Source organism: Balaenoptera borealis, assembly GCF_965194805.1.
Source record: "Balaenoptera borealis genome assembly, chromosome: 16".
NCBI lineage: Eukaryota > Metazoa > Chordata > Mammalia > Artiodactyla > Balaenopteridae > Balaenoptera > Balaenoptera borealis.
This window is the reverse complement of record NC_138872.1, coordinates 9,486,524-9,630,702: the sequence shown is the minus strand read 5'-3', so window position 1 is coordinate 9,630,702 and position 144,179 is coordinate 9,486,524. Positions and strand designations below refer to the sequence as shown.

General features: G+C 40.1%; 1 long non-coding RNA gene across 1 annotated transcript; it reads left to right on the top strand.

Annotated features, from left to right (window-relative positions):
- Positions 1-79,689: 79,689 nt before the first annotated feature.
- LOC309614421 lies at positions 79,690-103,179 on the top strand. The gene is made up of 2 exons (XR_014236167.1): positions 79,690-89,775; positions 90,132-103,179. It is a non-coding gene; the product is annotated as an uncharacterized lncRNA (long non-coding RNA).
- The last annotated feature ends 41,000 nt before the right edge of the window (positions 103,180-144,179 follow it).

Below are 144,179 nucleotides of genomic sequence, written 5' to 3'. Positions count from 1 at the left end.
GGTCAGGGTCTTGGTTATTTAGTTCAGGGCTCTATCTCACTGACTATAAGAATTCTGATACACGGCAGATACTCAATAAATTTTTGTTGAGTGAATGCAGAAATAAGTATTTGTTGTCAAGAGAAAATGACTTTGGAATTTGTGTGGTCCTGGAAGAATATTGATTGGCCCAGGCAGTGATATTACTGCTCTGTGGGCAGGCTCATTTATTCGTTTATTCAAACAATCTTTATTGAGGACCTACTATATCCTAGACCCTGTTCTAAACACTGCAGATATGGCAGTTCACAGTGCACAGTTTCTCCTCCTTATGGACCTTACCTTCTCATGGGGAAAACAGAAATCAAACATGTAATTACACAAGGGGTATATTTAATGAAAAGTTGGGTAATAATTTTGAAGAAAAAAATACAGGGGCCATGAGAACATGTTGAAATGGAAGCCTAGTCTAGCTTGTAAAGACAAGGAAATCTTCCCTAGGGAAGTAATATTTAACCTGAGACTTTAAGGATAAATAGGACTTGGGGAGCGTTAGGAGCAGAGAGAAAGCATGAGCAAAGGTTCTGAGGTGGGAGCAGCTTCACTTTTGAAATGCAGCAAGCAAATCAGTGTGGCTGTAGCAGAGAGAGAAAGGAGGAGAGGGCAGAGCGTGGAAAGAAAGCAAGCTTGTGTGAAATGGCTGGGTCTGTGAAAGCCATACTGAAGGATTCTGCCTTTATCCTGAAAGCAATGTCATTGAAGTGTTCCAAGTCAGGTAGTAAAGTGATCAAATTTTAATTTTAAAAAAGTTATTCTAGTAAATTAGAAATAAAATTATTTTTAAATGGTGAGAAGAATCCATTTTTAGTTTTCCTTGGGTTCTCTTACAAGAAGGAAATAACAGATACTTTTAAAGTAAAATAATAAAGAGCTAATGGTTGGGGGCAAAAAGACCTTATCTCCAATTATCCATGTATTAATTCAGTTCTACTCCAGAAACATCTTCATCTGAGCCTACTTCTGAAAGTGACACAAACTTCAGAGATTTAATGAGATTTATTGGTTTTGTTTTGAATTAAATAAGAAATTGCTAAGGTGGTAGGTGTTCAAAATATTTTCCCCCTTTGCTAAACTTGCATAGATACTGTCAATTCATGAAATTATTTGATCAATTGTTCTTTAATTTGTACAACAAATATATTAGAAGAACCTCGTATATGTCATGCCTTAGTTGCCAGGGCTAGAAATGAACGTAAAAATATTCTCTGTGAGCCATGTAAATGGTGTTCAACAAGTGTTTGACAAATGGCTGAATGATAAATAGGGTGCTTCCAATCAGGAATGGACACAGATAATACAATGTGGCCCTTGTTATAAGATATATAAGAAAAAGAAAGTGCTCTGGGAGAAACCAATCTTACATGAGCATAAAAAGAATAGGAGGATATCAGGGAAGACTCCAGTGAGCAGATAACATTTAATTTGGCTTTGGAGAATCAATAGGAGTTCCTAAGCAAAGAACATAGCAAAAACAATAGCCAACAGGGAGAATTGCCTAAATCTTAGTCATTTTGTGGTTTAACCTCTCATATACCACATTCTTAATTTTTGCCATGACCTTTTCCTTTCTATACTCTTGTTTATTTAAAAATTTTTATTTTTTCTAGTCATTATTTTTATTACAATCACAGATTAAGGTTGGAATATGAGTGGCGGAAAAGTACTTTCACCTCCTTGGTTAAATATATTCCTAGGTATTTTATTCTTTTTGATTCAATGGTAAAAGGGATTGTTTTCTTGATTTCTCTTTCTGATACTTCATTGTTAGGGTATAGAAAAGTAATGTATTTATATATATTAATTTTGTATCCTGCAACTTTACTGAATTCATTTATTCTAATAGATTTTTGGTGGAGTCTTTAGAGTTTTCTTTCTTTTTTTTTTTTTTTAAAAATTAATTATTTATTTATTTTTAATTTATATATGGCTGTGTTGGGTCTTCGTTTCTGTGCGAGGGCTTTCTCTAGTTGCGGCAAGTGGGGGCCACTCTTCATCGCGGTGCGCGGGCCTCTCACTGTCGTGGCCTCTCTTGTTGTGGAGCACGGGCTCCAGATGCGCAGGCTCAGCAATTGTGGCTCACGGGCCTAGTCGCTCCGTGGCATGTGGGATCTTCCCAGACCAGGGCTCGAACCCGTGTCCCCTGCATTGGCAGGCAGATACTCAACCACTGCGCCACCAGGGAAGCCCGAGTTTTCTTTATATGGTGTCATGTCATCTGCAAATAATGACAGTTTTACTTCTTCCCTTCCAATTTGGATGCCTTTTATTTCTTTTTCTTCTCTGATTGCTATGGCTAGGACTTCCAATACTATGTTGAATAAAAGTGGTGAGAGCGGCCATCCTTGTCTTGTTCTTGATCTTAGGGGAACAAGCTTTTAACTTTTCACTGTTGAGTATGATGTTAGCTGTGGGTTTGTCATAAATGGACTTTATTATGTAGAGGTATGTTACCTCTATACTAACTTTGTTAAGAGTTTTTATCATGAATGGATGTTGAATTTTGTTAAATGCTTCTTCTGCATCTATTGAGATGATCATGTGATTTTTATCCTTTGTTTTGTTAGTTTTGTGTATCACATTGATTGATTTACAGATATTGAACTCTCCTTGTATCCCTGGAATAAATCCCACTTGATTGTAGTGTATGATCCTTTTACTGTATTGTTTAATTTCGTTTGCTAATATTTTGTTGAGGATTATACTCGTGTTTAATATTTTTATTTAAATAGACTTAAAAGTTTAGTCTTATCCTAGGTAATAAGAGCTATAAAAGCATGGTTCAGTGTGTTGATTTTAGTTTTTCTTAATACATATTTGAAGAAATAAACATGCTAAAGATTGCTTATCCTATGTCCATTTTCCCCATTCCCTTTTTCTAACAGAACCCCAATGTGTTGGGTTATCCATCCACCTTTCTTTCATGCAATAACATGCCACATTCTCAGTTCAGGAGGATAGAACCTAATTAGTCTAGTTATCACTTAGCAAAATCTCATTCCCCTCTCCTGTGATTGGTTCAGGGGCAGTCATATGTCCCAGTTCTGGCCAAGGAGAGGTAATAGAGGTCTGCAAGGGGATTTCTGGGAAAGATTTTCTTATTCTGAAGAAGACATCTGAAGAGGATATTTCTGCAACTCTGGAGCTGCAGAAAAACTCATCTTGTGACCATCAAAGAAGCCAGCCTGCAGGTAAGGCTCACATGTTAAGTGGCAGAGTGGACACATGGAAAGAATCTTGGTGTTGATGAATCATAGAACCGCTCTCTTAACCAGCTGAGAGTTGCTCTAGTTCTGGATCTCTTACTGTATGAGAGAATAGTAAAGGTCTAGATAGTAAATATTTTAGACTTTATAGACCAAAGGCAGTGATCAGGGATATTATATAAGTATTTATATAACAAGAGACAAAACAAATTTCTACCAATTACTTACTGATGAAATTCAAAATATAAAAATAATAGAGTATAATTTTTTATAGTAGAGATTTACTAAGGAGAAGAATGGATTTGTGTGTGTGTGTGTGTGTGTGTGTGTGTATGTGTGTGTGCGTGTGCTCTCTGTCACCAAGTGGTTTGCAAATATTTATCTGTAAAAACCATTCTTGGTTTGCAGATCATGCAAAAGCATGCAGAGATTCAGATTTGACTGGTGGGCTATAGCTTGCCAACCCCTGTTTTAAGGCAATTTTTCTTTAACAATTTGTATTGGTTGAAAATTATTCACAAATAATCTCTACTATTCATAACCAAGAGCATTCTAATTGACACACATTAAACATCAGAATAAAAATTTCTCTATGAATCACCCCAGACCATCTTACGTTCACCATGGGATGATTAACCAACTTTAGGAAGTAGTAGTTTATATTCATTAAACACTTATTTTGTGCCCAGTATTGGATTCTAAATATTTTATATGTATGAATGAATTTAATCCTTACAAAAACCCATCAGGTAGGCATTATTATCATTGCCATTTTGTATATGAGAAAATTATGTCACCAAGCAGTTAAGTAGTTCTGCTAAAGGGAGGTGGTTAGTAATGTTAGTAATTCTCTGCCACTGTGATGTTCACTATGGTCTTTCATCCCGATATATGTGCAAATGAACCATTTACATAAACTTGCTTCTGAGTCGAACTTCCCAAACTAACTGGCACATCTCAGGGAAGTCAGATATGGAAACAGATGATGCAGCTTTAAAAAAAATTATCATTACATTTCTTTATGGTTAAAGAGCATCTGGAGCAATCTAAGAAGTTAGAAAGGGAATAAGATATTTTACAACATAATGTGCCCCAGGATTGCCATACAAGTGGGAAACGTGTTAGTTGAATGATGGCTCTGTGCCTTACATTTTTGGTATGCTTTATGCAGATTTTGAGAACATTACTGTAGTGAGGTTAGATCTTTATTTATTTAGTTTTGAAGAATTTTCTTTAATTCTAGCATTCCAGGGAATAACGTAGCACTCCAAATAATAATTCATACTAAAAATGGAGAAAATGAAGAAATCGTACCCTGCACGGGGTAGAGAACAAAGAATAAAAATGTGAATCATTAAAAAGCAAAAAACAAGGACTGTAAATAAACCCCTATAATTATGTATCACAAAAGGAAAGTCACTCCACATGGTTCAGCAGCCTCATCACCAGCCTCACTAATAATCATTGCAATCTCAGTCTCTCCCTTAAGATAATGAGCAGCACACACTGGAAAAAAAAAAAGTGTAAACATGAGCGACAATTTCTCATCTAAAAACAAAACAAAATTCAATGGCTCACCTTAAGGTTTGCTACTGAGCCCTAGTGCAGAGAATTTTCATTTACAATCTGTCCCTTCCTTTAAAAGGTCAACTAAGGAGGAGATACAACAGAATTATGAAGGTTGCCTTACTAACTAGACAATACATTTCTCCCTGACCTCCCCCAATGGTGGTCCCATCTGAAATGAACGCAGAGAGTTCATGCTTCAATAATTAACCAAATTTAAAGACAATAATTAGTAAACAATTTTGTCACCCTTAAAACTGTACTGCTGCCATTAACATTTCTATAGTTCTCCAATTACATTATAAATCAAAAGTAATACAAAAAGACAGTGTAATAATGAGAATGCAAAGGCTGCATCAAAAATTCAGATGTCAGCTTCTCCCTCTCTCTGTCATCCTTCTGTTAATTTATTTTATTTTCTCAAGCAATGTAGCCACAAATGCATCATCATAATAAATGCCCCTTTTACCTCAGAAAATGATACTTATTAGTAGAGCCAAGAAACAATATAGAATATGGGTTTATTATTTTTTCTTCTCCACAGCTGCCCTTTCTTCTCTAGAATTTATTTTGAACGACAAAAAAATAAAAATCCTTGTGAACAGGGAAGAAAGGACTGAAGAAGCATTATGCAAAACAGATGTAAAACAGTCTCTATAATATTGCATGTTTCTATTGATACTTTATTTCTGTCTTTTTTTGCCTGTCAAGGTAATCAATAGAGTTCTTCCCCAGACTCATCTTTATGTTTCCTCTCAATTATTGTTGTTCCACAAAAAATTGGATCATCTCAAACATACCTAGTAGGATAGAAGGAAACATAAGTCAGTTTTTTTGGTCTTCTTTTTTAAGATGATGTTTTATCTGTTGGAGTGGGTTAAATTGCTGTACTTTTTGAGCACATTCTATTTTCCTGCTCCTTCAAGAAGTCATTTGCAGCTCTGCTTCTTGGGTAATGTAGCCTATTTTATCAAAAAAAGAGTAGCTCTTAGTTTTGTTGCATGTACATGGGCTTCTGGAATGCTTGTGTGTTTGAATATCATACGTTCAATTCAAGGGCTCCCTTTGACTTTCTGCATTGGGCAGAGCAAACTCATTCAAATGTCCCATCCCCGGCTACCCAAATGCTTATGCAGGGATGTCATTTAGGTATGGGTAAGGTCGATCATGAAGGTTTTAAAGTCTGCTTCAATTTTTCAGGAATATTTTGCATCCCAGTCACATATACTCCAGTATAAGAAGTCTTAGCCATTTGTAACTTGTCACCTGGTGGATTTCCAAAAATGAAACTAGAACATTCTTTAACACCATACACAAAAATAAACTCAAAATGAATTGAAGACCTAAATGTAAGACTGGATACTATAAAACTCTTAGAGGAAAACATAGGCAGAACACTCTGACATAAATTGCAGCAGTATCTTTTTTGATCTGTCTCTCAGAGTAATGGAAATAAAAACAAAAATAAACAAATGGGACCTAATTAAACTCAAAAGTTTTTGCACAGCAAAGGAAACCACAGACAAAACGAAAAGACAACCCACAGAATGGGAGAAAATATTTGTGAATGATGCGACTGAGAAGGGACTAGTCTCCAAAATCATGCGGCTCAACATCCAAAAAACAAACAACCCAATCAAAAAATGGGCAGAAGAAGAAGACATACAGATGGCCAAGAAGGCACATGAAAAGATGCTCAACATTGCTAATTATTAGAGAAATGCAAATCAAAACTACAATGAGGTATCACCTCACACCAGTCAGAACGGCCATCATCAAAAAATCTATAAACAATCCTGGCAAGGGTGAGGAGAAAAGGGAGCGCTCCTACACTATTGGTGGGAATACAGCCACTGTGGAGAACAGTGTGGAGGTTCCTTAAAATACTAAAAATAGAATTATCATATGATCCTGCAATCCCACTCCTGGGCATATATCTGGAGAAAAACATGGTTCGAAAGGATACGTGCACCCCAGTGTTCATTGCAGCACTGTTTACAATAGCCAGACGTGGAAGCAACCTAAATGTCCATCGACAGATGAATGGATAAAGAAGACATGGTACATATATACAATGGAATATTACTTAGCCATTAAACAATGAAATAATGCCATTTGCAGCAACATGGATGGACCTGGAGATTATCATACTAAGGGAAGTAAGTCAGACAGAGAAAGACAAATATCATATATCACTTATATGCAGAATGTAAAAAAACTGATAAAAATGAACTTATTTACAAAATGGAAATAGACTCACAGACTTAGAGAATGAACTTACGGTTACCAGGGGGCAGGGTGGGGGGCAGGAATAGATTGGGAGTTTGGGATTGACATGTACACGCTACTATATTTAAAATAGATAACCAACAAGGACCTATTGTAAAAAAATAAACAAAAAATAAAAATAAAAATACAGAGGTGTAAAGCTGATGGCAGAGTAGCCCCTGTTTTCCCAAGGTTTCTGAAACATCTGTGAGAGAGGTGCAGAATTCACTGCCACGTAGTTTAGATTTCCTGGTAGGAATTCATTGTCTCGTGTGCCAGCCTGCATACTGGCAGCAGTGTGGTTCCTGGGAGAAACCTGGCATTTGTGTTGTTAAGTCCACACTGGAGCACAGGACAGATCCCACTCAGAAGATGAGTGCACTTAGAGAAGCAGATGGGCCCTGTTTTACGAAAACTCCAAGTACATACATTCTAACTTGAATAAACCATACACATTTGGAAGGGGAGTGATTATGTTATAAATGGATTGTTCACTTTTAGGGCGTTTACACAGAAGCTTTCTTTTAGCTAGGCAAATTTTAACACATATGAAAGAGGATTTGATTTTGAAATCACTTGAACAGAATCTATTGTATGTACAGTTGACTCTTTTTTTTTTTTTTATTAATTAATTAACTTATTTATTTATTTTATTTATGGCTGTGTTGGGTCTTCGTCTCTGTGCGAGGGCTTTCTCTAGTTGTGGCAAGCGGGGGCCACTCTTCATCGCGGTGCACGGGCCTCTCACTTTCGTGGCCTCTCCCGCCACGGAGCACAGGCTCAAGACGTGCAGGCTCAGTAATTGTGGCTCACGGGCCCAGCTGCTCCGCGGCATGTGGGATCCTCCCAGACCAGGGCTCGAACCCGTGTCCCCCGCACTAGCAGGCAGACTCTCAACCACTGCACCACCAGGGAAGCCCACAGTTGACTCTTGAACAACATGGGTTTGAACTGCCTGGAGCCACTTAAATGAGAATTTTTTTTTCCAATAAATGCTACAGTATACATGATCCGAGGTTGATTGAATCCATGGATGTGGAACCGCAGATACAGAGGGCCAACTATAGGATCTGAGTGTCTGGATTTTGCTATCTGTGACAGGTCCTGTAACCAATCCCTTGCGGATACCCAGACACAACTATACTTCAAATACACCACTTGGGGTGGGAGTACTGATTGGTCACAAATATTTTCTCTGTGACAAAAATGGAAATTAAAATTTTATGTTTTTATCTTTCCATCTAGTTTCTATCTAATGCCCAAATTATCTTAAAACAATGATAAAAGTTGTAATCAGAAATTCATCCAAATCAGTTGTCCTAGTTTGATTTTGTGACTTCATTTAAAAGTTGAGCCAAGTCTAATTACAAGGGTTGAAAACATTGCTTCTTGATCTTTCCATGCATCTCTTCTGTTCATCCATACACACCTGAGCAGAATTATTCTAAGCACATTGAATCTATGTATTCTCTCTGAGTCTCAGTTTATTATAGTAAGGGTCATGAAAAAAATTATAAAAGAAATATTAAAAAAAAGAAAAGAAGGGAAAAGCAAAAACTTCTACTTATTAAGAAACCCCTTTTAGCCAGTGGGGCTCTGAACGAATCCAGGGGCATCAATAGTTCCTGAACTGCAAAAATATTTCCTAGTCCTGTGAATTATAAAAACCTCTGAAGTCCAATATGAATCCCAAATACACTGATAGGATTAGAAATACCATTTTTTAATAAAAATGCATAACAGAGTAGGACATAAAATGATGTATTTCTGTTTGAAACCATGAAAGTGTACCATATTTGTCTGGAAATGTGTATGTGAAATTTAAACAATCCCTGAAGACATGCATCTAGTTTTTTTTTTTGAGTTTGTTCTCAATTGAAATTCCACTTTCAAAGTTTGTGCTGCCAGCTCCCAACTTCACACTCTCCCTCGCTCCTGTTTCCCTCAATTTCCTTCTGTTTATGACCCTTTTCAGTTGCGCCCCTTGATTTATGGTCATTTGTATGATTGCTCTGCTTTACTTTATGGCAGTTTATGTCATACTGGTCTTGTCATAAATGACTACCACAAATTGAGGTAAAAAAGTCACTACCACAAATTGAGGTAAAAAATCATAAAACATTAGTGAGTCCCTGATACTCAAGTTTCTTTAGAATAAGCCCTGACAGTTACCAACCATAAAAAAACAGATTTGGACATTTGAAGGGTGCAGCATTTGTAAAAGTAGTAATAATAATAAAAAATAATAGTCACTAAGTTTTACTGAACTTTCTGTGTCCCAATCACTATGTTAAACTCATTTCATACATTAGCACATTCAGTTGTTCTTCTGTGTCTGTAGATGACTGATTCCAAGACCCCTGTGGATACTAAAATCCACAGATGCTCAAGTCCCTTATATAAAATGGCATTGTACATTTGGCCCGCTGGGTCTGCGGATTCTGCAACTGTGGATTCAGCCAACTGCATTTCGGGATCCAGACGCAGATCTTGCAGCTATAGAGGACCAACTGTATAATTCTTGTTACTTCTCTATGTGGAAGAAACTGTTATCACTCCTATTGTGCAGACTGGGAAACTGAGGCACGGAGAGGTTCAGTGCAGCCAATAAGTAGTGGAACTTCAAAAAAATCCATACTCTTATTCCAGAGCCCATGTTCTTACCCATTATGCATTCAGGTGCTACAACTAACCCTGGATGCAGATGAGGGGTTGAGTTGATTGAAATGTGGAATTTCGCGTTTGGCAGACAGCTTACACTCTCTATAAGCCCTTGTTACCTTCAGACCTCTCCCACTCTCCTCCCCTTCCCAGCTCACAAGCCCTTCCAACACAGTGTGACGAAGCCCTGCTGTACTACATGTATTTTCTGACCTTGCCACATATTCTAGCTCCCAAATATTTGTAGCACCGTTTCCTTTCCAGTTCACCCAGCTCACTCCTGAACTTGTCCTTCAACGTCTCAGCTTTGCCAACACTTCTTAAGCCAGAAACCTGAAGAAGTCCTTTTGATTCCTCCTCTTCCCAGCTTGCAAGTCCTGTCTTTGCTACCTGGAAGATGCATCTCACACCCATCCGCACTTCTTTTTTCCACCTTTCACAAGCTGGGTACTGCAAGCTGCTATCACGTTTTTCCTGAACTGGTGGAGAACCAGTTTCCGCAAACACTCCTAATGCCCTCTCCTCTGTGTTCTACGTGGGAGCAAAAGCATTCATAAAACACGAGCTGTGATTGTGGAGCTGTTAGCCCCACTTATCACTGTCATTGGCTTCCTTTTGTACTCCGTCTGACTCCTGCCTCTCTCATGACCTTGTCTCATGCCCCGTCCCTGCCTCACGGGCCTCCCTCTGAACTAAGAGAATTCTTTCCTAACTTGGAAACTTCACACAGCTTTCCTCTCTGTCTTGGATTCCCAGCCCCTAACCCTTACCTGCCTTTGTCTTTATATGGTAAGTCTGTTCTTCATTGTTTCCTCCTCAAATTCACCTTCCACCTGTCTTTAATTCTCTACCACAGCAACCGTTTCCTTCATAGGTCTGATCATATTGTTTAGTGATTTGTTTGCTTATTGATGATCTGTCTCCTCATCTAGATTGTAAGCTCCATGAGGACAGGCCCACAGCAGTGTTCCTAGCATTTGGTCCAAGGTCTAGCACAATAGCATAATAAATATTTGTTAAGTGGATATACACAGTCTTATAGGAATGTCTTGATTCCTCAGCTGGGTTGTGAGGGCCGGAAGGACAGAAGTGTGTCTTCTGTTTCTGTTAAATATGTTATAGCACAAGCATTCATATCCTTGGCATAACATGGATGTTAATTTAATACATAGTGGTTGGCTGAATTATAACAACCCTTATAAAATCTTGGCTCACAGGATTAAGACAGTGTGTGGCGCTGGATTGGGATAGAAGGGGTATAAAACGTGGGGAATGGATCATAAAACAGATTAGGACAACAGTTTCTATGATCCGTTCAATTCATTAAAATAAGTATCTGAGCATTTGATTAAAGAAGAAAAATGAACAGAGAGATTAAAGAAGAAAAAGGAAAAGAGAAGAAAAATAGGAACCAGGAGGAAAAATAGAATCAGTGTATTTTTTTCTCTTTCTCTCTCTTTTTTTTTTTTTTACCCCCTCATCTGCTGGCTTTTCCAAAAATCTTTGTAGGTTTCTTCTGTCACATCCTTAGTGAAGTGTAAATTTTAGTTTCCAATATAGATGGCCATTTCCAGTGAATTTTAGCAAGGAACAAAATTTCATCTGAGACTGAAATTTGGCATCCTTTTGCCTCTTCGTGCTGGGAACTATTTTTTGTCTTTGCAAAATGCAATGAGATATAAATCCCGTTGCTTTTATTTCTAAGTGGTACTACACCAAGCCGAAAATGGACTGGGAAAAAAGGAGTGCCTCCAAACTAGGGCCAGCCATTGCAATCCTGATTTATAGTATGTGCCGTATTACACGGGAGAACTCAAATCAGGGTCCTATAAAAATGGGAGGCTATTTTTAATTGTACTCACTTCCAATCCCCTTCCTCTCTTTGCAAATTTCTTTTCACCCTGGCACTCCTAGCTAACGAGATTGCCACCCACAGAAAAGCCTGCTACACCCAACAGCTAACATTTGATGTGACACCATTTGGGAGGCTGGCAATTCACAGAGCATATGGAAGACTTCAGATGGGGCTTGAGGAACATTTGGCTCAGGGTTTCTCATGGTGGGGAGCACTATCGGCCCGTGGAATGGGCCAGTTCTTTCCTGAGTGGGACTGTCCCGCACATGACAAGATGTTTAGCATTCCTGGAACCCTGGCATTACATGCCAATGGATGCCTCCAAGTCATGGTGACAAAAGTACCCCCTCTTCCCTAAACATCACCCTCGGGCTACCCTGTCTGCTTTGGCCAAGAACCACCAAGAGGATTTTAAAACTTTCCCCAGCCATCTCAAGATGAAGGTTCACATTTGTGACCATGAAAAAAATCAAGAACCAATTCTTTGATATTCTTAAATCGTAGTAACAGTAATAATTATCTTTTAAGTATTTATTATGCATTATGTACCTTCAAAGTGTTTTGTATGCATTTTCTCATTTGGTCCTCCATGAAGTAATTATCAGTGTTGTAGTGAGATCTATTTAATAGTAAGACCGAAATGTGTCCAAAGACCCACTCAGGGTTGCCCCTTGTCACCCTGATGACCAGACATCACTGCTGTCATGGCTGGAGGAGTCTGTGTTGTCCCCTCCATGTCTGCTGCTTCTATTGCTTTACCTTTTCTTTCTCCTTATCCTTCTTTCCCTGCAATATTAAAAAAAATTTTGTTCTTTTTCAATGGCTTCTTGCTCCTCTTCCCAAATAATTTAATCTATAAAAAATGAATAGAATTTTCTATTTTCTGGTTACAGCATTAAATAACAATAGCTAGATGGATTATCGCCAAATTTAGAGGGTATAGTTTGGGATATTCAGACTTGTAGTGTCTGTAGAGTTGGTGAGAGTCACTGTGTGGTGGTGACAGACACGTATGGTGATACTCCAGCGGAGCCAAAATAGGTTCAACAAGAGGCCCACGTGACTAGAGGAGAGATGGGTCATGTCAAGATGATGTGGTTACGGTAACAAACAAAAACAAGTGCTTTCAGTGTGAGCTCCAGCCAAAGGTCACAAGGACAGATGTTGGGAATGCAGGAGTTGATCTGATCTGTAATTGAGTTGCTTCTTTATGGGAAACTCCGTGTGGCATCCTCAGGTGAGGTCAGCAGGAGTTTCTTTTCTTTTCTTTTCTTTTCTTTTCTTTTCTTTTCTTTTCGGAGTTTCTTTATTTACTGATGTTTAATGACGTGTGCAAATGTGTACTGAGGGTTTGCTCTGTGCTGGGGGATGGGGCGGAAGGGTGAGTAAGCTACGACCCCAGCTCTCCAGGAGTTCACAGCCTGGTAGAGCAAACTGAAACGTAGGTAACATCATGCCCATTAAAAGAGAGCAAGAGTTCTCAGCATCAGCGCTACTAACGTTTGTGGTGGGATAATTTTTTGTTCAGTCAGGGCTGTCCTGTGCATTGTAGGACCTCCTGTGCCTCCTGTGCCTCCTGAGACATAAAGTTTAGCTCTATCTGATCCACTGTGGCTACCCACAACCTCAAGTCAAAGCAGTTTTTTAAATAAAGGTAATTACGTCCCTAAGAATATTTCTGGTTTTGGCTGGTGGGATGTTAGAGTTTCAAAGCCTGTATGTTTTGTACATGTAACATGCTTTAAAAAATAAATATACTTTAAACAGTACTATCAAATGATTGTATTGTATTGTGTTAGCATGTTTTCTAGTCAAGCTCTTGTAGCTACAAAACCAAGAGGTCCACTGAACTTGAATTAATGACTAAATGTGTACAGAGAGAAGGGAGTGAGAGGTGCCATGAGGTCAGGGAGGCCCAGAATTGACGGCTAAAAGGGTAGACAGTGCACGGTAGGTCCACAGAGGCTGAGAGTAGCTGAGGCATCACACTGCCAGGGCACAGAGTAGAGCATGGGGTTTGTCAGCTTCGGCGGGCACCACCTCCCAGAACCATCACTGCACCCCAGGGCTCCTGCTGGATGCCATTGCACGTCCCTGGGGCCTGGGTGTGAGGCAAGTCCTGTATCCCTTAGTTCCCTTTGTATTCTTTTTTCTATTTTAAAGATTTATTTTTATTTATTTATTTTGGCTGCACCGGGTCTTAGTTGTGGCACGCAGGATCTTGGTTGCAGCATGCAGACTCTTAGTTGTGGCACGCATGCAGGACCTGGTTCCCTGACCGGGGATCAGACCTGGGCCCTCTGCATTGGGAGCCTGGAGTCATAGCCACTGGACCACCAGGGAAGTCCCATCCCTTTGTATTCTTACGGTAAGCCCTACCACCTGAGGTAACATGAACACAAGCCTGTACCTCCCAACTAGGAAAATAAATACCTTGATGATGTCAGTTTGTATTATATAATTGTGCGGGCAGGGAGAAGGGAAAGAAGAAACTAGCTCACCTTTGGGCAAATCCTTGCTTTGTTGAGGTTGATGAAACATTTGGAAGTTAATCTGTTGAAGGAACTGGAATTCTCTGGGCAGACGCCAACCTGCAGCGGAGAAGTGGTCTAGAATTGTTGAGAAAATAAAATGGTTCAGAGGAAAAAGTTTGCTTCTATGTCAGTAAGTGGGTGTTTCATGGGCAGATAATCAAAATTTAGCCCAGACAATAAGAAAAGCATTTGAGCATTGAGAAGGACCCATTTTAGATATCATCTGCTCAGGGAAGACTGCTCTGATATCCTTCCTCCCCAAAGGAGACTGACTTTTGTCCCCTTCTGCCAAGATCCCCAGTCACCCTCTGCATACATCTATCGTCTTCATACTGCATTGGATTATAATGATCTGTTTACTTTTCTGTCTCAGCTGGGCTCTGGGATCCCCAGAGGCAGGTCCTGTGTCTAATTCATCTTTATATCCCCAGCCTCTAACCGATAGCCTCCCTATAATAGGTGATCAATTAATTTTTAAATGAGTGAATGAACAAATTCACTCCTAAGGCTCCCCCCATGTACATTTTTTAGGAGGGGAAAAGAATTCATTTTAACTTGAATATAGGTTTTCTTTCCCAAAGAACCTATTGGTAAAGGACAGCTACAGATATCTTCCGAGAGAGAAAAATGATAGAACAGTCTTCCATGCTATATTTCAAACTTATGTCAACTTTTCTTTAAAAAAAAGTCTGTCCACCAGCACTAGTATCATTTTTCAAATTTCATGTCATCCTTTTTCAGATGCTACCCATCCATCATTTTAGGCAGAGAGTATCCATCATGATTGAAGCTAAATAATTTTCAAAGCTGTCAGGGAGTGGACACCAAAAAGGTCCCCATTTCATCTGAACAGAGTTATCCGGGGCTGGTGGTGAGGATCCTGCTGGGAAAGGAGGGATGGCATCCTGGGAGTGCCTCTTAAATTGGTTTCAAATGGAACTAAGAAAAAAATTCATTCTAGAAGTTAGACCTTAATTCTCTTCATAAAATGTCACACACACACCCGTCAATCTCATAGTTAGGTAAGAGTTTATTTTCAGAGCAAGATTTTAGGTTAAAAAGAAAGTCCATTTTTCTAATCACTATGTTTTCCTTAAAAAATATTTATATATATAGTTTTTTTTTTCTAATTTTAGAAGTAAATCATGTTTATTTACAAAATATAAAAAAGTGTAAACAAGAAAATAAAATTCATGAACTATCTCAGCATACAGAGATACCCACTGTAAATATTATTTTTGTTGCAATTTTCTCTCAGGCAAGTGCACACACACACAATGTGTATATATACACTTATATGTATATATATATGTGTGTATGTACTATAATTTTTTTTTTTTTTTACAAATTTGGTGTTATATTCTCTATGGAGTTTTACATCCTGCTTTTCTCACTAAATTATATCTTAAACATTTTCCTGTGTCATTAAATATTCTTTGAAAACATGATTTTTCAAGGCTACATTATATTTGATTTTATGGATATACCATAATTTATTTATCTCTTGTTAGACATGCTGGTTGTCTTGGCTTTTTGCAATATGGTATTTTATTTATTGCATTTTCCCTGTCTTTCACCTTTTCTGTGTTTATCATCTATATAATTCTCAAGAATCATAATCTTATCTTTTTATTAGAATGTCAAAGATAGGTAAATGGGTTTTGTTTTTATAACTCACAAAGATTCAACCTACAGGAAGCTTTTTGGTTGTCTCTTAAATCAGTAAGAGCTATTATATATGTTCACTTTTATAATATAGATTAAATTCTGTCAATTAAATGAGTGTGCTTGTATTTCTTTCCTGTTTACTGATTTGTTGTGAGTTGATGTACAAGTCCTTGTTTTAGATCTGAAGAGGCTACAAATACATCCAGAATGGGTACCTAGAAGGTTTCTTTAAGGGAGAAAATAAAATGATGGCACAACTCTTGCTAGTTTAGAATCTTAGCTGTGCCACTTGCTTGCTTGGGTAACCTTGAGCATCTATTTTTTTGGCCTGTAAGAGCCTCAACTTTTTTATCTATAAATTTGTGGGAGACAAAAGCATCTAAGACTTTACAAGTTAGATGTGAGGATTACATGGGACAAAGTATATAAAGTATACTTATTGTGGGGTGCCAGACACAGGGGGTACCTGCCCATCACAGAGAATGTTTATTTATTATTATTATGTTTATTTATTATTTATTATTATTTATTTATTATTTATCCTGGTTTCTAAGTTAAAGTAAGTTAAATGTTAGATGTTTCTTCTTGGGATAAGGATAGAGAAGTGGCAGAAGCCTTGCCTTATTTGTTTTCTTTTTTAAATTTTATTTAATTTTGGCTGCATTGGGTCTTCCTTGCTGCATGTGGGCTTTCTCTAGTTGCGGTGAGCAGGGGCTACTCTTCGTTGCGGTGTGCGGGCTACTCTTCGTTGAGGTGTGTGGGCTTCTCATTGCGGTGGCTTCTCTTGTTATGCAGCACGGGCTCTAGGTGCGCAGGCTTCAGTATTTGTGGCTCGCGGGCTCAGTAGTTGTGGCTCGTGGGCTCTAGAGTGCAGGCTCAGTAGTTGTGGCACACAGGTTTAGTTGCTCCGTGGCATGTGGGATCTTCCTGGACCAGGGCTCAAACCCGTCTCCCCTGCATTGGCAGGCAGATTCTCAACCACTGTGCCACCAGGGAAGCCCGCCTTGCCTTATTTGACCAGGCAGTCAGAAACAAAACCTTTTTGAGTAGGCTGGTGTCTGGCTTTTCTTTTTAATTTTTCACAGCTTTACTGAGGTATAATTTACATACCACAAAATTCACCTATTTAAATGTACAACTCATTGATTTTTAGTTAATTTGTAGAGTTATTCAATTATCATCACAATCCAAATGTTGAGTAGTCTCTGAGATACAAGATAAAGGGATTCTCTCCCAACAAAAATGTAAGCAATTCCTTTGTTTAGTTAGAAGAGCTTAAATGGTCATGAGTTAGACCCTAGAAGGGTCACCCAGAATGTGTGACCAGTCATCTATGATGAATACATGTACTGCAAGTTAAAAAGGGAATGAGGTAAGGCTGAGAATCTTTATAAAGAAATTATTCTGAATAATTTCTGACTTAAAGAAGAGAAGCAAGAATAGTATAGAGTATTCCCAGGTGAAGGTTACAGGGATTTCCCAAATATTCATATTTTACTACAGTTTCTTTTTTCCTTTCATTCTCTCTCTTTTTCTTCCTATCTATCTATCTATCTATCTAATTTTTTCCAGGACTGTTTTAGTAAATTGCAGACATGATACCCCTTCACCCGGAAATACTTTGGTGTGTATTTACTAAAAACACATTCTCTTATTCTCTTGTAATTATCAAATTAGAAAACTAAAATTGATATAATACTGCCATTTAATATACACATAGACTTCTCTCATATTTTTCCATTTTTCTCAATAATTCCCTTTTTAGCCAAATAAAATCTAAAATTGTATGTTCCTTTACAGTAAAATAAAATATAAGATTAAATATAAGGTTGATGCCTCGATAGGCTCAGTTCCCTCACTGTACCTGAGAAATGGACCACAGGGCATGTCAGCTCTTGGTTATATTTACCAAATCACATGGAACCCATTTTAAAACCTTTCATGGCCATGCCAGATTTAAACCTACAACTCTTTCTGGTGGGCCAGGCAGAGAATTTCTTCTTGGTATTCTCAGAAGCTGGCACTATGCCTGAGCTATGGTTAATGTTTGGTATATGTTTGTTAAGCAACCAAACCTAGAAAGAAAGCAAATTTAAAAGTAGTTTCTGCATCACCTAAGAATAAAGGTACTTAAGGCTAATTCATCTGAGGACTGTTTTTTTTTAATTGAAAATTTGGGACTTAAGATGTATAAAAATGTCTTTCTGTTGCTTGGGTGCCATAGGGCTAATTGTGATGTTATTAACTGTAATCATTACAATAATCTCCATAATCACAGCAGCTCCAACATACTGATGACAGTGAAGTGATTTTTCTCTTTATCAGAACCATTCCTTCTACTAGAATCTGAAAATGATCTTTATATTTAAACTGAGGACACTTTTGAAAACTGCAGCTGCTAAGACAAAGATTTGAGTGCAAGGAGTTTGCAGGGAAGGTTATCTCAAGAAGCACTGGTAGGAGAGTAGCGAGATGAGATAGGAAAAGGCAGACACAGATAAAGGGTGAATTATCTAACAAGTCATGATTGTGGGCTACTGGGGCTCAGCCCCATTGGACAACATAGAGATAGTGTGGAACAGAGTTCTGCAGAGTTATTCCAACAGAGGGGCAATGGAACTGGGGTATTTATCCACCAAATCCCTTCAGTTATTGGTTGAGAGCTGCTCTCAAGAGGTTTTAACTCCCCAGCATGTCCAGCCCCACCCCATGTGAGAGGCTAACAGGCTCTAGCTGCCTTCAGAAACCCTTTTTCAAGGAGTCCCAGGTGCTTGTAGTTGGAATCTGTTGTGTGAGTGCACATGGGCATGGTGCCTGCCTGGGGATATAGATGGACCGCTTTTAGCTTTGGTTCCATTTTTATGATTTGGAACCAGGTGTAAGGAAAGGAAAGAAACATTTTCAAAATTAGGTATTTGTTGTGTAAGAAAATATGATCAATTAAGAGTCAAGCTATTCTTTCTTTTTTTTTTTTCTTTTTTGAATGAAGTGGACAAGTAAAGATCCTTCTATGGCTAAGCCATTCCAGCTTCCAGTAGCAAGGGGTATGAAGATAATTTCATTATGCCTAACTAGTACTGGAAAGAATGAAGCTAACTCCAGTCGCTTGAGGGAAGGAGTAAATTAAATGCTGATGACATTGACCCAGTCACAAACTACATTCATTGATTATTTTAATTTTCTCTCTTCTGCACTCAAACACCCAGAGCAGTGGATTTCAAGGTAACTAAAAGGTTGTTTAGCACATCTTAAAAAGAGTCATGAATAAGTAGAACAAAAAGATCCCTATCAAACCAAAAAAAGAATGGTTGAGCTGAAGTGTGTACTATGCATGTAGGTGTACACGAATAATCATTCACTTCTGTATAGGTGTGTATGTAGCTGATGTGTGTGCTATTGCATGTAGGTATACACGAATAATCATTTACTTCTGTATAGGTGTGTATGTAGCTGATGTGTGTGCTATGCATGTAGGTGTACACGAGTAATCATTTACTTTTGTATAGGTGTGTATGTAGCTGATGTGTGTGCTATTGCATGTAGGTGTACACGAGTAATCATTTACTTCTGTATAGGTGTGTATGTAGTTGATGTGTGTGCTATGCATGTAGGTGTACACGAGTAATCATTTACTTCTGTATAGGCGTGTATGTAGCTGATGTGTGTGCTATTGCATGTAGGTGTACACGAATAATCATTTACTTCTGTATAGGTGTGTATGTAGTTGATGTGTGTGCTATTGCATATAGGTGTACGTGAATAATCACTTATTTTCTGTATAGGTGTGTATGTTCATCAGAAGTGGTACATGTGTGTTCCAGCAGAAGAGAAAAAGGAGAAAATTAGCAACTAGAACATTTAAATGAAAAGTGAGAAATAACCTATCCTAGCTGATTCTAGCTTGTCTGAAATTTTCAAACAATGACGCTATGTGGTAGGAGATAATTAAAACTTTAGGAGAGGATGATAAAACGAAAGTGTGAAAATTTGTTTCTGTACTTTCAGCTTCTTAAATTTCCACTGGCTTTATCTGGGGAAAAAAAAAAAAAGTTCAACCGTTTTGGAAAGTTAGACTTTATAAACAAAACCAAATGATTGAAACATATTTTCAAAATGACTAGCTGAGTTTTCATGGGGAATATACCAAATCAGAAATAATAAACAGAGTTAAAAATTAATAAGGAAATGGTTTGGGTTGTGGAGAGGGGTCTTTTCAAGAGAGAGTAAATCTAACCAGATGCCACTTAAATTTACTTTTCTGTTTTCACTGTCTCACAATATGCAGGGATTAATTTGTTGAAGGACTAAGCTTATAGTGTAAAAAGTAGTTATTGGAACACAAAAGTTTATGCTTCTGAAGAACAGTGGAGAAGAATTGGTTGGACTATTATTCTCATTCCTGAACTTTAAGAAGTAGGAGAAATGTCTAAATGAACCTCTAGCACTAAAGGATTCAGATTAGAAAAATGTGTGACAGGAGTTACAGTGAAAAATGTTAATGTACTTGTACCAGCATTAAGCACTTTCATCCCTCTATGAAAAGTGCAAACAAATTCCAAGAGTTCATCCCAGTTCTCTTTCGGCATCCATTTCTTAAATCCTCTAAACATTTTGGTGAGGTGGAGACAGCATATTTTAAAATATGGGGCTTTCTCCATCCCCACAAGTAAGATAAGCCTTGATTGACTTTCCCATAAATTCACCAGACTTAGGGCTGCTAAATCTCAAAATGCCATGTTGCCTTTGACTTGAGCACGTGTCCTGCGCAGGAGAAAGTGACTAGAGTGAGGAATGCTGGAGATTTGGCATGAGCACCAGCACGTGCTGGTGACCTCAGAATATAATGGGGGGAGGGCTGGAGGATGTGCAGTTTCCTCTCTGTCCCAGAGGTCACAGAAACTTGGCAGATAAAAGTGCAGACCACTCTGCTCTAACCATGCCTGGATCTCCATGGAACCCAGCATCAGCCTTTATTGTGTACTCTGTGTCAAGCTTGGACTTGCACATTTTATTTTTGCCAGTGATTCCTTGATATTTAAATTATTATTATTTCATACACTATTAGAACAAAAACCGTGTATGTACTAACTTGGACTGTCATGTAAGATCCTTAAACACACACACACAAACACACACATACACTCAACACATCCCTACCATCCAACATCACTATAATTTCATGTAGAAGTCTTTTTACCATAGTAAAAAAGTAGGAAAAATGGCTCATTTAAAAAGCCATTCTGAAAAAACAAAATTCTGGCAAGAATGTGAGGGAAAAAAATCCATTCCGCAAATGCACCATACTAATACAAGATGTAAATAATAGGGAACTGTGTGCATGGGGAGAGAGGAATGAGAGAATTCTCCATATTCGCCAATCAGTCTTTCTGTCAACCTAAAACTGGCCTAAAAAATAAAGCCTATTAATTAAAAAAATTCTGTAAAATGGTGCAGCTGCTATGAAAAAACAGTTTGGCAGGTCTTCAAAATGTTGAAAATAGAATTACCATATGACCGCAGTTCCACTCCTGGGCATATACAAAAAAGTTGGACACGGGTCTTCAAACGAATACTTGTTTGCAAACGTTCATTCCAGCATTATTCACAATAACCAAAAGGCAGAAAACACCCAAATGTCTATTGACAGATGAATGGATAAACAAAATGTGTGATATACATGCAGTGGCATATTATTCAGCCATAAAAAGAATGAAGGACTGATACATGCTACATTATGGTTGAACCTTGAAATTATGCTAACATACAGAGTCACATATTATGTGATTCTGTTGATATGAAATACCCAGAATAGGCAAATCAATAGAGACAGAGAGGAGATTAGTGGTTGCCAGGGCCTGGGAGAGGGAGGAATGGGGAGTGACTTGCTAATGGGTACTGGGTTTCCTTTGAGGATGATGAAAATGTTTCGGAATAGATAGAAGTGATGGTTGCATAATTCTGTGAATGTACTAAATGCCCCTAAATTGTACACTTTAAAATGGTTAATTTTATGTTGTGTGAATGTTATATCAAAAAAAATAGAGAGGCAACCTACAAAACAATTGACCAGTATTCATGCATATTGTCCAAGTCATCAATAACAAGGAAGGTTTGGGACGCTGTCACAGCCAAAAAGATCCTAAGGAGACATTATAACTAACAATAATATGGTATCTTAGACAGGATTCTGGAACTCAAAGAGTGCATTAGGTAAAAAATAAGGAAATTTGAATTAAGTGTAGACTTTAGTTTATAATAATGTATCAGTATTGGTTCATTAATTATAACAAATGTAACATAACAGATGCAACATGTAAGATGTTAATAAGGGAAAACTGGATGCAGGGTATATGGGAATTTTCTGTAATGTTTCAATTTTTCTGTAAATCTAAACTATTTTAAAATATATAAAGTTTATAAAGAGGTGATGGCAAGTGCCTTTTGCACTATGCCCCTCCCCACTTTTCCTCCCTGTTTTGTAAACTCAAGGCCTGGAGGAGGCGCAGGCAAGGGCAAATATCAGGATAGTGATGGGGGAGCGGAGGGAGCTGCCAGCTCAGCCCCGAACTGCCTGTCTCCACACTTGTTATTAACAGAAGGATGAGGAAATAAAATAAACATTTAGACAGGGCCACGTTTAAGTTTTGTTTAATTAAAACTCATTGTTACCAAATGTATTATTTTCCTATGTTTGTCATTACAAAGTACCACAAACTGGATGGCTTAAAACAATAGAAATTTATTGTCTTACAGTTCTGGAGCCCAGAGTGTGAAATCACAGTGACAGGGCCAAGAATCCTTCCTTGCCGCTTCCATTGATCCTTGGCTTACGGCTGCATCACTCCAGCCTCTGCCTCAGCCTCACGTGGTGTTTCTCTTCCTGTCTCTATCTTCAGGTGACTTTTTCCTCTTCTTATGACACCATCTCAGATTAGGGCCCATCCTAATGACGTCATCTTAACTTGGTTACATCTGCAAGGATCTCGTTTCTGAATACGGTCACATTCATAGATACCAGTGGTTAGGACTTCAACATACACTTTTTTTTTGTTGTGGGGGGAGGTCCGGGGGGGACATTACAACCCCTAACACGTAACACAGTATTTTTCTCATTCTTTGATGGACCCATGAAAACATTTTCAGAGACCATCATAGGCCTATGGACTGGCATTTAGGATGAATGGCATGTGTGTGTTGTTTTTTTAATCTTCACATCTTTACGAGGTAGGACCCTAGTCATGCTCCCTGACCTTCTCTCCCATTTTTCAGCTGATGAAATTGAGGCATAGCAAATTTTAGTCAGTTTTTCCTAGGAAATGATGGATCCAGAATTTAAACCTAAACTATGTTAACATTTTTTGCTCTTTCCACTAATAACACTATGCTTCATCAGATTGTTCCCAGGCTAGATGAGTTTTTAATGAATCACATCAGGAAGCTGCAAGATAACGGGTTGCTAGAGGTGACTTCCTGGAACATTCTCACACCCTCCGTATTGGTTTAGTCTTTCCCTCTTCTGTTTTTCCTGCCACTGTCCTCCCTGAACGGAAGGCTTGCCTCACTGCCTGGTCTGCAAGCCTCGCTCCCTCCACCATTCTGGCTTTCGAGTTTGATTTAATGATATCTACTTGTCTAAATGATAAAATCGTGAAAGCTTTTACCAAGTAAGTTTATCGTAGAAATGTAACTATTACATGTATTGTGCAAAATGGTTCTTTTTTTTTTTAAATCCAGGCAAATACATTGGAGTCATTAATTTGAATATTAAGTACAAGGTTCTGTTTAAAAATCCACAAGACGAATAACAAATCATAATTCTGGCAAGGCAAAGGCATTCTTCAAAGCCATCGTTTTTATGATCCATTGACGATACTACTATAGTAGCTTGTTGAGGGCTGATTTAGACTCTAGCGCATGTGCCATTATCTTTCTAGGGGATATATTTCATGCATTCTCGCATTACAAGCAGCTCCTGATGACGAAATGGATTGGGTAACAGAAGTTCATCTGAAGTATATTTTTTGGAATTCAGAATGTAAGCATATCTGTGTGAAGTGCCTACTGTGTGCCTACCCTGTGCTTGGAAATAAAGCAGTAAAAAAAGGCAGAGAGGTCCTTGCTTTCAGCGAGCTTAAATTTGAGGGATATGGTTGATTGAATTACTGCTTTCCGCTCTGCGGGCCTTTCTCATATCCGGGCCCTCCCACCCAGACAGAACGTACTTTCCCTTTCATTGGCCATGAGGCTGGTCATGTGGCTTGTTTTTGGCCAATGGGATGTGAGCAGATGCTGCCTGCTTCAGTTTGAAAAGCTGGGCTTCCTTGTGTTTTCTCCTCTTTCTCTGTGAGGAGAGCTTCCTTGGGAGTAGCTGCTGCCCTTTCACCCTGGAATTCACACATGGGCCCCTCCCACCAGTTGCTCCAAGGACCTGTAGCATGATTACAGCCACCCAGTCAGCCTACAGCCTGGGAAAATATATCTTTGTTTCCAAAGTCACTGAGTTTTGAGGTTGCACAGAATTTTTATGGCAACAGTTAAATGATGGCGGGAGGGGGAACTCCTGCACTACATTAATAGTCCCCCAAATATCTCTAATTACCGTGGCGTGGTATGGGACATGGAGAAGCTGATTTGATGAGCACCTTGCTCATTTCCCCTCAGCAGTCAGCCGTGTAGCCCCTGCCCCAGAGTCCTCCCACACTCCTATGCAGCTCTCCCCTGGGAGCCTTCTCACGCAAGAGGCCCGCTGGAAATGGTGGGGCATTAATGCCCCTAAAAACAGCTTCTCAGTCAATGATGGATGTGAGTTGGAGGATAAATACTCCAGCTTCCTTGCTCCTGGAGCAGTGAAAGAGAATAAATCTGAGGCGCTGCTCTACCCTGTCTTGCAGTTCCCCAGCAGGATTGATCCCCAGTCGTCCTCAGCGTTAGCACGCTAGATAATACACTGTTCCAGCTGCCTGCCTGTCCTTGTCTTAAGTCCTTGCCGCACTACCAGTGCTTCCTGGGTGCACATCCCAAATAAGTTACTTGCACTTATATCTCTGTCTTAGGGCTTGCTTTTGGGAGAACCCAACCCAAGACAGACACCACATTAGATACTGGTTGTATATTTCCATTGGAAGTGACAGAAATCCCAACTTAAACTGGCTCAAGCAGGAAAAGAATTTATTGGCTCATGTAATTGACAGTCCAGGCTAACAGCTCTAGCTTCAGGCACCATTGAATCTATTTCTTTAAACGATGTTACCAGCCCTTGATTTCTTTCTTTCCATCTCTCTGCTCTGCTTTCCTCTGCACTGACTTTTTCCTCAGGCAGGTGATCTTTCCAATAGTTTACATCATCTCAGGTTTAAGTCCAGTGGAAAAAGAGAGTATCTCCCTCTAGATAATGCTGGGAAGGTCCTGAGACTAGATCTGATTGGCTCTGACTCAGTCATGTGCCCAACTTTGAACGAATCACTGGGCCCAGAGAGCTATATGGCTAGACTTGGATCCCAAGGCCAGGAGGGAAGCTGCACCCAGTCACAAGGAGTGAAAGTGGGTGGCGATGGTTCTCCAAGGAAAACTCCTGCCCTTGAATCAGAAGAAGGGGGATCAATGCTGTACAGATTCACACCCATACCTTCTGACTCTTAATGCTTTTCTCTGAGAAAAAGTGCTATCTGCCAAGAAAATACAATCTCCTAGTTTCAGTTAATTTCAAGAAAAATATGTCATGAATATCTCTCTATTACTGGGGATGCTGATACAGAAAAGGAGTAAGAACAAGAAGATAATTGTTTTACAAGGCATTAATCATCCCGTATCAAGTTTTTGTTTCCTTTTTCTAATAGGATTGTGTAAGATGACAGGAAAGCACATGAGCAAAGATTCAAAGGATAGAAAAAAAATCTAAGAGGACCATGTTTACTTGTTGAGAGGTGGGTGGAGCTGGGAGGGGCTGGAGTGGGGGCCCTTTCAGCCAGTTGATTTGGTGGTTTGGTTGAGTTTTCATATAACAGAAAACTTTAGAAGCTAAAATAGTCGTATTTCATTTCTGCCCTTAAAACAGTTAGTGTACCACTTAACACGTCTTTATTTGCACGCTGTAGAAAACCAAAATGTAATTGCTTAACACACTTAGCATGCTGTTTCTGTAAAGGGACAGAGAATAAATATTTTAGGCTTCATGGGCCAAGAGGCAAAATAGAGGATATTGTGTGGGCGCTTATGTAACAAGAGAGAAAACAAATTTCCACAAAATTTTTTATTGAAGAAATTGAAAATACAATAATAATAATTGAGTTTAAGGTTTTGTAATTTCAGGTCTACTAATGAGAAAAATAGAATTCTTATTTTGAAAGGGGGATAACATTTTCCATAATTGGGATTCAAAGTTAGTGTTCACTGTCATCAAATTGATTTCAATTGTTCACTTTTAAAAATCATTCTCAGCTCAGAGCCTGTGCAGAAATTTGTAGGTGGCCTGACTTTGACCCACTGGCTGTAGTTTGCTGACCCCTGGCTTAAACAAGAAGGGGATTTATTGAGCCACATAGTTAAAATAATGTAGCAGTAGTACAGCCTTCAAGCCGAGCTAATTCAGAACTCCAGTTTTATTTCTTTGAGCTTATATATGTCCTGCCCTCCTGCCTGGCTTGACTTTATCCTGAGCCTGGATTTCTTCAAGGCTGCCCTTAGAAACTGGAACTGCCCGTTTTCTCATTCACATCTAGTGAGGGAGAGAGAATCAATTCTCAGAACAAATGTCCTGGGCTTCACTCTGATAGGAGCAACCTAGAGCCAATCATGTGACAAGGGGGGGTGGGACCAGTAAGACAACTGCCCTGGATCCACATTGCATAGCTGCTCTGCAGTGAGACTGACAGGGAGTGGTCGTGGTGGTGGTGGTAGGGTGGGTAGGCCACAGAGTGCCCACCACAAATAAACTCTGAAGAATTAGAAAATGGGGAGCTGGTGGATGATTTTTATGAAGTGAATGTTCTGGAACCTTATCTCTAGTTTCTATATCTTAGGTCTTGCTACTCTGGGATATTTGTATTATTATGCTGCATTTTCTCAGAAAGAACAGTAGAAATTATTTTGAAAAGGGTTATAGCATTATTTTACAAAGGCCCTGCCCTCAGCATCTATAGTCTTGCCATTTGAATTGACTTGTCATTAACAACCCTTAACAAACATTCTCTTGAGTGATTCTGCTAGTCCTGCATCCTCTGGCTCTTAACCAATATCTTGTATTACTTCTTTCCTCCTCAAAAGGGATCCTTGAGAATATGCATTCAGCATCCTTGAAAGAATGGTTGAATCATGGATCAGTTTTTTTTTTAGAGTATAAGAATTATTTCTTTTTATCCATGCCTATCCTCATACTTCTGATGATATGGAAGGCTCATAGAAGTGTTTTGTGGTTTATGGATCCCCTTGTGCAGTTATTAAATTCATAGAACACAAGTCCATGTGTGGACCAAAATTTGCCTTAGGCTACATAGGTAGTTTGTTTGCACATTATATATGACTGTTATCAAATGTAGGTAGAAGCCTTCATAAGTCATAAAATACAAATTTATTTAATAAAAGTATCCCCAGTTTTAGAGTAGCTTTTTGTTATTATATATTTTCTCACTCAACAGATACTTAAAAGCAAAACCACTGTTGTATGAAGGGCTGTTAATATTTTTTATGTTAAAAAGGAGCTCTCATGATAAAAACATTGGGAAGCCCTCTGCCATGTACTGGGACCATGGAAATTACAAGATGAATATGTCTGAGCCTCAGTTCTTAGGAAACTCACAACATAGTAGGAATAAAGAAATGTATTAGATACAAATCTTTTGCCTGCAAGTGACAGAAATTCAATTCAAACTGACTTCAAGGGAAAACAAGAAATACACTGGGTTATTTGACCCAAAATTTCAGAAATAAATACTTACTTAGGTCATCCACACATGCCTAGATCCAGCGTCTAAACTGTAACATCAAGATTTACTTTCTCCCCATTTCCTGGTTTTACTTTCCTCTGTGTTGTATTCACTCTCTTACATCTCCCCCACCTCCCCAGTACAAACAAATACTGCCCAGGATTACATTGTGAAAGCACCAAACACCTACTAATGCTAGTGGGAAGAGACATTCACCTTTCCCATAGTTCCTTTGAATTAACTCTCAGTGGTTCAATTTTTCATGTGAATCAATTGGTATGACAAGAGGGATGGAAAATACTGATGGGACAGATTTGACACATGTGTCTCTATGCAGCTGGGTAGAGTTTAGCACCAGTCCAACCATATGGACTGATGATGGAGCCTATGGGAACTTCAAGGGGAAATGGGGATGCTATTATGAGAAGAAGGGGGAATAACTGCTGGAAAGACAAAAAGACCTGGGACTCGAAACAAATAAAATCAACACTCCCAAACAAGAAAATAATGGATGACATAAGAAAGACTCATTTATTCATTCAGTGTTTTTTTTTTAATAGGTAGTTACTGAAATGTTTCATTTTAGCAGAGATTGTTGATTGCCAATGTCTACTCTCTACCTTCCATTCCTTCTTCCTAATGGAGTTGTTGACTTTGTCCAACTATCCACCTCCTTTAAGTGGCCATGTGTTTGAGAGGAGGTTGCTCCATCTCCAAACCCAGGGGCAGGTCTTGACTGTCTACGCCAATTATGTTCATCCCATTCCTTAAGTGGTGCATTTGTTTCAGGCATAAGCATAAGCAACATTTTGGGCAATGAAGTATGGACTGAAGTCTCTGGGAAGCTTCTAGAAAAGCTGTTCTTGCTCTTAAAAAGAAATACAATTAGGAGACATCTTCAAACCTCAAAGGAAGCTAACCTGTAGACCTTCAAACCTCAAAGGAAGCTAGCCCACATGAAAGAAATGTCGAAATGGCATAGGTTCTTGGATGATGCTGTTGAGGAAATTAATGAATCCAGAAGTGACCACACCTCTAGATTTCTAGCTATATAAGAACATTGTTTTCCTTATTTCAAATAACAGTGGGGTTTATGTTGCTTGCAGTGAATGCAACTCCTATTGCAATGGGTCCCGGACCAGGCATTTAGGATAAGAAATGATTAGGATTTATGCCCTCTGCTCATGTGATGCTTCTAGACTACTGGGGTAGAAGTTATTTTTTTCAGTTTACTCAACTTCTTCCTCTCTATAAATTTAATCTAGACACCTAAGGGGAATGGACCAAGAAAAACATGAGGGCAAGCTCAACATGTTGCACTCAGAGTGGTCCGACCCTAATCAAATGCTATGACTCTGCCAAGATAATCAGGCGTCCTTGGAGAAAATATCTCTTTACTTCTGGAAACAAAATTTAAAGTTCGTGGTCCTCCACTGGCGGGTCAAGACTGCCATCTTCACAGACAAAAGAAAACACATACTTCTCTGTTCCCACTTTTAAAACCCCAATTACAGGAACAATGAGGATCTGTGGAACACCACCAGCACTAACAAAAATAAAGCACTTAGTTCATGCAATCTTTCCTCTTTATTTTCCTTATCACTTACAATGTAAGCTTTTTACAAAATCAGATCCTTTCTCACCAATGATACGATTTTCCCTGAAAAGGCTTTGAAGTATCCTGCCGTTATCACTGCTGTACACAAACATTAGCAGAAGTCCTGCTAAGCAGGAGGGCAAAAATAAATGTTCAGCCTTCATTTTAACTTAACCTTTTGCAAATTCCTACTTTAAAAAAGTTCCCCTTGACTTACTGCCATCATATTGAGATAATTTATGAGGCAGTCCATTCTTGTTAAGACAGTGGATCTCCATGAATCTTTTCCCCCATGAAAGACTGTCCCGGACCCTTCACCCCTCTTAATTTAGGCATCTCGCTCTCTTTCTTAACCATTTGCATGGGTCTCTTTGTTACCTTAACACTCTTGTCTAATGGTTTCTGTACAATTAAGGCATTATGGAGGTGAACGTTAATATGTCTCTGAAAATTTACAGAGGCCGTATATCTTGATGTTGCAAAGAGATGTGCCAGAAATTGGCTAAGAATGCAGGTGCACTGCTCTTTCAGCTGATATGAGAAACGGAGTTCATGATCTGTCATATGGGTAGTGGGACTAAGCAGAGAATGTTGTCAGGAAGGCGTGAAAAGGGAAAGGGTAGCTAGTCTGATGTAAATCAGGAGGGAAATACAGGTTTAAGCTATTTTAGCATCAGCTCTGGTAGTAGAGTGGTTAAAAATATGGGATCCGTATTCAGATTGCCCTGTTTTTAGATTCTTGCTCAAGCGTTTACTAGCCATTTAATTTACTAGACATACAATTTTGCATGGTAACCTCTCTAATCTTCAGTTTCTTCGTTTGGAGGTGCACTTAGAACACAGCCCTAACTTCTTCCTATGGCTTACCAGTTTCTGCTTAGTCTGGTCCCTGCCTGGGTCTCAGCTCTGTCACACCTTGCTCACTGTGATTCTGCCATATTGCCTCCTTTTAGATGTTCTGATTTAAAAGCTGCTTCTTCCTTCAGGGCCTTTGGCCAAGCTGTTGCTTCCTCTTCCATGAAATACTTTTTCTCCTAGAGGCTCACGGGGAGGGCCTGTTTGTGTTCCTTCATGGACCAGGTTAAATTTTTACCTTCTCACAGTAGGTTCTGATCTTAACATAGGTTCTCCAAAGGCAGACCTGGGTAGTTTATTTGGGAGGTGACCCGAGGAATCAAAGGAGTAGGGAAAGGTGATAGTAATGAGACATTTACTACTGTAGACAACTGGAACTCAGTCCTGCTGGGGAGTCTCTAGGAGACTGTATAAGACCCTCTTCAGAGCTGCCCAGTAATGGGAAAGGAGGCTGAGATGGTTATCCATCAATTCTTATATCTCATTGCTTGAGGGTCACCCCTGGTGATGTTAATTATTTGGCACTTCTGCCTTTGCATTCATGGACTGAGAATGATTCTGCATCAGGGAGATCCATACAGTAGAGAGAGGCAGTTGCTAAGGTAGGAGGCCTTTGGTGTGTGAGGGAACTGCCCACCAGGCTGCATCATGGGTGGGCCAAGGGAATATGGATGGGGTTCTGACTGGCCCCTACAGTCCTCCGTTTTTCCTCATTCCTCCATCCTGTCTGCTGTGAACTGAATGTTTGTGTCCCCTGGAAGTGCATGTGAAGCCTTAATCCCTAAAACGATGATCTTTGGAGGTGGGGCCTTTGGGGATGATTAAGTTCAGATGATATCATGAGGGTAGAGCCTTTATGATAAGATTAGTGCCTTTATAAGAAAAGGAAGAGACCATAGCCCTCTCTTTATCCACCATGTTTGGACATAGCAAGAAGGGGGCCATCTGCAATCCAGGAAGAAGGTTTTCACCAGGACCTGGCCACGCTGGCACCCTGATCTTGGACTTCCAGCCTCCAGAACTGTGAGAAATAAATGTCTGTTGTTTAAGCCACCCAGTCTATGGTATTTTGTTATAGCAGACCAAGCAGACTAAGACACTGTCCATTGCTTTGAATGCACTTATCATATTTGGTAATCATACCCTTATCTGTTTGCATGTTTATTAAATTAATATGTTATAGGGCCCAAGAACATAGGACATATGTTTATTTGTTCTTGAATATTTCTTTAGTGGTCAGCAAAAAGGGTGATATTCAAAGTATTTAAAAACCAGTATGGCAGGGATGGTGATCACTTAAAAGTTTGCCCACCTCATTTTAGAGTAAATTTCTAGCAGTGGAATAGCTTTGTCTAAGACATGAGGCGTTTAAAAGTAGGTCAGGCCATTGTTAGTAAAATTTTTGAGATTCTTCATAAACCAGTAAAGTACAGGTTCAGAATATATAATGGGGGCAAATTAAATCCTGAGGGTCTCAAGTATAAGTGTCTTGGTAATGACAATGAAAGATCTTTTTTAAAAAACAGTTTAAGCAAGATGATTTGGAGTATTTAAAAAATTAATATGTGTGTGTGTATGTGTGGGGTGTGTGTGTTTTGGGTTCTACCAAAAGCCCATTTAAAACCTACTTGAGTGCTTTTTCATTTGGTTTATAAGTGTTCTAAACAGCAGGATAAAACTTCAACTTTTGGCAAGCCTCTACCCTCTCAAGCCAGGAGGTCTGACTAAAAAATGGAAAGAGGAAAAACTTCACTTTGACAAATATAACACCTGCATTGGGAATATGCAGATGAGTTTCTCCCTAAAAGGTTAACTAGAGACAATAATTTCTTTCTCCAGACATCACCCAAGTGACTTGCTGCTGTCTTGATTTCATTGCTGTTTGATGATGTACATTTCTTGCCACTTATAAATGAAACAAATGAGGTTAGATGGCAAAGATTATGAAAGGAATTAGCAATAATGAGCCTGGCAACAAAAAACATTATTATAGAAAATTGAGTTGACCTTACTTTCATAATTATTCACCTTAATTGTTTTTTGTAGTGTAATTTGAATGAAATTAAATAATACTAATATTCCTCCTGCTACTGACTAGGAATTTCCTGTAAAGATTAATAACTTTCAGAACTAAAGATTTGGCTGCCATCTTTCTAGAGGTCTCTCTTGCTATTCCAGGAAGCTGTATGTTTCAACATGACACAGGCCACCTATGTCAAGACCATAATTTAGTCCTCAAATACCTTGGGTCATGTGGCCCTGTGGTATAGGAATCAGGGCATCTACTTCCAAACTTCATGGGATTCACTGCTCTTCTGATCCTGAGCCTCATACATTTTTTTTTTTTTTTTTTTTTTTTACAATTTCCCCACCAGAGTGTTGGTCTTGGTGAATCAGCCATGGTCAACAGTTATGTGTAAAGGAGCCAGACTTTTCCAGTTAATTGCAGGAGCATAATTTGAATCTGAAATTTAAAATTTCCTCAGGGCATCCCACGCACAAAATTGGCATTCAAAAGTGGGTAAATACAGCATTTTCTGCTTTTTCAAAATTTTAGACAATAGTAACACTAAGAAGTTTTGAACATTTGCCACATACTAGGCACTGAGTTGGGTCATTCATATGCATTATTTCACTTATTCCTTTCTATAGGCTGGTCCAAAAGGTTCATTCGGTTTTTTCTGTAAGATGGCTCTAGTAGCACTTAGTTGTCTTTAACTTCATTTGAAACAGTTTTGTTAGATTTTATGTGACAGCTGTCATATCAGTGTGCATTTAAAAAAAGACTTATCAAAATTGGTGAATTTTTGTATTTTGAATTTTAATGTTGAAGATGGAAGAAAAAAAGCACCGTTTTCAGCATATTATGCTTTATTATTTCAAGAAAGGTAAAAACGCAACTGAAACGCACAAAAAAATTTGTGAAGTGTACGGAGAAGGTGCTGTGACTGATCGAATGTGTCAAAAGTGGTTTGTGAAGTTTTGTGCTGGAGATTTCTCACTGCATGATGCTCCACAGTCGGGTAGACCAGTTGAAGTTGATAGCTATCAAATCAAAACAATAATTGAGAACAATCAACTTTATACCACGCAGTAGATAGCCGACAATACTCAAAATATCTAAATCAAGCGCTGAAAATCATTTGCACCAGCTTGGTTATGTGAATTGCTTTGATGTTTGGGTTCCACATAAGTTGAGCAAAAAAAACCTTCTTGACCATATTTCCGCATGCAAGTCTCTACTGAAATGTAATGAAAACGTTCCATTGTTAAAACAAATTGTGACGGGCGATGAAAAGTGGATACTGTACAATACTGTGGAATGGAAGAGATTGAGGGACAAATGAAATGAACCACCCCCAACCACACCAAAGGCCGGTCTTCATCCAAAGAAGGTGATGTTGTGTGTATGGTGGTATTGGAAGGGAGTCCTCTATTATGAGCTCCTTCCGGAAAACCAAACGATTAATTCCAACAAGTACTGCTCCCAATTAGACCAACTGAAAGCAGCACTTGATGGAAAGCATCCAGAATTAGTCAACAGAAAATGCATAATCTTCCATCAGGATAATGCAAGACCATGTGATTCTTTGATGACCAGGCAAAAACTGTTACAGCTTGGCTGGGTAGTTCTGATTCATCCACCATACTCACCAGACATTGCACCTTCAGATTTCCATTTATTTCTGTCTTTACAAAATTCTCTTAATGGACAAAATTTCAATTCCCTGGAAGACTCTAAAAGGCACCTGGAGTAGTTCTTTGCTTGAAAAGATAGAAAGTTTTGGGAAGATGGAATTATGAAGTTGCCTGAAAAACTGCAGAAGGCAGTGGAACAAAAGGGTGAATACGTTGTTCAATAAAGTTCTTGGTGAAAATGAAAACTGTGTCTTTTATTTTTACTTAAAAAACCAAAGGCACTTTTTGGCCCACCCAATATAACTTTATGATGGAGGTACAATTGTCATTTCTATTTTGCAGATAAGGAAACTGAAATTTAAAAGGTTAAATAAGTTGCCAAGGTCTAACCCTTACATCTGACCCCTGAGCTCTTAACTAGTAGGAGAGAATCAAAGAGGTCCAATGGGCAAAATATCAGTTTCGGCATTGCGTAGCTTGTGGTCCATCTCAGCTTTGTCATTTAATCTCTTTGCATGTAACTAACTTCTCTCAATTCCAGTTTACGTGCACAAAGTAGGAGTAACACCTAACTCACTGAGGTGCAGTGAATATTAAGAGGAGAACATAGGGAAGTACCTTGAACATTGATGAATGATAGGGGTACTCAATAAATGGTCACTTTTCCCCATGACTTATGGGCATTTTCTCCCTAAGGTCTGAAAAGCATTTAGCATGATGACTGGCCCATTGAAACCAATTAATAATATTATTAGCTAACATTTACTGAGCGCCTACCATATGCTGAGCTCCACACTCCCCACTTTGCAGGTGACATCTCTCTAATCCTCACAACTGTCTTATGCCATAGATACTGTTTTCATCCCCATTTTAGAGTGAGTGGGTGGGTAATTTTCACCTTGTAAATGGAGCTGGGCTTGAGGCTCAGAGTCCAACTCTGAGTCAGTCTAATAATGTGTCAGCTACTGTAGTCAATTAGTATTATTTTAAAATCTGTGAGTCTGTGATTGGCTTGTAATGTCTCCTTTTCATCACATGTGAAGTGATCTCTCTCACTTTTGAACTCCGGTGGCCTTTACTATCTGTCGAATTAGCAGGCAATAATTCATACCTTCGAGTACGATATGGCCTCCTATGCTTTTCTGAATTGTGTACATCACTATTGCCTTTGTTCATTCATTGAGTTGGTCACTCAGTCACTCAGAAAACATCGTGTGTCTAATATATTCCAGGCACTGTGGGAGGTGCTGAAGGGACAGAAGAGAACAGGAAGGACATGGTGTCCATTAGGGGAGAGCTGGATTTCATGGGAACCAAAACTTTCATTTGGGAGGTCCCTCTTTTGGAAAAGGACATTAGATTACATACACAAAATTAAATTATGGACCTCAGAACGGGCCTGTGCAAGCGATGGGTCTTGAAACTTAAACCCATTAGCTTAGTAGTAAATGCACTACTGGTACCTTTTGTAGTGGACTTGAGAATTCTAGATTTTGGTGAAACCCAGATATAACATGGAGGCCTTAAAGTCTTGGTCACCATCAGTAGATCAAATCCAAATGAAACAGAACATAAATATGACTGCAGACCTTGAGGAATTATGAAAATCCTTACTGCAGGTTTCCTGGAAGAGGCTAAGGTAATAGCTGAATTTACTGAATTTGCCATACATAAAGGTTCCTAAAAGTCCTTTTCCCTAAAATGTCCCAATTAGTAAAAATGTCATTATCTCTTGCTCTGAGACCCCCCCTCCGCTCATCCCTTTCCCCTCCCTGCCTAATATTCTCCAAACCCTGGAAACCCTCCCTGACCACCACATACAGACCCTGTACAATGTAAGCTGTTTTCTACTCTGGGCACTTCCATGGGGAGAAAGGGCTAGAACTCACCACACAGACACGCACGCTCCTGGTGAATTCAGTTCTGCACTTAGCTGCCGTTACCCAAAATTTCACACTTCTAGGTATTCATTTCCCAAACTAGAGCATGAGCTACTAATTTATATTTTGCAATTTCTGGCACAATTAAGACCACCTCCCTACCCACCTGCCCCCCCCCCACCAAATTTAGAAATTGAGGTAGTAATTTTAAAGTAACAATTATAATGAAGAATAATTGGTAATTGTATTTTTAAAAACTTATTAGCAAGGCTTAAGATTCCATATTTGGTTTAGGTCTTAAATTTAGATGAAGACTCCAGAATTAATGGAGATAAGGGTTGCAGAGAAATGAGATTTAAAAGTAAGTAGTATATGGGAGAAAGTTGTATTAACGTTAACATAAACCATTTGGAAGCTAGGACTAGAGCAATGATTCTTCACGCAGGAGACACGTGACAATCTCTGGAGACATTTTTGGTTGTCACGACTAGGGGTGGGTGGAGTGCTCTTGGCACTGAGTGGGTTGAGGCCTGCGGGGGCCGCTGAACACCCTGCAGTGCACAGGACACCCCACAGCAAAGAGTTACCCAGCCCAAAATGTAAAGCTTGCTGGGATTTTTAGACCTTGAACCAGAGGACGTAGAGAAACAAATCTTATAAGTAACTGATTAGCCAATTACCTAGATAACTAATCAGATTACTAACCAACTGACTAATGCTGTGGACCTCTTTTGACTGAAATGACTCAGACTTTTTCTCCCAGTTAATAACTGGTCAATTTGTGGGTGGGAAAAGCCTATGAATTTGGTTATTTTATAGGCCTCTTTGTTCAGTTAAACTGGCAATGACAGTGTGTGTGCACGTGTGCGTTTATGTGTTTGTGTGCGTATGTGTGTGTACGGTGATATTACATGGCTAAGTAATAACTTTTTTTCTTGACCTGAAACTCCCTATGTGGTTATATATCAGGCGCAGATTATCTGGTTTAATCCTCACTAGAACACTATGAATGTGATTAACCCCATTCAGAGATGAGAACCTGTGACTTGTCCAAGATTCTAAGAGCCCTGGTGGGAGACAGGAGCAGATTTCAGTCCAGGCTGCTTCAGCCCAAAGCCCTGGCTCTTCGCTAGGATCTCTGAAATATCAGTCACCCCACACCCTCTTCAATGATATTTTGCTCTATCCATGGGACACCTGCATTATTATTTTCCTGATTTAAAAAAAATTTAAATAGATGTAACCTCACCCCTTGCAGCGCTATCCTGGAATTATGGGTTCAATCCACAAGTGTATGTTATTTTTCTAATAAATTTTGAGGAATCACTGCTTTAAAACCACAATGTGAAGCTACCTTTTGACAATATCAAAATGAATTTTTAATGATCAAGCACTATATAGGTGGAAATTATTGTAATAATTGATTAACTAATCCAGGTGAAGGCCACAGAGCACCCTCTTGAAGAGGGCTGAATGACAAAACTAAGGTAAGATCAGCAAAATAAAGAGTGATGGTAAAGAAAAAGATGAAAGGAACATGCTTTTAAGGGGCTCCTGTGATTAAGTGCAATCAAAGGAGAGCTAACGGGTTAACTCACTTCTGCCGAGCACAGTTACATAGTGTTCAGTTTGATAAAGGACCCCGCAGTAACTTTCAAGCTGAGAGATGGGAATTAGTGACATTCCCTCTCTAGTTACTAATTTGACAGAAATGCAAGCAGCTCAGCAAAGGGACGTATCGTCTGTTCCAAGGCTTTCTGTGAACAAATACACTTGATAGTGGAGATGACACCCTGAGTGAAATAGGCCCTGATTTTCAATGTACCCTGGAGTTCTTTTATTTTGTTGTCAATAGGTTTAATAATTGATTGGAGGGGAAAACACAATAGGGTAAGAACAATACCAGGGTTATCTCAAGAGTTCTAGAGGAACGATTTGTGTCAAATCAAGTGAGTTTTTTTTTTTTTTAATTTATATACAGTGCTGTTCACAAGCTAAATTCTCATTGATTTAGACTTTCTCCTCCCCCCTCCATTTAGCTGGGATAAACCCTTGTGACAAATCTTCTATGAATAAAATTGTCAACTTCTCCTAGGAATGACTCCATCTATGTGTTTGTAGGCTTCAGATACAAGTGTGGCTGGCATGGTGTAAGGAACATACTTGCCAGAATAAAAGAGAAGGAGATGGATTCCTCCACCTCATCATGATTAATACACTTTTGCAATGTTTCTTGGCCAGGATTTGTAAGTAGTGACTGTTATGGCTAATTGAAGTATTTCCTGTAATTCCCTCTATATGTTCAGCTTATATCATGCCAACGTAAAGAAATGCTTTGGCAGAATAGATGGGGAGTAATCTCATCTTTACAATCATCATCACACTGATCCCCCAGTAGCCCTGTGAGGTAGGAAACAGGTTTGTCTTCGATTCCCACAGTGTATTTGAGATCTTCCTTATGGCACTTACTGCATTCTACTGAAATTTATTATTCATTATCTTCCTTCCCAACTGCACTGTGGCCTTGTGCAAAGTGACCTTCCATTGGGCTTTAATCATAGTAGGTACCCAATCAGAATTCACTAAATAAACATATTGTTCTCTCTCTAAACTCTCTTTAGAACAGTAGTTTTCAACAGAGGGCAATGTCGCCCTTCAGGGGGACATCTAGCAACATCTGGAGACATTTTGGGTATCCCGATTGGGGTGAGTGTGGGGTATTACTGGCATTGCGTGAGTAGAGGCCAGGGATGCTGCTAAAAAATCCTACAGTGCACAGGACAGCTCCCTACAATTGAAGGATTATACAGCCCCAAATGTCAGTAGTGCCGAAGTAGAGAGGCCCTGCTCTGGAGGAATCTCATACAAACCTAGAATGGGAGATAAATTTTCTGTGAAGCTGATAAAGGTAAGGCTCTCGTTCACTTGTACCAGACCTTGTCCCAAGGACCTGGGAGGCACCATGGCAGTATAGTCACATGCCGTGTATTTTTGTCCAATTTTTTGTCCAAATGTAGGTGGCTTCTGGCAGCTTTTGGATATGGCTAAGGGAAAGACCGGGGAATTCATGTAATTTGGGTTTAGTGGAATATACACATGTTAAAGGTCACCATGTGTATAGTTAAGTTACTGCTCATGGTACTGGTGTAGGAATGGCTTCCAGAATATTCCTAATGCTCACTTTACCATCTCCCCAGCATGATGATGCAAAGGAATAGGCTACAGGCTATATAGGGATATGAATATTTCCTTGCACCCAGCACTTGATGTGGGTAGTGGAGGAGGTTTAAAAAATCTGCGGAGCCAGAAGCTAGTCCATGGATAATTTTTCCAGTCATCAAATGTATAAACTGAAGCAGAGGATTAATTTCTTACTGATGCCAAGACAAAATAGAATTCCTTTCTCTGACAGTACAGTGTATACAATTATAAAAGTACCATACATTTTTATTATTTTTTAAAAGTGATGTCAAATAAAATTTATTGAAATTCTTGAATTGTAGGGCATGAACCTGTAGAAGTAGTACGAAGGCAAATACATCTGTATATGGAGTTACATATTTTATGATCCCAGTGATCGATAATGTGAAACTAATTTCAGTTAACCGTGTTTGAGAAATTACATTACTTTTTTAAAAAATAAATTTATTTATTTATTTTTAGCTGCGTTGGGTCTTCGTTGCTGTGTGCGGGCTTTCTCTAGTTGTGGTGAGCGGGGGCTACTCTTCGTTGCAGTGCGCGGGCTTCTCTCATTGCGGTGGCTTTTCTTGTTGTGGAGCACGGGCTCTAGGCGTGCGGGCTTCAGTAGTTGTGGCACTCAGGCTCAGTAGTTGTGGCTCACGGGCTCTAGAGCACAGGCTCAGTAGTTGTGGCGCATGGGCTTAGTTCCTCCGCGGCATGTAGGATCTTCCTGGACCAGGGCTCGAACCCGTGTCCCCTGCATGGGCAGGTGGATTCTTAACCACTGTGTCACCAGGGAAGTCCCTACATTACTTTTTAATGAGAAAAGCTATATTATTATAAGAAAAGGCTATCAAGTTGCATACAGACTAAAATGTGCAAAAGAGATTTTTTATAGGGGGCAGCAGGCAGTTAATTAATAAAGCTATTACGTTATTTTTCTGGATCTTGTGATGCTTGTGGTATTTTAAGCTTTTGAAAATTTGTAATTTGTTGTGGTTTCTTATTTCATAAATATTTACTTCCGTGCCCGATTTTATATTCTTGTATTATTGTTCTTAATTAGAGTCCCCAAATTGTATAAACTCCGGGCCCTACGTAACCAGGATCCTCCTGTGCCTACAGCTTCATCACTCCCTAAACCCAGATGACTCACACATTTACGTGTCTAAACTAGACCTTTCCTGTGAGCTCTTCTGAGTGCTAGATTCACATTAAATCACATTGGCGTCAGCTTTGGGATACCTAGAATATCAGAGGCATCTTCAAACTCAGTAAGTCTCTAGTCAATCTCATAGCACAACTCCCCTTATCCTATACCTCCAACCTAGTGTTCTTTCAATGTTCTCTTGCATTGAATGGGAAATTACCTATTAGGAAACCTGGAAGTCTAGGGCTCGTCCTTGATGCCTGTCTCTCCCTGACCCCCATGGTGTGCTGTCAATGTTTTGTTTTAAATGTCTCCTAAATCCATTTATTCTTTCCTTCTCCACCATCAGTACCACTTCTCTAATTCAAGTCACCGTCATTGTTCTCTTGGACTCTGAGAGATTCCAGGCATCTATTGGTTACACTCTTGGTCCGCCTTTCAAACCATTCTCCAGAGAGAGTCCAGAGCTTTTGCAGAGCATAAATCGTTTTGCCAGCTCCCGCATGCAAAACCTTCAACGCCTCCTCAGTGCCCTTGAGGTTATAAAACACTTCTCTCTCCAGCTTTATCTTCTGTCTCCCATGGTACTCTCCCTTCTCCTCTCTCTGCTTTCCCCTGGTGTAAGATCTTTGCACATAATCTACCTCTGTCGCCTCTACGTGGTGCATTCCTGTTTATTCTTCAGGTTTCTGCACAGGTATCACTTCCTATAGGAATTCTTTCTTGACTTCCTGAGTGGTTCAAATCCCCTTTTTTACAGATTCTCACTACGGAGGATCCATTCAGAGCAACTGTCACAGTTGCAGTCTTACATGGGCATTTGCTACTCTTTAATGAATGTCTCTTTCCTCCCTATAGATGGTTAAGTCCATGAGGGCAGGGACAAAGTCCGGTTTTGCTTACCATTGTAACCTTAGCGCTTACATAATTTTGCACATAGTTGGTGGTCTATAAATATCTGCTGAATGAGTGAATAATAAATGGTATGGGGGATGTCGACACTGACAGAAGATTATTTCCAAGACAGTTATGGCAAAGGCATTTCATCTTGTGGCAACTTTGATGGATTGGGTGGCCCTGAGAGCACAGTGTGGAGCATGTTCCTGAAGCTGCATTTAGGTTCAGCCGAACACGATACCAGGCTTGATTAGAAGATTTGCAACGGTGGATCTTAGGCCCTCCCCCTTTGCAGATCAATCCTGAAGAGGAGGTTCTCCCATGTCTCTCATATCAGATAAGACCCCATTGTGGCTCAGACACTGGGGCTGGAGTTTTTGTGGGAACAGCAAGTGATGAAAAAAGGCATTTTAAAAAATATGTTTTGTCCTTTCAGGGCTCACACTCTTAGGGTCATCGTTCTATTGACATCCTTCCACTGTTTCTCCTGCTCGGAATGCCCCATGGCCATTATGCATGGATGGACTTGGGGATGCCTACCTTTCATAAAGGAGTTTTCTACCTTTGCAAAACCTAGCAGACCACAGTAGGGTTCAAGGGAAAAGTGATGCAACATCTGCACCTGGAGTTAGAAAGTGCGGTGGGCTGAATTATGGCCCCAAAGATATCAGGTTCGCATTCCTGGAACCTGTAAACATTACCTTATTTGGAAAGAAATGATCTTTGCAGAGATGATTAAGTTAAGGATCTTGAGATGAGATAATGCTGGATTATCCACTTGTGGGCTCTCACAAGTGTCCTTTTAAGAGAGGGATAGAAGGAATTTGACACGCGTGTGCACATACACACACACACACACACACACACACACACACACAAACACACACAGAAGAAGGTGATGTGAAGATGGAGGAGAGACTGAAGTTATGTGGCCACAAGCCACAGAATTGCCGGCAGCCACCAGAAGCTGGAAGAGGTAAGAAATGGTTTCTCACTTAGGGCCTCTGGAGGGACTGTGGCCCTGCTGACACCTTGATTGCAGACTTTTGGCCTCTAGAACAGTGAGAGCATAAATTTCTGTGGTCCTAAGCCATCAAGTTTGTGGTAATTTGTTATAACTGTCACAGGAAAGTAATACAGAAAGAATTATGATTTTTTTCATTGCATTCATTTTTCTGTGACTTTTCTCATGCCTAGGGTAGTAAGAACTTAATAGCCAAGTTCAGGATTGGCCATTGAGAAAAGGTGCCAAGGGAGAGGCTGTGGGCTTATTCCTTCTGTGGGGTTTTAGGTCTAAAGTCTTGGCTGGTAATAAAGATTACAGTTGCTTAGAGGACTGTGATATTAGTAGACACATCTTAGGAATCTAATGAAGTTTAGGGTAGGTGGATTCAGGGCTCTATGTATCTTTAATTTTTCCTACAGCAATGAGACCTCATATATATAGGCGATCAGTTATTGAACAACTTGAAATCTTAGGATCTTAGGTGACAAATCAGATAGAGTGGTTAGCCATCACTCTGTGGGTGATATTTGGGCAGAGAACTGAATAAGGTGGGAATGCAAAGCCCAGAGAAAGTAAGTTCTAGGCAGAGGGGACTGTAGCCACAAAAGCCCTGAATTAGGAATTACTTTGTCCTGTTTAAGGAACAGCTAGAAGGTCAGAAAAGCTGGGACTCAGTGAAGTTGTTATATTATTTGGTGCACATAGGTTTGTGATTATTGCATTTTCTTTGGAAAATATATCGTATATCATTATATTATCTTCCTTTTTATCCTGCTGTTACTTTAAGCTTAAATTTCATCTTGTTTGGTATTAATATTGACATTCCTGGTTGATTTATCTTCCCATCCCTTTATTTTCAATTAAAAAATCACTTTGTTTAAATTGTGCTTTTTGTAAATAACAGATATCTAGGAAAAATTATGTCCCATATCTCCTATTTAGGAAGGCAGGAAAATGTGAATTCCATTTAGAAAGATTTCCATCAAAATTTCTAATATGAAAATGTCTTGGTACTAAGGAGACACTTCCATTATCTGAACATGATTTACATGTACAAAATAACTCATTTCCTTATGAGTTTAAGTAATTGAGGTATTACTGCACATGTCATTCAACAGCTCGAAATTTTAGCATCTCTCTTAATATATATGAGTTTTTATAAATAAAATCACAGCTCTATCGATCCATAAAGAGTGCAGTTAAAACTTATAGAATGTAGGCAAAAATTGTTAATTTATTCAACTAATCACAATGTTGGTCTTCATTTATGTCTATAGTCACACTGTCACTACAGCTTGTGTTCTGAGTTGATCCAACAGTGTGGATGGAGTTACCATGATTCAGCAAGACTTTTTCAACTGCCTTTATGACCAATATGACACTCATGGGAGGGGACCAGCTGTGGTGCAGGCCACAGTCTGTGACTCTGGGAAGGAGGCATCAAGTTTCAGCCCATGAGGGAATTGAACCCCTGACCTTGGCCTCATTAGCACCATGTTCTAGCCAATTCTGCTAATTGGCCACACATGGCAAAAAATTTGGAGACATGGAAAAGATGTCAGAGCATAGGATTCTTGGTTTTAATGTGTTTGTTTTGATCTGATGGAGAAAACCTTAGACTGGAGTTGATGGAGCTTGATTTGAGCCTTAGCTCCTTCTCTTGATGGCAGAGTTAATCTGGTTTGCTCTCTGAACAATGCAGATAATAATGCCAACTTGGAAAAATTTTTTTAATGTCAGTGTAAGTAAAATAATTTACATGGGAATACCTGGCGTGGAGTGCAGCACATAGGCAATAAATATTCTATGGATTGGTTTCCATCATTGTAGGATGAGCTGATAATCTAGATAACCACAGCACTTTTCCCCCTTGCTGGGTTTTTCTCTTCAGAGGCACAATTAACATGTTTAGGGGACCATTCAATTGCAACGTGAAATATTAATGCGATAAAAATAAATACTTGACAGAGCAGAGCCACATTATTCAAGTATTATTAGTCTATTAAGCCCTTAGTTTTGAGCACATTGAGTGAAGGTGAATTCAGCATCCCACCCCTCCCTATGTGCCCTCAAGAGAGTACAGTACAGGAGCCACAAGAACAAGTGTTAGAGATGGGCCACTGGGCATTAAATCCTTGCTTACAAGCTGTGCAGCCTTGGAGAGTTGAACCTTTCCAAACCTTGGCTTCCTCATCTGTAAAGTGGGATCAAAATTGCTGCTATCTCAAAAGGTTGCTGTTGGGATAAAGTGGCATAAGACAAGTGAAAAATTTAACCCAACATATGGAAAGTGCTCAGAAGAGCTCAGTAGATTCATATCACCAACATCAACATTGAAAGGACAACTGCGTTTCTGCTGCCACCACCCAAGGGAAGGAGCACATGTCTCATTCACAGATGACGCACCTTTTGATCAGGGCTGATGTTTAACTTCTCTGAGCTGCTCTGTTTTTGCAGAGAGACTTTGAGCCCCCATAAGCTTATTTTCTCAGAATGTAAAACAACTTTACAACAGTATGTGGACTACCTATGTACAAGATATGAATTTTATTTGTTTCAGGAATGAGTATGCCATGTTAGTCTCTTAAAAGGCTGATACTCAGGGTCCAAGCCCACCATCAGCCTTGGTTCTGTTCCAAGGATTTTTTAACCCTGGGCTCTACCCTTGAATTCCATATCAAATTGTCCTGTCTTATCCTGAATCAGTGGTGTTGACCTCTTGTGGAATCCATAGAACAATTTTCCTCATTTCCTTTCTGTTTTTCATATTCAGTCTCTGTTGACTCCTTCCAGGTGTTATGAAGGTTGTGTATTCTCCAGGCTAAGCTACTCTTTTTCCTCTTAAGAGTTTCCAATTTATTCATTCCATTGCCAAAATTTATTTTCCTCTCTATCTTTCACGACCCCTATGTTTCTCATTAACCACCTTCACCCGTATGCGTGTATTGAGCCTTGTGATTCCCATCCTCATTCACACCGTCACTTCCTCTTCCTCACTTTGAGCCCTTCTCCATTTTGAGTACAAATTTCTTGGCCTCATTGTATTTTCATCAGCAATGGTAACATTTTAAATAGTATGATTACTGTTGTTTCTGCCATTAAAAAAAAAAAATCTCAACGTATCCATATAATCAGCATAGAGCAGTGATTCTCAGTCAGGGGTGATTTTGCCCATCAAGGGAACACGTGTAAATGTTTGGACACGTATTTGGTCGTCGCAACTGCGGGGTGTTTCTGGCGTCTAGTGGGTAGAGTCCGGGGACACTGCTAAACACCCTTCAATGCGCAGGACATCCCCTGCGACAAAGAGTTGTCTGGCTCCAAATATCAATATGGCTGAAGTTAAAAAAATCGGTATAGATCCTAAAGTATACTTATCTTCAAAAGCTTTAACAAAATAAAAGACAAAGCCGCCACAGGGTAGTTAATAATAAAATAATAACTAACATCCATTGGTCATTTGTCACATGGCAGGCACTGTGCCAACAGCTCTCCCTGCCTTGTCTCATTTGATTGTCATAATTACCTAATGAGGTAAGAACTATTATGATTCCATTACAAGTGATGACATCGAGGCCCAGAGAAGTTAAATAATATAATCAAGCTCACACAGCTGGTTAAAGATCAAGCTGAGGTATAAACCCAGGCAGCCGACGGGAAGAGCTTCTTTCTTTTGAACCACTGTGATGAGCGTTGATGCATCACACATAGCAGAGCAAGGATGGTTTAATCTGGGGTCTCTTGGATAGGACTCAGGAGGTCTGTGAACCTCTTGGAAATATGTATAATATTTTCAAGAACGTGCATTTTTTTTTTCTGGGGTAAGGGGGTACAGCTCAAATGGTTGAATTCTCTCAAAGGAAATTGTGGCAAGTAATTCACGGGAAATCCATGAGCATCTTGTTCTTGACTTTGAGGGAAAGAAGAGGGTTTGGGCCCTGTACAAGGCTACCTTCCTGGAAAGGTATGATTTTTGCTGATGGGATCAAAAACTCTGACTCAGCCTATGGCCTGGTATTGGTTGAACTTAAATTGTTGGGCAGCATTGGATTTCCAAAGACTGTTAAACAAAGGGCACAGTACAAGTTTGCTGAAATCTTAAGGAAAGGGGTGACCTCAGCTAATTTAGTTATATGTGATTAGGAAATGTAATGGCTTCAGGTACAAACTGGTTTCACAGAAATGACATATTTGACAGTTGTATCAGATACCTGTGCCATAAGATAGGGTTTGCTTGGGCTTCACTGATGCTGTCCTCTGTGATTCTCATTGTCTCTGAATTCATGGCTTACCTAGTCCCCTAAGTATCCACATGGTTGCTTATCTGTGTTAATACCTTCAATCTGGTTATCTCCAGCTTTGCAAACTTAGGAATCACACTGACACTTCCTTAAATTTTCTCATTGATTATTTCTAGTGTCTAGGACATCTTATATGTCCATCTGATGTCTAGCAACTTGGATACAGTTTTTTCTTAGTTGTAATCATATATCAATTTTATTTACCGATGATACTGTTGGCTGCAAATGATGATGATAATCGTTTCCTTTCTAACCCTTATTGCTCCTATTTGCTTGCCTTTTCTGAATGCATTGGCTAGGACCTTCAGAACAGTGTTTACAACAGTGTTGGGGCATGCTTTAATTGTATTGCTAGCTTTGATAACAGTTCTTCTAAATTTTCAACATTAAGAATGATGTTTGCTATTGGTGTTTACCTTGTTAAAGAATTTCCTTCATACTGCTATTTTGCGAAGTTCCTCGTATTTTAAAAAACATGAAGAATTGTTGAAGTTTATCCATTTTGCATCTATTCAGGACATCAAATTGCTTTCAAAATTACACTTCTAAGTTGACTTTGCATTTCACTGCTTTGATCTATGATGTTCTAGTTTCCCAGTCTAACTCTCAGAGAACAATCATGTTTACAGGATTTTGAGGTGGGAGGTGTTCACTGTCACCACCCATGTGTGCCCTACAGCTACATTTCACATGCTCGTGAAAATACATTGGATGAAGTGTAATAGGTACTCAAAATATTGCCAACATGACCTACTTAGACATAAGGTAGGGGAGAAAAATTATTTATCATTTTCCATAAATATATATGTCTCCAGATGTACCTATTCACAGGGAGTCTGAACAAAATAGCATTACAACATGTTCTGTGAGGTCTCCAGGGTCATAAATCAATGGAGCTCAACCAGCAGTGTGTCTTTTTCGGTAGTCTGTCTTTAGTCATTGAGTCTGCCTGTGACCAAAAAAGGGAGCATGGGATCGTTTTCTTTTATAATAAAGTTAATTTTTCCAGTATTGAAGTACCAGCAGTCCTTGCTTTGCATGGTTCTGCTACACATTAATTTCAGTTACCATGTTTTAGTTAAATAACACCAGTTCACCCCAAACATGATTCAATTTTGAATAACATGGTATATTAACTGAATAATTGCATAAAATACAAACTTCATAGCTGGCTCTTCAGCCCACGAATCACTACGTGAATAGCAGATGTGCACGCCTAGCCGTGACCCATCATGTCCCTTCCCCAGTCTGTCTGTGACTGGTCCCCGTGCATCTGTGTTCAGTCCACACACAGACAGCAAAGTGTGTGGTTGTGTTGCCTCCTCGTCTCCCGGTGATAAACCCCCATGGCATTTCATAAAAATGAGCAGTCAGGGCTTCCCTGGTGGCGCAGTAGTTGAGAATCTGCCTGCCAATGCAGGGGACAGGGGTTCGAGCCCTGGTCTGGGAAGATCCCACATGCCGCGGAGCAGCTGGGCCCTTGAGCCACAATTACTGAGCCTGCGCGTCTGGAGCCTGTGCTCCGCAACAAGAGAGGCCGCGATAGTGAGAAGCCCGCGCACCGCGATGAAGAGTGGCCCCCGCTTGCCGCAACTAGAGAAAGCCCTCGCACAGAAAAGAAGACCCAACACAGCCAAAAATAAATAAATAAATATTAAAAAAAAAAAACAAAAAAAAGAGCAGTCAAAGAAGGAATTGGTCAACAAATATGTAAGTGTAACGATGGAAGAAAAAGAGATGCTGGAAGTGAAATTCTCAACATAAATGGAATTATCAGAGAAACAGCTGACCATGGGAATGTTGATTCTGCTGCTATGGGAGACTGTAGGTGTGCAGCCAGAGGAACATAGTGGATGCAAACTTATCAATAAATGAGGAAAACGGTCATGACAAGAAGGTTGAAGATGTCCCAGAGGAAGTGATGCTGGCAAAAATATTCACATTTAGGAACTCTCGGAGATAGTTCACGGCATTGAAAGTACTAATGTCAAAATATTTGAAGCTGATCCAAGCTTAGGATTAAGTATGAAAATTCACCAAGGCATGGAAAAGATGTTCTCTTTGTATCGCAAGTTATACAATGAAAAGAACAGTAGTATTCAGACTACTTGATAAGCTTTCACAAAAAAATAAATACTTTAATTCTCAATGTTTCTAATGATGAAAATATAGTGTACTAAATAAATTTTAGTTGTACTATTTTTTTCATTTCCCTGTGCATTTAGAACTGACAGTAAGACAGTATTAATGTTTTGATCAACATTTTTAAAGGTCATGGTATGACTGGAATGTTTACCACTGATTATTAATATCATTTGGCACAGTTTCAGCTTGCATAGTCATTTTTATAGTCCCACATTTCTGTGTGAAGTGAGGACTGCCTGTACCATTTGCTCATTGAAAAAGATTTGGGAAATAGACTGAGAGAAAAAACAAATACATAACCCCACCCCTCAAAGGTCTATGAATGTATTTCTTTCCAATAGACACTGATTGGTATAACTTCATACTTATTTTTTTTACATAGCTGTGATTCTTAAAGAATTTTATTTCCTGTTTTTTTTAATAGACTTTATTTTTTACAGCAGTTTAAGGTCCATAGCAAAATTGAATGGAAGGTACAGAAATTTCTCATAAACACTCTGCCCTCACAAACCCATAGCCTACCCCATTATCAATCACATTTACTGCAATCCATGAGCCTACACACATCATCATTACCCAAAGTCCATAGTTTGCATCAGGGTTCACTCATGGTGTTGTACATTCTATGGGATTTGATAAATGTATAACGACATGTATCCACCATTAATAGTATCATACGGAATAGTTTCACTGCCCTAAAAATCCTCAGTGGTGTGCTGATTCATTACGCCCTTCCTTTTAACCCCTGGCAACCAGTGATCTTTTTATTGTCTCCATAGTTTTGCCATTTCCTGTTTTTTTTTCTCTTTAGGGTTGATTTCAGAAGTATAACTCTTAGGTCATAATCTCAAACTGGTAGCCAGTGTAACAAATTCAGCCCGCAGATCAGTTTTGTTTGGCCCACACACTTGTTTAGATACATTTTCTTTTTAATGGAGTCAATAGGACACTTCACATACAAGTATGAATTTCCTATTTTTCTTGAAAAATCAGGAGTTCTGTTAATACCATGTTCGTGTTCCCACATGTTAACAGGAAGCTGGCCTGAGTGGACACTACTCCTTTAGGGGATAGAATTCCCATGCTCCTGTGAGCATTTGAGTTTGGTTTTTCCTAGATATGATTATCAAATGATTTTTTTTAAAGGATGAACCACAGTTGTATCTGCAATAGCAAAGAAAATTTTAAAACCTGTAAACAACTCAGTTTAATAAATTTAAAGTTAAATAAGCTTTGATGTATCCACTCAATGAATTATTATGCAGACTAAAACAATTGTTAATAAAGCCTATATTGTAACACGGAAAATTCATATTTAAACTGATCAGAAAATTTCATTACCCATTGTTGTAGGAGTTTCTGGAATGGCTCCCATGATCCCCAACTCCTGATATTCACTCTTTGTGTAATTCCTTCCCCTTGAGTGTGAGCTGGCCCCAGAACCTGCTACTAATGAATAAAATATGGCAAAAGTGATGGGATGTTACTTCCAAGATTAGGATTGAAGACTGTGAATTCCATCTGTCTCTTTCACGTTTGCTTGTTCTGATGAAACCTGCCCTATTATGAACTGCCCTTAGGAGAGGGCGATGTAACAGGGAACAGTGCGTGGCCTCTGCCTGATGGCCAATGAAGAAACAAGGCCCTCAGCCCAACAGCCCACAAGGAACTGAATCCTTCCTGCACCAATGGGTGATTCTGGGAGTGGATCCTGCTCCAGTTGAACCTCTAGATTACTTGAGCCCTGGCCAACACCTTGACTGCAGCCTGTGAGAGACCCTGGACTGGAGGACCTTGTCAAGCCTTGCTTGGATCCTTGACCCACTGAAACTTTGAGATAATAAATGCATGTTCTTTTAAGCTGCTAAGTTTTGGGTTATAATTTGTTACACAACGGTAGATAGCTAATACACCGTTGGTAACAATAACTGGTTCAGGATTGTGCATGTGAGCAATTTGAGCCAGTCGTAGACAGATCCTTGACTTTCTTCAACTGGTAGGAGGTGGGAGGGAGAGAGAGAGAACGCGCACAAAAGAGAGAGAGAGAGTGTGTGAGTGTGTGTGTGTGTTGGAGCTGTTATCATCTTGTGACTTTGTAGAGAGACCCCATTTTAAAAGAAAGCTAACACAAATCAGAAAGCAAATCTGAGCGATGAAGGGATACCAGGTTCTGGTGACATCATTTGAGTGCCTTCATCCCACTGTGTCTGAAGCCAGCCCTCTGCACTTAACTTCTGTGCCAGTGGATTCCTTTTTTTCTCAAAGCAGTTTCTATTTTTTGCAACCCGAAGAGGTTGACCTGATACAAACTTAATTAGCTAATGATGAGAACCTCAGCTGTCCAAAGAAGGACTTGTCACTCTAAACAGTTGCCCCACGTTTTGTTTCAACTGACACAGTTTGGAGCATATGTTCATGGCTTTACAGGAATGAGGAAGAGGTATTTGTAAGTTTGTGAGCACAGGTTAAAAAAGTAATTGGAAACTAAGTAAATATAAAAAGCATCTTCAATCAAAGAAAGATTTTGTAAGCTGAAATATTGTTCGTTTTTATGATGGTGCATGTATATCTTCATATATAAAACTTCACTATCATTAGGAAGTGTCACACAAAATAACAAACACACCTTTTTCAACCTGGTTATAAATATGCAGAATGGAGTTTATTTCACCAAAGCATTACATGCTTCCAGCTGGTAAATATATCAATAAAAGCTCTCACTCCAAGATGTCATTAAAGCCACATTTGTTCATTTCTATTTATTATTAGAAAAAAACAGAATGAAAAAAAGTGGATTTGAGTCATATTTCCTGTGAGTTCATCATTTGCTGGCATATAACACTTGTGAATTTTATTCAATTCATTTAAAATGATTTCTAACATGTAGCCAGAAAGTTAAGGGCGGCAAAGAATTCAAAATGATCAGCAGGCATCCAAGATTTCTCAGGAGACAGATTTAGAATCACATCTAAGGTATGTTTTCCCTAAGGAACTATATCTTAGAAAAAATATCTCTAATGAACCAGAATTTTTCCTCATAAATTCAGCTCATTTGTGTTTTGAAATCAGTAGACTCAAATGACCTTTTTTTTTTTTTAATCTTTAATTTATTTTCAGTTAATTTTTGTATATGTTGAGATACGGGTCCAACTTCCTTCTTTTGCATGTGAATATCTAATTGTCCCAGCTCTGTTTCTTTTTTTTTAACATCTTTATTGGAGTATAATTGCTTTACAATGGTGTGTTAGTTTCTGCTTTATAACAAAGTGAATCAGCTATACATATACATATATCCCCATATCCCCTCCCTCTTGCATCTCCCTCCCACCCTCCCTATCCCACCCCTCTAGGTGGTCACAAAGCACCGAGCTGATCTCCCTGTGCTATGCGGCTGCTTCCCACTAGCTATCTATTTTACATTTGGTGGTGTATATATGTCCATGCCACTCTCTCACTTTGTCCCAGCTTACCCTTTCCCCTCCCTGTGTCCTCAAGTCCTCAAATGACCTTCTTAAGATAATGTGGTGTTCTTTTTTTCTTTTTCTTAAAAATAGGTCAGATACAGGCCAGGGACTGTGGTGCTCATTTCAGATGCCCTCAGAATTCATTCTCTTTTCTTATTTATTTTGTAACTATGTGATTACAAAGAAGTCAGCTGGGCTAAAGTGATGATTACTGCTGTAAATCTTCACCCAGAGTTTGAAGAAAAGCTTTCAGAGGTTGAGAATACCCAGATAATGTTCAGAAGAGAAATTAGAAAAAAGAAGAAAACCCAGTAATAGCTAAAACAAAACAAGATGAAAAGAGGCTTGTGCCTTCTTAACATTCCCGAATTGTCCCTGGAAGCTGAAATGCTACAAAAACCATTTTCTTTATAATGATTCTGCCCTTTTGAGGGTAGCCTTCTAGGAATCAGATATCTTAGGAGGTAACCTGTTTGCCTATAATTTTAGCTAAACTAGAGAGAGGGTCACCAGCCTGGGTATTAGTCGTAGGCCATATCAGTGAATCCGTCTGAATGAATCTGACACCACCATCACAGCCGACAACATTCCCCATGAGCCACATGTTCGTGGAAGCCTTTGTGGTAGAGGCTTGGAGCCAGCCTCTCACACTCCATTTCTTCCTCCTTTTCTGGGTGGTTGGGAAGCTCAGTAGCATAATTCCCAGATTCCCCTGTGGTCAGAGTTCTGGGTTAGAGTTAGGCTCTAGTCATCACTTGTCCTGTGGGAGATCTGGAAGGTGGGAGTGGGGCAGAGATAACCTCCTGTGCCCATGACAGTTAACAAGCAAGCACTCACAGTGCGACAGCCAGATGCCAGGCTCCAGGGTCTGGTTGCCACTTAGGTGGGGATAACAGCAGAATTGGTAATAGCAGCAAAAACAGTACCAGGACCTTCAAACTAATAGTCTCTCTTCCAGTCCTTCCAGCGATTTGATAGGCGACTTCTAAGTCCTTTTATAAGACTTTTATTAGTCCCTTTTGTAAGACCCTCCATGCATCCATTTTCTTGCCCTATAAGGTGCCAACAGAGTTCCAAGCATCCCAGTTTGTCCAGGACTGCCCCAATTTTACTACTGAAAGTCCTGCATCCTGGGAACCTCCTCAGGTTCTAAAAAACCAGAATGGTTGATCACCCTAAGATCCAGCCACTCTGGGTGGGGCATTCTATCTACCCCAACCCTGTCTGTGGGCTGAACATGAAACTTGCTTTGATCAGTGGGATACTAGCATATATTACCCAAGAAGTATCCCATTTTCTCCCCTGCCTCTGCCAGGAAAATGCCCAGGTTATCCTGCTTGAGAATCACACATTTGGCCCAGATGCACCAGCCAACAGCAAGGTATTGAGTGAACATAGCATGAAGAACTGCCCAGCCCTGCCCAGCCAAGCCCAAATCTCTGATCTGCTGACCTGTTATTTTTTAATTTAATTTAATTTTTTAAATTAACATTTACTTATTTATTTATTTTTGGCTGCATTGGGTCTTTGTTGCTGCACACAGGCTTTCTCTAGTTGTGGCGAGCAGAGGCTACTCTTTGTTGCGGTGCACAGGCTTCTCATTGCAGTGGCTTCTCTTGTCGCGGAGCATGGGCTCTAGGAGTGCGGTCTTCAGTAGCTGTGGCTCACGGGCTCTAGAGCGCAGGCTCAGTAGTTGTGGTGCACGGGCTTAGTTGCTCCACGGCATGTAGGATCTTCCTGGACCAGGGCTCGAACCTGTGTCCTCTGCATTGGCAGGCGGATTCTTAACCACTGCACCACCAGGGTAGTCCCCTGACCTGTTACTTAAATAAATGCTCTTGTTTTAAGCTGATTGTGCATGTCCGTGTGTGTGTTTCAACATTATCATAATAATAGATAATTGGTATATACCTATTACCCAAATTAACTCAGTTTATGCTTGAACTATCTATAGTGATTTCTGTTTCCTGCACTGAATCCTGACTGGTACAGAACTTTACAAAGATTTGCTCCTTTTATTATCACAACGACCTGATGAGGAGTTATGGTGGCTGCTCCCATTTTACAGATGAGGTTCATGGATGGGAAGTAAATCATCCAAGTCCATTCATCTGGGATATGCCAGAGCTGGAAAGCAAACCAGGTCTGCTGGACTATAGAGCCCACCTTCTTACCTGTCAGACCCCACTTTCAGACAGACTAAGTCACACCTAGGGGAAGAGAAATATGAACATGTTTCTGCTGGAAAAAATCTAGAAGAAAGCAGGTTTACAAGGTCTACAATGGATGGGAGCTATAAAGGAGGTGCAGGTTTCAGGAAGCGAATCTGAAGCTGTAAGGGTGCTTGCATATTCCAGAGCCGAATTCTTTGAGGGTTGTGCAGCCTCCTCATCTAATATGATTGGATTTGGCCCTATCTCCAGATTTACTCATCTCTTCCATGACAGCATATTAAACGACAATCTCAAATAAAGACCCACTCATCTGAACAAAGGGAACACGCCTCACTCAAGCCTTTCTTTGATTTATAACCAGTTCTCTTTTATCATGAGGACCCAACAAACAGGAGATCGCTGACTAGCTTGAACAATGAACTTGTTAGTTAACAGAATTAACAGTGTGTTGTTTCACTGCAATGACAGTAATAAAACAGGAGATGTGAAGCCGATATAGTCACAACTGGATCGTAATGGATGAGATATTTACAGCAAAGCTGTTAAAACATTGAATAAAATATGGGAAGAGCAAAAGCAGATGTGTTTTTATTCTTCTTAGTTGAAGCTTGTAAGGTAAAAAGATAGTTGAGTAATAATCACAGGTTCTGATTCACAATGCGTTAATAAATATTCATATGGTACCAGCCGCTGAAACTTTCCAGATACGGAAATAAAGTGAGAAAGCCTGTTCTTGCCTTACACTTTGCTAAGTTTAGATTTCCAGACACACATGTCAATATCTCCATTAGGTTCTTGTAAAAGTTCTCTTTTATTTTCCACAGCCTTCCAAGTCTTGCTGGTGAAACACTCATCTTTTCTTTTTTTCCGGTGTCACAGTATTTCCCCCACTCAAACCAGAAGAAAGTAGAAAGAAACGATGGTCTATTAATAAAGAAGAGACCTATAATTTAAGTAGAAGATAGAGGTGGAAGGAAATGAGCATTTCTCTTTTGAATTAGGCACAGGTAAATGAGATTTACGTCCCACTGGAAATCCACAATCCCAAATGAGTTCGAACAGTGGGATGCTTGATTTCACAAGATCAAGCAAAATGCATTTATGTGCTTTTTCTCCCCTTCTTTTGTTATTATCTTGTCTTTGTTTTCACAGGAACAGGGGAGTTTTTGAGAGCACAGGGGAAGGCTGCTTTACCCAGATCTGAAACAACTGGGGAAACATAACTGGGGACATGAGTGTGTCAGGATGCTGCGTCCAGATTATGTTTCCCTGTATTTCAAAAAAGCAGCTGTTGGGAGAGGGGAGGGGGAGGCTTGGCACAGACCTAGCTTGGATTCTATGGGGGAAGGAAGGAAGAAAGGGAGACAAGAGTGCACTGCAGGGGCCTGGACCCCTCTGACTGGGGCGGCCCCTCCCTCCCCATGTGAACTCCAGGTTTGGATCTGGGAGGCTCCTTGATGGATGACCACGAGCACTGCAGTGGGTAGCATGACGGGGCTCGCTGAGGTTGCTATGACATCCTTTGTTCCCCACTTCCCTGCTTTTATTGGCGTGTGTATGTACCTTGGCTTGTATGTGGAACTGCAAGGCTTTGTGATGCGCTTTCATTGTCCGTCTGTTTTATTAATGCCCGCGTTCTTTTGTCTCCTCGCACAGCCACCACGACCTCTCCCTAGATTTGCACGGAATCTTTCATTTGGGCTCCATTCTTTGCTTCTCCTCAGATTATCTCTGTTGGCTCCAAATGAGGTTTTGTTGTTGTTTCTAACCATCCCCCCCTTCCCAGCCCTGCCCTTATTTTTTGTTTCCTTTCAATGAATGCTATCCCCACAGACTTACATTGCGGTTTTCATTTTCTTGCTCTGCTGTATCTTCCCCCAAAATCTGAAGTTGGTGTTCTGGGCACTTGTCTGTGGCCCAGAGTTGTAGGAAGGGAGAGGTCAGGGAGGGTGGCTTCTGAGTGCAGGACCAGCAGGGAGGAGAGGCCCAAAGCTGGGGCTCAACGGGGAAACCTCTTTTTACCAAAGACCCCCCATCTCCCTCCCAAGAGAGGATCATTCCCTGAAGAGCTTTCCTTGTGCACAAATACTGGAGCAAGTAGGCCTCTCAGGGATCAAGAGGCCCAGGCCACTTCCATTTTGGGGTTTCCAGTATGTTACATCTATAGTGTAAACATACCAAAAGAGGGTTTTAAAAATTGTGATATATTTTAAATATTTACACTCAAATTAATGCCCCTCACACAAATCTCAGGCTCTGTAATTGTGCTTTGTGTAGGAAAATTAGGGAATTTATTAACAATATCTATTTGGTGTGAACTAGTGATAGCCTTGCAAACAAGACTCGCTAACAAAACCCATGCACGCAAGGTGATATCGTAGATATCGTGATATTTGAGAGCTAATATCAATTGGTTTATTGGTTAAATCCTGAAAAAGTTGGTTGGTTCCTTGATCGTACTCTGATTCTCTCCTTGCTCTAGGCACAATTAACAAGGCATTTATTCTCAATGGGGGAAAAATAGGAGTTTCAGAAGGCACATTTTCCCCCAGTAACTTTAGCAGAGGAATTAATTATTACTATGCAGTCATCTTTTTTGGAAGACTGTTTGGAATGTGGTTCTTGTCTCTTTTCCCTTCAGATTTTTTTTCTTTGAAATTGGACAGCCTAAATGTTAGCATTACTGGAGCTGAACATACTGTAACACTTAACCCAGGTGAAAAATGACTGCTTGCCAATGACTTTTACGTCTATATTAAGACTATGGTGGTTATATGCTACAGTTAAACATAATATGTTCTGATGTGGAGAGGGTGGTAGATCTAGGTGTCAGTGACATGTTTTTGAAAACACAAATGTTGTGAAAAGTGAGCCAGGTATGGCTACATAGAAATTTGTGCAAATAAGAAAAATATAGTTATTACTTTGTTAGGAATCAGTCTGTACTTTACTCTGTGCTGGGATTCTTTATTCATTGGCTAATAAAAATTTTCAGCTGTAGGTAGAAGTTTGTTTTTTCCCTAGGTAATTGGTGAACGAATAGAGCCAGACTCTAATAAGTAAACAGTGCACCTGGTAAATTGAATAAATAAGTGATTCAATATTGTTGGCATAAACTGGGCTAGAATTTTGTCCCAGTTTAAAACTTTAGCATACTACGCTCTTAGGACCTCATTCTTTAGAGAAGGCCCTTTCTTTATGAATGAAATTTATTTGCAGAAAATGAAGCATTTGGCTGAGTTTGTGACTCATTCCAGATTGCACAGCAAGTCAGAATTAAGGCTGTGTAACAGGTTCTAATCCCGTGGTCCAGCAGTTGGACCATTCTCCCTTAGCTTCCTCAAGAATTAATTTCTCATTACAAATAAATGTGTTCTGCACTACAGGCTGAACATACCAATACTGAACACATTTTCTAACAGATATTTCAAAGATGCAGCCAAGTTCTTGCATCTTCCCGAAAGCAGTGCAAGGGACATTCACAGCAGATGGAGGAAAGGTCCTTTTGGCCAGAAGAATGGATGCAGAAGTTCTGCTGGATCAGGTTTTCTTGGCCAAGCTTGTCTGTGTAGCTCTGGTTAACGTGCACATATCTACCACTCAAAACTGGGCCCACGGCTCTGACAGTGAACCTGCCAACCTGAGCAATCAGATCCAAGTCTACCATGTTGCCAGGGTAACTAATACACAGTCACAAAATCAGAATGATCACAGTGGGGAAAAACATACAAAATGCAGTATCACTTCTGGAACAGTATAGAGAATTTGGTTTGGGAGAACAATTGGCAGATGATGGTTTGAGATGGAAAGATCAGACGGCACAAGGACAAATTCAGCATCTGACATGCTTTCTGAGCAACTCCTGGTTCCTCAGGATGTTTCTGGGCTCACTTAACACAGTCGATGCTCCCTCCTTTCAGCATTTAAATGATGCTGCTTGCTAAGGTATTAAAAGCCACTTCAAGCTCTTAACAGGGATAGTTATCTTCAGGCTAACTGGTTGTCCTGCTTTGACAAGGTCCTGCCTAAGCGCCCCCTTCTAACCCTGTTCTTTCTTACTCTCTCCTCTGTAGTCCTGCATCCCTGTTCTTCCTTTTTGTCTACTGAACAAGAAGCTTATTCCCACCGTATTCATTTCCTAGGGCTGCCGTGACCAAGTACCACAAACTGGGTGGCTAAAAACAACAAAAATCTGTTCTCTCACAGTTCTGGAGGCTAGGAGTCCGAGATCAAGGTGTTGGCAGGATCATGATCACTCTCAAGGTTCTAGGGGAGAATCTTTTCCATGCATTTCTCCAAGCTTCTGGTGTGCTGGTAGTCTTTGGTGTTCCTTGGTTTGTAGACCCATCACTTGAATCTCTGCCTCTGTTGTCACATGGTGGTCTCTCTGTGTCTCTTTTCTTCTTATAAGGACACAATTGGATTAGGGCTCATCTTAATCAAGTATGACCTCATTTGAACTTGATATTATCTTCAAAGATCCTATTTCCGGGCTTCCCTGGTGGTGCAGTGGTTGAGAATCTGCCTGCCAGTGCAGGGGACACAGGTTCGAGCCCTAGTCTGGGAGGATCCCACATGCCACGGAGCAACTGGGCCCGTGAGCCACAACTACTGAGCCTGCACGTCCGGAGCCTGTGCTCCGCAACAAGAGAGGCCGCGATAGTGAGAGGCCCGCGCACCGCGATGAAGAGTGGCCCCCGCTTGCCACAACTAGAGAAAGCCCTCGCACAGAAACGAAGACCCAACACAGCCAAAAATAAATAAATTAATTAAAAAAAAAAAAAGATCCTATTTCCAAACAAGGTCATAGTCACAGGTACAGGGAATTAGGACTTCGGCATATCTTTTTGGGGGGATGTAATTCAATCCATAATCCACCTCATGACTACTACCTTGAGTTCTCTTTTATCAGCTCTTTCCATGGCTGGCTTATTCCCATCTTTCGGGAATCAGGTCAAAAGCCACCTTCTCAGGATCCTCCCCAGACCACCCCTTCTCAACTACGAACCCCCACAACTCCCTGTCATTGCTGGACTTTATTTCTTTCATGCACCTCACCAGCCACCTGAAGTATAGTCCCCCTCCCTCTCTCTGTGTAATATAAACTCCTAAGAGAAGATGTTATGCATGCCTTGTTCACGGTTCTATTCCCAGAGTGTAGGTTGGTATCTGAAATAAAATGTGTATTTGATTACTCTTCATTGAATAAAGAATCCCTATCAGAAAATTTGGGAAACATGGGAAGCTGTAGATGAGAAGGCTGAGGACTGAGACAGTATACTTCCAATTGATGACAGGTATTTAACTGGTCATTTAGCAAATATTTATTGAACATCTGTTATATTCTAGGCCCTGTTCTAAGTTACAGCAGCAAGTAAAATAGGCAAAAATCCTGTCCTTATGGGACTTAGAACTGAGTGAGAGAAGAACTTCCATAAGACCAGCAGCTACCATGTGTTGAGTGCTTACTATCTGCCAGGAACAGTGTAGAACACCTGGGATGTCAGTCCTATAAAAACCATAGGAGGCAAGTACTATTATGAATTTTACTTCTTCCTGGTGAGGAAACAGTTTCAGAGCAGTTAAATAAATCACCCACATTTACTTGGCCATGAGCAGGAGAGCAGAGACTCCTCTCAAGCAGTGGATTCCACTCCCTACCCTCTTAACTGGTGCATTGTGCAGCTCTAGGAGGAAATACAATCTCATTTAATGCTAGCTGGAAGTTTATGCAGTTGGTGCTGTAATCAACTGTCCTCCTGATGAGGAAATGAAGTACAGAGACGTTAAAGCGCTTCCACACGGTCACACAGCTACTAGGTGGTGGGGCAGGAAGGAGACCTCTGTGATTTGACTCCAGATGTTCCTAAGCGCTACCTTTAATGTTCTCTTCTCAAGTGTGCAGGCTTGTAGGGAGATGTAGCAGGAGCATCCTTTTTAACCGAGTTCCAACCCTAGGGCTCTCAAACTCTAAAAGGTACAAGAATCACCAGTCCTTCTGAATCAGCAGGTCAGTTGTTTCCATTGTCCTTGTGTGACCTTCTGGCTTTCTGGAACTCCTTGATTTTTTCATTCGTTTCTGTACTCACATGGCAGACTTTGTGCTTCAGGATGGCTCCTGAGAGTGTTGGGGGCTCAGTGGCCTGAATCACTCCCTCTGTGTATCCCTTGAAATAGACATCTGTTGTTTGCTTGCCCCAAGTCCTTTCCTCCTCTGGTAATAGCACCTGAATTTCCTTTTGGGAAATCATGCCTTCCTCCTCCCAATCCATGAGGTTTGGAGAGATATGACTCTTTCCTCTGCTCCAGGTGTGACAACTGACCCAAGTATGGCCAATTATAATGGTGCCAGGCACTTTAATGGGTTCAGTTGGGAACAAGAAACTGTCTTTTCACTAGGACCACAAAGCATAGGATGAAGTCTGGTGCTTTGTTACTGTGAAGGGAGAGTTAGCCAGAGAAAAAAGCCACATTAAGAGAAGCAGAGATGAGAAATAAAGAGAGAGTCCTGATGAAATTTTGGAATTGCTGGATCTAGCTCTGCCTAAGGGTAGATTATCATTTTAACTTTAATGGTATATAAGACAATAAAGGCTCCTTTTTGCTTAAATCCAATCAAGTTAGGTTTTTGACACTTGCTGTTGAAAGATTCCCAAATAAAACATCTTTAGATAAATTTCCCTTGTGTTCCAGAAGGAACTGGATTGGCTTATGACAGTATTTCAGACTAAGGTGTGGATGTCTTTAAGTGTTGACTCAAGCATTGGGTTGCTTAAATTACTCAAGATGGGATTTCAGGCATGGGTGACAGAAGTCCAAGAACCCTCCGAAATTTTATGCAGAAAGTTGGATGAGGTTTGATTTATTTTGTTAATTTCTCAGTGGCTAGCAATTTAATCATGTACCCTGATTTTAAAATATTTTGAGCATGCACCCCCCGTGCATTATTTATTTGAAAATAAATAAATAAAATATTTATTTACAAATCATGTATTTGCACTAAAATACTGATATATTATGTCCACTGTAAAGCATAAATAAAAAGTAAGCTAGAAGTTTAAATGAGTAAAATTAAACAAAGATAAATAACTTGTAATTTAATTATTTTATTAATTGTAAAAGAAACCTCTTTGCTCTCACTAAACAAAATTAGTATTAAGTGTGAACTGCATGCTAAATTTTACATGTTTCATGACTTGTGATGGCTTCATGTTATTATTCTAAAACATACCAAGACCTAACATGTACTTGGGATGAGGGCCATTGTTCCAGTTACTTTGGGCTGTGTATCTAATTGTCCCCAAATTTAGTGGTTTAAACCAACAATTTTATTTTGCTCGCATTTTCTGGGTCAGGAATTAAGAAAGCGTTCAGCTGGGTGGTACTCTTTTGGAGTCCCTCATTTGTGCAGTCCAGTGTTGGCCAAGGCTGCAGTCATGTGTAGATTTGATGGGCTGGACTTCCAAGGGGTCCCATTCACAGGGCTGGCAGCCCTGGGACTCAACTGGGGCTGTTGACCAGGACATATTCATGTGGCCTCTCCACCATGGTGGTCTCAGTGTAGCTGGACTTCGAACCTGTCAGCTTGCTTCCCTCAGAACAAGCATCCCAAGAAGACCAGATGGAGAGGCTGCATGACTTTTCCTGATTTAGCCTCAGGAGTCACACAGCATTCCTTCCTCCATAAACTGGCAGTCAAAGCAGTTATAAGCCTGCCCAGATTTAAGAAGTGGGGAATTAGACTATGCCTCTTAATGAGCAAATAACAAGATCACATTGTAAGCCACATGTGGGAAGGGAGATACTGTTGGATATATCCTTGGAGAATATAACCTGCCCCATTCGCCATTACAGATTCAGGGACTTGTTAATAGATATTTGTGGAACACCTACCATGTGTCAGGCTAAGAAGATGAGGAAGTAGTGTTTTAAAAAATAATGTCCCTGGGCTTCCCTGGTGGTGCAGTGGTTGAGAGTCTGCCTGCTAATGCAGGGGACATGGGTTCGAGCCCTGGTCTGGGAAGATCCCACATGCCGCGGAGCAACTAGGCCCGTGAGCCACAACTACTGAGCCTGCGCGTCTGGAGCCTGTGCTCCGCAACAAGAGAGGCCGCGATAGTGAGAGGCCCACGCACCGCGATGAAGAGTGGCCCCCACTTGCCACAACTAGAGAAAGCCCTCGCACAGAAACTAAGACCCAACACAGCCAAAAATAAATAAATAAATTAAAAAAAAAATAATGTCCCTGTCCTTCTGGAGACTATATTCTAGTACAAAAAATATTGGGCCATAGATATAAATGTAAATCTATATTTAAAATAATCTTCTTAAGAACTCTATGGGCTTTGGGGTTTGAATTCTTGGCAGATCTGAGTTGATCATCACTTTTTTTTTTTTTTTAACATCACAATGTAACTGACAAAAAGCTCCTAGTAGGAGTGGGAGGAGTTCTGCTGTTTTCTTGTTGAATGTAGATACTTTGCATTGTTGGTATTTCCTTCAACTCAGATTTCTTTGCAGGAATTTTTAAGCCACTTGTCCTTTCTGTAAGAGCTGCTGCAGTTAAGAGCCCGTAGTGCAATCTGCGAATCCATATTACTGGGCATGTGTGAATTGGAAAAACCTCAAGAAGCTGTAGGCTAGAAGGAATAAGAATTCTGCTGGAAACAGAGACAAAGATGTAGAGAACAAACGTATGGACACCAGGGGGGGAAAGTGGCGGTGGGAGGGTGGTGGTGGGATGAATTGGGCAATTGGGATTGACATGTATACACTGATGTGTATAAAATGGATAACTAATAAGAACCTGCTGTATAAAAAATAACTAAAGTAAAGTTAAAAAATTAAAAAAAAAAAGAATTCTCCTCGGTTGTAGGATTCCCATCTTTTTTCAGCATTCCTGCAACACCTTACGCAACTGACTCAGATCAAGTGAGACGAGTGCCCAGCTGCTTATTAAAATACAGCAAAGCTTAATTTCTTTCTTATTTTTAGCATGAAAATAAGTATAAATAGAAGGTCTAATGTTGCCTATTTTTCCTATTTTTTACTTTGGAGGCCACTGCTCTAGACAAAATCAGAAAATGCTTCCTCGTCCTTACCAGTTAAAGAGGGTGATGCTTCCAGAAAGGACATAGTCCCCCCCAAATGAAACAGCCCCACCTCATCTCCTTTAGTGCTTTCCCTTGACTGATAAGCAAACGGAACTGAAATAAGTTATATCTTGTAGGAAGTAGCCTGACATACAATGTTGTTGAAATAAAAGCAAATGTAAATGAGAAGCTTGGGATAGTTTAAATAAATAGAGGGAGACATTTTTATTTTTTCAGTTGTTTGTCTGCTTTGGGCAGAGACTATTTGCTTTGAAGAATCGTACAAATACTTTTGTCCATATATTAGAATATCTCAGGCTTTCCTCTCTGGAAACCTTTGTGCTCTTGTTGTCTGAGGAATCTATAAAGAGTGATACATCTCTTGTAAATGGACCTGGAATGTGAGATATTCTCATTCCTTTCTTGCCAGGGGCCACTTGCTTTTATTCCTGAGTTGATGCATCAGTGACCATGGTTATTGCTCCCAGAATCCATGTTAAAACACACAAGCCACAGAGATTTTCTCAGCTGTGCTATGAACTTAGTCTGGGCTTATCTCAGTTCTGGTTAAATAATTGAAATATGAATAGCAATAAAGATATTAACGGCAATGCTAATATTAATTCTAGTAACTAAGAGCTACTCAGTGCCTCCTCCTTGCCAGGTACTGTGGTAGGTAGTCACATGGAGTTAATCTTTACCCCTCACGGCTGGGTGACCATTACGCCTGACCCAGTTTCTGCTTGGAAACACCCCCCTCCCCTGTCCCATCAGCCTCACAGCCGCTTGAGGATTATATAGTATAAGCAACAGCTTTTACAACAGCAGTGAAAGGAAGTCCTCTGAGGTTCAGAGAAATCTAGCAACTAGAATATCAGTGGCTGTGTGCAGGGAGGACCTGTATAATCTTAGGCCAGCATTGCAAGGTTAATGGTTTCTATGTATATATTATTAGCTCTGTATTCATCCTATGTTAATACCAGAGGTTGTAGGCAGAATTCTAGTATAATCCTCTGTGACCTTTGCCTTGGATAATCCCCTCCCCTTGAGTGTGAGAGGAACCTGTGAATATGAAGAAATATCACTCCTATGGAAAAAAAGATTTTGCCAATGTAAATTAAGGTGTGTAGTCAGTTGACCTTAAGATAGGGAGATTGTCCCGGGTGGGCCTGACCTAATCAGGTGAGCCCTTGAAGGAGAAATTGGGCTGTTCCTGAAAAAAGAGGTTTAAAGAATGAAAGGGATTCGACATGAGGGAGAGTGTCCATTGCTGGCTGTGAAGATGGAAGAGGCTGCAGGGCGAGGAGTGTGGGTGGCCTCTGTGAGCTGTGAGTGGCCCCTGCCAGCAGCCGTAGAGAAGACGAGGACGTCAGGTCCAGCCATCTGAACACGAGAGGAAATGGGTCCGCCTCTAGTACAAGATATGAACGCTGCTCAGCCAATGCCTGGGTTTCAGCCTTGTATGATCCTGAGCAGAAAACCCAGCCCTGCCCTGCCTGGATTTCTGGCCTATAGACCGGGAGCTGATTAATGGGTTCATTGTAAGCTGTTAAACTGATGGTAATGTGTCACACAACACTAGAAAACTAATATACCACGTGTGCCTTTTCTATACTTAGATTAACTGAAGTGCCACGATAGTGGTTCTTTCTTCTGATTTTTAAAAATCGTCTTTGCATTCTGCTTTACACATAGCAGGTGCTGCACACGTGGGCTAGAGGGGCTGTGCGTCTGGTTAGGAATGCAGACTCTGGAGCTGGAGTGCCTACTTTTCAGCCAGGCACCAGCTCTTACTGCCTGTGGAAACTTGGACAAATTACTTAACTGTCTTGTGCAAAATGAGAATGAAATAATCACACGAGCTCATGAGGCTAAGGTGAGGATAAAGTGGTATTTGCATGTACAGTTCCTGGTGCATAGTAAGAACTCAATAAAATGTCAGTTATTATTATTGTGTGTTTCATGAATTAGCCAATGAATTTTAAACACTTGGGAGAGAAACCTTATAAATAAATCTCCCAAACATGTCTCTACCTGTCTAAGATGAGCTTATGGAATTCTTTGTAAACTTTCCTGGGCTACTTGTTATTAAATTGTTGAGGTATCTACATTACAATGATATCTTCTGACACCTTGGAGAACTGGGTCCCTACCTAAACGGTCCCATTCCATATGAGTTTTATTTGAATTCCTTTGGGGAGAGAATTTGTACTCTTCGAATGAACCATCCACATATTGGAATATCTTGGTGTCTGCTGTAAAAATTGTTTCTTCTTTACTGTTATCAGATATTCCTCTGGGCATGGCCATGTGCTGTATCTAGTAACAGTCACCTCTGGTTTCCCCACATGCCATGGGCTGAGAAATCCATATGTATCCATCAGGTGCGCCAGACATCTGTTCACCCCTGCAGATCCACTTCACCCTCCGATATTTAGGGGCAAGCTGCTCCCCTGCCCTCCAGCCCTCCAGCTTTCTGTTGGGCGAGTTGGCAAGAGATCAGAGGGAAGAGAGTGAGGCCGGGATATTTATTTCCTAGGCTCCCTTCCTCTGGGTTTGTCTTGGCTGGTTGTTTCCTCGATGCCACTGTAATCAAGGTAGCCTTTTCCACATAGCTTTTCCTTCTTCCTGATTCTGGAAACACCCCCGTCCCCTGTCCCATCAGGCCGAGGGATTGTGGCACTCCCTCTACTGCGCTACGCCACACTCCTCTGTAAATGGTGCCTTTACTAAGCTGTCTGTGAATTGCCCTAATTTGAGAGAGGCACCGTCTGATTTCTGATGGGCCCTTGACTGATACACCAAGACTGTTAGATTGTTACTACTAGTTAAATAGGAGCCCATAGACTCTCTCATTAGCCAAGTGATTGGGCTTGGCAACATCTATTTTGTCTGTTCTGAGGGTCCTTATCCTTTTTGCTGGCTTTTGGTTTATTCTAGATGTGGAAGCTGGCAGAGAAGTGAGCTCTGGATGACTGAGGTCTTGTGAAATGTTTTGTTACCAGGGCATCCCACTCATCTCCATCTTATTTTGAAGCAAGTTCAGGTCTGAATCCACCAAAACAAGAGCTGGCATGATGAAGGAGCAAACCCTCAAATAAAACAATTTTTAAAAGTTGTTTGTTCATGTCTCTAACAAAGCAGAATAGTCCCTTGAATTGCATTTTCTGCTGATTGTTTTGGGAAACCTCTAGAAATGGAGAGTGCATTTGGCTCTGATACGGAACACTTCTATTTTGCATATTGACGTGTTTTAACAAGAAGAAGGTCAAGGATGGGGACAGCACTGCTTGTTGGTGTGACAGCCAACATTTACTTGAGCCTTCTCGATACACTGCAGTTTAAAATAATTTAGTAAAATAATTGTCATGATTGATTTTTATTTTCCTTTTGGACCCAGAGTTCACCCTTGTGGCTCTAGGGCTAGGTAACTTTCAGAAGCTTAAATTTCCTTTTGATGGAAATTCATTTCTTAAGTTCTGGGTGGATGACAAACTTTGATTAAAATCACAAACTCTTTTACGATCTGTTGGTGAAAGCTGGTGAACCCAATTGCTGTTGACATATTCTTTGAGCAACATCTGTTCATCGAGTGACATTAGAATGGCAGAAAATGAATGATTGGGATTTTCTGAGCATAATTTTCTTGCTTGTAAATCCCATATCTTCTGAAGACGTCGGTGGGGGCCTGAGAGGAAGGTGGGCATTTAAACATTGCAATCACAATAGTAACAGCCGTGTAACTTTACCTGATAACTCTAGGTCCACCAACGGTAGGATCATACTTTTGCAAAAAGAGACGAGAAAATGGTTTATATTTAGAATGTCTTACTACTTTCACTGGTAAGAAAAGAGGGATGTACTTGGAGAGCATGCATGATGACACTTAGATCAAAAAAAAAAAGGGAGAGGTGCCTACGAGGGCCATAAAAATACCAGAAAAAAATCCCCATTCGATTCGAGAAACATTTACTGATCACCTACTGTGTGTCAGGTGCTCTGTCTGGTGATTCTGTGCTTCACACAGACTCTAACAAGAATGATGTCATGTTTTACATCAACCTGCTTAGCATCTCCCAGGAAAGAGGAAACAAAATTATCTGCAGTAAATATTTGCTGTCTTTTCCATTTCAACAACTCTTCCTTCTTCTGATTTTCCATAGTACGATTCTTCTCCATTCTCAGGCCATGAGTTGTAGAGATGGCTGACCTCATTACTACTCCCAACTCCAGGGGAGGGCATGTGACCAGGCTGAGCCGATTAGCACAGCAATAGGTTCAGGTGGCCATCTGACCCAAAGTATTACAATAGTATTCAATCTTAGAATTGCAGAACCAGAGGAAGACAAGTTCTTATCAACTGTACTTGCCCCTAATAGGATTTCTAGGTACTATAATTCTGTAATTTCTGGGGGTTACCACATAGAAAAAGCATGTCTGAAAATGAAACCAAGCACAGTAGAAATCAGAGTTTAGAGACTGACAGAAATCAAGCCCGTAGGATGGCATTTGGGCTCCTGGATCCAGCTATGCCTGAAGCTACATTTACCCCTTGGTATGTCCAGGTATGTAAACGAATACATTCTCCTCTTTTGCTTAAACCTATATAGTTGAAGTTCTCTCATTCTCTTTTCAAAGACCAGTGTGTTTAATTGTTATTATGACTGCTGTTATGGGTTTAATTGTGTCCCCCCCGAAAAATATGTTGAAATTCTAACATCTAGTACCTCATATTATGACCTTATTTGAACATAGGGTTCTTGCAGATGTAATTGGTTAAGATGAGGTCATACCAGAGTAGGGAGGGCCCTTAATCCAAAATGACTGGTGTCCTTATAAGAAGAAGAGAGAGATCACCATTTAAAAACAGAGGCAGAGACTGGAGTTATGTTGCCACAAGCTGAAGAACATCAGGGGCTTCCAGAAGCTGGAGGAGATAAGGAAGGATCCTACCTCTAGAGTCTTCAGAGAGAGCATGGCCTGGCTGACACCTTCCTTTTGGACTGTTAGCCTCGAGAACTGGGAGTAATGAATTTCTCTTTTTTCAAGCCATCCAGTTTCTGGTACTTTGTAACAGTAGCCCTGGGAAACTAACACACCAGTAAAAACTGATATGCCATGATGAGAGTATTACAGGAAGATGAAAAAAAAATACTTTAGAAAAAGCTTCCAAAAGGAAAATTGTTATTTAAAGACATATAAAAATATAAACAGGTGAATAAGAAGTTTCTTGAGCAAAGGAGCTCATGGATGTAGAGATATGTCTGGTGACCTGCAAGGAGGTGGTATTGCTCCAGCAAGATGGACATGGGGGCTTCAGGAGGCATGAGGCAAGGTGTGCAGGTGTAGGCCACACCACAAAGGACTTAATGCTTCACACCACGGAATTTAAATTCTAACATGAAGGCAATGGGGCTCCGTCTACTCCAGGCACTTAGCAGAGTTCTTCTTCTTTTTTTTTTTTTTTTAATTTTATTTTATTTACTTTTTATACAGCAGGTTCTTATTAGTTATCTATTTTATACATATTAGTGTATATATATCAATCCCAATCTCCCAATTCATCCCACCACCACCAACCCCCTGCCACTTTCCCCCCTTGGTGCCCATACGTTTGTTCTCTACATCTATGTCTCTATTTCTTCCCACCTTAGCAGAGTTCTTGATAGTCGTTTTTTAAGCACATTTAGAATTCTTGGGTCCATGAACTTTTGACACCATGTCCTCGACACTATTGACATTTGGGGCTGGATAATTCACTGTCCTGTGCTCTGTAGGATGTTGAGAAGCATCCGTGGCTTCTACCCACTAGATGCCAGTGACACCCATATCCTGGTTGTGACACCAAAAATGTCTCCAGGTATTGCCACATGTCCCCTGGGGGCCAAAATTATCTCTGGTTGAGAACCTCTGCACCAGACATTAAAGAGATAAGATTCACTCCTCAGTCAACAAATATCGCAAGTCTACTGTGTGCCTGACACTGTTTTAGGCACTAGGAATAAGAAGTGAGCATGAGAAACAAGGTTCCTGTCTCCAAGGAGCTTGGCTTCCATCAGGATTGGCTTCAGATTGAATTTCTACAGCTCGTTGTACCTGCTGAAGCTCAGATGCTGCTCAAGCTCTGTGGGAAAGAACAGCCAGCGGAGAGATGGTTCCTGCCCTTGTCACACCTACGTCCCAGCAGGAGAGTGCAGTACAGACTGCTGGGGTCTCCACATATCCATCCCCCCTTCATTCTGTGTAACGAACCTTCATTTTGAGCTGGGCACATACCCCCTGGAATAAAACCTACGTTTCCTTGTCTCTCTTGTATTTCCTTTGAACAGACCATGATTAAATTTAGCCAATGGGATGTGACAGTGGGGGACTCCTGGGAAGGCTCCTCAGAACAGGTAGTTGTGGTGATACTTTCCCCTCCTTCCTCTTCTGCTGCCTGGAATGTGGATTTGACGCTTGGGGCTCTAGTTGACACCTTGGAGAATATGATGTGTAGTAGACAGAATGATCAGCCGCCAACGATGTACACGTCCTGATGTCCAAAACCTATGAATGTGTTTCCTTACATGGCAAAGGGGATATTACAGACATGATTAAGGTAAGGATATTGACATGGCGAGATTATCCAGGTGGGCCTACATGGAATCAGTAGGGTGATCAGATAAGGATGGGGATATTTTTGTGTCAGTGGCTTTTGAGCTGAAACCTGGATGATGAAGAGGAGCAATGTGTGTCAAGAGTAGGACGTGTTCAGGTAGTTGAGGCAGGAGGAACAGTCAAGCAAAGGTGGGTGGGAGCTTTGTGTATTAGAAGGCCGTTGTGACTAGCCATGCAGAGAAATGCAGAATGAGAAGGTCATTTAGTGCCAGACCAAGAGAAGAAGTCAGCATTTATTCTAGGTGTTGTGGGAGGGGGGATGGTCTTAAGTGGAAGTCATTGGCCCCAGTGTGAATTCTAAAGAGCTCTCTCTGGATGATGCCATTTCAAGCATGTGAAAAGCTGATCCACCATATGGCATGGTCCAGTTCCGTCATGCCAACTTTCATTGGTCCCTCCTGGGGCCTTAAAGATTATATTATAGCTGACTACTGATGTGCATGCGAATCAGGATCCAGGACATCACAGCTAGGCTGCCTTTATTTATTTATTTATGTATTTATTTATGTATTTATGTGTTTATTTATTTATTTTCGTGGTTTCTACATCAGATACAGCTTTCTATGAGGCTGATAAATATAAATACTTAGGAGTATTTTATGGATCAATGAAATATTAATGAACCTGGAGGTGCTTTAAGTTTATTTATAAAGTTGGGTCATCTATAGATCAAATACAAATGTAATTATAATGAATATCTTTGATAAATTTGGTTTTTAAGCCCCAATCCATGTCCTACTTATTTCGAACAATATGGGCTCTAGGCCCACAATTCCTTAAATGCAAGTCCAAAATCAAAAAACCACCTGCAAACCAAGCTTCGTTTATTTTAAATTTTTAAATAATTAATCTGATGACCAAAATTGAATTAAACTGCCATGAATATATACATTGTATTCATCCTGCTGAGTGGGAATATTTATATGGCTCACTGCAGAAATATTGAGTTTGATTACAGTGATCTGCCCTAGTCCCTTTAGGGAGTGTTACCTAATGTATCTGCTCTGAATTACCTAAGATTCAAGTAATACCTAAATTTCAAAATATATGGGGCCTAAAAGGTTCCAGATGGAGGATTATGCCACAACCATACATGACCATTTCTTCAGAATGCATAAGAAAAGCATTTTAATTGTAATTGATAATACTTGAAAGTTGGGGAAAACATGTAAGGAATCATAGGTAGAGAAATAGCACAAATACTAATAATACGTGCATTTGCCTGTCCCAGTAATTTGACAAAACATTTATATCATAAACATCTATCTTGTCTGTAGATAAGGAGGGGGAATTTTATCCTCCTATAAGCTCTGTGAAGTCAGGAACTAGGATGATTGTTTTCACCACTGTATCCTTAATCTTTAACCGAGCCTGATAAATAGATGCCCAATAAATATTTGCAGAATGCAATTATTAAGTCAGTTGAGCAGGCTGGGGGTAAGATTTTAGGTGACCCACCAAGTGCTGGGGTTGCTGGACTGGAGCTCAAGTCTTGCAATACCTACACCAGTGTTGTTTCTCCCTGTACTATCAACGCCTCACCAAAATGAAAAGATACGGAAGCCCTTTCTGAGGTCATCAGAGGGATTAGACTATAAAGGAGGTGCAAGAGCATCACTGGCAGTGAGAGACTGTGAAAGCAAACTATTCACTCTGAAAAATGAAACCTATTAAATTCGAGACATTGTAATTTCCCAGTGTGAGACTGTGGTACCAGAGATTAAATTCTATTGTGTGTCTACAGTCCTTGTTACCGACGATGTTTCGTATTATTAACTGAGATTCTAATATCAGCTCTCCATAGCTAAAGTGCTGTTCTGCTCCTCATGTCAAACAATTTGCATACATCTCAGGATTTGTCCTTGATTTGTCTCTCCCTTATTCCCTGTATCCTATGTAGAAGCCAGTCCTGTAGACTACACCTCCAAATATATGCTGTGTGTGTCCACTTCACTGCCCACGTGGTTCCCATTTGGACAACTCCCGCAGCTTCTGAGCTGGTCTATGTGCTTTCTGTTCTTGACATGGCAGGCATACTGCTCTCTCAAAAGATGGGAACTGTCTTAAGTTGTGTTCCCCGGCAGCAAACCCTGAGATGAAGATTTGTGTGAAAGCAATTTGTTAAGGAGTGTTCTCAGGAAAGTCCAGAACAAGAGCGGGGAAATGAGGCCAGGAAGAAAAGGAGGCAGAGCAATCAGGCAGGCTCAAGGAGTCCTGGGGAAGGTGACTTGGACTTAACCCACAGGAGAGCTTTGGCATATAGACACCACCTCAAACTGCCCCAGTCAGGAGCAAGGGAGCTGGGGTATTGATACTGCTTTTACCTTTTGGTCATTTGTCAGGGCTGCAGCCAGGGGTCATATGTTCACAGACAACTCAGTCTCTGAGTATGCAGGAAGGAGAGTATCCTTACAACCCCCCAGGAAATAGGCATGGTGGTTACTTTCATTCTACTGGCAAGGAAACTGAAGCCCAGGGTGTTTACATAAATTGCCCACATCCACATAGTCAGGGGTGATGGAGATAGACTATGACCCTGGAGGTCTGTTTTAGAGTCTGTCATCTTACCCACAGCTTCAAATGATGCTATAATATCTCACAGGCAAGAAGGGTGGGAACAGCAGGAATGCCGGAGGAGATCTACAAAATTACTGGCTTATAATTTTCCAGAATGTCAAGGTCATGAAAATCAAAGAAAGACCAAGGGATTATTCCAGACTAAGAGGATAGAGGCATGAGAACTAAATGCAACAGGCGATTCTGAACTTGATCCTTTTACTACAAAAGCCATTCTTAGGACCCTTGGAGAAACATGAATGGTATCTGAGGATTAGGTGGCAGGAAGATATCATGCTAGTTCCCTGATTTTGATGGTTGATTGTGGTTATGTAAGATAATTTTATGTTTGTAGGAAATACACACTAAAGTGTTTGGGCCATCAAGTCAGCAACATACTCTTCTAGTTCAGGGGAAAATAGTTCTTTTTTTCCAAGTAATACCTGTTACTTTTCTGCACTTTTGAGGTGGCTTCAAAATAAAAAAAAAATTTTAAAAATCCTCAAGCAACACTTATTGAATAATTATGTTAATTACAACTCTTAGCTTTAAATTTCAAAATAGGTATTTAGTAAGAACATAGTCTTAAAAGCCAGGCTTTTACAGGAAAGCACTATTATTCTGGCTATTTCCCAATCTGGGCTTTTACACCTCAGGGACCAGGGTTTGTGGGAAGACCACAAAGTAAAACTTAGAGTGGGAAAGGTGAGGTTATGAATTCAGAGAAATTTCTGATCACACAGGATGGGAAAAACCCTCAGAGGACAGAAGGAGGAGCCCAGAAATGTGGCGAGGATAGAGGATGGCAGGAATTGTGGCAGGAGTATCCTAGTTCTAGGTTTGAGGTCACCTAGGACTTTGGGTCTAGAACACAATTCTTTTTTAAAATTAATTAATTAATTAATTTTTGGCTACGTTGGGTCTTTGCTGCTGCATGCGGGCTTCCTTTTTTAGTTGCGGCGAGCGGGGGCTACTCTTTGTTGCGGTGCGCGGGCTTCTCACTGAGGCGGCTTCTCTTGTTGCTGAGCACGGGCTCTAGGCACGCGGCCTTCAGTAGTTGTGGTGCATGGGCCCAGTAGTTGTGGCTCATGGGCTCTAGAGCACAGGCTCCGTAGTTGTGGCACACGGGCTTAGTTTCTCCGCAGCATGTGGGATCTTCCCGGACCAGGGCTCGAACCCGTGTCCCATGCACTGGCAAGCGGATTCTTAACCACTGCACTACCAGGGAAGCCCTAGAACACAATTCTTTAGTTTGAAGTTTTGGGAGATTGTGAACCCTTCAGGAAAGTACTGTATTGGGCACAAGGGTGCCTCTGACATGGTTTGGGGCAGTATACTACTACCAGTCAGCCTGGGCAGCCTCACAGGGCCCCCTTTCCCCAAGCACGAGAGGGGAGCAGTCAACCCCTGTACCAAAGAGGATGTGGAAATGTTATATGTTCCATTTGCCTGGAAGAAGACTGGGTTCAGGAAAAGAAAGTTTAGATGACTGGGACTTAATGCCATGTTGAGAGACAATGGTGAGATCCATGATCACTAACACCAGGTGCCAATGTAGAGCCCAAAAGAGTAGGTGGGTTCAATTCCACCTTGGTGGATACCAGCCCAGGATGCCCTCTGAGCACGACAGTCATTGCAGTAGGATGGAGGGAGATACCCAAAGACTGTGAACAGAAGGGACCAACGTGGAAGGGGAGCTCGTGGGCCAGACACACCTTCCCTCAGCTGTGAGAACGTAGCCTTTCCATGGCACCCCAGTGGATCTGGGGAAGGGGGCAAGAACACTGAGACTGAAGAGAAACTCTGAAAGGTTGGAAAGTTACTCCAAAAGAAAATTTAACAAAAAGAGCAGTGGTGCCTTCAACTGATAAATGCTATCACTAGTAATGACACTTGAGGACAAAAAGATTATATGTTAGAGAAAATGATTTATAGACTCTGATTCCCTCTCCCCCTCTTTTTTAGGCAAAGGCCTTGGAATGTTATTAAGCTTGACATAGTTAAAGTCACGAAAGGAGGCCAGTGGGGCTGGAGCTTGGAAAGGTAGTGGTGGAGGTAACTGAGGGTGAGGAAGGGGGGGCAGCAGGGTGCAGACCATGGAGGGCCTGGTGGACCCCAGTAAGGAGGTGTGGGTTTCATATTAAGTGTGAGGGACACCTATGAAAGAGTTCTAAAAATGAGCACAGGGACTTCCCTGGCGGTCCAGTGGTTAAGACTTTGCCTTCCAATGCAGGGGGTGCAGGTTCGAGCCCTAGTTGAGGAGCTAAGATCCCACATGCCTCAGGGCCAAAAAACCAAAACATAAAACAGAAGCAATATTGTAACAAATTCAATAAAGATTTTAAAAAATGGTCCACATGGGGATATATGTATATGTATAGCTGATTCACTTTGTTATAAAGCAGAAACACACCATTGTAAAGCAATTATACTCCAATAATGATGTGAAAATAACCAAAATGGTCCACATCGAAAAATCTTTAAAGATGAGCACAATGTGATTAAATCTGTGACTTAAAGTGATCATTATGGCCTATTGGGTAGAAAATGGAAGCTCAGAGAACAGGAAAGAGGCTGTTGCAATGAAGGATCAGAGATGGAGTGAAGTGGGTAGATTCAGGATGTAATTTGGAGGAAAAACTCCCAGAGCTGCTGATGGATTGGCTGTGGGAAAGAGGAAAAGCGAGAAATTAATGATAATTCTCAAGGTTTCGGCTTGAATAAGTCAGTCAGTGATGGAGGAGTAGATGGAGCCATTGACTAAAATGAGAAGATTGGGGAAGAAAAGTCTGGGGTGGTTGGGGTGAGTCAGGACTCGAGCAGAAAAGTCTGGGGTGCTATTCCACTGCTAATGCTTGGCTGTTCTTTCAGTCAACACTAAAGATCATGGATCTCTGTCAGTCCGTTTCCGACCTCAAGGATGATGACCGTGCATACAGTACATCTAATGTAAAGCCATTCCCCAGGCCATGTGTTTTCCTATAAGGTTTTCATTTAGTTGTTAATTTATTAGCGGCACTGTTTGCATTTGCACTTGGATGCCTTCCTGTAATTAAAATAACTCCTGAATTTATCACTTGAGCCCTAAAGAACGACTAAAGGCTTTACATGATGGAATAAGTCTCCATATTCTGTTCTCTTTGATATGAACAACCATATAAAGTTTTCTGACACATATAATGTTTGACATCACTCAAAAAAAAAAAAAAAAGTGCAACAGAAATATTCCATGTTTAAAGCAGAGCTGAAAAAAAAAGACTAAAAAAATTCCATATTGCCTAAAAGAAAGAGTTAGGTTGCCACCAAAGTGAAAGGAAATCAATGGGACGACTTTGGAGACTCATTTCAATCTGTTGTTGACATTGTTTTCTGGGAGTAATTTTCTCAAAACGTTAATAGTATTGAGTTTGCCTCTTGATTCTATTATTTTTGACCTTGCATGAGTGTGGGCTAATCTTACATGCCATAAAATTTCCTTTCACAGCTAAAATTATTGTATGACTCTGGAGGAAACCTCCAATCAGGTCAGGCACCCCTCCTCAGGATTCTGATGAACATATAGGCAGCAGTAATGAGTTATGTTGACTTCCAATACACTTTCATGTTGTTTACATTTTATTAAATGGTTTAAGCAGGGTCATCATGTAAATGATCAACGTATTGACTGAAACACTCAAGCCTTGGAAGGATTGAAGGCCAGAGACAGCCAACCCGATTGGTCAGCTTGAATTTGAGTCCTTAACATAAATATATATTTGGCTACAGAATCGAAGCCAACTTCATATTCATTATTCTGAAAACCCCACTAAATACATAGCTACAAAGTATACTATTGGAAGTCACCTTTTTTACTTACAGAGTAAGGCTCCCCGTTAGGACCCCTCCAAAAAAACAAAAACAAATAATCCAAACTGAAGGAATTCAGCAGAGTTCAGGAGAGTTGCTGAAGACAGAGTGAATGGGAAACCAAAAGCTCTTGAATGGTTTTCCTGGGAAAAGAATAGATTTATTGTTGGCTCTAGGTAGGGGAAATTTGGCAGTTGTTATCTTCAAAGGGTTTATGAAAAAGTCACAACATGCCATTAGCGTCCTTTCAACTCCCCACCCTGCCCCTCCTACATGTCTCATAGGAGGTCAAACCACCTGTGAAGGGCACTCCCCACCCCACCCCTGGCCTTTGGTGTCATAGTTAGTCTGTCTGCAAAGACATTTCAAGATTTACTGGCACAATGCTAATGGGTTTGCCCACACATACTTAGAAGAGTATTGCTGGAAGAGTTAATTTGCCTCTTAATGATTTAATTATATGCTACAGCTCTGCTCTACAAGAATAACAGTGTTCCTTACTTTCCTGCCTCGGCTGGGGATGCTGATTTTGGAGACTTTTGGAAAAGAATGACATTTGCTCTATTTTAGAGAGAGGCCAGTTGAGTCACTGGGGACGAAAGGAGCCTTTTCCCATGCCACAAAATAACCTTTCCCCACTCATCCATAATGGAATGAGGTGAGTCTGCTGGGGTAACAGTGATGACCATGATGAGATGTGCTGTGATTTTTATTCACATTGTCTTGATTGAGCCTGTGAAGTAATATTAGTCTTTATTTTCATGTAAGTTTAGTGAGGTTACCTGGCTTGCCTGGTACAGAAAGTGGATGAGCTAGGAGTCCAACTGAGGTCTTTTGACTCAAACACAAATTTGTTTCCCAGTACTTGAGCTCCCCTTTCTGTGGCTTAAAAGACCTTACTCTACAGTACAGGTTGGGTTCTTTGGAAGCAGATCCTGAAACAGAACTGGAGGTTCAAGATGTTTACTGGGATCAGTGCCTATAAAAAGCAGGGGAGGAAGCGAGATTGGATAGAGGCAGAGGTAGAACTGGAAGGCAGGCCCAATAGGGAGAGCTCTGGGGCCGGCATTGCTCCTCACAGTGTCCTGCGTCAGGCAGAAGTGGCTAGACCTTTGCCATCGTTTCCCCAACTCACTCTGTCCCTACACCACCTGCTCAGAGGTTGTGATCTGGGGTCAGCTGGCATTTCACAGCTGTGGCAGCTCCTGAGTGCAAGGAGAGACAGCTGGGACGCAAGGCTTTCCCTGAAGAAAGATCTGGGTGGTGCATCTCTGTGTCTACAACACAGTTTTCAGGTATATCTATAGAAACACTAATCACTCAAGAGAGACACAGAAGAGGAATTAGAAAATTGTAGGGTTCTGGACCAGGATGTCTTGATTCATATCCCAAATCCACCACTTCCTGGCTAGGGCATGCTGGTAGGTTAATTGAAACTTGAGATCAATTGAATCTGTAAAATAGGCATACTGGCAGCATTTTACTGACTTATGATGAGGACTAGGAATCATTTCTGTAAAGTGTCTTTGGTCAATGGAGGATATTGTTATGAACCTCTGGAGAAAAGGCCCAGATTCCGGGCCACCCATCAGTCTCCCAGAGGCAGACCTGAACTTGCCTTCTCCTTGTTGCTAGCATATTCTTTGCCCCATTGCTGGATTATCCTCTAGGTCCTTCATTGTGAAATCCCGTCCCGGAGAGGCTGGGAATGAAAGAGGGGACTCCCTGACCTTGGAGTCCTATACATGGTCATATTATTAATGTAATAGTCCTTCCCTGGACCTCAATGCAGCCACCAGTTCCCAAAATAAGGGTTTCTCTCCTTTACTCTGGGCTTAAAGGGAAGCTAAGCACCAAGACAGCTGGGTAGAGCTTGAGGCCAGAGGTGACTGTGCACTTACCTTGCATGCTCAGGATTCAGGGGGAGGCAGAAGGATACTCCTGAGAGGTTTTTGAGTGCTTATTATGTGCTGGCCACTGAGTCTTGCCTTTTGCATGAATTTCTCATTAAGTCTTCACAACAACAATTTGAAAAAGGTATTATCTCTGGCTATATTTTAATGAGAAAACTAAAGAGGCCTGCAAAAGATGAGGAAATTTCTTTAGTCCCTATAGCTAGCGAATGTTGGAGCTCAGAGTTGAACCAGGGCAGTCTGACAGCAAGCTCAAAGTGAGAGGCAGGTGGGAAATGTAAGGAGAGTTGAGCATGTTCCTTTCTGTGGAAGCTGTGAGGTCTTTCACTCCCTGTGTTGGTCTTGCTACAGTGGGCCATGGGTCCTTTTCTGTAGTGAAAGTTTAGTTGTCCTGCTCATTCAATTTGTCCTGGCTTTAATTTCATCTTCCTACAGATTAGATTCTTCCAAGATTCTGTTGTAGGTGCTTGCATGTTTGACATACATATAAGAAATAATATGCAGAATCTTAGATGGAAAATTTCACTGGCAATCTATAAGAATTCTTCCCTATTTATTGGACTTTTCCCCCTGATGACTGTCAGTTTTTATATGTTCTCTGTCTCCATGCCAGATATCAAGTGGAATTATTATCAACTTTACTTATATGATGTTTATCAGTTAAATCATACTTAAGCTTCACATAAGGTAATCACTGAATGTACAATTCTAAAGTCAGACTCTCCTGGGTTAAAAATCCTAGCTCTACTATCTATGTAATGTGACCCTGGTCAGTTTTTTAAGCTTCACTTCTCAAACTTTCCATCTGTAAAATGGGCAGAACGTTACCTATGGAGTTGCTCAGTGAGGTAATAAATTTAAATGCCTAGAAATTCTGATTACCATTATTACACAGTTTTCTATGAAGGATAAGAGAACAGATTTGAGGATGTATTTTAATTACATAGCAGGATGTTTTTTGTGTTTTTTTATTTGACCCTTTTTTCTTCAGGTCGTGAGGACAGGGCATAAGGAACAACAGTGATTACTGATACACTATCTGTTTCAACTCCCAAAAGGTTATTTCCAAAAATAAATGATCTGAGGTTTTTAAGAGGTGGCGGTAGGGGACAGCTGAAGAACTCCTGAACCTTTAAGGAGGTCCAGGTGGACTCGATTTCTCAGTAGAAATAAAGGGACTTCCTTCCTCAGAGGAAAAGAGACACCAAGTGATAAACCAAGCACCCTCTTTGAAAATTTCCCTGTATATTTGTCCCTAGAGGAGTGTGCCTCAGGGAGATTTATTGTTCGAAGCTTTTAGCCTCAAGCTTAATTTTAAAAGTATGTATTTCCCTAGAAACAGAGCAGCTCCATTTAGAAGTCACAGGTGCCCCCAAGCTGTGCTCGGAAGTTTACCTCAAGTTTCATTTAATACCAGTCTCAGACCTGGAGGAGAATTATTTATTTCATCATTTGGAAAAGGGATTATGCTTCTTCCACTTCCCATTTCAGTCCCTGCCGTCTTGTGGATGGGGACACATACCCTGAGAGATGAAATATGAGCAGGAGTAAAGCCAGAGCCCTACTGATATGTAAAAATACTTAAGTCAGGGACATCACCTTCCTGGCAACTTGATCCATCCTACTTTTATAGTGAGTGTTAGTTGGAGTTTCCCCAGGAGCCAACTCTGAGATGAGGATTGGAGTTTAGTAGTTTATGTGGCGGTGAAGCCAAGAAACATTGGTAGGGGAGTAAAAAGGTGAGACCAGGGTGGGAACGTGTGTCACCAAGGGAGTTACCACTCTGGACACCGGCAACGTACTCCTGCTGGGGAACCAGCAGAGGCAGTAGAACACACACCTCTGAGCTGTCCACCCCAGGGGTGAGGGAGCTGGGGTGTCTATACACCAGTTTCTATCAGTCATTCGCTGAAGCCTGCCTCAGGGGGTGTTGATTCTCCGGCACTTTGGGCCTCCCATATTGCAGACGGGGTAGACTTGGAGGTCAGAGAAAGCCCTCAGTTACAAAAGACATCAGGCCGGTGTGGCTTGAAGTGGCAAAGGCTGAGCAGGTTGGGGTTGGCACCAATGATAATGACTCAGTGCTCTCAGTGGGTTGAGTCTTGGACTCCCAGTTTGTTTTAAGTCTGTTTAGGCCCTGTGCTTGGTGCTGAGGTGACACAGATGATTACGATCAAGTCTGGCCTGTAGGATGCTTACAGTTTAGTGAGGTAATTGAGGGAGACAGGCACGTAACAAATAATTTTTAGTCAGTGAGATTAGTATTATATTATGATATACCTAATAACATGTGTATCATTTGTGCCAGGCTATATGCTAAGCACTTACCTAGATTAATTTATTTGATCCTCCCAGGAACCCTGCAAAGTGGGTGCTTTTATTATCTATTTTAGAGATGAAGAGACAAATTTCAAGGTTTTCATCCAGCCTGGGGAAGAGCCAGAATTTGAACACAGGCTGTCTGGTTTCAGAACCCCATCCTTATCTGCTACACTATATATATCAGAGTTTCTCAACTTTGTCAGTGTTGACATTCTGAGCTGGATAATTCTTTGACTTGGAACTGTCCTGAGCATTTTAGGATGTTTAGCAACATCCCTGGCCTCTACCTCCTGGAAGCCAGTAGCACCCTCCATTCCTCTGTCCCCACCTTCTGAGTGGTGACAACCAAAAGACTCTCCAGATATTGCCAAATGTGCATTGCAAATGTCCCCAGTTGAGAACCGCTGGTGTCTACTGTTCAGCAAACAGTATTTCTTAGGAAGTGTTCCTAGAAAGCAGATGAAAATTCTCTCTTCGTTATTGTTTAATCTTCCTTCCTACAAAATAAGAACAGAAGTAGTATTTTGGAGATGGTCGCATCTGTAAATCAATAGCAAAATATCTTTCAGTGCAGAGAAAATGGAAGTAGGAATCAAGTTATTGAAAAGTAAGGTTTTTTTGTGCATTTGAGTTGTGCACTAGGCATTCTTGCCCCTGGCACTCTGTTTCATGACCTTTGAACAGGCTGTTTCCATGGTCATTTATTTTAAATGTTGTCTTGCAACTTGATTGAGAAATTAGTGAGAAGACCATTAGGTGAGAACGGACAGTGAGTTCTTATGGAGCCGTCTGTTTTATTATTTTCCATTTTTCTCCTTGGGCTGTTTTACTCGTGCTTTTTTAGAGGTCTGCTTTGAGCCCACCTCACCCGAGTAAATGAATCCCTCTTCTTTCTGTCACAAGCCAGGAGATTCCAAGCTTTATTTTTCAAATCCTTCAAACCTAATTTTATCCATATGACTTCTTAGAGCAGGTCAAGTTAGAAAACTGATCCTTGAGATTTTGGGGCATTTTGTGTGAGGACAATAGTCATAACTTTGGCATTAACGTGTCCTTATTCATCTCCCTTCTTTCTTCTGACAAAAAACTGTCTTTAATTCAGTCTCTTCCAAATTTGGCTTTGTAGCTAATCTATATGATCAGAGAAGCTTCATTTTAGTGTTGGAAGCCTGAAGAACTCACTTTTTCAATTGTTTGTAAAAGTATAATCCCATGATGTTGAAACATTCTTTATAACAAAGCATTTTCTTGTGCCTTTGGATAACTTATTGAACAGTACTTTGTTAATCTGCTTACACTTCTCGATGACCGATGCTTTTGATGGTCCCTACCACTGCTTATGAAATAAATAATCACCTTGATGATTTAAATCAGTTTGTGTGCTTTTTGTGAGAGGTGAAATGCTACCATGGTCCAGAGTGTAGGCTCTGGAGTCAGACAGAACTGGATTTGAATCCAGGCTCCACCACTGCTAGCTTTGTGAGATTGTCCAAGTGTGGCAGGCAGGCTAATGGATCCCCCAAAGATGCTGGTGTCCTAATCCCTGAAACCTGTGAATATGTTACCTTACCTGGCAAAAGGGACTTTGTAGATATGATTAAGTTCTTGAGGTGGAATATCCTGGTTTATCTGGGTGGGCCCAGTATCATCACAAGAAGGGGATCAGAGTCAGAGAGAGAGATTGGAAGATGCTATGCTGTTGACTTTGAAGATGTAGGAAGAGGCCACAAGCCAAGGAATGCAAGCAGACTCTAGAAGCTGGAAAAGGTAAGGATACGAGTTCTCCCTTAGAGCCTTCCAAAGGAATGCAACCCTGCTAACACCTTGATTCTAGCCCAGTAGGACCCATTTTGGACTTCTGACTTCCAGAACTGTAAGATAATGAATTTGTGTTGTTTTAAGCCACTAGGTTTGTATTAATTTGTTACAGCAATAATAGGAGACTAGTATAGCAAGCAACCTAATCTCTCTAAACCATTGTTTGGTCATGTACAAAGTTGAATAATCACTATTTATCCCATTGGGCTATTGTGAGGTATACATGAAAGTTGTGCTTGGCCCTGGGCCTGGAGTAGAGTTCATGCTTAAAGATACAGAATTAGTCCTGGGCTTTTGGTTTTGCCATGTAGTAGCATCTCCATCATCCTGCCTACTATTAAACTTCCAAAATACCCATCTGTGATGATCAATTTTATGTGTCAACTTGGCTAGGCTATGGTGCCCAGATTTTGGTCAAATTCTAGTCTAGATATTGCTGTGAATTCCTAGCATCTATATTTGTGGATGTGATTACAGTTTACAATCAGATGACTTTAAGTAAAGCAGATTACCGTCCGTAATGTGGGTGGTCCTCATCCAATCAGTCAAAGGCCTTAAAAGGAAAGTCTGAGGTTTCCAGGGGAAGAAGCTATTCTGTCTCAAGACTGTAACATTGAAACCCTGCCTGGGTTTTCCACCTGCTGGCATGCCCTGCAGATTTAGACTACAGACTGCACATCAACTCTTACCTGAATTTCCTGCCAGACTGCCCTACACATTTTTTGGAATTCTCAGCCCCAACAATCGTGTGAGCAAACTTCTTAAAATAAATCTCTCTCTTTCTCTTTCTTTATATCCCATTGGTTCTGTTTCTCTGAAGAACCCTAATATACCATCCAAACTAAATGCAGCCCACCAAAAAGATTTAAGAGCTCGAAAAGGAAGAGGTAGTACTGACAAGTACATGATATTAAACTGTCTTTCTCTTTTTTGCATTTCCTCATTGACATTTAAAGGGGCTGCACCTCAGTTATTTCCTTTCCTTCACCTTTAAACCAAAAGTGTATAATTAGGATTATGGTAATACAGAATCACTTAAGACAAAATATCACAGCGAAAGAATTGGGATGGTTCTGTGATAACCTTTGTAATGAGGTTTGAACTTGAACTTAAAGTAGAGTTGATATTCAACAAGGATGATTGGCATTGCCACACCAGTTTGTATATATGTCCTTTCCTAAGCCCCTCTGAATGTCCCTACCCTATCCTTGCCACCTAAGCCCCTATCCTAAGACTCCCTAGTAGTCAAGCAGCTAAAGGGTTAATGCTTGCACGGGAGTGCCTGTTCTCATTGGTTGGTGCTGGTGCTGTATAGGTTATTGATTATTTTGGTGTTGCTGCTGCCTAAAAGTAATAGTTAATGGACAAAATTCAATGAAGAATTGTCCAATCGTTCAAGTTATACATGTCTATAAATGTGTAATTTCAACATATGTTGTCATTTTAAAGAAAAAATAGGTGAAAATCTTCATATTTCACTCCTTTTCTCAGGGAAGATTTTAAATCTTCATTTTCAAGCCATTCTTTTTAGGATTAATGTACTATGTCTCTTGTTTACTTTTTTCTTTAACAGACAGGAAATCAGTTTAACTATTTTTAATTGGACAAAGATTTCCTTCTGTGAAGATGTCTCACTGTCATACTTGCTGATTCACATATAATTATCCTGTATAAATTATTTTTTTATCGGCCTTGGAAGAAAAGACTAACTCATTCAAACTGCTGGAATTTCTTCCCCCTATTTCATAGAGAAAGTCATTTGCCAAACACAAGGATTTGATCAATAAACAACTTGCAATCCCTAGGAGGCCTGTAAAGGGATTTGGATTGTCAAACATTAACTCAGGATTTGTTCTGGTAGTTGTTAAAAATTACATAAACATAAGTTTTTTGTTTTGTTTTTTTAAACTTCAATCAACCAAAGAGTCAGTAATGGAGAGAAGATTTGGCCCTGTTATTGATTAGTTGCTATAGACGCTCTTCCAAAGAAAGTTAATCAACAAGGTGTTGACAATATCAGCAATGTCTTGCATCTCTCTTGGAAATTGTTGCTTACAATTGTAGAGTTGTTTTACACCACTCCTTCCTGCCAGGAAACAATAGAGGTAAGCTTGTTTGCACCACACCAAATTTTCTAGGAGCCTGTGGCTCATTCCTGTCTCCAAACTTAAGTGCCACGGTGCTGGAAGGCAGGACTGCTAGGCCAGGAAAGGGAAGGTATTCACTGAAACATATTCTAAACTCTTAGTTTGGAACTCTTCCTAATGGTAAAGATCATGTCAGTCTGTCTTGTTAACCCAAATTCCCAGCACCTAACACAGTATTGGCCCAGAGTACTCTGTAAAGATAGAAGATTTCAATATATGCCAAGGTTGTATTCTAGAAAAATATGCAGGGAGTGATTTGGTCTCTCCTATACGACCAAGTTACATGACAGGAAAATGCTGTTTATAGTAAAGAAAAAAATTATCAATGGGAATTATTTAGTCCTTGATAGAGGCTGAGGGTACATAAGCAGAAAACATGAGGATTATTTTCAGGGGAATTTAATGGAAGATGAAAAAACATGAGCCACAATCCCAGATAGTGAACATATAATACATCAAATCTATGAATACTGCCCTATACATGTTAACTAATAATTAGATAAATTATATAAATCATAATAAAAATAAAAGATGCTATATAATCATTACTCCTGTAAAAGGTGAACTCTGGACTCCTGAATGTGGAAGATCATAGGAGCCCTTAAGCTCTAACTTTAAAGGAAACTCCCAGAAGGAGGATGTGATGCAGGTGGAGAGGGAAGAGTGGACGGAAGCTCACAGCCAGCTCTCTCAAGTCCGTGTCGGCATTTGGGAGACTAGATGCAGAAGGACAGAGAGCCGTTGCAATCCGCGGGAGGCCTGAGTTTCTGTTGCCTGATGATTATTCTTCTGTTAGTAAGGAAGGGATAAAGTATGGACTGCATTCCATTATGAATCTTGACTTTTGGTGTTTTGAGTCACAATGCCTTTGCTCTCTTCTAGCCAAAGATATCACTTACCAAAAATGTGAAATATAGCGTATAGTGAAATATATCCCTAAAAAGTTTATTCTATATGTACAAAAATGATAAGCAAGCGATGTTTAGTGTGATTTTCCAGTATCGCATCCATTAACAAGGAAATAATCATATTCCAATTCATCCTCACAACCCCACCATCTTGAAGATTCCCCTTAATTTTATTTCTGATACAGTTTTTTTTTTAATACTAGAAGCTTTTTATTTTTTATTTTTTTAAATTTTTATTGGAGTATAGTTGATTTTCTGGTAGAATTTTTGAAAGTTGGCTTATTCTCTTACTCCTCTTCTTATTTTCAATAGCATTCCCCCTCTGTCATTCTTCAGGTTTTCAGTGTCACATGCATGTTTTCAAACATGATAATTAGTTAATTAACTATTAATCCTCCCATCCTTCCACGCCTGAGAGTGAAGCCTCCTTAAACGTTGTGCTCCAAACGCCTCACCCCCCTCACCCTAATCCAGGCCCTGGTTTATGTTGTGCCAGCCACAGGAAGGAAGAGTGAGAGCTACTTAATAGAATAAGTAAAGACACGACACAACTTTTTATTATAATAAAGTGGTAGTTCTATTTTTAGTTTTTTAAGGAACCTCTATACTGTTCTCTATAGTGGCTGTATCAATTTACATTCCCACCAACAGTGCAAGAGGGTTCCCTTTTCTCCAAACCCTCTCCAGCATTTATTATTTGTAGACTTTTTGATGATGGCCATTCTGACCGGTGTGAGGTGATACCCCATTGTAGTTTTGATTTGTATTTCTCTAATGATTAGTGATGTTGAGCATCCTTTCATGTGTTTGTTGCCAATCTGTATATTTTCTTTGGAGAAATGTCTATTTAGGTCTTCTGCCCATTTTTGGATTGGGTTGTTTGTTTTTTATATACTGACCTGCATGAGCTGCTTGTATATCTTGGAGATTAATCCTTTGTCAGTTGCTTTGTTTGCAAAAATTTTCTCCCATTCTGAGGGTTGTCTTTTTGTCTTGTGGTTTTTTTTTTTTTTTTTTTTGGTTCTTTTAATTTTTATTATTTTCATATTAAGAATATCAAAACCTTGAATTCTAGTGATGGATAATCTGGTTAAAAAAAGAAAAATTATGACTATATATACATCTTCCATTTGGAAATAAATTAAATATCAGAAATATTATTAACTAGAAATTGACACCAAGTCTAGAATGAGCATACGGTTAGAATATTCTTTTTTTTTTTATTTTATTTTACTTATTTTTTTGTACAGTAGGTTCTTTTTTGTTTTGAATTTTATTTATTTTTTTATACAGCAGGTTCTTATTAGTCATCCATTTTATACACATCAGTGTATACATGTCCATCCCAGTCTCCCAATTCATCCCACCACCACCCTCCCCCCGCCCCCGCCACTTTCCCCCCTTGGTGTCCATACGTTTGTTCTCTACATCTGTGTCTCTATTTCTGCCCTCCAAACCAGTTCATCTGTACCATTTTTCTAGGTTCCACATATATGCATTAATATACGATATTTGTTTTTCTCTTTCTGACTTACTTCATTCTGTATGACAGTCTCTAGATCCATCCACATCTCTACAAATGATCCAGTTTCGTTCCTTTTTATGGCTGAGTAATATTCTATTGTATATATGTACCACATCTTCTTTATCCATTTGTCTGTCAATGGGCATTTAGGTTGCTTCCATGACCTGGCTATTGTAAATAATGCTGCAGTGAACGTTGGAGTGCATGTGTCTTTTTGAATTATGGTTTTCTCTGGGTATATGCCCAGTAGTGGGATTGCTGGGTCATATGGTAATTCTATTTTTAGTTTTTTAAGGAACCTCCATACTGTTCTCCATAGTGGCTGTATCAATTTACATTCCCACCAACAGTGCAAGAGGGTTCCCTTTTCTCCACACTGAGGGTTGTCTTTTCGTCTTGTTTATAGTTTCCTTTGCTGTGCAAAAGCTTTTAAGTTTCATTAGGTCCCATTTGTTTATTTTTGTTTTTATTTCCTTTTCCCTAGGGTCAAAAAGGATCTTGCTGTGATTTATGTCATAGAGTGTTCTGCCTATGTTTTCCTCTAAGAGTTTTATAGTGTTTGGCCTTGCATTTAGGTCTTTAATCCATTTTGAATTTATTTTTGTGTATGGTGTTAGGGAGTGTTCTAATTTCATTCTTTTACACGTAGCTGTCCAGTTTTCCCAGCACCACTTACTGAAGAGGCTGTCTTTTCTCCATTGTATATTCTTGCCTCCTTTATCAAAGATAAGTTGACCATATGTGCGTGGGTTTATCTCTGGGCTTTCTATCCTGTTCCATTGATCTATATTTCTGTTTTTGTGCCAGTATAGAACACCCATACGACCCAGCAATCCCACTACTGGGCATATACCCGGAGAAAAGCATAATTCAAAAAGAGTCACGTACCACAGTATTCATTGCAGCACTATTTACAATAGCCAGGGCATCAACCTAAGTGGATGCAACCTAAGTGTCCATCGACAGACGAATGGATAAAGATGTGGCACATATATACAATGGAATATTACTCAGCAATAAAAAGAAACGAAATTGAGTTATTTGTAGTGAGGTGGATGGACCTAGAGTCTGTCATACAGAGTGAAGTAAGTCAGAAAGAGAAAAACAAATACCGTATGCTAACACATATATACGGAATCTTAAAAAAAAAAAAATGGTTCTGAAGAACCTAGGGGCAGGACAAGAATAAAGACGCAGACGTAGCGAATGGACTTGAGGACATGGGGAGGGGGAAGTGTAAGCTGGGACGAAGTGAGAGAGTGGCATGGACATATATACACTACCAAATGTAAAATAGGTAAGTAGTGGGAAGCAGCCGCAAGGCACAGGGAAATCAGCTCAGTGCTTTGTGTCCACCTAGAGGGGTGGGATGAGAAGGGTGGGAGAAGATGCAAGAGGGAGACTATATGGGGATGTATGTATATGTATAGCTGATTCACTTTGTGATACAGCAGAAACTAACACACCATTGTAAAGCAATTATACTCCAATAAAGATGTTAAAAAATAATAATAAAATGGAAAGATAAGTATTTTAACCAGATGGGTCCCTATTTCCAGAGATAAAATATTAACACTTTGTATTAAAAAATTAAAAACAATTTAAATTTTCTCTCTGTGTGGGCAAGGACTCTCTAAACTTAAAAAAAAATGATTGAAATCATAAAGGAAACATCAACAATTTAAATAAAATTTCTATACTTTAAAAAGTAACACAAAGCATACTATTAAAAGGCATAGCTTAAACATGGATATATATGTGCAATATATGTGGCACAAAAGATGTAAATATATTTGCTATTGAAAAGTTCATGCAAACCAGTTCTTAAAAACTAAGACCTATGGGGAAGAATGGGCAAAAAATCAAATACTTCACTCACAAAAGAGGAGATACAAAGGGCTAATGAACATTTGAAAATGTTCAACCCTAATAAGAAAGAAATTCATATTAAAACAAGATATCTTTCTACCTATCCTATAAACAAATATAAATTTTTAAAAAGTACTCATTGCTGGGGAAAGTATGGTGAATCTGCCCAAGGAGGACCAGGTATGGACAATTTCTATTTCTCACCATGTCTCCAAGATGGAAATACTGTTTTCTTTTATCTCTCTCCTGATTCAGTCCCTGTGGGGACTAGTTTACCAATTTTAATTTATAGACCTTCATGTTAAATTTATCTTTGGGGTATCTTTGCCCTTTCTTGCCATTGTGCCTGGGTCGAGGCCACCAAGTCCTACCCTGACAGTTCTAACTTTGACTCTTAAGAAGAGGAGCTTCCTGGTTCTTTATGCAAACTTGTCTACTTTCTCCCTGGAACTCTGCCTACAAGTGACAAATTTGTCCCAGTTTCCCTGGGACTTTCCCAGTTTTAGCACTGAAAGTTCCTGAGAAAAACCCCTCAGTCCTGGGCAAACTGGGACAACTGGTCACTCTACTGCCATGTGAAATTAAACAACAAAAAAAATCCTGTTGCATTATTTCCTTGCTGTATTAGTTTTCTAGGGCTGCTGTAACAAAGTACAGTCAGCCCTCTCTATCCACAGTTCTGCATCTGCAGATTCAACCAACTGTGGGTTGAAATTCAGAAGTGAATCTCCTGGATATGGAAGGCCAACTGTACTCTACCATTTTATATAAGGGACTTGAGCATCTGTGGATTTTGGTATCCATGGGGTCCTGGAACCAATCCCCTGCTGATACCGAGGGATGAATGTATCATGAGTTGGGTAGCTTAAAACAACAGAAATTAATGCTATCATAGACCTGGAGGCTGTGAGTGTGAAATCAAGGTGTTGGCAGGGCCGTGCTCTCTCTGATGGCTCTACGGAGGATCCTTCCTTGCCTTTTCAAGCTTCTGATGATGGCCGGCAATCCATGGTGTTCCTTGGTTGAGTAGATGCATCAATCCAATCTTTGTCTCTGTCATGACATGACCATTTTCCCCCCTTGTGTCTTCACATAGTCTTCCCTCTGTGCTGTGTGTGTGTCTAAATCTCCCTTTTTTTTTTTTTAATTGAAATCATATCAAGCATCTTTTCTTTTTTTTTACATTTTATTTATTATTTATTTATTATTTATTTTTGGCTGTGTTGGGTCTTCGTTTCTGTGCGAGGGCTTTCTCTAGTTGTGGCAACTGGGGGTCACTCTTCATCGCAATGCGCGGGCCTCTCACTATCGCGGCCTGTCTTGTTGCGGAGCACAAGCTCCAGACGCGCAGGCTCAGTAGTTGTGGCTCACGGGCCCAGCCGCTCTGCGGCATGTGGGATCCTCCCAGATCAGGGCTCGAACCCACGTCCCCTGCATTGGCAGGCAGACTCCCAACCACTGCACCACCAGGGAAGCCCTAAATCTCCCTTTTTAATAAGAACACCAGTCACATTAAATTAGAGCTCATTTAAATGACCTGATATTAAGTTGGTTAAATCTGCAAAAACCCTTTTTCCAAATGAGGTCAGGTTCTGAGGTACTGAGGGTTAGGACTTCAAGGTACCATTTTTAGGGGGGAGGGGGCACAATTTAACACATAACACTCAGTTTTGTGTTCTTTGGTTCTTGTACAATAAGCTCTTTAGTATAAATCATGGAAGATGGTAAGTGCAGGGTTGAAACATTTGTACTTCATCCAGTAGGCATCAATGAGTCACTCATGGCTTCTGAACAAAGGGGTGACATGCCTTAAGTGTCATTTTAATAACATTAATGTAGAAATAGTGTACATGATGAATTGACTTATGATGGAAGCTGGTTATTAGGACCATGAGAAATCCTCTGGGCCTGGTGCCCAGCCACATCACTGACTTTTGCTAAGATCAGCCTTCACATACCTTCTCACACCAGGAAAGCCATGTAAGACCAAGGCAGTGTACAGACATCCCCTCCAGGGGTCAGAGTCAGGTCCTCATCGTGCTGCTGCTAAGCAACCTTGTTCTGCCCACGCTTTTGTGAAAGACTCCCTTATCAAATGATAGGTAAGACTTCTACTTCCTACCTATTTCTTCATATTCAAGCCATAGGCTTAAGTCTCCCTATCTGAGTGTCAGTATTCCCTTCTCCCCCACAGCCCATTCCCATATGTACGTCCAGCCACACTTCAGCCTAGACCCTGTCTGATTGCAAGTTTGGACATAATTTCTGCTTGCTTTTCTTGGTCTTTGAGACTAATTATATTCTCCTCTTTTGACTTTGATCTTGGCATCTTTCTTTGATTTCAAGATTAAAACTCCTAGTAATGATCTGAAGGTAGTGGTGGTGGGTCGGGGTTAGCACCCACTTGCCACGGTTGTTGGCCTCAGTATGACCTTAGCTACTCTGCCCTGCCAACATGACTCTGAGTTTTAGACTCTGTGAAGGAGCTTCATTCCCTGGCTCCTTGAGAAAGATCAGTCAGGAAGCTCTTAGAGTATGACAGTGGGGTGGTTGAAAATACCCAATACCTAAGCTCCTTCCACACCCCATTTCTTAGAGAATCTGCCCTGTTTATGGCTTAGAAGATTTAGCCCTAGAAGCCTTGCTCTCTGACTCCAGCTGGTTGGACAAGAAGTGGGCATCCAAACAAATTGGCCAGATCAGATAGTTTCTCTCCCCAAATTTAGAATGATACAGACACTGGATTAGTTAACTGATGTGGATCCCAAACTGGAGATTCTCACAAAGTCAGGGTCCTAAGCTGACATTTTGGAATATCTTTGATGAACTACCTGTAAGGGTGTTGAACATAGGAGTCCATCTTCTGAGAATGAAGAATGATATATCCATTCATTTGACAAATACTGATTCAGAACAAATATTGATTGAGAAGTCCCAGCCTCTGTGGTTCTCGGCTTTGGAGATGTGAGAGTGAAATGGCCTCATCTCCTGGAATTTGCTTTATGGAGGTGAGGGAGAGACAATAAGCAAATAACACTGCTAGAATTTACGTTATAGAGTTAAGAGTTATGGAGGAAGAAAAGCAGACTAAGGATACAGAGACTAATGGGGGGAGGGTTGCTCTTTTGGATACGATAGCCACAGAAGTCCCCTCTGAAAATGTCCTATTTCAGCAGAGACTTGAATGAAGTGAAGGAGTAAGCCACGTGGATATCTGGAGAAAGAACACTGTAGGAAGAGGAGAAGCTCAAGAGCTGTGAGGTGTGAGTGTATTCGGAGTGGCAAGAAGGCTTTTGTGGTTAGAGAAGACAGAGAGGGAGAAAGTGGCAAGATAAGGTCAGAGAACAGATGAGGTGTGTTTTGGGATCATGGTATGAACTTGAGATTTTATTCTAAGCATGATGGAAAACCACGGAATAACATGACCAGATTTATATTTTAAAGGAATCACTCTTACTGCTACGTGGAGGACAAATGATAGTGGGGGAGAAATGAAAGAGAAGGAAGTGCAGGAGGAGAGAAGAAAGTGATTGACTGCTTGCGTATCCTATAAGTCCTGGAAGTCCTTCCTCTGTTTCCTTTGGGCTGAGAAATTTTTCTGCCTACTTAAGACACACTTCTTCACTTGGTCCAGCTGAGTTGGATTTCTATTTCTTGCAATCTAATTTCCCCCCTGATTAGGACAGAGCTCCCAAGAGCCTGAATTATGGTGAAAGTAATGCGTAAGGGGAGGAACGGGTGGCTATCAAACATACCATATGTATACATTTATAGAACTTAATCATGTATTATTTTTAACTGTAGGTGGTGAAAATATAATTCAATTTATGGAAAGATCATTTTACAGCAGTAGTTCTCAACTGAAGATGATTCTGTCCTCTAGGGAACATTTGGCAGTATCTGGAGATATTTTTGATTGTGTTTGGAGTAGTGCTACTGGCATCTAGTGGGTAGAGGTCAGGGATGCTGCTAAACATCTTACCGTCCACAGGACAGCCCTCCCACAGCAAAAAAATTTCCAGCCCCAAATATCAGCAGTGCTGAGGTTGAGAAACACTGCTATAGAGAGTACTGTGGAAGCAAACATATTGTGCACAGTCACAAGCTTGATTTTTCAGGAGGGCTTCCTGAACCTTTAAGATATCTCCTCTGAGTTGAAGGAACAAGAAAGGATAATGATAGTTATACTTACCAATTTCGATATACAGCTCTCTGAGGTGAATCAGCTCATGTGGTCCCCCCTCTCTGGCCCACGTACCTATCTTGACAGGGATCTACCTTGTTAGAGAATCCATTTCCCAGACAGAGGAGGGGGACTTGCCCAGATGCAGATAATACATTTTGAGAATGGACATCTTGCAAATGCACCATTTTCTAGTTCTTAACCCTTGTTCTTGCTATAGTTTTGCAGATAAGCATCACATATTGCCGGATTACCATTAATGGTTTTTACAGAAGATGTGTGCCAATACAATACAATCAGATTCATGCCCAATATTTATCATTAATCTTCACAAATGAGTGGAAGAAAAACTCCTTCCAAGACTAACTAACTTAACAATTTTTCCTTTCTGCCACATCAAAGCCTTAATGTCTTTGCAAGCGCAATTCAGTAAATAAATGTCTGTTCAATGGAATTGCAAATCAGTCCATTTTGATTCTTGATGAAGAAGGGGGGGACTGGTGATTTCAGGCTACGACTCACCATATAACTACTGCAGAGGGGAGGGGGCGAGGGTGGCCAGGATGCCTCCTTTCCTGTCCTAGTTCTTTGCTGTAGTGGTTCAGTCACCTGTATTTTATCTGTTCACTTGGGAGAAGACTGGTGTTGTCTCGCTACCTTTACAAGTCCTCTTGGAAGGGGAGGGTGCTATCATCTGGACATATTTCTAGGTGATAAATTTAACAAAGCCTTTTAATGTGGTGTTATCATCATTCCTTTCCTGCTTATCTCTGAATTATAGTCATGTATCCAACAAATATTTACTGAGCACCTACTACACCCCAGACACTCTTCTGGTACTTGGGATACAACAGACCACAAAATAGGCAAAACTTCCTGACCTCCTGGAGTTTGCAGTCTAACTAGTGAGGCAGACAACAAACCAGACGCTTGGCTAAAATATTTGTGTTTGAGAGAGTGATATGCTAAGAAGAAAGTGAAGGAGGGAAGAAAGTAGGGTAGCGTGTTTGGGAAGAGGATTGTAATTTCAGACAGGTTGACTAGGGGGCGCTGCACTGAGACGTGCCGTTTAAGGAAAGACCAGAAGGAAGTGAGGAATAAGTTCTGAGGTTGCTTGAGGAAAGCAAATTCCAGAAGAACGGAACAACACATGTGAGTGCTCTGGGAAGGAACCACGGCTGGCGTTTCAGAAACTGTGTATCTGATTGACGTGCCTGGAGTACATGAAGGTGAGACAGGTCATGGGGTGCCCAGTCATTCAAGTGTCTTAGGTCATGTGGGAATGTTGGCTTTTATGAACAAGTGACACGAATGCCAGCAGAAGATTCTGATTAGAGGGGTGCCTCAGTGTGATTTGTGTTCTAACGGGATTATTCTGGCTGCTGTGAGGTTAACATCCTGTAGGGAACAGGCAAATTTGTTATAATTCAGGGGAGAGAGATTGCTGGCTTGGTCTGGGGAGGTAGCAATGGATGCGGTTGTTTCCTGACAATATTTCTTCCATTGTCTGCCTACTCTTGTTTTTCCATTTCTAGCAATAGTTACTGATTCACGATTATCACTGACATTTCCTGCACTTTCATGATTTTCTTGAGCCCTGTCTGTTCCCCAGTTTCATTATTATCAAGCAGCTTGGCTGTGATGGACTGCTGATCTTCATCTTCATATTGATTAATTTCATTTTCACATGTATCACCCTCATCTCCAACATCGTCAGCAGAGTTTTCACATGATGAGTCATTTGCGAACGACAGATTTTCATTATAGGAGTCAACTTCGAGGTGGCATGTGTTGGACTAGACTCAGGTGAAATATTTGCTCAGTTCTGCTTAGTGCTCTCTCTCATGAAATGGGGTTTGATGGGTGTTTTTTGAGTCCAACCACTGTCAAAATAATAAAGCTGTTTTCTCTTACTTATTTGCTGATCAGCTAAGAATTGTGTTATTGTTTTACATGCAAAATGTAATTCCAGCAGTCACTCCTTGAAAACGAAATGATAAATGTGTTACATTTTGATTATATGACATGCCCATTATGGACCAAGGACTTTGGTCTCCTGAGCCTGGGTTCTAGAGTGGGTGGGGAGGAGGAACCTCACTCCAGCTAGCCCTGAATTGGCTATCTCAGGTCTCTTGTTTATGGCCTGGGTTGCAAATTCAGTTATCTCCCTGGGCCAGGCGGCTGAGGTAAGTGGGTGAATCAGGCAGGTGTAAGAGAACAGAGTGGCAATTCCCTGGTGGTCCAGTACTTAGGACTTGGCACTTTCGCTGCTGTGGCACTGGGTTCAATCCCTGGTTGGGGAACTAAGATCCCGCAAGCTGCAGGGTATGGCCAAAAAACAAAAACAAACAAACAAAACACAAAAAAACACACCACACACACATAAAACAGAGAGTGAAGGGGACAGTGCCAAGCTGGAATCTACAGTGATGAACCAAAGCCAGCATAATTTGCTTGTCCCATCAGAGTGTGGTCCCAGCATTGACAGATTTCCTTAAGAGAAACAGGAAATTTGGGTTATTTGGACATTCTTATTTTTAATTTCTTTTCACTTTCTGAGCAACAAAATAGGTCTTTGCACTAGATCAAATCCAAGTTCTCTATTTACGAGAACACCTTTGCACTTCCTGTATTTATTATGCTGCCCTTACTTCTTCCCATCGATGGTGACCATGCAGGATTCGGTAGAATTGAGGCTTGTCATAACTAACAGTACGGAATCTTACTCAGGGAAGGTTTACTAACCTACCCATTTTTGAACATTTGGCCTCTGAGTGGACTGAACGTTGAACCCTGGCCTGAAAAAGCCTTTCAGGTCTTGGTTCTGTGTGACACTGTCCACCAGCTCGTAGATGGTGTTAGTAGAATTTGAACTCAGGCCTTGGACCAAATCCTGTGCTCTTTCCATTGCACTCCCCAAGGTCACCAGGTGAGGAAACCTTGTAAGCAGAAAAGACATGAGTCTAGACTGGGGCCCTAGAGTGACCAATGTTGAGTTACTGTCTTTCAGTTTAGGTAATTTATTTAGCCTCTAAATTCTACTGCCCCATCTATATAACTACTAATACTACTATTAATGTGCTATTAAAAATAATGGGTTAATAATGAGATAATTATAAGGGCTGTTTTGGTGATTAAATGCCCTTATGTGTACAAAGTGTGTAGGGCAGGGCCAGGCCTAAAATTAGTGCCCACAAGTTCATATGTTGTCCTTAATGATCACTCATCTCATGTGAGAAACACAGCCCAGTGTCTGTCTGCACTGAGAGCGTCATGGATACAATCTGCCTCTACTCTTAGACTCTATGACAGGGAATATTTGCCCCCGGTTTTTCTCACTAGTGAGACCTGCAGGTGAAACTGACTCAAAGATTTGAAGACTTATGGTCTTTTCTTTAAGATTTAGTAAAAATAATCCAGCTGACTCAGGCCTGGAGCATCACCTGGCTTATAAGGAGCCTCCTTTTTGGATCATCTTTTCTTGGCCACATGGAAATTGCCACTATAGGATTCAGAAGACAGAACACAGGCTCTAGATGAAATCCAATCTGACGGAAGTCTCAGCCCCACAGCTAGCCTGTTCTGCAACCAGGGCCCAGGCACAGTGAGTGGCCTCTGAGACGTATGCTCCGGTAAACTCAGAAAAATGTCTTGACCTGTTCCTCTCTTTCTCCTCACCAGCATTACATTTTATTTTAATTTGTAAATTTTGAAATCTTCTCTTTCTCCTCACCAGCATTACATTTTATTTTAATTTGTAAATTTTGAAAAACACCTTAATTGTTGCTGGTTAGTATAGTTATGTTAGTGAAACACAGATCTAGGAAAAGGGAATCCAGAATTTCAGAAGTGAAAATTGACTTCATAAAAAGTACACCACCAGCTTTAAGACCAGGAAAATGCTCCAAAGTACATACTTTAGTGTGTAAGCATTACCTTGAGACATTTTAAAATGCAGATTCTGACTCAGCAGGTCTAGTGTGAGGCCTGGGATTCTGCTTTTCTTACAGGCTCCCAGGTGATGCCGCTGCTGCTGGTCGGTGGACCACACTTTGAGTAGCGAGGCCTTATAAAAGTGCCACATTCACCTCCTTCTCCTACTCATGTTTCTTTTCATCCTCAAATTATACCGATTTTCCTTCAAGCAGTAATGTTCAGAATGAATGAGAGATCATGTTGTATTCAATATATTTATATTTCTGTTTTATTTAAAAGTGACCACATTTTCTGATGGGTGTGTTAATTAACCCAAGGAGGGGAATCCTTCTACAATGTATATGTACATCATATAGCCACATGGTTCACTTTAAATATCTCAGTTTTGTCAATTCTACCTCAATAAAGCTGGGTAAAAAGTGACCACATCTCAGCTATATTATGAGTTAAAAAGGCTTTCTGTGAGAGGAAGAGTGGTTTTCTCTGGTGCCAAACCACCACCGAGAACACTGTTTTCATGTTTAAAGACCTAAATGACCGACATAAATAATAGTGATAATGATGGTGATAATATAATGATGATGGTGATGGTAATGTTTATTGAGCATATTCTTTGTCAAGCACCATGTTAGCATTTAATTTAGTGTATCTCTTTGATTATTCATGATTACCATATCTGTTGGGAGCTATAAGATTGATCTGAACATTATAACATGATAAACTGAAGGTCAGAATGTCTAAGGAACCAGTCCAGGGTCATGTCATAGAGCAGATACATAGCAGAGGCAGGATTTAACCAAGGCCTGGGTCCTTCAGAGTTTATGATCCTGTAGAATTTGGGAGCATGCCAGCCATGCAGGCTGGGTATAATGTGTGCTGAATGAAAATGACAGAGGGAAGAGCTTTGAGGGTAATAGTCTTTTCTTATTGCTGGGTTTTCCCAGAGAGTGTCCAGTCAAAAGATCCTCCAGAATAGTGGGACAGGAATGTGGGAACCAGAAGTGACCACAATAGGATGTAGCACATGAAGCTCAGCCTCAGCTAGGAAGGAGGCAGAGCTGTTGAGAGAAGGTCCTAAAAGATATGGATGAATCAAAAGGAAAACATGTAAGGTGATATTTCCTTATTTTGAATCTTGCAAAAGACGCAAAATGCTACTCAAATGTAGCCTGATTTTTGGAGTTCTCCTATGCTGAGTAAAACAGGGATTGAACAGAAAATCTGGTCAAACTCTGCTGAAGATTTGGCCACTTGAATGGGCTTCCAGATAGTAGCTCATGAGTAGTGTCAGGTCTAGAGTGCAGGCAATATGAGTCCAGGGGATCCCAAGGGCAGGGAATTCAGAGAGGTGGCAAAAGGCCCCCTACCAACCAGGTACTGAAGAAACTTGAGGCTCTGACACCCACCACCGTCAGCAGTATAGGGAAGTGGTAGAGAGGGTGGGCTCTGGAGCTAGACTCAACTATTAACTAGCTGGGACCTTGGGCTCTTTTGAGATTCAAACACCTCCTTTGCAAAGTGATATAATGGTGCCTTACTTACAGAGCTGTTCTGAGGATTAAAAGAGAGATTATTTGATTATTGATTTTCTCCCTTCTTAGACAACAGATTCTAGTAGACTAGAGACAATCCCTAATTTTGTTCACTCTGGTATTCCCAGACCTATTGGTTCTTAATACAAAGAAGAGATGAAAAATATTTCTTGAATGAATGAACAGATAAAGACCTAGCCCATAAAAACATTTAGTACAGGCCTGGCATAGAGTAGGAATTCAGTAGATCTTTGCTAATATAAATATGAACTTTCACACTCAAGGAGGACTTGGCTCAGTAGAGTTTGGATTTAAAACCGAGAGGTTCAGCTCCTGAGTTCATATTCTTGATCACTATCTATCACTGATGTTCATTTAAGACTGATTTTTCCTTGAGACATATGTTCTTGTCATGAGACCTCCAGGGTGGGAAGACTTGCCTCTGAACTCATACCTCTTTGGACTGATCTCTGTTCTAGAGAGAGAGAGAACTATCTCAGCAGGGGCCTGATATATCTGTGGGATTGGAAGAGATCTTGTGGGCTGAGCAGGAATTATACTTTTTAATAATCTTGAATAACCCAAGCAGAGTTAAGATTTATTAATATTAAATTATGGCTCTTGTTCCATCAGAACAGCTGTATTCTTAATTATTCAGTGGAAAGATGATACGTAAAGAAATCAAAAGAAGGGGAGTATTTAGCAACTTTGATCATAAAAAAACAAAAAATTGAATTACATTGATTTTTACTTAAAATAACAGTGGATGAAAGCTGAAAGATGGAGCTTTAGGAAATATTTATATTTTTCCTTTGTAATATTTGTCTTCTTTAACTTCTTAATAATAAACATTCATTATGTTCTGATGAGAAAATGTATTATTATAAAGAACCCTCCCAGCATGGTGATACTAGAAAAATCTTGGTTATTGACTCCAATCACAGCTTGTAAGTCTGAATAGTCAGGAGGCTTTTTTCTTCTTCTTTGAGGGGAATCCCTCCATCTGACTTTGGATCCAGTCTCTCCTAGCTTTCAGAGACATCAATCTATGCGTTACCTCCTTTCTCATCTCATTTCCCTCTATCCATTCCCTCTCATCAGCATTTTAACTTGGCTAAAGTTTCTGCCATCTTAAAAATATTTCTCTTGGTTCTATGCTGCCTATGTCACCCTATTTTTCACGCAAAGTGAATATTATTATGTTCTATTAAATGTTTGTTATTTTACAATATCTGCTTTTTTCATAAATGGATTTAACTCATTTATATTTATTTATTGAATATTTATATACCAGTGTATTATATCTCTTACTTACTGCATGTGTTTTTTTCCTTTTTCCAAACTTTGACTTTCATTAGTGGATTGAATTTACTTGGTTTCATTTTTTCTTTAGTGTAGTTTCACAGTTATATATCTTATTTACCTTTTTCTGATGTTTATCTTTAAATCTTAACTCATACATATGAAGGTATATTTTTTCCAGCCACATCTTGAGTTAATTGGTGTTTATGTCTTCCCTCTGAACAAGAGAAAAACTTTAGCATGGTTTACTCTGTCCTCCAGCCCTACCTCTTAACCTTCCATGTAAATGATGTTTTGGGGATTTCAGTTCCAAATTCTTATTAAAAATATTTAGGTAACTCATTAATTGTTAAAATTGACCTTATGTTTTATTGTTACTTGTTTCCCCTCTCCTTGTATGTCACCTTCCTCTAGCATAGATTCTTTGGTAATTTTCCTGTGGTACATCTTCAAGACAATCAAAGGGACCCTGTGGATGGTATAAAGTTTCTGATTTCTTACATGTTAGAAAACATTTGAGTGCTAGTTTACTTAGGTACAAGTTTCTAAGTTTGTAATCTTTTCCTTCTAGATGCACTGTCTTCTAGACTACGATGTTGTCAATGAAAACTAATGACAATCAGAATTTTAACCTTTTTAGGTAAAACTACTTGAGCTGTATATTTTCAAATTACTATTTTTTGTCTTTTTTTCTGAAATTTCACCATAATGTATATAGGGGCGAGTCTTTTATTATTATTTGTTTTTATCTTGCTTGATGTTCCAAAGGCCCATTTAACTTAAAGGTATTTTTCTTTCTTCAGCTCTAGGAGATTATTATTATTTTTTTTATAATTTCCTTCTCTCTTTCTAGAATTTCTTCTTGAGGAACAATATGAAATTCTGGATTTACATTCTGCAGTCTCTGCCTCTGTGGTCACATTGTCTTCTCTTCTTCTGTCGATGTGTCAAATCTCCCTTTGCCTTTCTCCTGTAAGGACCCTTGTGATGCATTTAGGGAACACCAGGATAATCCCAGATAATTTCCCCATCTAAAGATCCTTCATTTAACTGTATTTGCAAAGAACATTTTTTTCCATATAAGGTAACATGTACAGGTTCCAGGGACTGGGACCTAATATCTTTAAGGGCCATTATTCAGTGTATTCAGGGCCCCTTTGCTCCTGACTGTGGCCCGTGAGGCTAGAGTTCTGTTGCTGCTCCAGCTGTCACAGAAGCTGTCGCATCCGTCTTATTCAGCCTCCCTCTGTCTTCTCACTGTCGCCACCCTTTCCCCTCTTCCCAGCCCTTGCTCTTCCTTTCAGCCCTTCCAACTCTCCCCACACGAGCCTTTTTCCTTTTCCATTTGTCTTCCTCATTCTTTTTCCACTTCTCGCTTCTTCCCTTACACCATTTCCTCCTTCTCAAGGTTTCCTACAGTCTAACATCTCCACAGCTCCAATCAAATCTTCTCACTATCAGGAATTCTTCCACATTTCTGGTTTAAGGACATTATCTTATCTACTTGCTTTCTAATATCATGATTCATTTAATTGCAAAAAACAAACAAAACCAAATCAATTTCTGGAATTTCATAAAGTTTTTGGAGGGAGGAAGATATACTTTACCATCTTAATCCCTGAAATACCTCTTTATCAACCATACTTCTCTAGACTGTGAGCTCCCAGTAGCAAAACCTCTGTTTTATTTGTTTTTATTTACTTAATGCCCAGCACATGGTGATGCTCTTACTTGTTTATTAAATGAATGTCATTATGGATTTGGTAAAATGAATCGTGTATGGTTGTTTTCACTGATTATGCAAACTGATATGACTGCCATTTCCCATGCCCAAAGAGGGTTCTCAGAAACCCATTGATTGTTTGGATAATAATTTGAAGACAACACTCAAGTTTCTATTAGTCCTAGTGGGTTGAACTTGAGAATGCCGTTTTCCCTTTCTCAGAAGAGCAGATTGGGGGTAGGTAGCAGCTTTGTGGCTTTTTGGTATACAGCTGTTCACTTTCAAAACTTAATTTAAAACAATAAAAAATGTACCTTGAAATCATTTTTGTCTCCCTATTTATTTAGTATGATTTATTCTAAATGCATTTCATATCACCATAATGTATCAGAGCTCCACCACCACCTGTTATTTTGTAGGGGAAATAAACAAGACCTCTCTCATCAGATGAGTTAATTACACTGACATATTCACTCCTCCCCAGAGATATCATAAACTAAAATGCTGCAAGCCTTTAATTCAAACAAGCAGGCTAGAAACAAGAGCTATGCAGTGGTACCTTTTCTTTGGAAGAATCAAAAGCTCAATACAAACTTGATCTTGGAGGGCAAGATAGCTTGAATTTATCAAATGGAGTTCCATCTGGAGTCACATAACAAATCTGTAGATGAGTTGAGCTTGAACCCATTTCTCGATGTTCTGGCATTGTCTTTCAACCTCAGGGCTTCTGAGTATCATGTGGTCATTTTCTGTACCTGCTTCATCCTGTAATGTCTCCGTCCTCTCAGGCATCTGCCTGGCGATGGCTGTGCACACAGAAGAGCGTTTGCACCGGGCAGAGCATTGTGAAGTCTCACTTCAGCCACTGTGCAGGGAGGCACCTGCCACCAGCAGTGGTCACAGTGGCGCTCGTCTCTCAGGGAACTTAGGTGGACGTGTGCGGGGGAGGCTGCTGGGGTGCCTTAGGTCAGATTCCCCAGAAGCAGAGCCTGAGATGAGAGTCACGCGCAAGGGGATTTACTGAGCATGTACTCCCAGAAGGACTGTGTGAGGAGATGGGGGAAGCAGCGGAGGGAAGGGGAAGCAAGCAGGCAAGGTGTGAACTCAGGCAAATCTCAGCCTCAGCCTCATCCTGTGGGGAGCTCTGGGGTACAAATTACACCTCAGATCTTCTCCCAACTGGTGGCGAAGAATTGGATCTTTAGACTCCTCCTCCAGTTGGCCGCTGGCTGAGAGCCAGTTGGGAGGGGCATAAACGCCCAGGAACTTCTGGTTCTCTTTCATGTGGCAAAGCAGCCCCCATAGCCTGTGGCAGCCCCCTAAAAAATTCACAGTTACAGGCGAAGCTCACAGAAAGTCGAGGTGGAGGCAGGGCACAGAGAGACTGTACGTAAAAGGGGTTCAGGGGGGTGTGAGAAGAGCACAGACAGCGTCTGCTGCCTTGGGTTAGGAGTACGGGGAGTTTGATGTCTGCGGGCTGGGAAGCGGGGAGGAGGATGCCCCTCTCGTTCATGTATCCGTGCATCAGGCTGTGTGCATTAGGCACTCCAGACACGGTGCCTGTGGCCTGTGCACCGTTTCAGGGCCTCTAAAATATTTGAGGCCTAGAAAAACTTAGAAGTCAATTTAACATGTACAGAAAAAATTAAAGTTAATTAATTTATTAATTCAACAAATATTTATTAAGCATGTACTAGGTTCTATTATGTTCTGGATGCTGGGATTATTACAGTGAAAAAATACAAAAATACCTGCCTTTGTGATGAAAGTAGAAAGACAATAAATAAAATAAATAAGATATAGAGAATCTTATGTTCATAAGTCCCATAAAGAAAATGAGGCGGGAAGTGGGGGAGCAGGTGGCCCACATGATGGCCCAGGTTGGGGAGGGACAGGTAACTGTAATTTTAAATGGAGAGGTCAGGGAAGGCTTCAGACAGAAGGTGACATTTGAGCAGAGGCCTGAAGGAGGTGGAGGGATTTGCTGTGAAGTTTCATGAGGGAAGGGTATTTACAGGGAAGGAAAAGCAAATGCAAAGATCCTAAGGTGGGAGGATGCCTCATGTGGAGAAAAACAAGGAGCCTAGGGTAGCTGAGAGTGTTTGATAGGGAGAGCAATAGGAAATAAGGTCAGAGAGGAGCATGGGGCTAGACAGTGTCAGGCTGGGAGATAGCTGAAAGGATGCTGACTTTGTTTAATTTATCAGTCATAAAATCTTCACTATTTTCTAAAAAAATGTATGACTTGATTCTCTCACTTCCCTACAATCCCTGCTACTGTTAGGGTGTAGGACAAGCCTATGTAACAGAGACCTCAAAATAAACTCTAACAAAATAGTAGTTTACTTCTCTCACATGCAACAGTGTGAGAGTATGTGGGTGGTTCAGGGAGAGGGGCAAGATGATGTCATCCAGGGGCCCAGGTTCCTTCCATCTCATTGCTCTGCCAGCCGCTGAAGCATTGTCCTTGTCTGTATCATTGACCTTGATTAACCAGTTCCAGCTCATAGCAAGAAGAAATGAGGATAAAATAAATCAAGTCACTTCTGCCTAAGGAGCGGGATGTGGAAGTTCACACATGTCATGCCTGCTCAAACACAGTTGACCAGACTTAAAAATATGGCCATAGTTAGGAGTACAGAAAAACCTCCAGCAAGGTGACTCTGTGTCTTCTAAAACTTAGGGGGTGGGGCGTGGGATTCTATTATGAAAATGAAAAATTGGAGAATGGATCCTGGGGACAATTAGCATTCTCTGCCATACGTAATGATTGCTGGGAACTTATGGCCCAAAGCAAATCAAATAAGTGACTTAGAGCTAAATACGGATCTTTATCAAAATTCTTTCCCTTCATTTTTTAACACAATAAATTATATTTAAAATGGAATAGAAGTAGGGCCACTTGCTGCACAATTCCAGGAATCTCCATTCAGATGTGGCATTGTGCAATATAGCAGCCCTGGGAGTGACTGTATTCTAATATACTTGAGGTAACTTAGGATGGTGACCCCTAAAATAAGTGTGCCCAGAGTTACAAAGTCTTAAAACAGCCCTGATCACTTTGGTCACATAGCATTGCAGGTCTACAAGTCAAATGTCAGCGCACCCTAGGAAAAGTGGTGTTTGCAAACTGAACTCTTGGGAGGTGGACTGATAAATCCACAAACCAATTTATTCATTTACAGCAGGCAACATAGCCAGCACAATAACTCAACCAGTCTCTTTCCCGGTATTGACTTACCTGAGAAAACAAATTAATTATCAGAAGGTTGCTCTGCTAAGTATGGAATTAGAAATAAAGGAAATTGGATGGTCTTAAGGGATTGCTCTTACAGGCTTGGATAAGTCCTGATAAATTGCCTTTAAAGAAAAAGGAATGTACTGCTCGCTGAGAATCTGGCTCAGCCCTAAGCAACTTCTCCTTGAACTCTGATGTTGACCCAAGTTTATCATCCCAGGCTTTTAGTTCAAACTTGTTATTATTATATTACCTGTTTTTTTAAAAAAAACCTAAATTATATTTTACATCAGTGCAATTTTAAATGAGCTGTGTTCTGGCTGTTTCTAGGAAGGTAACTTCATCTCATGGATAAATGGTAATCTTTCATCAGAGATAATTTCCTCTTTTTGATCTTTCTCTTTATTCTTCAGTCTGTCTCACTTTATGTCCTTCTCCCCCCCCTCTTTTCCCCTTATAACTATAGCATGTGTCTCAGAAAGCTGGGAATAATATGCAGCTAAAACCACATCCTTTCTTTCATCATAGTGGTTAGGAGCCCACACTCTGGCCGAATCCCACTCCTTCCTCTTCGTGGCTGTATGGTCCTAAGCAAGCTCACCTTGCATGTCTTCTTATTTGTAAAATGGGGATAATAATAACACTCATGTCATAGAGGTCTTGTGGTGATTGAGTGTGTGGGGCCAGTTTAAAATAGCAGTGGTCTGAGAACTCCTAAGGGTCCCAGAGACGTAGGGTCCACAGAGTCAAAAGTATTTCCATAATAATACTAAGAGTTTCTCTGCCTTCTCCGCTGAGTTGACATTTGCACTGATGGTACAAGAGCAACGGTGGGCAGACCTGCTGGAGCCTTAGCCTGAATTAAGGCGGTGGCACTCATTGTCCCAGCACTCATGGTCGTCTTCACCACAACACACTTGCAGGCAAGAAAATAAACAAAACACCAGTTGCACTTAAAAGAGTGTCCTTGATGAAGTATAACATGTCTTAATTTGTATTAAATCTTGACAGTTTTAATATTATGTGTGGTGAGATGGGAAGCATATATAAAGCCCTTCTGCTGTATGAGGAATGATGATGGTTGTCTCTAAGAAAAAACACTTCTGTGATTGAGATGGGAACTGAAGTAGCCATTGTTTTCATGAAACACCATTTTTAGGAAGAATGACTGACAAATGATGGTTATTTAGACCTCAGGATCTGCCAGTGTTTTTTGAAAATGAACAAAATTAGCTCTCACTTCAAGGAAAATAACTAATGGTATTTGTTGCCAAAGATAAAATTCTTATTTTCAAGCAAAACTTAGAATGTTGGAAAACTCGAATCCACCACTCTGAGCTTAACAGCTTTCCCATATTTAAATGCTTTTCTGATGATAATGATGGTGATATGAAATGCATGAACATCTGGAATATCTTTGCAATTTGGTAAGTTGATATTTTCCAGATGACTGATGTATCATATTCTAAAGTCATGTGTGGGTAAAAGGTCCATTCAAATTGCAAGATGGACCAAATGGATATTAATGTAGCAGAGTATAAAAAGCTTATTGATATGGTTTCAGATTCCACACTGCAATGAACCTTTAAGAAACCATTACTTGTTGAGTTTTGGTGTGATATCAGAGGAGAATATCTATACTTATCTGAAAATCTTCTTAAAATACCCTTCTCTTGTCTCACTATATATATATATATATATATATATATATATATATATATATATATATATATATATATATATACGAGACTGGATTTTCCTCGTATACTTATTTCAAGAGAAAAACATTATCACAATGGTCTGAGTGCAGGAGAAGATATGAGAAGGTAGCTGGCTTTTACAACCGGACATCAAAAGCATGCATCTCATTATATGATTTTTGCTTGGAAACAATTGTTATATTTTTATAAGCATATGGTGTTTATGTTAACATGTAATGGGTTTACTATTATTATTGTTATTAACTTATAACATGAATTAATAAATACACATTTAAAACTGTCCTGGTTTTAATTTCTATTATAAACATTGATCACTTTAAGCCATATAAATAAAAGCTCTTTGGGAAGTTCAGTAATTTTTATGAGTGCAAAGCCTTCCTGAGACTTTGAGAATCACTGGTTTAGAACATTGCTTAGCACAAAGTAAGAGGTACAATTGCTAATTCCCAAATTATGCTTAACAACAATAACAACAACAATAATAATCTTTCACTGAAGATTTATTGTGTGCCAGACACTGTGCTATTTGCTTTGCATGCATTATCTAATATGATTTTTAACAAACTGCAATGAGTTAGGTACAGTTGTTAGCTTTATTTTATAGATGAGGAAAATAAGGTACAGAGAGGTTAGGTAATTTGAACATGGTCACACAGTTATGAAATAGCAGAAATGAGACCCAGGCAGTCCAATTCCAGGGATTCTGCCCCTAATGAGTTGCCTTTATATTATCCCTTCATTTAAAAAGCTCCCACCAACTTGATTGTAGGATCCGAGTCCACTCTCTCTTTTCAAACCAGGGCAAGTGTTTCCAGTGCTTTCTACCAACCTCCCAAATAATGCCTTTCTTGGGGTCATACTGCATTCCGTCAGCAGCCGTCTTACATGCTCTTTTCTCTTCCTCCTACTCATTACACCACCAGTTGAAGGAGCTCAGCCCCTCAACTGATGGCGCCCTTTGTGTATAAGCCACCTCCTCAGTACCTTTGGAATGCCAGCAAGTGCTGGCTTCTATCAGGATTGGCTACATAATTTGTGGATTCCAGTGCAAAATGAAAAGGTACCGTTCACTCTCCATAGCTGTACCAGGGGCTGTGATATTCTGCAGTCATTCTATGGGTAAAGGAATTTGCTATCTAGAGAAAGTGGAGAATTTTATTTTCTAAAAAGCATGAAGTGTACTCATCAGGGCTCCTTCAGCACAGGCTATAGAAAATCAAACTACCTTAAGCCAAAGAGGGGCATTTATTGCTTTGTTTAACCAAACCATGGGAAGGATGGAACAGACTGGTTTCAGGAATAAGTAAATTCAGGGCTGTGACTGAGTCTGCACTTGCACTGTTAGAGTCTTATTCCTGCTTCTCTGACTGGCCTTAGCTCTAGACACAGGGCCATCCCTGGACCAACCTCTGTGGCCAGGGAATATGATGGGATTATCTGCCCAGACTGTGTCCACTCAGTGGTCAGGAAGAGGAAGGGAATGCTGTGACCAACACCCATCACTGGGCCAAGACAGGAGAGTGGGGGAAGAATCATTTGCCCCCAGAAGGAATAGCTGTTCTGGGTAGACACCTGAACATGGCAAAGCCGTGGTCCCCCCAAAACAGTCCTTTGCAGAAATGTGAACCTGAATGTTGGCAAACACTCGGCATAATGAAGGCAAGGGGGTGAGATGCAGCTTGAGAATAATCTTGTTTATTATTGTTGTTTATTAGAAATGGCATCAGGTAAGTGCTGATGTTTATATCTTAGCAAAATTAGGGGATCCAGAAAAAGAAAGGTAAAATCAGCAGAGCCCGCCTATCCTTTGAAAGATATATGGACTCATCCAGTGGATCATGTTCATGTCTGTTCTAGGACTTGGGGCACCCTGCCAGTGTTTAGCAGTGCCAGGGTGTGATAAGACAGTTCCTATTTCCAAACTTGCAACTTAAGAATAAATTTTACCAAGATAAAGATAAAAAGAAGCGATGACCTGGGAATTTTATCAGTCAGATCACTATATTGCATGATTCATTTATTGCATAAACACATCAAATGAAAAAAGCAAATATGCAAAGGACACTTGCTTGAGTAATGAAAATCAGCCCTCCTCCATGAACTGGTGGCCTGCAAATGATGGACTCAATGAAGAATTAACATACTTCTATTTATGTATGTCCTGTGTCTTGCATCAAAGGTAGTGTCTTCGCAGGAAGTCTATATTTGTTCTCCCAACCCCCCAGATGGAGAGATCAGATGAAACAGAGACTCCCAGGAGATGGGGAGGGTCACTTTGTTAAGAGAGGGTGGAACGAATGAGAAGTCTGATTTGCTATGGTTCAGTGATTTCTTAATATTCTTTGCAAGGCTGACCTATTTCTAATTCCTTGAGCCTATAGTCTGAAAGGTCATTAATCTGGGCTTGGTTCATGATGCTGACGCTTAAGACTTCTATTTCTTAAATGCCAAAGGTGTGTCAGATTGCCTTTCGAAACGTTGGTATCCCTATTCAGGCGTGCAGTGGTTAGTGGAGAGGTACATCAGCAATTTCCTTTCGCATGGAAACATTCGCCTCACCAAAAGAGCCACCTCTGTTTTCTTGGCCCTTTGGATCTTTGCCATGGATTAAAAAGACAAACCAATCTCCCACGTACACTTTCTTTTTGTCAAGACGGACAGACAGGCGTGTGTTTGCTGGAAGGTTGGCAGCATCACATGTACTTCCTGGGAGTGAAATTGGAGGAAAACATGAAAATGCCAGTTTACTCCTGTCGCTCTCCTCTGTGTTTCCCCATTTTCTTGAGGATGAAGTCTGAGCTCGTTGTTGTCACACACAGGTTCTCTTTGGTTGTCTTTCTCTTTACCTCACCAATCTTACTTCTCTCTTCTCCCCAAACTTACTTTTGACCTCTAAGAACCTCAGTTCACTTTGAGGCTTTTGTAAATGCCCTTCTCCACCCTCTTACCTGGCTGATTCCTAGCAGCTTTTCAGGTTTCAATTCAGATACCTCTCCTTCAGGAGGCCTTACCTGATTCCCCACGCCTGAGGTCAGGCTCCTCTTGATGTTCCCATAGCTTTCTGCAAGGACACACTTCCTCTGAATTTAATCGCCTGTTTACTGGTCTTTCTTGACCTATTGTTGCCTTTTCTTGCTTCTTTCTTTTCCTCTTTCTCCCTCATCTCTTTCTCCCTCTCCTTCTTCACTTGAGTGCATTCTCTTTGTACAACATCAAATTATCACAGATAAAGAATGTAGTCCTTTTGGACCACATGCCAGATATCTTTCATTTGTTTCTCCAGATCCATATACCAGCCGCCCTGCTCAGTGCTCTGGGAGGCTGACCATGGGGTCTGCATCGATGAGCTCTTCGCCTTCCAGTTGCCTGTCGAGCTCGGCCATTAAGGGCACCAAGTAAGATCAGAGGGTGGGAGCATGGGGTACCATTCCTCTACCTCCCCCTCTGCCCTATGTCCATGGGATGGTTGTCACTCTGACAAAGGCTACAGGTTCTTTCAGTGTCCCTCTTTATGTAGTCACCTCTCTGGCTTCTGATGGTGCTTTTCATTCTCGTGCCTTCAGGCCTAGGGTTACTAATGGTCCCCCTGCCACTATTTCATATGTACAGTTCTGTACTTTGTTGCTTCCCTTAAACGCTGCCTCAGTCTATGTAAGCAATCCCTTTATTAAATGCTCCTTAAATTGCACATTTGAAATGCACATCTCTTTCCTGTTGAGACCCTGGCTAGACTATCACCTCCAATCCTGGTTCCTGCCACTTTCCCCAGAGGTCACCCCAGTTATAACCATGTCTTCCACACCACTGCAACCCTAGATTCTAGCACAGTGCATCACACCCATAGAAGGGGTTCAGTAAATGTTGGCTAAATGCTATTGTTGAGTCTTGAGCTCCCAGGAGAAGATGGGTCAAAAGTTGCTAACTCCAGGCAAATGCTTGTTCCCTCTGCACATCGTAAAGATGAGACAAGATCACAGTTATTATAGTGGAAAATTCCTTCACTGTTGCAACAGTAGATAGCCATTATGTGTTCCAATGAAAGACTCAGGAATGAATATAAAAATAATCCACTGTACACCATGAAAAATTGAAAGCATATTCTTTTCCTTTGAAACGAGATCGGCTTTTGGAAGCTTTCACTCCAACACCCATCCATCTAAAACTTCTCTCCAAGGACATGGCTAAGATGCAGTTTGATTCATAATAAGCCTCAGGAGTTTTCCTTAAAGACGTGATTACCCAGAAGGCAATGAGAGCTGTCTACAATTTCTTCTGTTTCAAGAATATTTTTATCCTAAGGAAGAGCAGGATAAGCTCCAAAGTTTCACTGGAAATTCTGGCTTGTGAATTATACAGAAAAGAGAAATTTTGCCTATCTGTGATTTATCCTGGCTTGGACCTCATTCCCCCAATTAGAAAGCTCAAATATGGAGCATAAGGCCCCATCAGAAGCCCACTTACCTGTCAGACCAGTAGTAACGCTGTAAGCCGACAGCCTTTATTCTGCCCTGGTTTCATTGCTGGGCTCAGTGCCTATTTTAAAACCAAGCTGGGACTTTGTATATCAAGCCATTATCATGGCCACCGTTGGTGGCGTCCTCACTGTGTACTTTGCATGTCTTGTCTCACCCCATCCTCCTATCAGCACCATGAGGAGAGGATGCTCTCAGCCTCTCTTTTTACAGATGCTGACATTGAGACTTAACCGAGAAAAAGGAACTTCTCCAGCTGAGTGGTGCAGGCAGTACTTCCTTTGAAGACCAGGTTCTTGTCACTGTGCCTACTGCCTTCCAAGCCCTCCCTCCCCATCTGAGTGGAGGTCATCAAGTCGAGCTCTGAGCTGCCTCTCCTCCTTGGCACCCACTTCTGCTTTTGTACTTATCTCATGGTGTTGTAATTATTTGTACTCAAAGGTCATACAGTTGGATGAGCCATAGACTTACCTCCCCTCCAAGGTCCTTAAAAGGTGTGAAATTTTTACTGAATCATACTTCAGGGTTACTCCTTAACATCTCTGACTATATGTAATCCTCTCTGGTTTATTAGGTCCCTGTTTAGGACTCCACTGAAAGGAGCGACTCATTGCCAAACAATCTACTGCTCCTTAGATTCGTGGAGTAGACACTCAAGTTAGCAGACATCTTTCTCCAAAGCCCCATCTCTTCCCTCTCCCCAAACTTTCCTATGTCTGATTCTTCTTTCCCTTTGAAATGTCCTTGTTATCCCCATCTGCATCAGCTGGTTCCATTAGGGCACAGGTTCCCTGACTTGCAAATGCAAGGGATTTACTTCACCACCAGGCACTGGTTTGGTGCAGTTCACCTTATTCAACAACATGAGCACTCCCCAGAATGTCTCCAGACATTGTCAGAAGTCCCCTGAGGCCAAACTAGTTCCTATTTGAGAACCACCGGTGTAGCAAATGACAAGTGGCATATTCTTACACGCCAGGACTCCCTGGAGCGTGATTCATGGTGACTGTGAGTATTCTCCAGGAGCAAGGCAGTATGGAGTCCCCCAGGTAAGGATCTCAGTGGGTTTTTTTTTTCTTTTGCGTTTTATGCCCATTAGGAGCTCAGGGGCTTAGCATACTCATTTCTGCCTGGGTGGTGGTTCAGGCTGTAATAAAATCTTGAAGGGCACTTGTCTCTGGCTATCAGGTGGTCATGGCTCAGTGCATTGTCTCATTCAGTCTTTATAGTAACTCCATAGACGGCTATCATTATGATCTTATTTTATAGATGAAGAAGCTTAGAGAGGAAAGTCACATGTCAAGGTCATATAGCTAGCAGGTGATAAAGCCAAGAACTGAGGCTAGCTCTTTCTGATTCCTGACATTCATTGGTTGATCACTACTACTTCTCTGGCAATAAGAGAGGGTTCTCTGACTCTTCTACTTGAGGAAGAAACATAGGAAATAAAATGAGTGGTGAAACTCAGATCCTGGTCAAACATTCAGGAGGCTGGCTCTTCTCTAACCAGTAAACCAATGGCAGTTACCCTGCCTGTTGTCACTCCCAGAAAACTCCCCGAAAGGGGCCAGGTAATGATCCTTCCTTCTTCACATCTGTCTGCCTGTCTAATATCACAGTTTCATGTTCCATCTAAGGAGCAGGAGGGCTTTATATGCGATTGTTCCATTGCTGTTAGATAACTGTTGGTCTCCAGTTTGCTGTCACACCATTATCTTGTTTCATAGGCTATGTGAGGGCAGGACAATGTCTATATTGCTCACCACTTTATTCTCAGCATGTAGGGCTCTCAGTGAGCACTCACTGAATGAATGAATTAATAATGGATAACTCCATCTTGAAGAAGAGTAGGCTGATTTTGACTTTCATTGCTTTTCTCAGATTGTTAGTCCGTGAGCAGGAACTAGCAATGGGCTTAACATGGTTTCTAGGTAACTGATGTAGACTCTTACAATGGTCAGGAGAGTAAGTCTGTGTGCCCAGCGTATACCTCTTGAATGAGAGCAAATAATAATATGGTATTTCTTAAAAAAGAAAAAAATGATACTCAGTATAGTTTGGGGATACATTCACCCGTCATTATATAACACTGACAATCCTAGTGGGAATGATTTGCCCCTTGAATTCCCTTTAGGTTCTTCTGCTTGGTCTGGGGAGAAAGTCTCACTTGGTTCTAGTGTAGTATAGTATTTAACATCACTTTATCACTTCTTATTCTCCTTTTTTAAACAAAACAAGAGCACAGTTCAGGCTTAAACTCTTCAGTAGCTAAGTCTATATAAAAATTAACAGCATTTTTATGTTTATATTCTGATATATTCAAGGTGGTTATCTATTTAAAGCAATTGATACTTGGGGCTTTACATTTATGGTTTTCATAAAACATTTTCAGTTAAATAAATTTAGCTAGGTAAAAATAAAAGGAAAGTTGATTGGAAGAAAAGTATTTCATATCTTTATAACAGTTGTTACACAGATATGGCAAAAATTGTGTATGAGGTACACAAATGGATGGAGTTTGAGAACTGTTAAGAAGATGGAACTGGTTTTGAATCCTGAATTTATGCTTTGCTAGTAATGTGGCCTTCAGCAAGTTGTTTATGTTTTCCAAGCCTTGGTTCTCCCCAAATAGAAATGGGGGAGTACATCATAGTTTTATTATGAAATTGTAATGAGGTAATATGTGTAGAACACTTGGTTTATTATCTGGCGTGTAGGAATCACTCAAAACATGGCTGCCATTTGTTGTCATGATTATAGTTTATTTCTCCATGAGCTGATACCATTATTAGATGAGCTGTAGGCAAACCCTGACATAATAGGGAACTAAAAAATAAGACTTCTCTTATTCCTAAAATGGTCTGGCTTCATTATATCGACTGGAGTGGCCTGAATAGACAACAGCTCCTGATAGTTAATTATTGTCAGATGGGTCAGCAGCCGACCAGCTCTTCTAAAACTATTATTTTTGGCAGACGTTCCTCAGCATTTTCCTGGTATATAAATAATGATCCCATACAAGAAGTCACTTCCTTTACTTTCTTTGGTGTACATTTCACAAATGGTTTGTTTTGGCAAGTCCTCTGGGAAGTTGCACTATCATAGCTACAGGTGGTTTAGTAAGATTTCATTTTGGTCAAGGAGGGTGCCTGGTTACATTTGCCTTAAACATTTTCAGACCATAAAGATTTGGGAAATGCAAGATTCTCTTGGGTCTTGACTGTCTATTCTGTGTCTTGGGGCAGATTCATAACAAATTTCTGGGTAAAATCTTAGAATTCGGCTTTAGAACTGGATTGTTCTAGCTTCTCTTTGTTCCTGTCTTCCTCTCAGCTCCTCTAATACTCCAAGAATGAAGTCCGATCACCAGGGTTGTAACGGAACCAAGTGGTGAGAGAGAGAATCTTAAAATGCTATCAATAAGGAAAGTATCAGAGAGTGAGGAAACTTGGAGAAAGGGAAGGGGAGGTAGTGCTTGGGGGCGGGACCCTGGTTTCTGGGGGTCCACTCATTACTTTCATGGGGACAACAGATAAAAGGGTAGAGTCAGAGAGTTGCTTGGTGGTTGGGTTCATCTCCTTGGGGGACAAGAATTCTCTCCCAGCAGTGTCCGACCAGTGGAGTACATCCATTAGCTTGGAGGTCTGCCTGCTTTTGCAGGGACCCAGTATAACTTTGGCTTAAACAAGAGAGCAGTTCATTTTCCTCTAAGCCTGGGGCTGGTGTGGCAATCCCACAGTATCTGTCTCCCAGACATCTTCTTCCTTGTTCTTCCTGCATTGCTAGGGCTACTTCCTTGTCTGTCTGGCCCAAAATGGTTCACCACCATGTCCACATTTGTATCAGTGGGGAGAGGTAAATGGAGAGCAGTGAGCAAAGCCATTCCTTTCAAGGTCATGAAGTAGAATTTTCACACATCACTTCTACTCACAGCCCTTAACAAACATTTACCAAGCACCTTGGACCCAGGCACCATGAGTAAGGCATATTGAATGTCTACCTCTAGTGTAGGAGGCCAGCTAGCATTTTTCAGGGGCTATGTTCTCCATTCCTTGCCAAAAAAATATTTATCACATTTTAAGAAAAAAAAACATGTGTTCATTGTTACGTGTGAAGAAGTATGCTGAGTGCTGAAGTGACTACAACAGACCTCTAGGCAAGATCCTCCCCTCATGGAGCTTAAAGTCTATTGATAAACAGCAATGAGCAAGAAAATGAGCAAATTTAAAAAGAGATGGCAAATTGTGGCAAGTGTTTTGAAAGAAAAAATCTGAATGCTTGTACAGAAAATAATGGAAAGTGTACCCTTTTCACAAATGGCAGCCAAGGCTCTCTGAGAAGGTGTCATTGTAAAGCTGATCCCTCAGAAGGAGTGAGCCAAGTAAAATGCAGGGGAGGGAACAACATGAAACGAGGAATAAACAAACCACACTGTTGGAGTATTATACAGCAGTGAAAAATAACAGAGCCACAGCTACCTGCAACAATGTGGATAAATCTTAGAAGCATATAGCTGAGTGATAAAAACATATCATCTGAGACTACATACACTAGGGTATCATTTTTATAAAACTCAAACACAAGCTAAGTAACATGTCTTTTAGAGATGCATACATATGTGATAAAACTAAAAACAAAAAAGAAGAATGATGAACACAAAAAGCTAAATAATGTATGCCTGAGAGGGAGAGAGAAAGAGAAAATATGAGTATATTCAAGGTCATGTTCTAGCTTTAAAGTTAGGTGGCATATTCACGGATGCTTTGTTATGCTTCCTAAATTATATACGTGTTAAATATATTTTTAACATATCAAATATTGCCTAATGCAAGACATTTTTAAAAACATAGGATGGGGGCACTTAATTCAATTACCTGCAGAATCCCTGCAGGCAGTGTAAAACCCTGCGTGACCTGGGAGGATGCATGGCGAACAGCAAAATACTTTCCCAGCCGACAGGGGGCGCCACCACCCAGCCCGAGCTTACGGTCGTCAGTCAGGCTTTCTGGCTTAATGCATCCAGAACAGACAATTTTTCTTGAGAAGCCTGATACCTGCATGTTTATGAGCACTATCCCAATCTTTAAATGTTTGCAATGATTTCCAAATTTTAAAACCTCTGCGAGACACACAATACCTGTTGGGGAGCATACCGTGGAGGTGAGCAGCGATTTAGTATCCATTTGCGAAGAAAATGCCTAAATTTATTTCTACCATATTCCCCCCGCTGTGAAGGCAGGCAGGCGGGAAGGAACCCCGTCCTCTCTGCATCCCCAGAGCGTGCGATTTCCAACCTGTCGCTCTGCTCGGTTCCTCTGTATCTCACCTGCGAGCTTTCACCTCTAAGTTTGGGACGCGTGAAGGTGGTGTGAGAGCAGGTGAGATGGGTGGGCAGCGGCTTGGTCCGCGCCTCTGCCCCCAGGGCTTTCACTCCGCCTGGCGCCCTCCCGCTGCCTTCCAGACCCAGCATCACGAATATTCGAATATTCGCAAGACCCCGCACCTCTCCCTAAGGCCAAGGGAAGGAAGGGGCTTCCCGGAGCTAAGACCACTACTGCTGGGAAATCTATTTCTTGTTGCACACTGTTGGCACTGAATGCTTTCCATAGAGGAATATATTTGTTTTTTCTTTAGGAAAGAAAAGCTTCAGCTGTAAGGCATTATTTCTGCTAACACCCACCCACGATACCGTTGGCTCCTTGTTTTCCCGTTAACATAGTGGTTATCAACTGGGGGCGATTTTGTCCCCCCAGGGGACATCTGGCAATGTCTAGAGATATTTTTGGTTGTTGCAACTGGACTGGGGGCGATTCTGTCTTGTAGTGCGTGGGGGCCAGGGGTGCCACTAAACAGCCCACAATGCACAGGGCGGCCCCCCAAACCCCTGAACAAACAGTTATCCGGCCCCAAATGTCAACAGCCAACAGTGCTGAGGCTGAGAAATTCTACTCCCCGTTACACCCGCACCAAAAAACAAAGGTAAATAAAGCCCCAGTCTGGGCCATTCATTCCCTGTGAATTATGAAAGGTGTGTGTTTTTTTTGCTGGGGGGTGGGTATGGTAAGGGGTGTAACCAACATGAATTTCTAAGGCATGCCCTTTAGCTAGAGCTGGGATTTGTGACCCCTATTTTGGTTTTATTAAAGTGTAATGCTCACAAGCAGTAGAGGAGATTTGTTATTCTAAAGACAGTTGCACACCAATGCACGCTATTGTATAATCTGGCATCTTCCCCACCAGGGAGCTGCGGTGCATTACTCACAAGTGACAGAACCAACGAGCTTCATCTCCCAAGGGACTAGTGCATCCGTTTAAAGGGAGCAAGCGCTATGCAGGTCCGCCCCCGCCTCACCCCCATGCAGAGAGCAGGGTGAAGGTGAGCATCTTTTCAGTCATGGCAAGGATGAACCAGGCCATGATTCCATGCCCATCCCCACCCCCAAAATGGATAAGTCAGGTCTAATTGTGTTCTGGTAGCAGGACCACAGTCAGGGAGCAGCGGCTTGGATTTTATTCTAGGCTCCAGCTCGAAAAATGCCTTTAGGGAAGTCCTGGCTCTCTCTGTGCCTCAGTTTCCTGGAAGACCATGTCTCATGGGGCTAGACCATGCCTTGGGCTTGGGGGTTGGTCAGACATTGGTTCAAATGCAGGTTCAGTGCTTAACGGTGCGGCTCCTCGGGTCCTGACTTCTCTTGAGAGCCTCAGTTTTCTCATCTAAAAAGTGGGAACAGTCATGCTTGTCTTATAGGCTCACCGTGAGGATAAAAGAGACGAGGATTCTAAAACACTCAGCACTTGCCTGGCATGTAGCAAGGATCCAATAAATGTTTGCAACCAATGTACCATCCTAGTGTTCGAATGTCCAATGAAATCAACATGTCTTCCTTCTGTACCTCACAGAACAGCAGTGAATTGAAGTGAGATTGTGGATGGGAAAGCACGTGGACAACTTTTAAATGCTATATCAATGTAAATTGATATCAAAGTAATGAAATCAATGTAAATATCAGTGTAAATAGTTATAGTGTTTATTGTGCTGATCCTAAGAAAATAGAACAATTATAACCCACCATAATTATAACTGATTACGTGTGGAAGGAAATTAGAGTGGCTTTAGTTAAAACCTTCCATTTTACAAAAATGGAAGAAATTGTCGTTAGAGGCAAAAGTTCTGTTAACCCCAGCCCAGTGCTCTTTTCACTCCCATGAGGTTAATGCTGGTTAATGTTTGGCAACCCGTGTACAGTATGTCTGCATCAGATGGACTGTCCCCAACATACAGTCATAAGTCTCAGTTTCTTCATCTCTAAAATGGGCATGATTACAAAACTTAATTCCCAAGGCAGTATTGCAGAATGAGATCATGCAGGTAAATGTCCTCCAGAAACAATAGTCATCACTTTCCTTATTAACGATAATAATTGAGATGATGTATACATAAGCATCTCTCCCAGAATCTGACTTAAGTGGGGGGCCAATATACATTCACTTATATGTTGCTAATAAGGGTACCTTTGTGTCCAGAGAAGCACTGATGGGGGGAACCCTAGGTCTTCCTAAAGAATTCATCATTATACTGTCTGTTTCCTGCACATTACAGGAAGGTCCTGGACGGGCTAGTGGCATCTTCTTGTCGCTTCGGAAACAAGGAAGGGTGTCTAGCTGATCTAGAATTCTGACAGGGGTAGAATTCCACAGGCCAAAAACTTTGATGCTCATTTTGACTTGGACTTTGAGCACTTGTGAGTGTGTAGGGTGAGCAGTGGAGCTCAGCCCACGTGTTCAGATGGCCCTAGAACAGTGGTTTGCAAACTTTGGCCTGCATCGGAATCATGTGGAGCACCTGTGAAAACACAGGTTGTTGGCCCCATCCTCTCAGGGGATCTGAGGTGGAGCCCTGTATTTTGCATTTCTAACAAGATCCCAGGTAATGCTGGTGCTGATGCTGGTCCAGGGGCCACATTTCACAATCACTGTCCTAGAATGGCATTTCTCAACCTCAGAACTGTTGTTGATATTTGGGGCTCATAATGCTCCATTGCACTATAGGATGTTTAGCAGCATCTCTGGCTTCTGCTCACTACATGCCAGTAGCAGTTGTGACAACCAAAAATGTCTCCAGACATTGCCCAGTATCCTCTGGAGGGTGAAATCATTGCTGGTTGAGAACTGCTGCTCTAGAGCAGACAACATAGAATTCAATCCCAGTCATTCCTTGTAATAGTGGTATGACCGCAGTTGTACTGCCTCCAAGCTTTGGCTTCTTCATCTGTTTAATGGGTATAAGAATGCCAACCTCATAATGTCCAAGTAAGGATTAAGAGATAATACAGGTGCCTGGGACACAGTGAGCAGTTAGTATATGTTAGTTACTACTTATCTACTAAGTGAAATTTTTTTTGTCCATCAAAAGATTCTCACATAGAAAGCTTCAACTTGGCTGGTAGTTGAAGAGTTTGCAGACTCTCATCTAAAGCCAGGCAACTTCCAGAAAACTGTTTTTAAAATGTCCATCCAGGCAAAGGACTCCAAATCAACAAGGTCCCCTTCAGAGTTTTGAACTAACATCCAAGTGTTATCTAGGTAAATAGCCCCCAATCCTTAGCTCAGAAGTGACTGGCTACAAGAGCCTATTCCAACTTTATGAGCGCACCTCCTATTTGTTTAGTTAAGATTGGTACAAGAGGGACCTCTTTGCATTTTTTATCACTCACATTTTATTTTCCAGCTTTGGTCTAGAAGTGAACTTTAGAATCTGGAATACTGCTGCATTATGAGTTTCCAAACAACTGCTGTTAAAGAATGATATATGCTGGCACACACAAGGGATCACGGATTTTTCTTTGGCTGTCAGCTCTTGAAATTACCCAGCAATCCCAAAATGAATTTCCACTAATCTGACAGTTTTGCCTCTCCTGACATGATGTACTGTATATTCGGTGGTCAGCAGGGACTACTTAATTGCAGTTAAGCCTGTGCTGTTCATTGTGGCATTTAAAATAGAGCAGTGTGTAATGTGGTTAAACTTTCTGACTCTCCAGGCCCAGATGGGTGGGTGGAACCCAATGTTTTTTGGAAACTTTCTACCTGGTAGCACTTATACTGAATTAAGTTTTACTGGCTAGCAGCTTTAACTCATTCACTTTCAAGATTTTTAAAGATTAGAATCAAAACTAAAATCAAATCCCCCCCTTGGAAGGTAGAAGGGAGTAGAATATCAGATAAAACTGATGTTAAGTTAAAGATGCATCAAAAACTCAATAAAGGAAAAATACAATGATAGAATACGTAACACTTTTTGAGTACTTACCATATGCTTGACAGTTTTCAGGTATTTTCTCATTTTGTTTTTCAAGCATTCCAAATAAGCAGGGACAATTTTTTGCCCCCATTTTGTAGATGTGGAAACTGAGGCTTAGAGAAGTTAAGTAACTTCCCAAGATCTGTGGGTGTATAGGCAGAACTAAGATTTGAACCCAGGTTTGCCTAATAATAATCTATATTCTTTAGCCCTACACTAAATTCCCTAAAGATATTAGATATTGTTGAGTTTAAACTCCTTATTTTTACAGGTGGGTAAACTGAGGTTCAGATACTTTGAAGTGACTTTCTGAGAATTAAGTTACCCCAGACTCGGAAAATTAGCCTGGGGTTATTCATAAGTCTTATTTTTAATAATAATGTAGTGCTTTGCATCTTTAAAGTGCTATAACATCCATTATCTCATATTTACTTTTGGTTTTCAAATAATTTTGTTGTATGAACTGAAAAGTCAAAAAGAAAAGAATTTTGGTCATTGCCTTTTTTTCATAGTTGAATCTAATGATACGTATCTGTAGTGTAACAACAAAAATGCTCCTATAAGGTGCCTGTGAACACGTGAAAAGTAAAGACTTAAATGGATCAATACTATTTCAGCAAATACTGTGAAGCTTCTAATATAGGCCAGGTATTATTCCAAGTGCTGGAAATATATCAGGGAGTAAAAACAGTCAAAAACTCCCTGCTCTAAGAGAGCTTACCTTCTAGAGGGCAGAGGCGGATGATTAGATAAATAAGCAAAATATAAAGTATGTCAGTATGTTAAGTGGGAAGCCACGAAATAAAGCTTGGAAGAGGAAAAGGGAGCCCTGGGGGAAGGAATTAAGCTTATAAGTAGACAAGGTGATATTTGAATAAAGACAAAGTCATGAGGATCAAGCTTTTTGAATATCTGAGGAAGAGCATTCTGGGCAGAGGGAATAGCGAATGCAAAGCCTTTGAGCAGTAGATTGAGATGTATTGTGTTTAAGGAACAGTAAGGAGGCCAAATGGATGAGAAGTTTGAATATTTTTTGTTATTGTTCTCACAGTATGTTTTTTAAAACTGAGTATAATTGATGTTCAATTAATTGTACATATTAAAGTATACAATTTGATGTTTTGGTATATATATGTGTATATATATATGTATATATATATATATATATATATATATATATATACACACACACATATGTATACACTCATGAAACTATCATTAAAATCAGGATAATTTCATCATTCCCAGAAATTTCCTTGTGCCCCTTTGTACTCTCTCCTATTTTTCCCATTGTCTCCTTACCCCCATCCCCATGAAACCACTGATCTTCTTCTTGTCATTATAACTTAGTTTGCATTTTATAGAATTTTATGTATAAGGAATCATGCAGTATATATTATACTCTTATTTTGGTTTGGCTTCTTTCATCATAGTAACTTTGAGATTCATTCATGTTACAATGTATGTCAATAACTTATTTCTTTTCATTGCCAAGTAGTCTTTGAATATATGGATATTCCATAATTTATTTGTCCAGTCATTTGTTTGGGCCATTTCCAGTTTCAGGGGGACTACAGACAAACCTCTGTGAACATTGAGGCATAAGTCTTTGTGTGGACATATGTTTTCATTTCTCTTGAGTAGATACCTAGGATTGGAACGGCTACATCATATTGTAGATGTCTTTATAACTTTTTAAGAAAATACCAAGCACTTTTCCCAAAGTGCCTATACCATTTTACATTTCCACCAGCCATGTGTGAATTCTGACTGTTCTACCTCATCATCAACACTTGGTATTGTCAGCATTATAATTTTAGATATTTAAATAGTAATATAGTAATGCTTCACTGAATTTTTAGTCTGTATTTCTCTAACAACTAGCAATGTTGTACAGTTTTTCATGTGCTTATTTGCCATCCTTCCATATGTCTTCTTGGGTGAACTATCTGTTCAAATCTTTTGCCCATTTTTTTGTATTGGTCTGTTTTTTTTCTGATTATTGAGTTTAGAGTATTCTTTATGTAATCTGGATACAAGTCTTTCATTAGATATACAATTTGCAAATATTTTCTCCCTATCAAAGGCTTTTCTTTTCATTCTCCTGACAGCATCATACTTAATTCTGATCAAGGAAAATTTATCTTTTTTTAAAAAAATGTATTGTGCTTTTGGTGTTGTATCTGAGAAATCTTGGCCTTTGATTATTTTAAAAATTGATTTTCTCATCAAGTAAAAGAAAATGTCCTTTCAAGCTCCTTTAAGTATTTCCATATTACTTAGGCAACAAAGATATTTATCAGTAAGTGATCACCTGTAATGATTTGTTGATTAAGATGTAAAAATATTACTTTCACAATCTTAATTTACTTCTAAGACCTCACCCTCTTCACTACAAACATATACATTTATTATATATATTTATATAAATTTAAATTTATTATAAATATTTAAATAAATTTAAATTTATTATAAATTATATATATACACTTGCTAGATGAATGAATAAGTTCTTATACATTTTTAGGGGCAACAAGCTGGTTTGGGCACAATTTTCAGGTACTAGTTCTTATTCTAGTGGGAAGGTGGTTAGGACTGGCACCTGTCTCTATCTGCTTCATGATTCTCTCCTTGGTTTTTGACTTCATGTTACAGAAACAACAGATGGAGCAAGCTGCATGTTCTCTGAATAAAACACAGGCTTTTAATGCTTTTTAAAGCCTGTAACATATTATGACTTCTAGACCTACAGTATGCAGTTAGGTTCGTATGATGGATGGATTTCCAGTTTGAAATGATAAAGAGAGGGCTATGTCTTAACTTCCTTCCTATTTTACTTATATTTCAATATCTTAGTAGAGCTATTACATGAAATTGATCCCCCAGCTTTAGGAAACAGGATGTTGCTGACACTATTATATGCTATTATGTAATGTACATTATTTGTCATTTTGTCATGGCATCCAGCCCAAGCTTTTCTTTTGCCAATAAACCTTCATTTTTTTTTTTTTTGGTGGCAACATGCTCAGACCCAGGTAATAATAATGCCTATAATAGCTATAACTGAAGTATTTCTTACTATGTTTCAGGCATTGTTCTAAGCCAGTAACTTGGATTTACTCATTTAAAACATGAAGGCAGTGGATTAGACTTAGGATCATTTAGCCTGATATCACTGCCTCTTGCCTTCAGTGCATTCTAAGTGTGGCCATGGTGTTCCCCTCCACCAGCGAGTGGACTGCATAAGAAGGTGGGCATTGGTGCCAACTCTGTGACCTTAGATAATTTATTTAACATCTCAGTGGTTCAGGCTTTTTAAAAAAAATATCTGAAATGGGAATAGTAATGATATCTACCTGATGGGGTTGTTATAATTAGATGAGACATATGACACACTTAGAAAAATGCTTAGACCAGTGGCTCTCATCTGAAGCAAGTCTCCCCCTAGGGGACATGTGGCAATGTCTGGAGATACTCTTGGTTGTCACAGCTGGAGTGGTGGTGGATGGTGGGTGCTACCGGCATCTAGTGGGTAGAGACCAGGGATGCTGCTGAACAGTCTAAACGTAGAGGACAGCCCTCAGCACAGCAGAGAACGTCAATGGTACGAAACTGAGAAATCCCGGCCTAGACCGTGGTAAACACTCAGAAAATGTGAGCTGCTTGAGACTGTCTAGAACATAAGCTCCATGAGGCAGGGAGACTTTGTCTGCTTTGATCACTCCTCTATTCCTGGAGCTTACATAGTAACTGCTCAGTAAGTATGTATTAAATGAGTGAATACTATATAGGATGATTCTGGGAAAACTTTTGGGTGCTTGACTGCCCACCCACCTTCTCTGGCTTCTTCCTATTTTAGTCTCTGTCATTCATCATATACTGAGAGCTGTAGACACCATTTATCACCATCATGCTGATGGTAGAGGGAAAAGATAGAGGAACCTGGGTCTCTGATGACATTGTTGGCCACGGCACTGGCCTGGACTATTCGATGCCAAATTTTTGTCTTATAAAATATTTATCCCCTACTGATTAAGCCACTACTAGGCAGGTTTCTGTAACTTGAAGGCAAAAACATTCCTAACTGATAACCAGGAAGGACAGCATCTTCTCTTAGGCTTGTAACATAGTTTTAGTATATCTCAAACCCATTAACAGAAACAAACCCATTGATTAAATTCACTTCAGAGAACTTTTAAAAAATCATCAGATAACACTGAAATCAATTTTTTTTTAATCTGGCAAGTATGCTTCAATATTTAAGTGCTGATATTAGTAATCTAACATGGAAATGTCATACCATTTTTTAGAAGTGCTTGGCAATTAACAAACATGCTGGCATAAACTTTGGGAAGTTATGCTAATTTTAGAAAATGACTCATTTATTTAATACATATTTGTTGAATGCCTGTAATAGGCCCACATGGGGCAGGGACTGGAGTACAACAGAGAAGAAAACAGGGCTAAGTCCAGTTCCCTGTCCTCGTGGAACCTGCAGACCGGAAGGACATATGAATAGTGAATGTTAATTACCAGGGCAGTGAGCGTACTGAAGAAGCACCAATGTGTAAGTGATACTTAACAGGAGTCTCTAAGCTGTTGAGGGGATCAAGAAGGGAGGTCTAGATTGACATATGAAGAGGCAGTGTAGTACAGTGATTACACACACAGGCTCTAGAGTCAGACTGTGAAGTTTTGCATCTGCCTATCACCTGCTCCTAACTGCATGATCTTGATTAATGAGTTGTCAAAGGGCTCAATTTCCTCATTTACTGAAAAGGAGGCAAAAATAATACAGACCTCATAGGGTTGTTTTCAGAATTAAATGAGATAATATATGTAAAATTACAATATGCCTCAAATATGGTAAGCCTTCAATAAGCGTTAGCCCTTGCAATTATTCAAAATTACCTGAGGGAAGGGGAAGAAAGGGGGAGCGTGCACAAAATTTTTTTTTAAAATGGTAAAGCTTGTTTTTATTTTCTCTCTTGCATGCCACATGATTCTGGAAACTGGGGCCTTTGGATGCTCTTTGTTTTTCCAAGTGCTTGAACAAATCCAAAGTACTTTTGGAGCAAAACATGGGCCCTATCTGTAGGCTCTGTGAATCTTTCTTTCAGGTGGGTAAGCTTCTTTGTGGCTAAAATTAGAAACAACACAAACGTCTATCAGCTGGTGAATGGATAGATAAAATGTGGTATATCCACACAATGGAATATTATTTGGCAATAAAAAGAAAGCCCTGCTACATACTACAACTTGTATGAATCTCAGATACATCATGCCAAGTGACAGGAGCCAGACACAGGGGATTGTGTGTTGTTTGACTCCATTTATATGGAATATCTAGAAAAGGCAAGTCCAAAGAGACTGAAAGTAGGCTAGTGGTTGCCTAGAGCTAGGGGTTGGAAAAGAGATGAACTATAAATGTGCATCTGGGTTGATGAAATTTTCTATCGCTGGATTATGGGGAAAGTTGCAGAACTTGGTAAATTTACTAAAATTCATTAAAATGGGTAAGTTTTATTTTATATAAATTATAAATCAATAAGCTTATTTTTACAAAGATGCTTTGTGGCTGCATTAAATAAACTTTCAAGCTGCTAAGTTTTCACAACAGGAAATTAATCCTTACTTAGAAACATTTGGTTTTTAAAGACAGTGAGTCTCTGGCAAAGTCACATGGAATGTTAGCACCTTACTTAAACTGAAAAATAGCTTTGATGAATTTGCTAGGAACACCTGGTATTTGAAAGGGACAGTAGACGTTTGTACCATGTCTGTTCCAAGATCTCTGACGTCTCCCCATGTTACATACTTTGGACAGCATTATCTCATCTACCTGCAGAAATTCCTCCTCTGAGTTATTATTGTGAAGATTGTTCAAATAGAAATCCACATTGCTGTATTTTGTCTTTAGTATAGCTATATTTGAAGACATTGGCTGTTTGCTTGAAGTCCCCAAAATATAGATCCATGTGAAAATTTCTTTGGGGCCATGAAAACCTTTTACTTCTGGTGCATTTGTGTGTTTTGTCCTATGATGCAGTGTGAGACATACAGTTAAATATGTTTTCCTTTTTGTCTTCGCTATGAGGATCGGCAAAGTTAAATTCAATGATCAGTGTAGCTATAGCTCTGATGTAAACTCATGTCTGTCTTATTGCTGTGTTACCTGTTTTTTTTTTCCCCTCATGATTCTATATATAATTGTCGCATTTATATTATGCTTAGTTTAGTAAGCTTCCTCACATTTTAGGCAAAAGATGTATTACAAGTAAAAATAGTGAATACATAATTTTGTAAACTATATATTATCCTTTTGGGCTTTTGAAATTAATCGACATGGGCAGTCCGATTTGCTGTTGTTGCTGTCACATACACGTACGTGTGTACATGCATGTATGTGTTTTGATGCATAGATAGAGATGTAAACATGAATTCTCAGCTGAAAAATATGAGCATATAGTGAAAAGTTGTGGCTAGATTTTTTTTTTTTATTAATTAATTAATTTATTTATTTTTGGCTGTGTTGGGTCTTCATTTCTGTGCGAGGGCTTTCTCCAGTTGCGGTGAGCGGGGGCCACTCCTCATCGCGGTGCGCGGGCCTCTCACTATCGCGGCCTCTCTTGTTGCGGAGCACAGGCTCCAGACGCGCAGGCTCAGTAGTTGTGGCTCACGGGCCTAGTTGCTCCGCGGCATGTGGGATCTTCCCAGACCAGGGCTCGAACCCGTGTCCCCTGCATTGGCAGGCAGACTCCCAACCACCACACCACCAGGGAAGCCCTGTGGCTAGATTTAAATCTCCAGAAACAGGTCTTTAGAAAGGAAGAATTAATGCCAGGTAAATTTTACCAGGAAGAACTAGGCAATATTTCTTCTGTTAGAAACCATATGGCATTATAAGAGAGTTAAGTTTAGATTAAGATACTTGTAGTTGAGGTTCTGTGATTCAGAAACAATTGTTTCTTTTAAAATGATTTCTCATGACCTCGATAGAACTTCAAGGACATCTAATGCCTAAGGAATCACATCAAAGATGCCACTTGAAATTTCAAAATACAATACTGAGATATTCCACTGTAGCCTTCTGGCAGCAGATACACGAGTTGCGTTTCTGTCTTTGAAAATCGGTCTTGCTGTCTTACAAAGAACAGTGTGAAATTGAACTTGCAATTAAAAAATAAGCTTCAGCTGTACCCCTCCTCCCCACAAGCCCCCTCCACACAACCAAACTGAGGGTCATCAAGAAACAGAAGGAAGAAAATTCTGCAAGATTTCAAAGATGCCTGGTAGGAATATTTCTTAATTGAGCCGTGCTTTCGAGCTGCGTGGAATTGTTCTTATTAAAAATTAAATAAGAACAGCAGAGAAGAACATGGGCGGCTCTGTGAGATTAGAGCTTCGTGAGATTTACTTAAAAGGCTTTCATTAGGCACTGGGGGCTCTCTAGCATATTAAAACCTCACCTATACAAAATATATGGTGCTTTGGCTTTTAGCCACCTTTTCTAAGAAATACGAAACGCTGGTGCTTAAAATAAGAAGAGGAAAAGGATATGTTCACAGTGGTCATTGAAATCAGGTCTATATTTCCAGATTGCTAGATAATTAGCCCTTTTATTCTCTTCTTCCTTCCCTCCCTCCCTCTCTTCCCTCCTTCTTTCCTGCTTTTGTCAATGCAGGTTAGTATGGGTCCTATCTGTGGTTTTGTTCTTTATTTTGTTATTATTGTTTTTAAAAAATCAATTTTCTGTCTTGGATGAATGGAGGAAAGGTTTTCAGCAGTGCTTCTTAAACTTTAATGTGCACATGAATCACCTGGGAGCTTTTTGAAATGCAGATTTTGATTCAGTAACTCTTGGGTGGGGCCTAAGATGCTGCATTTCTAAGCAGCTCCCAGGGAATGCTGGTGTTGCAGGCCCTTGGGCCATTCTGGAGTAGCGAAGAGCTACAGTATTCCCTAAATTAAATTAGATGAATCAGATTCCTTTAAATGTAGGGGATGGACTGACTGCGGAAAGAGTGAAGATTAAAAAAGAAGAAAAAGTGATAACAAGCAAAAAACCAAAAAATCCACCAAACACACAAACATAAACAACCTAATTATCCACATCTCTTCAGTTTGATGATATATCATTCTTGAGTGAATGATGCCTATAATGCAGATTTTTTCATGTCTTTCTAATTCAACTTGGGTTTTAGCAAATCAATTAGAGTTCAAAGAAATGAGCCTTTGAGACACCGAATATGGTACGCCGAGGCATACACACACACACACCTTAAAATGCTCCCAGTCAGAGCAACCTGCTCTTCTATGTATGTGAGGCCTCATAATTTTCCCCAAGAAGACGAAGAACCTTGTCATTAAGCATAACAATTTTGCTATAGACAGAGCAGGGGGTAGAGACCTGGTACATAACAGAAATTTCAACCTTATGAAGCTCAACATATGCCATGGCCATCTACCTTATTTTGAGACCCAGGGTTCAGGAGGAATTCCTTTGCCAATAAGATTCATTTGGAAGTATCCGAAATATTTGCAAGCTATAGAGTTTTAGATAAGTACTACTTGCTATTGTTTTTTCCTGTTTGGATTTTACTTTCTTATATTTTATTTCATTAAAAAATATCACTCTGTGGTGTTGTTGATTCATGCAGTTCATTCTGATCGTATGTATTACAAATTGATAATATGCACTAAAACTAAATATTAAAAGTGATCATATATTCTAATCTAGTAAATCCACTAGATTTGCTAGAAATGAATTCTATAGAAATACTTATGCAAATATGGAAAAAGATATGTATGAGGATGGTCACTGCATTATTACTTGAATAGGAAAAATCTGAAAATACCTAAGTGCCTTTCACCGGGACTGTCTCAGTGCGTGGTGTTACATCCATAGAGTGAGATATTCTGTAGCTGAGACCCCAAAATGAGGTACATCTGAAATGTGGGCATAGAAGGGTATCCTGAATATAACTCTAGTTATAGTTTAAAAGAAAAAAGAAAAGAAAGAAAAATACAACAGTTCCTAAAGTTATCTGTCAAGCTTTATTAGCCTAGTAAAAACTTCTGAAAAAACACAGTACAGGCTTAACAGTGATTGAAGAAAGAATTATAAGGAACATTCCGTTTCTATTTTCAATATTTTTTTTTCTTGCAATAATTTTGAAAACAGAACATAGATAGAAAAGAGGACAGAATAGGTCATTAGAAGACTTAGATTTGGTTGCTGAGTGACTTTGAACAAGTTACTTGATGACTCTGAGCATATATGTCCTCAGATGAACAGTGTGGACTGTGGCCGTACCACATGCAGAAGTGGAAGTCTGAATGAAGCGTGTAACGCACTTTGCCCTCCGTAAAGCACCAGGAATGCTCTAGTTTCTTTTTGTTGCCCTGTACATCACTGAATGATTGCAGGGCCCCAACGCTCAGTACCAATATTTTATCTAGTTCAACACACCCAAAACTGAGGGAAAGGGAAGATGCCCGCTCAGTGTAGACCTGCCCACCACTTCTCTTGCCCTTTAACCCCTTCCCAGACACTTCTCAGGTCTCCAGTGGTGTCCCATACCTAAATGTCAGAAAGCCTCCTGTTGTCCACTTTTATGCTTTTATGTAAGCATAAGCCAGTGTGTTCTCTCTCCCAGGAGCACTTGCAATTATATATTACTTTACAATATCTGCCAAAGGATTTTGTGATTTTGGTCCTAAATGAGAGAAATCTCAGCCCCAAGCAGACAAGCCAGGAGAACTTCAGGCAGGCAGGATTCTTCTGGGGTTCCTGGAATTACATAGAGCAGTGTTTCCCAGCTGTAAGTCGCTTACAGTCAATGTTGCCCACCCATGTGCCACCTCTATTATTTTTCACTTGATTCTTTTCTCTAACTCTATCTTAACTAACTTAAAAATCTATTTTAAAAGAAAATAAAAATTGAAAACCCTTATAGAAGGTATGCCTTGATAAAAAATAAATATATAACTAATAAAATTTTAAAAGTGTTCATCTGTGTCTCACCTAAAATAGCACTGTGCACAAGAGGGGAACATTTACCACTTTTTGGACAACAAAGGCATAATCTATCTCTGTTTCATTACAACGAATTCCTCTTAGCATTTCTCTGTGGACAAGACACCAAAACATATAAGCCCTATACAGATTGTGGCAGCAGAGCAGCCCTGATGGTCTGGAGTGGGGCAGTCTTTCCCAGAGGGGTGGACAGTGCGACTTATTCCGTACTGTGTCCCAGTTCTTAGTGCCTGGCACAAAATCAGTGCTCAATTGATCCTGGATGAATGAATGGAAAAATGAATGAATGAATGCAATGTTTCTCGTTCAGTGCTAGTGGCTTTAAAAACAGATTTCCTATTAGCTAGTTTTTAAAGCAAAAACAATTTTCAGTTGTTGTATGTCAAATTCTTTTTGTCCATTTTGGAATATCACGTTTTTTAAAGCGCTGAATCCAATTCCCCCATTATCACAAAGCTTGAGTTTGCACAAAGGATGAGAGAATGGAGGCTACGCTTAGGCTGTTAGTGGAATTTGTAAAGGGAGAGAATTAACTGTACATCCTATATGTATTTGCAATAATGTCAGTACTAGATGCCTTTTGTTCTTATTTAATTGTTGTAGAGTCTGACTAACGTACTGTGCAGAAGTTGTCAGTTATATAAAATCAAAGGACTTGAATCCTGGCATCCTAAGAGCTGTCTTATTTAAGACTGTTGAAACTCACATAATATTGTTAATTCTATCATCTCCACAATGGATTTTTGCTAGATCCAAGTGGATCACAGGCTAATACCAGAGAGAAATGAAGGATATACATATATGTGTGTGTATGTATATGTGTATACACACACACTATATAACATACCAGAGTATTCTAGTTTGCAACAAATATGCAGAATACTAGGCTGTGAATTACCAAGTATTCCAAATTCTGAGTATTATAATCCTTTTCTTAGTATAACTGACATAATTATTGTTTTCAATGAAATCAGAGATTTTCTTTATGCAATCTATTTTTAAGAAAGAGATAGATATGTGCAAGCTTACAGCACACACACACACCTATCATATAATTATATTCTTTCTGAATCTTAATACTCTCTGCTGTGATTTCCTTTATGTCTTATTGGGGGTTTCAGCCAGCCATTGAATGACTGGAGGAAAAGAAATGGAAATTTTTGTCATAAACATCAGTGTGGTTGGATTACAACTACCACATACACAAGTAGGATTTTTTGTGCATGCCTGACGTCCTGCCTTTTCAGATCCCTACTGTCCTCCCATATCTATAGGTTGCAGATACTCAGCTTGCAGTTTCTGTGAGTTGTTTTATTTAGAAAAATGAAATGTTTGGGGAGTGTGTGTGTGTGTGTGTGTGTGTGTGTGTGTGTGTGTGCGCGCGCCTGTGTCCCACCCTCCCAAGCATCCACTCACCTGTTTTTGGCAAGACAGCCCCAGAATTTCATTTAATGAATCACAGCTCCCACCACCCTCTCAGCTCAAATGTTTAGGTGTGATGGGCCCTAAGTAATGTTGTCCTAAAATGTAGGACACACAGTTACACTTGAATTTCAGTTAAACAAAGCATTTTTTTAGTACAACTTCTCCCAAATATAGCATGGGAGACATGTTATACTAAAAACAATTCATTCATTTTTTTATCTGAAATTCAAATTTTACTGGGTATCCTATGTTTTTATTTGCTAAATCAGGTCACTTCTAGCCCCAACTCTTAGCACCAGGCCTGGGCCCTAACTGCTGTAAGCTAGATCAGCATTTCCCATCTCTGTTGACTAGAATTTTGTTGGATGCTCAAGGGAGAGCCACAGTTTCTTTCCTCTGGATTTGAGGCTGAGAATACGATTGTCTGGAGCTGTTGCTGCAGCCGCATTGAGCTGTGGTGGGACATCCCGCATGGAGGGACAGCACACAATGATAATGATAACAATATCTATGTTCTAGGCACTGTTCCCAGTAAAACATATTTGCTCATTGTTCTGTCTGTTGTTTTGTGCTTGACTGTAAAAGTGAAGGTTAGGATTATATTTATTAAGTTGAACCATAGTGATTTTCTGGCTCAGCCTAATAGTTTTCTCTCACGACCAGGTGTGATGGCTGAGTGTTGACATCAGGGACCCAGGTTCCTTTGTCTGTGCTCATCCACAGTCCTCAGCATATGGTTTTCATCTTCATGGTCACAACGTGGCTGCTACTCCTACAGGCATCCTTTTATCATGTCAGGACAGTGGGGGAAAAGTCAAATGGTCTTTTCCTGGGAATGTTTGTCTTCTATTCAGAAAACCCTCCCAATATATTGGGCATATATTTTCCTTTTTGTATTTGCTACAATGACTGTCCCATTTTAGTGATGACGCACCCAGAGCACAGATAAGGTAGGTAACCTGTTCAAGGTTACACAGTTAGTGTATTAGTCAGTGTTTTTTCAGAGAAATGGAATCAACAGGATGTGTATTTTAAGGGATTGGCCTATGCAACAGTGGGGCTGTCACGTCTGAAACACACAGAGTGGGCTGGCCAGCTGGAGACCCAGGGAAGAGCTGATGTTGCAGCTGGAGTCCGAAGGCCATGTGGAGGCAGAATTCCCTCTTCCTCAGGGGACCGCAGTCTTCTTTCTATTAGGCCTTCGACTGGTTGGATGAGGCCCACCCACATGATGGAGCGTGACCAGCTTTATTCAAAGTCTATTGATGGAAATGTTAAATACATCTAAAAGATAGCATCACAGTGACATTTAGACAAGTGTTTGACCCTATATATGGGTACTATAGCCTAGCCAAGTTGACACCTAAAACTAACCATCACACTCAGTACCAATGAAACTAGAACCAAATCCTGGCAATGTTGTCATGGCCCAACTCTCACTAGGCCACCATTCTCTGGCTCTCTTGGCTTCTTTGAAGAAAAAGTATTACAGGAAGGGAAGGCGATTGTTATCTTTCGTAGAAAAAACTGAATAGCAGATCTTTAGTCATTCTCTACATGACTCACTTGATTTTACCTTTTTATTTTAAAATGAAACACAGAAAACCGCATGTAAGAATTATATAGCTTAATGCAATAATATAACCTGAACACCCCTTTTAATGAACAATCACTCAGCTCAAGAAACAGAACTCTGCTGGGCACCCCAGAAACCCCTTCAGGTATTTTATCCCAATCCTAATTCACTTTCTCTCCTCCAAGGTAACCATGATCTTGACCAGATATTGGTCTGCCCCTATTTTTGTAAACAGAATTTTATTGGAACACATCCATGCCCATTTATTTAGTTATTATCTATGGCTGCTTCAACGCTGTAATGTCAGAGGTGAGTAGTTATGACAGAGACTACCTGGCCCTCAAAGCCTAAAAAGTATTTACTGCAGCAAAATTTGTTGACTCCTAATCTTGACTTTTATAGTGATAATTTCCATGAATTTTCAGATACTTTTATCACTCAACTGTTTATCCATAGGCCTTGACTTTTTTTGGTATGTCTTTTACATATCTTTTTTTAAATTGAAGTACAGTTGACTTACAATGTTTCAGGTGTACAGCAAAGTGATTCAGTTATATATATATGTAATCTTTTATAGATTCTTTTCCATTATAGGTTATTATAAAATACTGAATATAGTTCCCTGTGCTATATAGTAGGTCCTTGTTGTTTATCTGTTTTACACACTTGTGTATCTGTTAATCACAAATTCCCAATTTATCCCTCTCCCTGCTTTCGCCTTTGGTAATCATAAGTCTTTTTTTTTCTATGTCTGTGAGTCTACTTCTGTTTTGTAAATACATTCATTTGTATCATTGGTTTTAGATTCCACATATAAGTGATATCATATGGTATTTGTCTTTTTCTTGTCTGACTTCACTTAGTATGATAATCTCTAGGTCCATCCATGTTGCTGCAAAAGGCATTATTTCATTATTTCTTATGGCTGAGTAATATTCCATTGTGTATATATACCACATCTTCTTTATCCATTCATCTGTCGATGGACATTTAGGTTGCTTCCATGTCTTGACTATTGTAAATTGTGTTGCTACAAACATTGAGGTGCATGTATCTTTTTGAATTAGAGTTTTCATCTTTTCCAGTTATATGCCCAGGAGTGGGATTCCTGGATCATATGGTAACTCTATTTTTAGTTTTTTGAGGAACCTCCATACTATTCTCCATAGTGGCTGCACCAATTTACATTCCCACCAACAGTGTAGGAGGGTTTCCTTTTCTCCACACCCTCTCCAGCATTTATTTTCTGTAGACTTTTGATGATGGCCATTCTGACCGGTGTGAGGTGGTACCTCATTGTAGTTTTGATTTGCATTTCTCTAATAATTAACGATGTTGGGCATCTTTTCGTGTGCCTGTTGACCATCTGTATATCTTCTTTGGAAAAATGTCTGTTTATGTCTTCTGCCCATTTCTGGATTGGGTAGTTTGTTTGTTTTGGTATTGAGCTGTATAAGCTGTTTGTATGTTTTGGAAATTAAGCCCTTGTCAGTTGCATTTTTTGCAAATATTTTCTCCCATTCTGTAAGTTGTCTTTTCCTTTTGCTTATGGTTAAGTATCTTTTAGTTGACAAGTTCCTCCTCTATAACTTTATTTTCATCACAGTTCAATTGTGGAAAACCCAGGCCATTTAACCTGTGGTTTCCCACAGTCTGGATTTTGGAATTGCATTCTCTTGGTGCAGCTCAGCATGTTCCTCCATTCACTGTATTTCCTGCAAATTGACAGTTGAGTCCGGAGACTTGATCAGACTTGAGTTCAGTTTTTCTGGCAAGACTCTTGGCGGTGATGTGTTCAGGAGGCATAGAATGTCTGGCCCTCTGTCTTGATGTCACACCTGTTGTTGCATGATGCTTACATATGATAATTCACTGTGACTTGCAAAATGTTGATATTCTATTGAATTAATTCTTTTTTTATATATAACTAGGAAGACTTTTAGAAAGAGATACTTAGCCTCATCTTCCATTTGAGTTCCTGGAAGTTCCTGTAGGAAAGGCAGGATCAATACTGCATTCTTTCTCTTTATAAGTTTTTGGGACACTAAACTGGTTCTCTATCATCCTCCAAAGGGATACCACTTAGTTTTATTATTATTATTAATATTATTATAACATAATGTGATACATGATGGGTTTCAACCCATTGCATTTGTTGCCTTATTGAAGCTCAAATTGTTCTGTTTTTGCCAGTGGGAGTCTTTTCCAGTTGGCTGCTGAGTCCTTCTGACATTACCCTGATAAATCCTTCACTTTCTGGTGTAAGATATTCTAAACTCATCTTCTACATTTTCTGCCCCAGATATGGAATGATCCCCCCGACCTGTGTACTAGGGATGCTCATTTTGTTTGGTTGGTCGTTGGTTTTTGGTTTTTACAGTATAGAGAGCCAAGAAGAAGATAAAGTACCATATGAGTTCCTATTGATACTTCCAAGTCACATTCAGGACCACGGGATTTTGCTGAACCTCTTCTGTATTATATGTATATTTTCTTTTCTTCCTGTTGAGAATTTTTCTTGGGTTCATAGGGCGTAATAAAATTGGAATGTCTCATAATTACTTATTGGTTTATGTTCAGATTTCACAGATTACACGACCTTGGAATAACAATACTAATGTCACTACTGCCAATATGATTACTTAAAACTGTTAAAATTATTTTTCACATATTTTCCTCATTCAACACTCCCTCCCATTTTTTTTTATGATTGTTGTACTATAACCACATGGTCTGAGCATGTGGTCATTGCAAACTGTATCCTCCCCTTTAGCCTTCCTTAATCTTAAACCTGTAAGTAACAATATGTTTAATCTCCATAACCAGACCTTTCAGAGATGCCTCTAGTCATTTTGTCTGAAGCTCAATCTCAAAAGATTCTTCAAAAGACTCAAAAGGTTTAGCAGATGACCCACTTTTTTCCTTTGCTTCTTTGGCACCGAGTCTGATCCATCATTTGTAGTTTGTGGAGGTTCTGAATTTTACCCTGAGTTCTTGCACGTTGGTAATAGTTCCCTTTATACATGGAGGCCAGTTTTGCTGGATATAAAATCCTAGGCTCACATTTTCTTTCCTTGAATAGCTTAAGTATGGGACTTCATTTTCTTCTGGCATAAAATGTTGCTGTCAAAAACCTGATACAGTTATTTTCTTTCCTCTATAAATAATTTTCTTTTTTTGCCTTAATGTCCAAATGATATATATTTTTTTGCTTTATAGTCCATTAGATTCTATTTGAATACATATTGGAGATTATCAGTCCAGGTTGCTATTTTCAGGTGTATGGTGTGCCTTTCAATATTGAGTTTCAAATACATATTTTTTAATTTCAGGAATTTTCCTGAATTACATATTTTGGCATTTGTTCTGTTCCCTTCCATTTATTTTCTTCTTTAGGAACTCCTCTTTTCCATTGATGTTTGGACCTTCTCTGCCTATCTTTAGTATTTGTCCTCTCTCTTGAAATATTTTATCTTCTTTTTTCCTTTTTAATTTTAAAAATTTAATTTTAAGCCTTTTACTTATCTTATGACACCATATATGGTATTAATTCTTATATTTATTTTAATCTTGTATTTTTTCTAGTTTAGCTTTCATTTTTAAATGATATTTTTTTTATTTGTAACTATGTCTTGTTTTCTTTTACCTCATTTCTGAGTTATCTAATTCTGATCTGTGCTCTTTTTCTCCCTCAATCTGGTATAATTTTATTCTATAATGTCATAGGCTACAGTTTTGATCTGTTTTGTGGGTATGTCTTTCTGGCTTTCTTTCATCTCTGTAAGAATGTTATTGGTTCTTGGTTCTCTTTTTTCTCTTGTAATGTTGCAAGGGATCTGACCTCAGTACTTTTCTGTTCCCATTTTTATATGAAATTAGTTCTCCTGAACTTTTAGAAGGAAATGTGGTTCGAGATAATTTTTCTAATCTCACAGAGCCTCCTCATCTGTTGTTTTCATGTACATCACAGGTGTGGTGGCTTACTTTCTGAGATTTTTCTGGCTCTTATTCCACCCCTCCCCCAACACACACACACACACACACACACACACACACACACTTTTATCCAAACCTTTATTTTTCAAATATTTTATTTATTTATTTGCATATATAATTTAATTCTTATTGGAGTACAGTTGACTTACAATGATTTTGATTCTCTCCCCAGCGGTTTCTCCTCAGTGTGGGGCCCAGTCCTGGAAGGGGATTTTGGCTGGTTGCCACCGAGGGTTCACGTGGTCCCGGTAGCTCCTGCCTCTTTCAGAACTCACAGCTCCTCTTGCACTCACTGGCTCTTACAGTGGTTATAGTATCCCCAGTTTTGCCTGTTGCCTCAAACTGGCCCACTGTGCTTTCTAGCAAGTTCCTGTTGTCTGTTTAGAGTTTCTCTTATTCTCAGGTCTGTAGACATCCCATTTCTTTCCTGTGCTTCCTTTGTGCTATCTGACCCACTGAAGACTTGAGGCTCTTTTCCTCATCCTCCCACTTGAAATTTGGAATTTGTGTAGTTGCTTTATTACCTGCTTTTGTTGTATGTGTTGTCCATGGTTTTGCTATTTAGTTGCTCTATTTATTTTTATGTAAGGATTTCAGGAGATTACAATATTTTGCTGTCGCTGCTACTGATATCTTCCACAAGTCTCCCCTGTATTGGTTATCTATCATGTGTAACAAATAGTCACAAATTTAGTGGCTTAAAAGAACACCTGTGTATTATCTCACAGCTCTGTAAGTCAGAAGTCTTTGTGGGTTCAAGTGGGTTCTGCAATTAGGGTCTCACAAGAATTAAATTACGGTGTTACATGGGCTGGGGTCTTATCTGGAGCCCTTGGGGAAAAATCTTCTTACAGGCTTATTCAGAACTTAGTTCCTTGTGGCTGTGGGACTGGGGTCTCTGCTTTCCTGCTGGCTGTTAGCCAGTGGTCACTTTGAGTCCTAGGGACCACTCTCTGGAACTCTCATGGCTTCCTCCATCAGTATAGACGTACAGTGGAACATTATTCAGCCTCAAAAAGAAGGAAATCCTGCCATTTGCAACAACATGCATGAACCTCGAGGAAATTTATTAATTTTAATTTATGCTAAATTAAATAAGCCCATCACAGAAGGACAAATACTGCATGGTTCCACTTACACAAGGTATCCAAAATAGTCAAACTCATAGAGGCAAAGAACACCATAGTGGGTGCCAGAGGCTAGGGGGTGAAGTAATGCAACTACTCAGTGGGTACAATGTTTCAGTTACGCTAGATGAATAAGTTCTAGAGACCTGCCTATGGTTAGCAATGTGATATTATACACTGCAGAATTTAAGAGGGTAGATCTTATGTTGTGTCCTAAAAAAAAAAAAAAAAAAGCACAAGGAAACTCCGGAAGTTGTCAGTTATATGTATTATTTTGATTATGGTGATGGTATCACCGGTGTTTGCATGTGTCCAAGCTTATCAGATTATACACTTCACATTTGTGCAGTTCTTCGTATATCAATTATACCTCAATAAAGCTATTAAAAAGTCAGTAAAGAAGTGCTTTGATTTTTCCTCATACTTTGAAACTCTCTGACCGCCCGTTCTGTTCTTAGCTATAGAAAATTCTCTGCTTTTCAAGCTCTCATGTGATTACATTAGGTCCCCCCAGATAATCTTTGTATTTTAAGGTTGATGGATTATTAGCCTTAATTACATCTGCAAAATCCCTTTGCCATATAAGATGACATTATCACAGAAGTAACACCACGGCGTGAAGGTCATGGGGGCCAACTTAGAATTCTGCTTACCACATTCTTATTCACTTATTTTCAATTCCAGTAGCTTATTGAGCTCCTACTACGTTCTAGATCCTCAAGATACAGCAGTGAACAAGACAGGCATGATCCTGTCTGTAAGAGTAGAAAATTAACGCTGAATGTTTAATGAATGTGTGGGTGGATAGATAAGATGTATAAAGCTCTAAATGCGCATTCAGAGAAAAGCAACGGAAGACTGAGAGTCAATATTACTGAGTACGTTTTAAAGGTCTATCATCTTGAATGGAAATGTTGCTCAACTTCTGATGAGGAACCTAATACATCAATATCTCTGTTATCACTGACTGATGACCTCGCATAATAAAAGATCTTAACTTGCGTGTGTGGTAACAATTAATGGATTGTGTAACGCATCACACAGAGGATATGGAAGGTAATAAAGAGGTGTAAGTGAGAATTACACGGGTTAGTGGGTGTCATTAATGGTTCTTTTGTTCTGCTAGAGCAGCAATATCTTATTCAGGTTGCAGTTCTGGTTGCCAAAATAACTAAAACATACCAATTCAACTATGACTGGTTCTTCAAGAATATTGAAGGTCTACTTCTGACCTCCCTCTTTTCATGACCCTTGCAGGGGCTTTAGCCATGTGGAGACCCATGTATTTTGTCAGAGTATGGTTCCATTCCCACAATTATTTGTATGCTCTTGTCATGGTTTTTTATTTCCTAGAAGGTTTCTAATCCTGTATCCAGCCCCTGATGAAATAAAACCATAGTGATCAGTTTTACAATAGACGCTAGTACACAAGGGAACCTATTTATTTATTCAGAAATATATGTCATAAAGATTGAATGAGAAGCTAATATTCAGAGCTGGGAAAAGCAATACTGTGTATTAGGAGGAATCAGCATTTGTTAGCATAAGTAAGACTCTGAGTCTTGATTATAAGTGTCAGTGTATTAAAAAACATTGACTAAACCGAGTGTGAAATCACAAGTCTGTAATGCAAATATATTTGGGGAAACACAAACACATTTATCCATGCATTAATTCATTCACTCAACAGCAATTTATTGAGTGCCTAGCATGGGTCAAGTGCTTTTCTAGGTGCCGGAGATGTAGTGGGGAGACACGCATAAAGTTGCAGTGCCCTTTGAGAGCTTATATTTTATTAGAAGGAATTAGGAAGTGCACAAAATAAAGACATCATTCCATTATCATTTATTGATAGACAGTAATAACTTTAATGTTAGCAGAGAAGTTTTTGGCTGAAACAAACTTGGACAATTTGTAATAGAAATATAAAGAGATATGCTCTGTTTGCATATGTATTCGTGCTGTCTTATGTGGACATTGGTAAGAATTGTTTCATCTTAGTTGGCTCACAACGTTTATCACATTCATTTCAAGATGCAAAGCCATCAGTTGGCTGAATCTGTTTATATTGGTAGTTAATAAATGTTTACTGAATGCATGGATATTACTGAGTTTAACATTTATTAAAAATAATTATTGTGGTTAACTTTTATAAATACATATACTTATAATTTTACACTAGACTTAGTGAATGATAATAGTGTCAGTACTACTGATAACTGATACAATTTAATTTTTAACTCCTGGCTTAATTGTCACCTATTTAGAGAGGTTTCCTTGACCATTCTATCTACCAGGTAAATGAACTGTTACTTAATATTGCATCCCTTTAGTTGCCTTGATATTTATTTTCTCAATACATGCACATATATTTATTTTTATGTATAATTGTTCATCACCTCTTTTTCTTACTAGGGTGTTAACTCCAGAAGGGAGAGGTTAAATCTCTTTTATCAATGTACACTCTTCATGATAACTGCCACATAATAGTCCTTCAAGAATATTAAGTGAATGAAATATATTCACTTCCTTTCTCCTCCCCCCTTCCCTCCTCTATCCTCCCTCTTCTCTTTCCTCCTTCCCTCCCTCCCTTCCTTCCATTTTCTTCTATCCATTCACTAGTTATTTTATCTACTCTGCAAACATTTATAAAACTATCAGTAATGACTGCTAGTTTATTTGTTGAGAGTTTATGGGGTACCAGACACCATGGAAACAGAATAATGAAAATGCTAAAAAAATGAAAGAAAACTAACTCTTATTGAGTGCCTAGCCTGTATCAGGCACCATGCCAGGCTCTTTCTGTACATTATTCTCCAGTCCTTACGAACAGCCTTACACAATAATCATTTTTCCTCCATTCAACAGGGAAGAATCTGAGATTCTGAGAGGGCAGGAAGAGTGCCCAAGGTCACACTTAGAGAGACCGGTAAAGGTCAAACTAAGATGTAGAAAAATTTCTCTGAATCACAGCTGGTGCTGTTCAACTACTCTGCTGTCTCAAAGTAAACGAGCAATTTTTAAAATACGGATTATGAGCATTAACTGATATGTTTGGATAAACAATCGGCATTGTTCTTGTGAGTAACTACGTTCCTAATGTAGCCTTAAACATGAGAGCATCATCCAATCACTGGAATTCCCCAATCTGCAAATTGAGAGGGTTAAATGAGAAGACTTAGAGAATGACACTTTGGGCTCCAACTGAATACAAGAGTTGTAAGTGCCTTCCACCGTAGGTCATTAGAGATCACAGTTTTACATCTCCAGTTCTTCCCTTGCCTTCCGACAACAGGCACGTTTCCACTGGGGGAAACCCTCCTCTTCTGGACTCAGTCCACATGTCCTAAAGAAGGTTTCTCCCTCAGCTGAAGGGACAGAGCATATGCCTCAGGCAACCTGACCTTGGCGTTGCATTTAGCCAAGAATGACTCCCAGTTCAGGGTGTGCTGAGCTGGCTCAATCACAGTAAATCCTGAGGTTTGTGTGTATCACCAGAAAAGCATTCTCTACTGCTCGGGATTTTCCGTGGGGAGATGGGATCTGAAGGTGCTGCAGTTATTTTGTCACTGGGAAGAGCCTAGGGCTTCTGAAGGTCCCCAGTGGACCCTGAAAGCAGAGACAAGAGCTGGAGAAAATGGGATTCCTATTTACATTGTTTAAGCTCTGGACCCAGGCGTGCCTGGATTCCTTTTTTGCTCAAGTCAGTTTGAGTTGGGCTTTCTATCACCTTTATCTGAAAGAATTCTATTTGGTATGGCCAGAGTGGGATGATTAGCTGTGCCAGGGCAATGCTCACCAATGCTGAAGTGACCATTAACCCTGAAAATACAGTGGTTCAATAACAAAAAGGTACATTTCTCACTCACGTCACAGTCAGTTGGGGGTTGAGTGAGTCTCCTACATGGCTCTTCCTGAATATTGACTCATGATCTGGGCTGCTCCCATGTTTTAGCTATGCATCTGGAGCATGTATCTTCTGAGGGCACCACGACAAAGAGAGAGAGAGCAATAGAGGGTGGAACGGGTCATTTTAGAGTGCCAGACTCCTGTGCACATACAGTGCACAGGACACATCCTTTCCGGGAGAATTCTACTGACCTTAGCCCAGTCACATGACCCCAACCTGTCTGCCAAAGAGGCTGAGAAGTGTTGAGGATCACATGGATACCTGGTGAGCAATCACAACTGTGGTAAAAGCCACTTTCTCTAGAACTTCGGTGGTTTCTGTGTTTCATAATCTTTAGTCAGAATAAAGATTGTTACATGCAAAAATTCACAAATCCAGGGGCTTCCCTGGTGGCTCAGTGGTTAAGAATCCACCTGTCAATGCCGGGGACACGGGTTTGAGCCCTGGTCCAGGAAGATCCCACATGCCGCGGAGCAACTAAGCCCGTGCACCACAACTACTGAGCCTGCGCTCTAGAGCCCGCGTGCCATAACTACTGAGCCCACATGCCTAGAGCCTGTGCTCCACAACAAGAGAAGCCACCGCAATGAGAAGCCCGCACACCGCAACGAAGAGTAGTCCCCACTTGCGGCAACTAGAGAAAGTCTGCATGCAGCAATGAAGACCCAACGCAGAAAGAAAGAAAGAGAAATGAAGGGAGGGAGGGAGGAAGGAAGGAAGGAAGGAAGGAAAGAAGGGAAAGAAAGGAAAGAAGGAAAGAAAGAAATTAATTCACAGATCCACCCAGAGGTGCTCCTGAGAGAAAATGCAGGAATCTCTTTTCTGATGGTGAGGCAGCTCCATGATATCACCCAGAGGGTTCCCTTCTGATACAGAAGGGTGCATTACCTGGTCATGAGTCATTGTACCATCTCTACCGCATAAAGACCTTCTTTCAAGGTCTCCTACATGAAGGAAGAATTTAGCCCAGCACACAATTACTACTTCTTATGTAAAGAGTCATGCCTGGTCCCCAGTATTCTTCCGTATTAATTAGGTATAAGTTTTCTCTATTATATGTTCTGATTTCATGGTTTGCTCAGCTGCTTATCTCTTCTTTCCCTCCTTCCTTCCTTCCTTTCTCCCTCCCTCCTTCTCTCCCGCCCTCTTTCCCTCTCTACTTCTATCTCTGTTTGTTCTTTTTCTCTTTCTTTCTTTCTTTCTTTCCATGTACAGTTTAAAATTATAAACTATTTCAATGAACATGGCTACTTTCAAGATAATGACATTTTTCTCCTTTCTTGCCTTCCTACTTTCCTGACCTGTAGCATTAACATCCATATATTAGGACTATGAGCTGTATTCCAAACCCACATCCTAGGAGAAATTGTAGATCCCCTTCTGTGCCTCCAAGGCTCTTTGCCCTCAATCATCCTCTTGAAGTCCTTCCCTAGACTTTCTCTTTGAGCTGGGTGCCTGCAGCAACCCTGTAATTCTCTTTCTCTCCTCCTTGCATTCTATTTAGAGATATCTAATAGCAATTGACTGGGTTTTTATTAGTTTTTGGATACATTTTCCATTTCTCAATGATGTCTCATCAGGAGTTCTTTGCCAGTAATTACTATGGCACTGAAGACTTGAAGGAGCTTCCTCTCAGCATTGAGTGATGGGATTTCTTAATAGGACTTCTTTTTATTTTAAGAGGGGAAAAATTAAATTAAATATACTGCTCCATACTAGGCTTATTTAGTCTGCAAAGACATTGGAATAATTCTGTTTAAGTGAGCATCAACCTTTTCAACCATTCAGTGCAGTCACATGAAAATAAAAAGGTCTCTAGTGGTGTTTATCATTTCCCTAAGGGTATTTGCACAAGGTCAGATACAATCATAAAGACCATTGGTATTAAGGATAAGCCATTCACTGGAGTTTTGCATTGATCGTGGGTTGGCACAGTAGGGCCTTTGGGCAAAATGCACCCTGCTGCCTCTTTTTGCAGGTAAAGTTTTATTGAAACACAGCCACGCTTATTTGTTTACATATTTTTAAAGCACCTTTTATGC